The sequence below is a fragment of the Doryrhamphus excisus genome, linkage group LG13 (assembly GCF_037039965.1).
Source record: "Doryrhamphus excisus strain RoL-2023G ecotype Guam linkage group LG13, RoL_Dexc_Guam_v1.1, whole genome shotgun sequence".
NCBI classification, from domain to species: Eukaryota; Metazoa; Chordata; class Actinopteri; order Syngnathiformes; family Syngnathidae; genus Doryrhamphus; species Doryrhamphus excisus.
Window position 1 is genome coordinate 12572425 of NC_136369.1, and position 122005 is coordinate 12694429.

The window sequence follows — 122005 nt, forward strand, 5'->3', positions numbered from 1 at the left end:
TCCAAAATAAATTCATTATTGAGGTATAATGATGATAATGTCATGATCTGCACTTGTTTGGTCTGCTGCCCCCTGTTGTCTATTGTCTGTCCTGCAGACTCCTGCCTTGTCCTCCTGGTCTGCACACTTGTTGCCCGTCAGCCATTAGGCCTTCATATACCATTCCACTTCTATTGTTCCCCTGTCAGATCGTTTGCCTTGTCATGCTTATCTGCCTTGTAAATCGTATTTTCGCTGCCTACTGTCTGTAAGTAGTTGAGCCTCTTTGTAATCCTTATTTGCTACTTTGTACTCTTTTGTTTGTACTTTTAGTTCCCAGTGATTTTCTGTCACTGGTGTCTTTTGTTTGAGCGCCCTTTGTTTATTATTAAATACTTTTTCCTACATTTGCCTTAGTCTAGGCTCTGGGGTCCTCAGCACCTGGCACGAGTGCCACCCAGCATAACTGTTAACATAGATCTTGTATTGATTATATTGTATTGATTGACACAAATATAATGGTTTTATTGACTGTAATTACATCCTGATTTTCAGGGGAAGTCATTTGGTAAGTCAATGGAATCATTTGTGTAGTTTAAAATTTATTGAAATTTGAAAATTGCAGTATTTCCTCTCTGGCTGTCTCCTCTCAAGGAATGATGCCATTGTCACTGTTGCAAAGATTGCCATTGCTGGTGCTGATGCTGTTGTTTTATATACCCATCTTTTACTCCCGCCACCATTTTCACCCTACAATAATATTTGAGTCCAAATATTTGAGACTAAAACTATTGTGTTTGAGTCCAGCTGACGTTAACTTGAAACAGTAATTTAAATGTATTGTAATATCTAATACTGACTGGAAATCCTGCAAAGATTCATGGCTAAACTTGTATTCCATCTATTGCTCATATAATGACACTAATAAGAAATTCTATTTAAAATTATAGCATATATGTTTATACTCTGCAAGTTTTGTCCATGTTAGGTCAGGCTTGTGAAGGCAGATGTTTAATTTTAATTTCTTCCATGTAAGTAGGACACAGTGTCTATATAAACGTGAAGGCCAAGACGCCCAGCTGTGTGTTTGGCTTAAATGTCACATTAACATTGATGCTGCCTTTGCCATAAGTGCTTTGACATTTTAAACTGACTTCCGTGCAACAGACTCCAAATGTTCATCCTACTGTGAAGGCTCTCACCGGGACGCCCCAAAGGTACACTTGGTCATGTGTGCACATGGAACTAATGCTGTTATTCCTGTGGTCAATGGTTCAAGTGTCTGATGTGTTCCACTTGTTTATTACAGTGACTATTTTGTTACGGGCTTTTGGAGAAGAGCTTCAACCTTTTCCAAGCTTTCCACTTGCTGCTGACCTTTAAGCAAGGGAACTGCATGTGTTAGCTCAGGATGCTTTCATAAGTTTTTTTTTTTTACTTTAATGTCTGGGAGCACTGGAGTTCATGCATGGTGCATTTAATTGCACAAAATAGTTGCTCCAAATAGTGTCACCATAACTCATTCCAAAGCCACACAAAAAACAGCCAATTAGAATGACTCTCTCAATACAGCATTTAATGCACAGTGAAGTTCTCTCCAAATATATAGCGATCAAAAACAAGAGCTGGAAGTGCACCAATTGAAGTGCTAAACTCAGTACAAGGCTGAGAGTAACATTTGTACTAATTAGTTTCCAGGTTATCCTGTAACTCTACAAAGGTTTTATGTTGTAGAGCCACCACTATGAACCTTACCTCACGATGCAATTCCTTCTTTGTAATGGGATTTGATTGTAAAGAGGTGTTAATTCACAGTAATTATGCTTATTATTGCTATTATGGTGGGTTGTCGTAGTGTAGTGTCCGATGGCCGAATAATCAAAGAGGCAGACTTAGTTTCCCCAGGCTTAGCCTGTTTATTGACATAATTTAGGTTTATATTGGAGATGTATTATTATTATAGCTGTCGTTGTAACATCTAATATGTACTATTCTTTCATCTAAACAGCACTTTTTAGCTACATGTAAAAAATATTTCATGGACTACAATCAAATTCTGATCCATGTGATGATAAACATAAATCTGGCACACATGCACACGATTACAACCTTCAGGCATGATATGTATCACTCTCTGATATGCATTCTATGACATATCTGTAGGGGGTTACTGTTACAAATCGTCACAACGTTAAAACCATTTTTCTTCCCTTTCCTTCTTGTTCAACTCTTTGCTTGGGGCATTGTGTGTGTGCATGTGTGGCACATCAGGATACATCTCACAGTGGTTTGTTGAATACCTATAGTTTAATTCATTTAAAATAGCTGATGATTGTGACAACTCCCATATAAATTAGACTCCAAAGAAATGTGATGTTTTTGAGGGGTTATATAAGTATATGCAAGTTGTCCGTGCAGCAATGACCATGAATGTCCTACAAAATACAAGTTGTGTTTTCAACTTTTTGCACAAATTATAGGTGTGACTAACTGAGCCAGAACACGGAAAGGCAGACAAACTTGACCGTAAACTTGGTGTATGATTAGTTTGAAACAACTATTCTGGCTACTGAGGTGGCTCCTTTGCGGAGTCAGGACACTATGTGGGATGTAGGCCAAAACAGACAAAAAAAAAAAGATGTGAAATGGTAACAGTGCAGATTTTTGTGTTGCTGTCTTTCTCTCTCTGCTGCCATAAACAGATTTAATGAATACGCTTATCTCGATAGGGAAACAGGCCAAAAACACAGCTTTATCTGTGGGCTGCAATGGTTTTGATAGCTTTTTAATTTTATTTTGACTAAAGTGATCAACCATTGTGTTGGCATCAGTGGGCACTCGAGTGGGCACTTGAGTTGAGTTGAGTTGGTCCACATAGACGCGTTGTAGACATAAGCAAGACGAACCAACTTCAGCAGGTTTCACTGTAATAAGATTACCTGCATTTAAAGATAGTCTGTAGCGTTTCTATTTCCAGTGTTAAAAGTGGACAAGAAGAGAGTTTAGAAAATACCAGATGCTTAAAAAAAAAGTGTGTGGGGTTGACTACGCCCCCCTGAGACTGGAGGCATAAAGCTCCATGGGGAGCGTAGAGCTGGTTTGTAGCTGGAAAACACAAAAGCTATGGCAGATCAGAAGAGGCTGAGGTACATTACGTGATATCCAAAACCTTGGGATTTGTGTGTATTTGAGCATTTGTGTGTTGCTTAGAAACATACCAGCATCTCTTTTAGCCCAGGCTCGTTTGATATGGTTTTCGATTGCCGACTCCCACTGGTGCCCGCTCGCTGCACTTGAGAGCATCGAACACGATTGAGCTGATCAAACTTTGATGGCCGTAAGGATTTATGCTGGTACATCCACTTCTGAATCAAAGTAAAAATATCAGTCAATGTCCTTTTGCTACCATAACACAAACATGTTGCTCTCATTAAGCACAAAACTCTGCAAATTCATTTCAGAAATTTAATTAAATGGTCCCCAAATTAATTATTTTCCTGTTACTTTTTCCTTATGAACTCAAGCTCCACCAAACATCAACCACAGAGTTTGTGTTTAATGTTGCCAACAGTAAACTAAGCCATTTGCTGAGGTACTAAAGCGTTTTAATTGTGGCTCAGTGTTTGCTAATGTGGATGAATGTCCAGTGGAGCTGCAAAGAGCTTCATTAATGCAACGCGGCCACCCCGTGAAGAGACCCCAAGTTTACAGATTAAGAGTAGATATAAAAGCCATCCCATCAGCTTCCTCCCACAAACCTCCAAAAGAATTCACGACTTCAATCAGCTCAGAGCACAACTTGCTAACCATGAATACTCTTCTTATTCTTGTTTCAGAAATATTCCCAATGTTAGTCAAGAAGTCTCCAAAAGATCCAAGACAGAGACATGGCAGACGTTTCCATGTTATCGTGTGATTGCCAATGCCACCAGAGCAGCCCTTTCGGGCTCTTTTGTGATTAAAGGCTGTATAATTAAACTTGATTTGACTCGACATGACTTGGCGGCAGACGTGCTCGCCGGAGCTGGCTTTTATTGCAGGTTTGAAGGATCTCACAACAGGCAGAATAATAAAAGCAATAAACATCATAATAATACAGGCTACTGTTGGGGCCGTAACCCCTGCCAAGATGAACTCCTGAAATCATTTCCTGTCCAACACCGCTCTCCTAGGGAACATGTTTAAAGTAGCACACACAAGAACAAGTCTCATTTGGTCTTAAATGGCTTGTTTACTCTTGTCTACTTCAGGGTCAGGCAAAATGATCTGACACATTTGTAGGTTAAATAAAAGGCAAATAAAGTAAAGAAACTAAACATTCATTCATTCATTCATTTTCTACCACTTTTCCTCACGAGGGTCGCGGGGGGTGCTGGAGCCTATCCCAGCTGTCTTCGGGCGAGAGGTGGGGTACACCCTGGACTGGTGGCCAGCCAATCACAGGGCACATACAGACAAACAACCATTCACACTCACATTCATACCTATGGACAATTTGGAGTGGCCAATTAACCTAGCATGTTTTTGGAATGTGGGAGGAAACCGGAGTACCCGGAGAAAACCCACGCATGCACGGGGAGAACATGCAAACTCCACACAGAGATGCCCGAGGGTAGAATTGAACCCTGGTCTCCTAGCTGTGAGGTCTGCGTGCTAACCACTCGACCGCCGTGCCGCCCCAGAAACTAAACAGTGTTTTTATTTTCAAAAAGTACATATAATGCCATTTTTTTCATTGTTTTCCATTTATCATCACGCTTTCATTGTGGAAACTTTTATCAAAACAAACAAATCTGTAACTGCAACGCAACGAGGTTCCGTTGGTAGACATGATCTTGTTATGGATTACCAACTTCAGAGCTACTGGATCTGCATTGAAACGAAAATCAACCGGCCGACCTTGCACCACCAGAACTGATTTAATTTTAAAAACATAATAAAACAGAATGATATGTTTTTTTAATATGTACTTTTCTTTACTTAATTTGCTTTTTATTTAACCTACAAATGTGCCAGATCATTTTTCCTGACCCTGTATATCGGGTAATACAAGTGTAAAGGTGACTTGTGCAGGTTTTCGATGCTTTATGAAAATATTCTATTTCTAAATGAGGAATTCTACTTTGTGGTTCATGGTTGTGTCTGCAACCAATTAACCACGATAAAGGAAAGATTACTACAGTAGTGCTGGTCCAAGAAAGTATTTAGGCCTCTATCAATGAACTAATGTGACTTCATGTGTTACAAGTGAAAAATTACATAAAAAATCACAACATTCACAAACCTACATTGAACTTTTCAAATGTGTGAATGGAAAAGGCTTGATAAATCCCAAGGAAAGCCTTTATTAATTACAGCAATTTTCCGCGTCACTCTCTCACTCATTGTCCTTCCAGTAATATAACTCATCACATCAGCACTGACAAAATCGCTCCCCATCAAGCAGGAGGTGAGGCCGGCTGTCCTTTGATAACACTGATGTGATTTTCTGTCATAATGAAGTAGAGTTATCTCAGAGTCTCAGCGATGTACAATCATGTTAGACAAGGTGACACAATGTCACACAAAGTTATCAAAAAGGGCCATATGGCAGAAGATCAAGTGTATCTGGAAAAGTGTGCAATACTTTATTCTTGATCTCAACTGGAGACACACGAACCTCACACTGACACTTGTGCTTAATTATATTGAGCATTCTGATCCGTCAATTTAGTACATTTGAGGATTAAAACACAACTTAAGTCTCACAATAGGAAAAATGTACCACGTTCACCCAGTTGGATGACCCTTCAAAAACAGAAAATCATAATTTGATGGGTTACATAATTAGGGACACTACAATCATGGTGTGCCGCCCATTATTAAAACACTTCATTTTTATAGCCATGTCATTCTAATCAGGGCAGTTGTGTCCCACAGAGCACCTTGGAGTTTCTAAAAAAAAATTCTTTGTCAAAGTTAGACAGCAATAGCTTCATTGACAAGACCTTTTTTCCCTCTCTTTTTGCAATCTAGCATACGGAAGCGACCGTGACGCCACGGAACAATCAATAGCCTCTTTGTCGGGGACGTGAAGCCATTAATGAGATGCATGGGAATGCGTGGTTTTCAGACAGTGACTTTTTTAGTGCAGAGCCACGTTTTCTAATGAACCCAGGAGGGTTGCTGGTATTCGGCAAACACGGTGGAGGTGCTTTTTGGTGTGCATCAAATAGGTTACTAAAAACATTTGAAGCCGAATGCCCTTAAGGTTGTAAGATTTGCAATGCAACCACATTTTTGGGAAAACTATGCCCTAACGTCACACAAAGTACTGTAAGAAAGTCTGGGTAGGCCTCATTAAAGTTCGAGATGAAAGGATCAACTTGGTCTTGTGATTTCTTTCAGACCAGCCTCAACAAGGGTAGTTGAGAGAGGAAGTTTCTTTTTTTTCTTTTAAAAACAGATGGTTTAACATGCACATGTTCCCCATTTTGTTAAATTATGTGTTTTCCAGTCTTCACATGACAATGATAATGCAATCTTTTTTTTTTAACTCCAACTTGATAAATCCCAAGGAAAGCCTTTATTATGGAAAGCAGGAGGTGAACAAATGTAACAGTTACTGATTGTAGTAACTTGATGGAGGGGTAGGATTTAATAAGCTTTGCTTCTTCCTACTCCTTTTGGACATGTGGAACTGTGAACTGATTATGTGATGCACTCAATTGTAATCTGATGCATGTTCAAATGAAATAAAACCATTAGCATTACCATTACCAACTTTGGAACAGGCCGAGTGATTAGCACGCAGGCCACACAGCTAGGAGACCGGAGTTCAATTCCACCCTCGGCCATCTCTGTGTGGAGTTTGCATGTTCTCCCACCCTGTGATTGGCGGGCGACCAGTCCAAAGTTCTACCCCGCCTCTCGCCCAAAGACAGCTGGGATCGGCTCCAGCATGAGGATAAGTGGTAGAAAATGAATGAATGAATATAAACAAATTTTTACAGTTGATTGACTTGGATAGAGCCCACGGGATGACAACAACAGTGTGTGTCAACGTGTTAACAATACCGAGGAGTAGGAACATTGTCAGCCTTGTGGCAGTATTTTTCCCGGTAACATCAGACAAAAAAATTGTAGCTGAGTTCAAATCTTGTCATGCACTAGTTTCCCGTGGTCACACAGAACCGCGTCAGTTTGATACAATCAACGGCATCATGGATTTGAGTAGCATCACAAAATTGTCTAAAATATTTGCAAAGCATTCGAAACAGAAAAGAGGAGGCAAGTAATGTCAGGTGCAAGAACTTCATTGAGCACCTCAAACCTTGCTATATTGTGCATGGCCACCACTGCATTGTTGATAAAACTACCGATTGTCGCCGACTGTCGTTCAGTTTGAGTAACCTCACTTGATAGAGCCGTTAACATTCCACAAAATAATTCTGTACAATTTGTGCTGATATCGGCTTTAGTGAAATTTGAATATAAACCCTTAGCTATACAATAACAAAATTCCTAGTGTTCCTTCATATCTGAGTAATAATGAAAAATACAAATGATCAAGCGAGGTGATCACCCATGGAGAAGACATCAATGTGAACTAAACTGAAATAACTTGAAACGTTTAAAATCGCCTTTTGCTTTTGGCGCCTGCAATAGTGGCATTGAAATGTGTTTGGAGTGCTAAGTGGTCATTATATAGCCTTTTTGGAGCCAAGTTGTGGTGGTCCTGCTGGGTTTGTTGTGGGCAATGCTCCTTCAAACAACAGGGGGGTGCTGAGAGACTTTATACCACTGTATGCATCACTTTAAAATAGAACCTTGACAGGAAGGAAGTTTCTTCGGGTCATTCCTATTTTTAAATGTCCCTAATGGTTAGCATGTTCACCTCACCGTGTTCGTCTAATTTGCATATTATTTGCATATGATGTAACAGATGGTGTAGGAAATTTGCATAACCTAATTGAAGAGACATAGAGATGATTAAAAATGATAAAAAACTGACAGGTAAGTCAGAATGGGGTCTGAGTGTAATAAGTAGTAATTTAATGAAGATTAAAATTCATGTTTTAAATCCACTCTCCATGATTCAAGAATGAGCAGAGCTCCGCTATGCTCTCAGTGTGCAGCGGGACCTGACAGTGCACTGACAGTTTATGAATTTTTTGGAGCGGGGCGGACCTCTCAGTACCCCCCCGCTGCTACTTTTAAATCCCCAAATACCAGAAAACACTAATGACGCCAGAAAAAGTCACTATGTTCTCAATCCGCAATTGTTTTGTTAAACATGTCCATTTAGTAACCCAATCAGATACAAACTCAACTCCTAGAAGGAAAAATAGCGGGAAAGAGGAAAAGGAGGTAGACCGAGATGCAAATGGATTGTTAAAATCACTACATGGAACAACAAATGCTATCAGAACTGCAAATTAGCAGCTAAAAACCAGAGCTACTAGCAAACCATGACCGCCAACCTTCAACAAGATGATGGAACTAAATGATGATGAGTGAGGACAAGTGGTACAGAAAATGGATGGATGTTCCCTCCATGTACTGTCTTGGGTAACATCAACAACATTCACCAACATAAATACTGACGGTAGAATATCTCTGGATGTTCTGAACTTCTGTTTCCATACCCGTGTGTTATTAAAGGTAACAATTCTGCCAGGAGTGCTACTATAGCAAAAGTCTTCCTGAATGTAGCCTAACTTCATGCCGGTCCTTAAGTCATAATGTGATATTTATTTTCGTTTGATCACCATTACATTAAAATTGGCATCATAAATCCTCCTCTGCTGTCTCCTAACTTTTACAACCTTTGTGGCACTTTTTACTTTCTACTTTTCCCAGCAGCTCCGTGTTGCAGCTGCATCTCTTCGGGTTATTGGTGTATGTGGGTGGATGAAAACAAAAAAATGTCTAGGGAGAAGTCATTTGCTGCCACCTGTTGATTTGCATGTATACGCCTGACCAAAATTTTAAAACCGTGAAAAAATAATTTATATTTTTGCACTGTTGGATCTTAAGGAGGTAATCAGGAAAGCTTGAAAAATGCAAAAAGAAACAAACAAAACGAAAATTTGAGTATGTAATTCTTTGCAAACAGACATTTTAAGCTGATGAAAAGTTCAACATTTTTTTGGTAAAAATGTGGATTTTCTGTCAAGTACTCATACTGTCACTGTTGTTGAGCTGCATAAACAACGCTAGGGGGCGGCGTCATGATCCATGGTGCTTTTTCCTCTAATGGAACTTCACGTTGTGCATGGGCGTCAAACAAAAGATGGCTGTTCAAAGATGGGGACATCCCACAGGACTGTCTTCTGGCTTCTTCTGGACTTGTCTTCAGAAGACCATGCCTCATACCAAAGTTACTGCAACATAAGGTAAATGCTCTCTCATTTGTCATCTTCTAACAAAGACAGCAAATGGGCAATAACTAAACCATCTTCTACAGTCTTTATCCTTACTTCTTCACCTCTAAGATCCTAAATTAGATTCAAGAGAAAATGAGCAGAGAAGTAATCAACATTTCCAGCTGTTCCGTACTAACTGTGAGAGGCGATGTCTGCCTCAGGTTAAATTGTGGCGTATCATAGGAAGACTGCCAATCATGATCATCACTGTGACCTTGACTACTGACAGAATAGACTCCTAGGTTAATTAGAATTGAGTCCCAATGTTCGGCTTCCAAATCTCTGCACTGTCGGCCGATGAGTGATAGGACAATTTGGGGAATAGTTAAGTATTAAATTACAATTCAAACAATGCAAAAATTGTACTTTTGAGTGTTGAAATGACAATTGCATAAATGGTTGAAACTGGTTCTTGTTCTTTCATGTATGAGATCCAATGACTGACCATTGATAAAACCTTTGGAAAAGGTAAGATCACTTATGGAAGAATGAAAACAATGCTATATTTCCTGACATAGAAGCCATTAGACGTCTAATCAGTGCTTTAGGTACATCCAGGCAGATGACTATCCACAGAATCACATCGTCACTGGATGATGGAGGTAAAGCACATGAAAAACAAGCACCCACAGCTTTGCAAGGACATGACAGCATCCTCCATTCCTTTGATAAAAGTGTGTACCGCACAATCTCTCATAGCTGTATCTCCGCTTTCGCTTTCTCGCTCTAGTCTGCACTATTCAGCAGAGTTAGTTTGTTTGAGTGTTAGATATGGGCTTGTCAGCATGCACCAGTGAGATTGGTGGTGTGATACTGCTGCAATTTCCAGGCTGTGGACTCTCTGGAAATTAGAAAACACCCCTCTCACCAATGGCAGGCGACCTATTGTAAGAATCATGGCTCCCTCCTGTGAATGAGGGGCTAGCTGAGAGGGAATGAATATATTCAGATACGGAATAAAACACCTGCTGAAGAGATTGTTTTTTTCCAAAGTCAAAAGAAATGGAAATGGATGAATTTGTGCGAGATTAAAATGATGGGCTCTTAAGATCCTATTAAGATAAAAGCAATATATGAAATAAAGAAGAACAAGCAGCCGTGCGTAGAAGCGTAACTTTGAGAGTGTAGAATATCTTGCATTACACAATGGTGAGTGATTTACATGGGAAATAACTCTTAAAGGGATAGTTCGTATTTTTGACACAAAGTTGTATGACACCCCGTAAGGAGTGGGTAATAACAATCAATTAACTGATTGTGTGGATGTATTGGTTGATTAATGGCGCCTTGAGGCAATTGAAGCTTAATGGTGTGCACTACTTAATTGCAACCACCATTGCAACTGTTACTGGTTTCAAGGTATGTAATGGTATGAAAAGTCATGGTTTCCACTAAAATTTTTATCATATCATAGTTTTATCATAGAGTGGATGAAAGTGGAGGTCCAGTCTGGCCACTATGTGGAAAAAATTCTTTGTCATGTCCTTTTATTCCTCACAGTAGGAACTAGGTTTTGATGTGTTGAAACTTTGAGCATTGAGCGACGCCAGTATGGTTACGCTTTTGTCGATCAACATATTATGTCGAGGGTCACCAAATGTGCAGATATGATTCAGAATGAGACAGGATTCATGAATAAGTGCTATAAACCGTTTACTATCCACTGTTTACTATCAATCACATGACCCAGAAATAGAAGTTTGTGTAAAAAGTGTGACACATTAAAAATAATAACATTAATTCATAATACATAATTTTCTAAATTAATGTTTATGTTACGACGTACTTTGCTTTGAAAATATTTGTGTTCTGATTTTAGTTGTATGATTATTCACAGAATAGGTGCACTGGAACACTGTCTGTGCTGGTTATCATGTGTAGCTGCTCTATAGGAGTCCACAACACAATACAAATGGCCGAAAAATGATCATAATAAGTCCCCTTAAATTACTTCTCGTAAAAAACCCTCTCCTATTGTTGCCGTCATCCATACATTAAAGAAGCCAGACAAAGTGATAGCCAAAAGGTGAAGGTCATCCAGTAGTTGCTAACTAACGAGAATTTGGAGTAAAGGCAATGTCAGATGCGGTCATGGGGTCAAAGTTCATTAAATATCCTGTTTCTGTTCTAATGAAGCTTTTTTCCAGCTGAGGGATTTAATCAATTGCTGCAGTAAGGCTACTGAAGCGTGAGGAGTCGGGGGACCAAAGTCACCCATCACAGAATACAGACAGATTGAGTCAGTATCAACGTCAAATTTCAGAAAAAATAGAAAAAGAAGAAGAATGAGTGATATCATGCAGGAAATAAGCCAGTGTGACTGAATCGGACTCATTATATCAGCATCCTGAGTGCATTGGTAGAAGGAAACTGGATAATTGGACTCGGAATACAAAAAGGATCAAAATTGCATCAAAAAATCTTTACTAAAACCAGCCGAGGTCTGCATTCAGAACGATGAAATAGTTGCAGTTTAACAATTTTGCCATGTACAGAGGAATAACTTAAATACTATTAATAGTACATCATACTATTTACAGTGGCAGCTTGGTTAACATCCGCCCCAGTTAGGACGTTTTTTAGTTAACATCTCACATGTTTGCCAGGTTGCAATGGCCAAGCCAGAGAAATTATAGGGTTATCATAATTTATAGGCTAAATTAATTGAGTTGTAGTTCCTACGGTGAAATAGTCTGAATTGACAAGAAAATACCACAAAATATTCATTCATTCATTCATTTTTTACCGCTTTTTCCTCACGAGGGTTGCAGGGGGTGCTGGAGCCTATCCCAGCTGTCTTCGGGCGAGAGGCGGGGTACACCTTGGACTCGTCGCCAGCCAATCACAGGGCACATATAGACAAACAACCATTCACACTCACATTCATACCTATGGACAATTTGGAGTCGCCAATTAACCTAGCATGTTTTTGGAATGTGGGAGGAAACCGGAGTACCCGGAGAAAACCCACGCATGCACGGGGAGAACATGCAAACTCCACAAAGAGATGGCCGAGGGTGGAATTGAACCCTGGTCTCCTAGATGTGAGGTCTGCGCGCTAACCACTCCTCCACCGTGCAGCCCACCACAAAATATGTTCCAGAAAATCAGTTTTTCAGGGAGTATAAAATTGTATCACTTTTGGCTCTGGGAAATATGCAGATGTAGGTCGCTTACGTTCGATCCTGGTATCATTCTCCCCACAGTGGGCTTGTCACCTGTTTTGAAATAGTAGCATTTGAAATGTGTGTGTTATATGTTGCATCACATTAGCGGTTGAATCGTTCCTTATTCTAAAGAAATATAAATGTGAACGATTGACTGAGGTGAATGTCCATTCACTATATAAAACATTGATACATTAGCACATAAAAGACCCACCTCTCTCCAAACCTTTTGGATTATGGACTTGTTGACAAAAAACAACAACATGCATTTAGATTAGATTTTCCTGTGTCAACAGAGAAACCATGGTCGGACACATGAAACTGCATGGTCAGGTATGAACTTTTGGTGACTTTGCTGAGACAAGACATGCACTTAAACAAACATTTCTTGTTTTGCAATTCTCTTTGAACCCTAAGTCCTCACTAGCGAGAAAATGGAAAACAGCAAATAATATCCTCTATCTTTGCTTCCATACGGCTCCCCACTCAGTGAAGTATGCGTGTGTATGTGTACTGTGATTTACGCAGCCGTGGCGGAGACCCATTAGCAATGACATAGCATACCCTCCATCCGGGAAGTGATTTACGTGTTCAATAAGCCTTGCTGGCTTTCATTTGCGTCTTCCTCTCATTTCACTCCCTTATTCTTGACAGCGACAGTAGGAAAAGCCATACCATGAAGAGTGGAATCTGTGCGTATTATTGGATGCAATCAATGCCTTCCATGGTACAACACCTCAATGTAAATAAGTAACAAGAAGTATCTGTCATCTTTACACACTTCACTGCATTTTTAACACTGGAGTACTCCAAAGATCTGTCCTCGGGCCCATACATTACATTACATTGCAACCACATAGTTGCACAGCTGCTTTGCATTTCACATTTTACAGCAGTAAACGTCAAAGTTGAAAGTATTCAATGTTTTATTAGTGATGAAACGTGATGAATGTCTCCTTTCATTTGTATGGCGGTTAAATCATACATTGATGATAGCTAATGTTAATAGCAGGGATGTTCCGATCAGGATTTTATGCTGCTAATACCAATCCCGATAATCCATGAGTGAAACCCGTTAATACCGATACCAATACCGATCACATACATGCAGTGTAAATGTTTAAATGTTCTACTGGCTATATTAGGGGTTGCCAAGATTTGAATAAAATAAATAAATATTATGAAATAGGGTTGGGTGTTACGGACCCTAGCATATATCACAATATTTTTAGGATGTAACACAATATGACATATAAAATCAAAATTCAGCAGAGTCTTGTATAAAAATACAATAAAATACACTGATGTCGGATGTCTCGGTTGTGAGTAAACACAGACTGCTGATTTCTTCAATTCCGCCAACAGTTCCGCCAACATTCACCTTCTCTCGTTTCTTCTGTCAATGAAATTTGTCATATTTGTCGGCATGAAGACTCACATAGGTTATATTCTTTCAGCACTGCAATGTGCTGTGAACACACCAAACATACAGCTTTTCCATTCACTTCTGTGAATAAATAGATTAAATAGAGTCATGTGCTTGTTTGTTTTATTTTAAATTATTGATTTTATTTTAATCAGTGTTGTAGGAAAAACTCCTGAATCCTTGAAATTGTTATTAAATAGTTTTTTTTGTGATTTATTTTGTATGATGTTTTATTAAGGATTATTTATACTTATTTTTTTGATATATGTTTTATTTATGCCTATCTATAAATATTGTATTGTATTTTGTTGCTATCATTGTGCACTGCAGAGAAATAACTTTCCATTCTATTTGTATTGTAGTTTTGATGGTTATTATTCTGTTATACATTTTGTGGTATTGTTATATAGATCATTGATCAAGGGTCGTGGGGGTGCTGGAGCCTAATCCTAGCTGTCTTTGGGCGAGAGACAGGGTACACCCTGGACTGGTCGCCAGCCTATATAGACAAACAACCATTCACACTCACATTCATACCTATGGACAATTTGGAGTCGCCAATTAACCTAGCATGTTTTGGGAATGTGGGAGGAAACCGAAGTACCCGCAGAAAACCCACGCATGCAAACTCCACACAGAGATGGTGGGATTAAACCCTGGTCTCCTATCTGTGAGGTCTGCGCACTAACCACTCGATCGCAGTGCATCCCATTTGAATTGTCTTTGTAAAGAAAAACTAAGTATGTGAATTAGGGATAGGGCCGATCCATTCCAGTTTCAGTATCGGGTTCATTTATCCATCCATTTTGGATGCCGCTTGTCCTCACTAGGGTTGCGGGCATATATTGGAGCTTATTTAAATCTGAACTAACTCTGAAAAAGTTTCCACATTCCCAAGTAATGATTGATTTCAACATCTGCAGCAGAGGCATGACAGCTGATCATACGTATGTTCTGTGTAGATAAGGTGCTACTGACGTTGTAATCCAACACTTTCTTTCACATATGCGTCTTGGACACATTGCTCTTACACCTACAGGATGTGATAATAGCAGACTACTGTATATAGAGGCTGCAGCACCTTTATTGCAGATGTAACAGCTTCCTCGCTTCGGTAAGACTTTCCAGGTGTTGGTGTGTGTGTGGGTATTCTTATCTATATGTGAAGTTAGAGGTCAGTAAAGTTCTAGTTTGGGTTGTCCCAATGATTAAATAATAATAAATTCCTAAATTTAGTCTTTTTTCACCCAAAGGCAAATGACAACATAAGAAGAAATAGGAGCTCACTTGAGTGTAAAGTTTTTAGCAAGCCCTTTGGTATGTTCTGGCTAAGTGTCAATACGCCAGTAATGTAGTCTGATAGGCGTAACAATGTTAATAATAATAACAATATCGCTGTAGCTTGGTTATATGCATGTCACATTAATATTTCTTCATCCTTTGATTGGACAGTCAGAGCAAAGCACAGCCAGGTTGGACAAGCTGAAGAGTCAAGTCTGAATACCCAGGCATCAAATGCAGCGCCCACCAGGAAGTGTATAATTTTTATTAATAGTACATCATACTATTTACAGTGGCAGCTTGGTTAGCATCCGCACCAGTTAGGACGTTTTTTGGTTAACATCTCACATGTTTGACACAGCCAAGTCGCAATGGCCAAGCCAGAGAAATTATAGGGTTATCATAAATTATAGGCTAAATTAATTGAGTTGTAGTTCCTACGGTGAAATAGTCTGAATTGACAAGAAAATACCACAAAATATGTTCCAGAAAATCAGTTTTTCAGGTATAAAATTGTATCACTTTTGGCTCTGGGAAATATGCAGATGTAGGCACCTACGTTCGATCCTGGTATCATTCTCCCCACAGTGGGCTTGTCACCATATTTTTTAGCTTCCTGACAGTTTTTGATGACTCTGCTTCATTCATCACCATTATCATTTGCTTACTAAGTTGCCCAAAACTGGTCTCCTTGTCGCTCTCTGGAGTGTGTTAGTGACAGGAAGAAAAGCTCTGACTGTCTTACTTAAGCACATCCACTATTTCAATGGCGCTTTCTCTCAGCAACATTATCGAATATCTACTCTATAAACACAATGACGCAACGCATGCAGGTATCTATTATGTGGTGTAAGGCTGAGCCCTGGTGGGGAGATGTGGTACTACACATTCGCTGTGACCAATAGGCATGAATGAAGAACAAATTAATCCAATGTAGAAAATGTTGGTCCCTGTGTGGAAATCACCGATCTGGTGCAACTACGATTTGTCAGAGCAGTGCAAAAAAAGTGACTCTGACTCTTGTCTTACCTTCGCTGTTTCTGTTCATCGCATCGTATCATTTGATGACATGTTTTTATGTTGACATAAAAACCGACATACCGGTTCTTATGTTGAAATAAAATACGGCATGTCAAGTTCACCTCCATTTCGATTTCTGCATGATAGACCCATAGAGCGGAAATAGTTCATATGTTTCTTCCAATTTTCTTTTCTATTTTCTTCTTCCAATTTTAAATTTGGATTCGTAGTCTCAATTCTATTGGCATCACATGATCACATGATCGCATGTTGCACACAGCCAACCATTCACTCGACTATGAGAGGCAACGCCACAACAAATATCACTGGAACACAATTATTTAGTTACCAAATATGTTATTTAATGTTTGCATGTATTCAAATATTATTTGTATATTGTATATCAAATAATGTTATTTAAAAAAACTTTTCCACGTGATAGGTTGGAATTGGCCACTCGTCTTCCTTGCCTTGATCCGCTATGATTTCCTGTTTGTCTCTTATTTTGTAGTGTCGTTTCCTGTTTTTCTCAATCTATCGGCGTCACCTTTGTTCAGACCTCAGAGCGCTTACAGCATACCTGTGTTTGTTGCAAATGCAAAACATGTTATTTAGTTTAGGTGTAGACTTCTGCTAATTTTGGAATCAACGGCTTTTCATAATTTCACACTTGCTGGACGTTTGTAGCCACGGATATCACTAGCTACCGGTCTGTATTTTGCTTTGCATCTGTATTCAAGACAAATCAGATGTTGTTATACTTCCACGTTGTTGTGGGAATGGGGGGTGGGAATCAAAAACCACCAACTCTGGTATTCTAATAAAAAATCTTTTATTTCAGTTTAATCATGTAGGCTATTAGTTCTTTCACTCTCCAATTGTCTCACCACTGTCTCGACCTAATGAGCAGATTAATTGGAAATTGGGAAATCAGTCATGGAAGACAAAAAGACATTGGTTTTACAGTGTTTAGCTCATGTTCATTTACTTCCTTGTGTCTCAACCAGTTACCATCATGTAAAAAAAAAAAAACATTGAGTCATTGCTGATGACCATCAAGTGCCCTGGCTATGCGTAGAGGAGATTTTGGGGGGATACAAGCATTTGTTCTTGTGAGAATATGACCTGAACTGGTAATTGTCTTTTTGTAATCCTGGATTTCATTACAGAGTCACTCTAAAGCATGTGGATGTTTATGCATCATCCCTGCTATAAAACTCCATGCACTTATATGCAGTCAAACCCGCTTTGCAATCCCCAGACAGCAATTCTGCATTAACAATTTAGTCTATCGCAGTCTGAGAAGGCTTTTATCCCAAAGTAAAGAATGAGTCTCTCTTCCACCAAGATGAATCGCCAAATGTGCGTATTGATTTAACGTCTTTTATTCTACACCGAGGGTTTTTATGGCGGCCCAAGCCTGATAATAAAAGACACAATTAAAAATATTGGAATTGTTGAGTTTGATGAGGAGGTTGGCTTTGGCATGTTGAGACCTCCATAAAATGAGATTAAAATATCATGCTTGTTAGGAAGTGTTTGGTCCTTTTGGTAAAAATGGTTGAACTTTTCATCTCATGTTCAGGTTCCTTACCATATGCCCATCCTATTGACATATCTACAATTACAAGTGTGCAGTCATTAAGGGACGGCAATTGCATCAGTCTCCCAAAAAGCAATTGTTGTTTTATGTCAGCAGTTGACAGGTGTAGGAAAATAAATCAACCAGTCAATGAGTAAATAAGATCTGGTAACATTACAGTAAAAACATCAAAAATCAGTTTGTTGTGAGCTCCTGCACACAAGGCGGCAGGATAATGGATCCGTACTAGAAATCAAACATGTCGCTTTGCTTCTTGGCCAGCTTGGCCACCTCTTGCCTTATCGCGTGCACAAGGGCGGAGGTGGAGAGGTTGCTCAAGGGAATGCTATCCATGTCCTTCCCCGCCTGCGGCAGGCTTTTCTGGGACGCTGTGCTCTGGATGGCAGGTTGTTGGTCCAGAGTCTGAGTGTACTGTAAGGGTAGTAACGAGGGGCTCCCCTGTGGGTAGCGAGGATGAGGAAAAGCCTCAACATATCCTGGCAAGGACAGCTGGAAAACAGGATAGAGGACTGGTAAAAACAGAAGAACGTTGTTTGTTGCTAATGCAACTAAAGGCGACACGGGTTGAAAGGAGGAGTCACACATGAGAGCACCTGCAGATCACACATTAGCCAAGTTCTTTGAAACTTAGTCAGGGAAATCTGTTCACTTTTGTCTCAGATCTGAATAAAGGTGCAAATTGACAACTTCATATGTGTTTGTTTGTAAGGCACATTACCCACACTACTCTACTGCCATCTTGTGGAGTCAAAAAACTACATCAGTAGGTTGCCTACAGCCACAGATTGCGATGCTAATCTCTTCTGATCCTGTGCTCATGATAGCCTGCGAACAGTTAATTGAATAGAGATACTAACTGTGGTATTTGCAATGATAGTTGCCTGATAAAATGTGATTTAGAAGCAAAAGCGCAATTACTTTCACATATTATAGATAATATTTGAAGCTCTGAAGAAATCAATTCAACATGTTTGCATAACTCTGCCTGTAAATCTAAACTAGGACCTTTGTAATTGCCACAAAATTAAAATAAAATATGAGTAAAACAATAGTGTTCTTTCTCTGATAGACACTAGATATATCTTGAGGTTTCCAGTCAGTTTTAGTGCACATATTAATGTTAGCCAGTATTGGTCTATTATTGGTATTATTTCCTCCAAGTTTAATGTGATGTTATCTGCAAGCATCCCTTACTGAGTCTGCCCACTGAGGCGGCACATCTTCAGGTTCAGGAGGATAGGACATCCAGGAAGGACTGTGGTAGGAAGTGGGCGAGGCGGAGACGTAATAGTCCGAGTAGCCGGTCCTGCTGGCTGGGATGGAATAGACGGCTGTTATTGGGTTTCCTGCAGAAGTAGAGCAAGGAAAGTGCATTTTGGCACAAGGGGGATGGCGAAAACATTATGTCTTTACTTTTAAAATGTCACCTTGGTTCACTGTCCACTCACCTGAGTAGTTGGACACAGGCTGCTCTATAGTGATAGATGGGAGTGCTGCCCTGGAGCTTGGCCCATATGGGTTGTTGTCATGTGGACTCTGCATTTCAGTGACTGATGTCTGAGAGCTCCTTCCCTTGGGGCCCAGGTCAGAGATGGACCTGAGCAGGAACGTAGAGGCATAAATGCTATGTTATACTAAGTAGTCACCACTAGAGGGCAGGAACACTCTGTGAGGATGAGCTATTAGCTCATTAACATTCTTGCCATACCCCAATGCACTAGTTCACTATTAAAATTTATAAAGGGCCTGAGCACATTATCTAGTGAATATCAAGTTTCTGAAAATGGATGTGAATAGTAATAAATATATGCAACAGACAGCATAAGTGAAGCCTCGTGAGCATTACCGTCTTAAGGAGGTGCCAGGAGGGGGTCCAGTGCGGGGCGGCAAAGGGGGAGGAGAGTTAATTGCCATATCAGGCAGCTGGGTGAAGTGAAAGGCCTACAAGAGAGGACGCATTTCAAATAACATACATTTGATTATTAAATGAGAAGATTGCGCTTACTGGTTTAGGCAGACTGCACTGGTACACGTCCGCTCCATAAGATGGACTCCACTGCAGTCCTCCACGACCACAGCTCATAGTGCCCGGAGCGCTGGTCACCACATCTGCATAAGGAAGTGGTGCGACACTGTATTGTTCAGAAGGAGGGCGAGGATGGGAGTGGGAATGCCTCCCGGATGTGGACTGTCCCCCCGACGCCAGGCTGAATGCCTCCTCCAGGAGCAGGTGCATCTGCTGCCGCACTTCATCAATGGACGGCTGTGAGCTCAGAGTGGACGTCTGTGACTGGCCTTTCAGACCACGGCCATACACGAAGCCTCTCTGGTCCATTAAATGGTCCACATTTGTCTCTTTGATCAACTCGGGCTCAGTCTGAAAGAAACACAAAAGGCTTCTTAAACCATTGTAATGTGTGGTTCTTCAAAAACATGCACCGTAACACCAAAAGATTCATGGATGACTTGTGGTTGGCATGTCACCTTTACAGTCAAGAGAGCTAGGATATGAATTTCCATTGTAGCATCTCTGTATGGAGTATACATTTTTTTTCCTGGGTAGTCCAGCTTCATCCCACATTCCAAAAACACTCACTGTCAGCACAATGTGATGTCACAAAGAGCCAGTGTTGGAAAAAAATCTCCGCAACAAGCTTTCAGGGGCTCAAGGGCTCAATTCAAAATGTGCAAACCTCATGATCTGAAAGTCTGGTATCATTTAACACGAGAATACAACATTCTAACTACATTTATTTGTCAGAAAAGTAGAATAAGCATAATAGGTCCCATAGGTATAACATTACTCTTGTGAGGTACGACGACAAATATTAAAGTTCTGCTCAATCTGTTTGAATATGTGTGTTGCCAAAAAAGACAAAGACAAAGCAAACATGAAATCAGAATGGATTGTTTGATGCTTTCTGACATTTAGACACATCTTTTCCAAGTATTTACTGCACAATCATTGCATTGTGTGCAATTTGCAAACGTGACTGGGATAGGCTCCAGCTTTCCTATGAACCTACACAGGATGAATGGTAGAACATGAATGGATGAAATCTGTAAATAAGTGTATGGACAGCTAAATGTTTCGCCTCACCATTGCACATCGTAACCACTCCATGTCCTTTCAGTCCCTTCCCAAATCTTTCACCTAGCCTGTATATTTGCAGACAAATGAAAATGAGTTGAAGGCTGTCCTACTTCCTGTGCAAATAGAAGGTTGCTAAGGGAGACTTGTCGTAGTGCACCTCATAAATCAGTCCCCCTGCAACATTGAAAGGGAGAAATATCTGCAGTGATGGGGCCGGCAGCTACACTGGTCCCCTTGTAATCAACAAAACCAAGAAGTTGGGAAAAAAAGGGCTGTGTTGGTTATAAAAAAAAAAGAAAAAAAAAAAAAGCCTTGACATTGACACACAGCACACAGAAACACCAGTTAGAAGTCAGCCTCTTTAAATGGTTTGTCACGCTTTTCTTCTCTAATAAAAGTCTTTTAGTTTTTGGTGACATTTTGTACTGTGAAGACTAAACAATCCCATTCAACAATGCAATCCCAATTCCCATCTGTGCTTATTATATCAAATTCACAAAGTCAGTCTGGATGGCAGACATTCAAATTGGCCATATAAGGAAAATGATAATTATTAATAGTTGCTCCACTCTGCTGTGTCATGCAGACCGCTGAGTAAGGTTACATAATATGTCTTTCTTTCATTAAATGGACTAAATATAAAAGGGGACAAGGTCAATAGCATTTGAGTCACGATCACTGCTTATATGACTTAAAAAAGAAGTCTTCTACTGTACTTTACACCTAGGAACCAGGCACTATAATGGAACAAAGAAAAAATGTCAGCATGAAAGTCAGATGGATATATGCATTATGTATCAAGACCATATAAATGTTAATTTGGATTATGAATAAAGCAACTGTTTTCCCTCAGATTGCTCGTGTTCCACACTGTATCCACAACTATATGTCTGATTTCTATCTTAATGTTTTAAAATTGGCCAAGATGGCACAGAACACTCCATAGTACATTGGTGCATTTCTTCATAGCATGACATGTTATGGATTGTACCAAGTATTCCATGGTATGACATCTTATGATATAGTATGGCATTATTGTATGGAATGGCATTGCCATTTGCTATAGTACAGTATGTTACGTTGTGGCATATTGGTTTCAAAGTTTTGACTCACATCATAGCCACTGTTTCGAATGCCTTTCCTGGGTCTCTCCCTCATCACAAGGAGGTCCATCTCGGTTCCTCCAGGACTTGGAGTGTTCAGGCTCTGTCTACTGCGATAGGCTGTCTGCCCTACCTGGGAGCGCCTGCAGACCACATAAAAAAAGAAAGACATTTAACAGTTAATAGCAACCACAAAATGTGGGAAGCCATCTAATCGGATTCATAGTTTCCTTGGATATCTATATCTAGTCTTGGATTTTTCCATCTTTCTGTTCCAAATGTGGGCGGCACAGCAGTTAAATGGTACTTCAGTCAAGAGAATGCATTCAGAGCAAATCAATTAAAACTCATTCATTTGTTTTAGTGTCCCGAGAGTGTGACAGGGGGTTTTATGATGCCAGAAAACATGAACACGTGTGACTTAATTGCAGTTATGCACAAAAAGTGACGATAAAACAGACGTCAATATCCATCATTCCATTTTTATGCCGCTTATCCTCACGGCGGTCAGGGGGTATGCTGGAGCCTATCCCAGCTGTCTTCGGGCGAGAGGCGGGATACACCCTAGACTAGTCGCCAGCCAATCACAGGGCACATATAGACAAACAACCATTCACACTCACATTCATACCTATGGACAATTTGCAATTATCGGAATGTGGTAGGAAACTGGAGTACCTGGAGCAAACCCACACACGCATGGTGAGAACCTAGGTCTTTCCCATCTCATGACTGTGTGGCCACCATGCGGCCAATTGAATTGAATATTCTATTTAAATTGTTTTCTTTTTGCGGGCCCAACTAGTCTGACCGCTGACATTTCCACTTGTCCTCACCTTACATGAGACTTGACATAAGTGGAATTTCGCTCCTCATCTGGCTCCGCCCTCCCATGATCCTGCCGCTGAGTTTGCAAGAGGCCCTGTCCTCCGTAACTGCTGCCATCTATGGAAGGAAAGTCGTAATAGTCCTTCTTCTTCGTCTTGAGTCGCAGCTTATTCCGATAGTTTTCGATGTCCGACCTCTGCTTGTGAGCCAGGTTCACCTACAAGGATGGAGGCGAGGAGGGAATAGAAGAGAAGCATTGGGATGTTGGTTCAAAGCCAACATAACACTACAGTATACAGTACAACTCAGCCAATAGGACTCGAATAATGCACATAAATTACCTCTCCATTGACCATGGCAGCATTTTGTTTGCGATCAGAAGACGCATGCTGCGAGTACTTGGGATGAGCTGTTATTGGCTTTATAGAAATGAGCTGCAGGGAGCCCGAAGAGGAATCATATGGATCTGGAGAACAATGACGAACATTACTCATAAAGTCACTACAAATAGCTCTGACAACTCAGTTAGGCTGTCACTTTTAATGGACACACCTTTTGTGGACTTTTCAATTTAGATTGCCTTTAAACATAAGTGAAGTTAGCTTAGCAGATTTGAAAAGTGTTTTTCTTTATTTTTCTCAAGTTGTTGCATCTCCAAAGCCTCACGCTTTGCTTAATTTTGTGGAATTAATCCAGCCTTGAAGCAAATGAGGCAAAATGGAGTGCACAACTTGGCGACAACCGGCAGAGGTGCTGTGCAAGAATCACTATGTGCAAGAAGTGCAAGAATCACTATGGGAAGTTGATCCACATCTTTGCTCAGAAATCTCAAGGTATATTCTCAACACTCAATACAACATTGGCATGGAAACAGAATTTCATCCAACAGCCAGAGAATGATTGATGACAATTCATGATGAGAATTAATTGATCTTTAATTTTCCCTGAGTCAAATCCCTAGTTGATATATGACTTTCGTTAATATCAGCAATCTATGTTGAATTCCTGGCAGCAGCTTTTCTGACTCCCAATTAGTGATCTAGTGAGTGTAATTATCAAACACCAACATCCATAGTGTGATATGCTGTATTATGCGTCATGTCCATCTCTGCATACTGCTGACTGGTAACATTTTGGTTCATGTAATGCATCATAATGCAGAAAAGAAAGAGAGTATTTTTGAGTGTGGCCCTTGTATGTATATGAATAATCAACCAGGAAACATTAATGCTGGTCGTGACACACATGACCTTGTCTTATAGGAAGAATTAATTATTTTGTATTAGCACCTGCATGCGACTCTCACCATCTCTCTTGCGGGCCTCCTCCTTTGTCAGTTTTTGCTGCGCTGTGATTTTCGGCGCCATCAACCCTCTGACGGAATTCCGCCTCTCTGATTCGCTGCTGATGACGGAACCGTCCTCACTCAACAACTTGCTGCAAGTAACCATAGCAACAGGAGAGGCAGTGAGCTCTCAGCAAGCTGGGCTCGCCGCCAGGTTATGTCATCCCCTCCCCTTAACAGCCTCACCTTCCTGCATCACCGCCAAACATATTGAACTATTATGCCAATTGTAAAACATAAATGTTTACAGTGGAAGGATACAGATCCCTCGCATGTATTGGTGCATGGTGTGTCTGTTATTTTATCCATGATGCACTGATAGGACATCTGTCTGCTGTGAATGAGACTAATGCGTGCCTCCATCAACCTCATGTCAAAGTAGCTTTAAACGCCACACTGTTGATGGAATTAGTGCTGATCATAGTTTGTCTCGGAGGACGCCACGCCAACAGTGACATCAAAGCGCCGCAGTCCATCCCCTATTTGTCTGCTCAGAACGATAACAGCAAAGAGAGCGCGAGAGACAGAGGCTGCCCTCCCTGCTCCGGTTGAAGCAGCACTGCACGGCCTCAACAAAGACGTGTGCTGTGTGATAACTAATAGAGACGTAGAGAACACATTTACATAGCCTGCATGGGGGGGGGGGGGGGGGGAGGTTAATAGATGTGGAATCATGACAAAAGAGTAGGGAAAAGGGAGCATGATGAATCTTTAGGGAAAAAGAACCATACTACAGATAACAGTGACTACATTTTGGCATGGGGGAAGACTACATTGTACATTTGGAATAGCTTAAATGCACCATTTCATTGTATTAATAAGGTATCTACAGTATACACTATATATCTACTGTATCTGCTGTACGCCGTGGTTCTCCAGCTGCACTCTGGAGGACAAGAAGGATCTGCAACGGGTGGTGAACACTGGCTACTCTCACAGCTTTACACATCTACCTTGGTTGACCCCAAAACCAAAAGAAGGCCAGATATATCAGTGAGAACCACATTCACCCTGGACATTATTTTTTTACTCCCTCAGCTCTGGAAAAAGCTAAGACACTAAAAACTAAATAAATTCAATCACAGCATCTTCCCTCCATCGTCTCCCCTTTAAAAGACAGATAACCGCAAAGGGTAGTTTACCGGTATACTTTACTTGGCCTGCACTGCTGACTTTAATGTTTAGAACTACTGACTTTATTTGAATTTATATTGTTTCTGACTTGCATCGCTCTATTTTTTATCACGTGTACGTAATTTATCTGTCCATTTACACTGCAATGTTCATAAGTCATTGTGCAGTATATATATATATATACGTATATATATATATAGTCTCTTTTTTTCCGTGATTAAAGTTTACGACAATCTCGTTGATTTTATTGTGTGCTTTTAAACTGCCAAAAAATCTGCTAAACTGCCATTCATCTAGATCAGTGGTTCCCAAACTTTTTACAGTCATGTACCCCTTCAGACATTTGACCCGAAGTCATGTACCCCCTACTTCTGCCCATATAAATGAAATCTTCAGGATGAAACACTCTTAATGGACAAAGTAATCTGTCAAACTTACTTATTTGTTGATATGATGCACACAGAGCAAGCAACAACCTGCCACTGTCTCCTTTCTGCTGCAGTGTTCTTGCACTGTGAGGCGTTCAGGCGTACCAGTAATTCCGAGTGTTAGGTGCAAATGGTTTTTCATGTTTATTCACATATCCCCCATGGCAAACCCCACTTTGGGAACCACTGATCTACTATAAAGACACCTCTCAGGTCAGGGGTCAATGTTAGCCAACTCATTCACCAGATTGTAGCATAACCACATATCCATTCACATAATTTGTCATTGTGCTTGGTGACACCATTTCATGGTTAACAGCTATGGTTTTATAATAATTAATTAGGGTGGGTATTTAGTCGTAGTCATGGGCTTAGGGGTTAGAATAGTCATGGTTAAAGTAACATTAAAGTTTTCCCATATGACATTGCGTCTGAGCAACATACTCATTGGGGCACTGCAATGACATCAGCTTCCCTCTGGACTTTGGGATCAGGATCATTTGGCTCCCTCTGATGGCAGCACTGCAGCACTATTTTCTATGCTTTCTATGCTGCTCCAATGAAATGGTTTTCTCAAAAATAACTGCATTATGGGAAAACTGTAAAAAAAAAAATCCTACTAAACTGTTTCTATATTTATGCATGTAGGTCACCCAGTCAGGAGATCAGGAAGACCTGGGTTCAAATCTTCGCTTGGGAATCACTGAGTGGAGTTTGCATGTTCTCACATGCAAATTAGGTTAATTTGTGACTCCAAATTGTCCATAGGTATGAATGTGAGTATGAATGGTTGTTTGTCTATATGTGCCCTGTGATTGGCTGGCGACCAGTCCAGGGTGTACCCTGCCTCTCGTCCAAAGACAGCTGGAATAGGCTCCAGCACCCCCTGCAACCCTCGTGAGGAAAAGCGGTAGAAAATGAATGAATGAATGAATGGCGACTCCAAATTGTCCATAGGTATGAATGTGAGTGTGAATGGTTGTTTGTCTATATATGCCCTGTGATTGGCTGGCAACCAGTCCAGGGTGTACCCTGCCTCTCGTCCAAAGAAAGCTGGAATAGACTCCAGCACCCCCCAGCGACCCTGATGAGGAAGCGGTATAGAAAATTTGTTTTTTCTTTAAAATTTAGTGGTGCTTATTGTGTATATTAGGTTAAGTAAGAACTCTAAATTTCCCCTTAAGTGTGAATGGTTGTTGCTTTTATGTGATGAATATGGTTCCCGCCTCTCTTGCTGTCAGCTGATGTCCAGTATGCCCCTGCTTCTCTGTGGCCCTACACAGAATAAAATGAATGCATGGATGCTTCCATTTGGTGTGGAGTAGTAAAGGTAAAGTTGAAGTGTCTCTGCATTGTGATTGATGACAGTGAGTCAATGTAAAGAGTGATGGTTTGACATGAAACCCACAACAAGCTTTCATCGAGGATTGCTTATTCTGTCACAAAGATTTCCTTTTAATCTCATTATGCTGCACTGAAATTGAATCCGGCCTATGACAGATTTTGCCCTTTTTGGTGCGTGAGCATTAAACAATCTGTCATGATTTAACATGACAATTCATTTCCAGAACAGTACTTCTTACTGTCAAATAAAGGAAATAATACATTCGACCTGGTCAAACACAGATCTCTGCTCAAGCCTGCACATCAATCAGCATTAAGACATTAGGGTGGTACACGTGAGGCTTTTTTGTGCACTAATCTGAGAGCTCACTGAATAGGCTGGTGATTGTGCTGCATGGTTTCTGTTCTGATACTGGACATTTGTAATGCGATGACAATACCTTTTGTGTTTGTCACCCGTAAGGTTCGCCTTGGTGACTGTGCCTTCGTGTTTCAAGGTCTTCTCCAGGGAAAGCGGTGCATCCCGAATTTGTAGGGACATCACTAAAGTATCCTGACCGCCTGGTAGGGTCTCCTCATCTCCTCCCTGTTGGCCCAAATGTTGCTTGGCATAGTCAAAACCTTGGACCGGCTGAAAAAAAAAAAAAATTTAAAAACATGATGCCAAAAAGCCATATCAAACGGTGTCAAAAATATCTAGTGAACAGCATGTGTTTTATAGAAACATATTGAATGACTTCGGAAGGTCAGAAGAAATTGACCCACTATGTGCCAGAAGAACCAATTTCTAAAAGCATATTGAAAATACATATTAGATCAAATGAAATAAAGTTATACTGTAATAATAATGATCACTTTAAATGAAATATATATCGTTTTTATCTCAATTTTTTTGCTAATGTAAAAAGTATGAATTATTGATTTTATATATACATATTCTAAAATTCAAAGCATCAAGAAGACTTTCCCGAAGACAGTAATCTAAAAATATCTGAAAGTGATTATTTTTTCAGACATGTCCAGAGACTATACAGGAAGAAATAAACGAGTTGCCGCTGTGCCTTCAACTGGAGAAGATAAATTGATTTAACTGAAGCCCCTTTTCATCTTCGTCCAAATTCTTGTTGAATAAACACTCACAGTGGGTGGTGATAAAATGAGATTGGCACGTTTTCATAAAAATATAGCTATGCATTTAAACATTAAAATACAGTAGGGGATGCAGGGGGGTTGGGGGGGTGATTTAATGTGTGTAGAGAACGGGGGCCACTGAAGGAAAACAGAGTGAAATAGTGTGTGTGCACTCCTACCATGTGTCATAAATTGCTTTAGCTTCAATGCATCTGGTCAATGTTGCAAAATCAATGTGACACTCCACTGAGCAATACAGTCCAACTCACTATGTTTGATCATTTTTTATTTTGACATTAAATGACTTGCACTGACTGCAATATGAAGAATATTTGCTAAATGAACCAATCACCATTTTTATTCCCGATGTAATCACTGTGTGGGTGTTTTTACATGCTAAAGGTCACCGAGGGATCGATTTTGTGCTGTATAAACTGTGGATTACAGTGTAGTGTGGCACTTTTATTGGTATCAGTAAAGCAGCGAAATGTGCTGAGGGCGTCACTTTTTGTTTTCATTCATGTGCGCTGATCCAGTCGGGTGAAGAGAGCCCAGACTCAGCAATAATAACCCAAGACACAGGAGGTGTGAGATGAGTTTGATCTGGATATACAGACACACAGCCACAAGTTCACACACTTGTGCTTCATCAACACTGTCTGGAAAAGATGGCTGGATGTGTCAAGTAACATCTGGAGGATGCTTGAAGCCAATTGCTTTTCATCCGAGGGATTCTCATTGTAAAAAGCTTCATGACTCCAGAGGGCTGCTGTATCGTTAGCTTCCATCAGCATGCATGAATTTACTGAAGTGTAGTCGTCGCTATCTAGTCCCCTGACTTGGCACTGTGTAACCAAAGAAAATGATTTACCTGATGATAGTAGTTCACATCTCGCCGATATGCCATCTGAAATTGAAATAAAATGTTTTAACAGACCTATTGAAATGTTTACTTATGTCACAACATTGCAGAGTGATAAGTAGTAGTGAAATAGACAGCATTGACTGATTTTTCAAAGGAAACAGAATAATGTGTTCTATGGCTATGTAAACATGGAACCTCCCCTCCACTTTCATCAGAAAAAAAAAGTTGTTTCTACTTTTCTATTCTGTAGAAATCAGCAGTAGACCATCGGGCAAGAATATATCAGTTCCCGAATAAATAAAAAAACAGCCTTTTCTAAAAATATACATTTCCAGCATTACTTGCATTTCAACACAATTGTTTTGCTTTTGTGACAGCTCAAATATCACAAACACATAAACAACACAGAAAGGGTTATTTTGCATCAAAAATATAGCACCATGAACTATTTAGAATTTTTCTATCTGGAACTGAACTGTGTGTGCATGTATGTGTGTGTGCAATGGCCGTATTTAAAATTTACGTACAATGAGTAACCTTCACGTTCTTCTTCTTCCTCCTTGCTGTCCTGTATGCTTTTTCCATTCAAATCGACAAGCTCTTATCAAATGTACTCCTGCCACCTTGTGGCCATTATTATAGCTTAAAACTGCTGGAAAACTGACATCAAGTGTGTCTATAAATACCCTTCTCTGGTGCTATCACAAAAAAATACACTAAGGCTGAAGGTAAAACATGGTTTGAGACGTTCCAAAATAGAGGTTTTGATTTTTTGAACTTTACTTAACAATGCAGCCTCCCACATACAAATGAATACAAGTATGTATCCCCCCCAATGTGCAATGGCTAAAAGTGAATGTATGTAGCGTAATTAGGCTCTACAGAATGGTTGAGGTGGCATGGATAGAATGTCCAAGAAGGGTTGATATGCAGTTTATGGATACCTTAGCTCGTGGATTAAGGTTGCCGATGGCATCTGCTTTAAAGTCCTTCTTGTTCTTTCTGCACAGCACGGCTGTGATGATGAGTATAATGAGTGTCACCACGGCGATGGGCGCCAACACTGCGGCGATGATCCAAAGGTTATTGGGAGGGTTCTTGACCACGGCTGAGGAATAAAAAACATGATCATCACTTCATTACATTTCATTGCACCTGTCGTGTTTTTAATTAAAAATCCCTTTAGTGACGAAGTGAGCCAAATTCCAGGTTATGCAATATTTTCATCAACCTTGTCATTGGTCATATCTGTATGGCTTGATTTACTTGTTTTATTATTATTATCAATCCATTCATTTTCTATATTGCTTATCCTCACGAGAGGGCGAGAGGCGGGGTACACCCTGGACTGGTGGCCAGCCAATCACAGGGCACATATAGACAAACAACCATTCACACTCACATTCATACCTATGGACAATTTGGAGTCGCCAATTAGCCTAGCATGTTTTTGGAATGTGCACCGGAGTACCCGGAGAAAAGCCTTGATCTCCTAGCTAAGTGGCCTGTGCACTAACCACTCGTCCACCGTGCAGCCCCTTATTATTATGTTTATTTTATTAAATAAAATACATCAATAGGCTATTTTTTAGTAAATTAGTATGGGCCTGTGAGTCAGTAATGATTGAGCCCTCTCTGAATTCTACCTAGCAACAAGTGGCTGTGCAAATGTGACATGACCAACTTAAGCAATTACACTCATGACCAAAATTTTAAGACCTGTTGAAAAATGACCAGAAACAACAGATCTTAAGGATCTTAAGATCTTAAGGTGCCAAGCCAAAAACTGGCAAAAATGTGAATTTAGTGTCATTTTGTGTCTGGTATCCAAACTGTCATGATCTCTTTATGGCAAGGTTGGCAAGGTTTTCAGTCTTTGAACGCGGCCCAATTGTTGAGCTGCACAAGCAAAATTAATGTTGAGTTTTTTGCGGCAACAATCTAACGTATGAGTGAGAGGATGCTGCAAGCTCTTAACTCCCTCGACTCTCTCGCTCTTGCACTCTTCACGAAACAGCAAGCGGCTCTGCAGCCTGAGCAAACTCAAGTCCTGCCGGGAGCATTTGAGTGAGAGATTAGAGAGCACAAAGCTTCTAGCAAGCTCTTCTTTCTAAACCCGCCATGTTTACAGGGTTTGTCACTCTTTCAACGTCTACTTGTCAAACATAAAAGCATGCAGGTGCTTACGTTCTGCTTGCAGCTGAACAAAGTAGCCCAAGGTGAGTGCCATCGTCTGAGAATCCACCGTGTTGAGGACCTTGGCAGCTGACGTGCCCGCTAAAGGAATGCCATTGTGCTGCACATAGTACGTCATCTCTGCTGGGTTCTTCAATCCTGACACCCTTTTCATACTCACCATCTGACCAGAAAAACAGACATAGTAGTATTGGTGGTAGTGGTTAGGTTTAGGGTTAAGTAGGTTTGTCAATAATTGATGAGATTATCTTCTCTCAATGTCTGCAATTATCACAGATTCTTGTCCTGCTGGACGACTCTGCCTCCTTCATACCTGCACAGTGTAGCTGCCGACAGCAGTCGCACGTCTGAATCGAGTACCTTGCTGGCCTGCCAAAACAAACAACTCTGCAAGTCGCTGCTCCATCAGACTGGCAAAGCTTTGGTACAGTCCCTCCAGGCTGTCGTTATCCACATCCTGGATTACTGTGAAGGGGGGGGGGACGCAGCAGAGAGCCCCAGAGGGTTGTTAGAAGGTATGACAAGATACATGTGTGTTTATATGCAAATGATGTGCATTTGAATGGGTTTCATTTCAACATCCACCGAGGCTGAAGACTATAAAAGTCATACTGACTACACTCCCTTCTTGATCAATAATAACCCCATGGAGCTTAACGTTGTTTCAATTTATTCAGGGTCAAAAGGTCATATTTCTGACTGTACGTCTTGTTAAGTGTCACTATATGTTTTTATCATGGAAAAGACCTTGAACAGAATTGGTCTCACAAGCCAAGCAGTCTCGTTAGCAATGTAAGATACTGTAGCTTTTTAGTCTTTTTAGATTATCTTATACAGCATTCTTACCACTTTTCAATTGATCTTAAATTCAGGACAGTTATTAGTATCAACATTTCAAATTTGTGTCTTCATATTTTTTTTCCGTTATGCAGGTCAATAAAACGAAGCCCCTGCCCCAAATGTCCACCGGATACATAAAATACAAGGTAAAATAAAGAATAATATAATGTCTCCTGAATATTTTTACCTGTGATAACCCAAAAGTCTCTGGTGGCAATAGAGGTGTTCAGGTTGTGATATTCCAAAGCTGAAAAGAGAACAAAATTATGATCTAACTTCTTCCACTTAAACCAAAGTATCAAGTTCAGTTTCATCATCATTAAATACACAAACTTTAAATACACAACTGAACATAAAATGAAGTTTTTAAATGAAACTTTTTATTATTAAGGGAGAAAAAAATCCAAACCTACATGTTCCTGCGTGAAAAATTGATTGCCCCCCCTCCCATTAAAAATAACTTAACTGACATTAGTTGAGATCTATCACACTGGAAAAGGTTACAAAGTCATTTCTTAAGCTTTGGGACTCCAGCAAACCACGGTGAGAGCCATTATCCACAAATGGTGAAAACATGGAACAGTGGTGAACCTTCCCAGGACCAAAATTACCTCAAGAGCACAACAACGACTCATCCGAGAAGTCACAAACGATCCCACAACAACATTCAAAGAACTGCAGGCCTCACTTGCCTTGCCTCAAGGTTAGTGTTCATGTCTCCACCATAAGAAAGACACTGGGCAAAAAACTGTCTGCATGGCAGGGTTCCAAGATGAAAACCACCACTGAATAAAAAGAGCTTTAAGGCTCGTCTCAATTTTGCTAGAAAACATCTTCATGATCCCCAAGACCTTTGGGAAAATACTCTGTGGTCTGGCGAGGCAAAATATGAACTTTTTCACACCATATCTGGTGTAAAAAGTAAAGCTGTTTTTGTTTTTTGCTGCATGTCAGACAAACACAGCCGCATGGAAACCTCTGGTCCACGTTGCTGTGTTCCTTTCTACATCTATTTCCTGCCTGATTAAGCTGCTGCGCTGGAGGCTGCTGCAGTGTTTGTGGGACTGCTGCATCACTGGTCTATGAAAGCAGACTCATATGTACACTCAGGCATGACGGCAGGTACGCCACAGGAATGGTGGCTGGGGAAAAGGGATTCAGCAATGTAAACATGACTGTAGAGCTCTAGGAAATCATTTTGATATCAAACATTTTGAACCAAAAATGGCACTGAAGGAAGACCGTATCTTAAATGACACAAGTTACCACATAAAGGACAAGAATAATAGAAAATGGATGGATAGTGAACAAATCTATGCCCCCCATAGTTTTGAGCTTGAACAACATTAGCAGACATCTTATCATGACCCACACCTAACCAATCGAGAGGCCAAACTTAATTTAACGTAAATGATTCCAGACTGTCCACCCTCGGCCATCTCTGTGTGGAGTTTGCATGTTCTCCCTGTGCATGCGTGGGTTTTCTCCGGGAACTCCGGCTTCCTCCCACTTTATTCACAGTGTCTTTAAATGCATCTTTTGAATACCTTATGTGTGTATTTTAGTTCAGTTAACTTAATTAATTTTAACTTTAATTAATTGAACTTAATTAATTGCCCAAGTTAATTTAGGCAAAAATCCTTACAATTTGCTTCATTATACATCGTTTTCACTAATAATAGTCTGTATTCAACCTCGAAACAGCATGATTTATTAATTTATATATTTTCGATGAACCATGATTGAGTGAAGCCACAAAATTCGACACCCCGAAGAGGCGAGGGACAACTGGATCAGAGGACTGTGATACTCATCTCCATCCATTGGATCTGCTAGATCGCTGCATCATTTTGCCCAAATGCAATTATACTTTAAAAAAAATGAAAATTATTGCCTACATTTACAGCTTTAGCTGAATTTGCAACAAAATCTAATGGGGACTTACTGTGTATTGATTTTTGTTTTGCATAATCCTTCCAAATACCTACATACCTGACAGCAGAAATGGTGTTCAGCAAAGGTAACAGTATCATTGCTGCTCGTAAAGCTGCAAATGTGCTTGCATACACATCAGAGAAAGGTTATCTGTAGATCACAGCAACGTCAGCGAATGTTTAATGATTTTTTAATCCGATTTGGTGATGCAACGTATGCAGTTTTTATTACTAATTGCTTTTGTGTCCATCTATTTCAATGGAAGGCTACAAACAAGAGCTTGGAGGTCTCACTTTCAGCCAGCAACATTTCTCTCCATAACTCCCAAATGTAACAAGCAAGTTACAAAAGGCTCTCGTAAATGCTGGGGTGGAAGATTGATTATTTGGACTCAAAATAGGTAACAACCCCTCTTGTGTTCTACTTGAGAGAAAGTGAGGAGCAGAGTGGGAGCCGTCCAACCCACATAACACATTGGAAAGTCAGCGGCGTTACGAACAGGCACTGCAGGGCAGTGGTGTTTCCATGCTGTCTGAGCCATGCGCAACTGTGGTGGGAGAATCCCCCCGCTGTTAATTATTTTCCAGCACAAATTGACTTGGAGGTGAGGAGGGAGTCACACCTACACACCTACAAACACCAGTGACGTCGCTGGAGGACAGAGTGAAAACAAACATTCCTCATTTTCAAGTCTGATTTCATCGTGTTTGATTTTTACTCTCTGTTCTTAAACTTTTCAGCCTTCTAGTTTTCTTTACTGAGAGACGACTTTAGTCCCTAATGTAATTTTAATGAGTGCTTAATTTAATGCTCATTATCATCTTTATGCTTGATGTAAATAAACTGGCTATATGTCAATAGCTGTGTCTCAGTGATGCTAGGAGCATCTGCCAAAGTGATTATGACATCCCAGAATGCAATGAATACAACATGTCCCATTCAAAAGCCTCTTGTAAACCGACTTAAATTAATGCTGCATTTAATACTACTGGAAAATCAACAAACCACATTTTTGGCACAAATACTGTACCTTCATGCATAGTTGATACTATTTCTATTCAGAGAATTTTGTGTTTAATTGCTATAGTTTGTACAGTCATCCCTTGCCACTTTGCAGGTCAAATTTTGTATCTTCATGTTTTTTTCAAAAATATATAAATACATACATGTATATAATACATTTTGTTTCATGTTTGAATATGACCTATAATCACTGAAAACATATTCATATTTAAGAAAATTCAATTTATTTTTTGCCTAAATTAAGCATTTTCAAGCATTCGAAGACATTGATATGTAGTATTCTGCACTGGTCACTAGGTGTCAGTAATGTTACTGTAATATTCAGTGAGACACACAAGAACCAGACTTGATCATCAGAACAACAGCTTTTCAATGAAAACAGGGTGTATTGCCCCAACTTCACAAGCAGGGCCTACCCCCCCCTACACGCGGAACACACGCGATGCGTAGGATCCCACGAGGCAAAGGCACAAAGGATGTGCACTGCGGACGTGAGGAATAGCGAATCAGCCTCAGGCAGGAGAGAAACACAATAGACAAGTCATCTGACACTGCACTCTAGGCCATAATGATTGACAGCACATGGTTGAAATCGAGAATAAAACGTCAGAAATCACCTATGCAGCTGTAAGTCCCGTAATGCAGTTTTGATTTTTTTTCTTTTAATTTGGTAATTTTGCACTATAAATAATTTATTGAATGTTTTGTTTTCCGTGTATTGATGTATAACATCAACAACATCTAATTAAATACACCCCAAACTAAACCTCCTTATAATTATCTGATTTCCTTTTTTTTTTTTTAAGGAATGCAGCACAAGTTCCCCATAATAATCCATTACAAGCACCATCACACTGAAGTAAAGCTAACTGACTGGTGCAAAGCCAACCATCTGTCTGAATGTCGACTAAAGGAATGAGATGGTTGTGGACTGCACATACGTAGATGCCTTTCTATCATGAAACTAACTGCATCTTCCTTCTGGGTACATAAATTTAAAGTAACGTGGCTTTTAATTAAGCCTGTGAATCTCGTAGTTGGCTCAAAGCAGACATGCATTCTGGATGAGAACAGACTGCACACCAGGTCTCTGCGGGAATGCTGTTTAGGCTCCTGCTGATTGTTTGTCATCCTTACTTTTTTTCTTTTTTTAAGTATGAACTAAGGCATAGAATATGCCCTTGGCTTGCAGATGAAAAACTGTACAGTTGTTAATTTGTGTTTTAATAACCATAACACAGCAAGGTCGCAAAAAGGTTGTGTAGGATGTGCACTAATGTGATTAGTCAGTGTATCTACAACAACAACAAAAATAGCCAGCATGCTTGGAATGAAATGTTGTAGCTCGAAGTCTGTTGAATTACATCTGACAAACGGATGTATTTCAGGGGCCAAATTGTGACTTACGCTCAGCGACGATAAGCGGCGGGTAGAAGAGAAAGTAGCCCACCAGCTCAGCGGACAGCTGACCAAGGAGGTTTGACGCAGTGGTGCCATTAAGAAAGACAGTCCCATTCTTCACACTGTAAACCAATGACACAGCAGGAGAGCTTGCAGCTTGGGAAACACTCAGCATCTGGACTCGGGATGAAGAAGAAGAAGAATAAAATACACTGGAGGTCAACAGAAAAAGCACTGAAAATAGGGATGCTCCGATCAGGGTTTTATGCTGCTGATCCCGATACCGATCATGGACTGAAAGATCAGGACTTGTATGATCAGGACTGAAATTGGACAATACCAATCACATTAATTAATTATACATTTTTCAATTCATTTATATATATTATATTTCGATATATTTATGAGTGCTATTGGGGTGCTGAATAAAGGGGAAAAGTCAGGACAAGTTGCCTTGAATACTAAAGATTCCAAAAAATAGGTAATTACTAATAAAATGTATAATTAATTAGTGGGGGACGTGGGAACATGATTTTCATGGGACACAGAATTCCTGGCTGCACCCCTCCTGCTAGCTATATGTCATGAAAAAATTAACCATAAAATCACTTTAATTTAGACAAAAACATATTTCGATCGGAGCACCCCTAAAAACTATTTGAATGGAATAAATATGAAATCCCTGCTTGGTTGAATTTAATGAAAGTTAGTTTCCTCACTTGTACAGACAGTTTGCTGTTGTCACTGAGCACTTTGGCCTGTGCTTCTGAAAAAACCTTCTCCAGCCTTTGTTCCATCATTTGGGAAAACTGACAGGATCGCGGATCATCGGCTACACCCACAAACTGCAGAACTAGAACAAGAAACCCAAAAAAGGCTCAAGTATAAGTTCGATTTTTTAAGTCTGTGATTAATACTTATATTCTGACTTTCTGTGCAGTATAGTTTCTGCCTTTGTCATATAAAAATAATTATTGGTTTGGATGGCAAAAAAAGAAGCAAGGATTCAAGGAAACACAATATTTTTCTCTCCACATCAGCCAAAGAAGCATGGTGAAAATAGTCTTAGGCAAATCTGAAGATTTATTTTTCTTCTTATTTCCTTCCTGACCTGTTTTCAGCTGGAATCCAAGAGCTGGGTTTGATCTCCACACTCCGACGGGAATGGGCAGCGCTGTCACCATGGGAAGGTACTGTCGCAAGTCTGCAATCAGCTTATCTCGACCGTAAGCATCCAAGCCCGAAAGCACAACGGAGGGGATGTAAACCATTTCTCTCCCAGTCACGTGATAAGCCACCGTCATGTTGGGGGACCCAAATACGGTCTCTACCTAAAAAAAAAAACAGACAAATGACAACTGAAAATACAACAAAAACGTGAAAAATATCCACACTGTAATACTGCCAAGTAGTCCAAGATATTCAATATTAGGTCTTTACACGCTAACTGCTCTGAAACTTGGCAATATATTGAGCTTTCATGACAAAATATAATGTTTTCAGCACAACATCTTTGTGGAATTAGTTTTGTGTAGTTTTGATCCCCTTCCTCATGCAACAACATTTAGACATGTCTGGGTCCAGCACTGGACAGCTCCAGTCACTGGGTGTCATGGTGGCCAGGAGTTGAAACTATGCTAACTGCACTGAAAACATTTCTTTCCCTTGGGGGGTCATGGATCAGAAAATCCACTGACATGTAAACACATTTGTTAGACCGCAGGATTACTGTACAGGTGTGTCTTGGGTTGTGGATGAATGGTACAACAATGACAATCATGATATCATTACTGTATCTCTGTGCATTTGGCCTATAGCGGTCGTGGGGTTATGCTATGGGCAGACATAGTGATGGACTGCGAACACAGGGTTGATGTATACAGTATTTGAGGCAAATGATGGTCACACCAGGCACTGACTGGTTTTCGGATCCCAAGGACACTCCACTTTTGAGTGGCCTTTTATTGTAGCCAACCAGTCATGGTCATTAGCATCTTGATATACCTCATGTATTAGGTGGATGAATTATAATTGCTTACTTACACAAATGTTGACAAATTTGTGACCAATATTTGACAGAGCTCTGGCTTTTGCGTACATACAACAAGCTCTTTGAGGTTAGCAAACACAAAAGTGTTTATATTTTTGTTGAGTGTATTAACCATGGTTACAGAAAAAATAAAATGTCTCTTTCGCCCAAAGGTTTGTACACCTCTGCATCCGAGATTCCCCAGGACTCACTTTGGAAACATTTCCAGTTTCTAAAAATAATGTCAATATATACAATATCTACACATCTGCTTGAAACTCCTTTAATAGTTTGAAACCGTCATCATCATCATCACATCTGCATTCACTCTCTTTGCACCTATAATGTTTAATTAAACACACAGGCAATTGCCCTTGCCGAGCAGTTCTCTTCCCATTGGATGAGAGAGCAGTGCTTCTAAAAGGAGCCCAAGGAGCCCCATGCTGAAATGGGTGACAGTGGTGCAATGAAGCAAGAAGACGTTCCGCGAGACAAGACACTGGAGAGCTCTGACCTTCACATATTGGCAGGACTAATATACTGGATACATATATCTACACATTATGAGGAATCACATTGAGAAATTACAGGCTTTAAAGAGGACCTTGTGCTTTTTCCACTTTTCTGACCTATAAATGTAGTTAGAATGTTGTATTATCCTGTTGAACCATGCCAAAGTTTCAGATAATGAGGTTTGCACAGTTGGAAGTGAGTTTGGGATGGGTCAAAATGCCTGGTTTCACCCCTCTGTGAGGTGGGCCATGGGTGGAATACATTAAAACAGAACCAGAACCACAAAATCCAAAGAAATACAACTGAATGCAAATTCTAGAAGAACCAGAAAACTTTGTGAGTTGGTTATCATGTGTAGCTGCTCTACAGGAGTCCACAACGCAATACATAGGGCCAAAAAATGAGCATGATAGTTCCCTTTAAGTATTAGTTTAACAATATGCTTATTATTCTAGTTGTTGTTCGTAGAGGTAACACATGACTGTAAGTATGATGCATTGCTGCCAACAACCACAACGATAAACATCATTTGTGCGCTGCCAATGAGAAAACATGAGATCTGATGGATCTGGAGTCCTCATTTTCAACTGCACCTCGTTTATATGACATCACCCCGCACTGCCTTCTGGGACACAATCACTCAACCTCATTTCTATATTAGTCTTCAGCTCTTGTCACGTAGCCTACATGAGGGTCCTTCATGCTGACTTCAAGTTAAGGCATCTCCAAATGTGTGTCAAGGGAAACATTGAAAACTGTTGACAACTCCATATAAAAGTATAAGGGTGAAAAGCTCACAAGCAGTTCATTGCAAGAAGGTGGATGCTCGGCATGGCATGCTAGCAGACAGTGGTGAGAAAAAGTGTTTGCCCCTATCCTGTTTTCTTATTTTTTTGCATTATTTGTCACACCTAAAATGGCTTTTCCACCTCCAAGGCACCAAAAGCAATTTGACACTGTGAGGACATTTACCTCCTGATGCAACTGGGGGTTCAGTATCTTGCATCTTGCCCAAGGATACTTCGACGTGATCGAACCCACAACCACTCTCCCAACTGAGTCATGCCAACCCCACTTAAATGTTTCAGGTCATCAAATAAATGTAAATATTAGTCACTGACAACACAACTGAACATTTTAAATTTAAATGTTAATTTTTTTATTATTTTTAACTTTTTATTATGAAGGGAGGGAAAAAAATCAGCATGGCCCTGTGTGAAAAAGTGACATTTTTGGTAGGTGTGTGTCTCATTACATCTGGTGTAAAAACAATGCTGCATTGCAGAAAAACACACTATAATAAAAGTAAAATATGGTGGTGGTCTGGGGCTGTTTTTCTGCTTCAGGACCTGAAAGACTTGCTGTGATAAATGAAAGCATGAATTCTGCTGTCTACCAAAACAATCCTGAAGATTTGTGAAACCAACTTGGGTTCTGCAGCAGGACAATGATCCAAAACACGCCAACAAGTCCACCTCTGAATGGCTGAAGAAAAATAAAATAAAGCCTAGTCGAAGTCCTAAAGTGAATCACGTGCTTCATGCTGGAAAACCCTTCAATGTGGCTGAATGACAACAATTCTCCAAGGATAAATGGGACAGAATTCCTCCACTGTACCTTTGGAGACTTAAGTTATCACAATGCTTGATTGCAGTTGTTTCTGCTAAGGGTGGCCCAACCAGTTATTAAGTCAATCCGACTTACTGTCTGTGGCCAAACTTTGGGGTATATCAACAGCACAACCATTTTAGAGCATTTATCAAAAAAAAATTAGCGCAGGTAACACAGTAGGCGTGCATGTTTTGAGACGTTTTCACCCTTTTGTGTGCAGCAGTTCACCTTATAATAATTGATTGGATTTGTAGACACCCAAAGCGCTTTACACTGCAGTCCAATTCACCCCACAGTCAATGGTTAAATAAAGCAGAATAATAATCATTTCACCTGTGCTTGGGCTGAACTATCATTCAAAGCTTTCCTCAGGCCTTGACTGAGTCCTCTGCGTAGATTCTGCCTCTGGATGCTGTCCAGCCTGTTCCTTCTCACGTAGATGGACACAACTATAAGACACAGTGCAAAAAAATGGCAGGGTTCAACATAGGACACAAAGCATAGCATTAAAGCATTCCCATGGCTCCTATTTACCTGTTCTCACCCACATTCTCTCAGTGATGTTGCATTGCTGAGGTGGAGCTTCAGTGGTGGTGGTAAAAGGGGAGACAAAGACAGTTGTGGTCCCTCTCGGAGGGCTTGTCCTAAGAACGGGTGGTGGGAATAGGCGCCTAGTAATTGGAGTCCTGATGGTCGTGGTGGTGGATGTTTTCCTGGTGGTCACAGTGGGTAACTGCGAAGGCGCTGAACTATTGGGTTTTCTTGTTGTGGTGCTTGAAGTCGCGATGGTGGTGGTTGTGAGCGTCAGGGAGGCTGTTGTGGTGTCCTGTTGAGCAGTCAGCGGTGATACCTGAGATGTGCTCTCAGTGGGACCAGGAGGAGGAATCATTGCGGTGGATTGAGAAGGGGTGAGTTTGGCCTCTTTGGGGACAGCGGGCCCAGACACTCTGGATGTCACGGGTGTTAACTTATTTGTTCCGGCTGCTGTAAGAAGACAAACATTACTGTCACTTCCTGTGAGGGATCAGGCATGTTTTGATATGTCCTCAATTTAGATTCTCCTCTTTCCTCAATCAAATTGAACCGTTCACAATGGATGAAAGGAATCACAAGCGGTTCAGCTAAACTTCAACATGTGCACGTGCACAGTTGTCCATTCTCTAAATTTGGGTGTTCCATCTGCTTCTGTGTATTTGGATTACCGCTTGGCCAATAAAAGCCAGAACCTGTCTCTTGTGACTCAGAGGCATTAAAAAAAAAGGCTCAGGTTGGATAGTGCTCTACTTTATGTGTGGTGCCATTACTTTTTGTGCCAAAGCTGAAAATAGGTCCTAATATCTCACTGCACGCAGTATGCTGCCCATCAGCGACTGGAGTTGCCACTGCTAGTGCAAGTGCTGCTTTTTTGAGATTGGCTCATAAACCACCACTCACCATAAGTCTTGTTTCCACCAAGCATTATGATTAAATTCAGTTTGGGTCTGTTGTAAAAGGTGCAAAAGTATGCAAACTAAACTGTTACACTATGATCTGCTATCATGGCACTAAATTGTCAACACTTGAATGGAATCGATGTTAATTTGATTCATTGTGATGGAGGTCAGATAGAGATAACATACATTTAGGCAGCGACCCTATCGTCTCTCCTAGTCTGTCATTTAAAATAATGGCAAGGTCAGCCGTGACCCCCTGCCACCAGTAAATCCCCGGGTTAGATGTCCTTTAAGGACACCAGAGGCAGCAGCGGTTTGCTGCACACAGTGACGTTGGTCAAGGAAACATACGATACTTATTTTGGTTAGCAGCCAATTCCTTGTGTCCTCTTGATGTTAAAAATAAATACTACTTTATATAGCTGTTTCCCACAATTTAACACATGGGTATTAATTTCAAGATTACTGCTGCATCATAGCTTGTTGCAAAATGGCCATACTTGGACATTGTCCAATGATGAATCAATTAGGCGTGCTTTGGGTTTATTGCTCTTTTTACTGCTTGTGATGATGATGGCAGGGAGACAGTTGTGATTTGTGTTGTCTAAATGACATCTGGTGCTTGGACATCCACTGCACTGCTGTTTTCTTTCTGAGGAACTCAGAGACCTTTAGAGTGAAAGTTTGATAGCCAACAAAAAGGGTGATAGAGACAACAAAAAGTAGATTGAGACGATGATGAAAAAACTTACACGAATTCCCCAGTTGGGTCCTGTTGCCCCAGATGGAGAACGATGAAGATGCTGTCTCCGAGCCTCGGCTGGAACTGTGTGAAGGCCATTGTGTGGTGTTTTCACTGGAGAGAGGTGTGGAGGTGTGACTGTGATCAAGGCTCTCTGGGTGTTTGACAGTCCCCGCCATGACAGTTAAGACAGACGAAAAGGCAGCCTGGCCCGATAGACCTTCCCCTTCTGATACTGTGCTGCCTTCTGAACGGAAGACCCGCTGTTCCAGTGACTGGTCAACCGGTGGATGAGCAGGAGCAGCCGGGACCGCTAGGTCGCTTAAGGAGGAGCCGGAGGCATCGTAGGTGTTCTTTTCTATCAGTGGAACAAAGAGAAGACACAGGGTTAACATTACCTTTACATACAAAAATAGTTGGTGGAAATACAACCACATGATATTTTATCTTTGATCAAATACAGCAATGGACTCATCTTTAATCGGACCTGCTTGTGTTTGGTTGAATACTGAAGTTGTGATTCACATTAGAGTAATCATCATGAAGCCGCAGGAGACTGGCCGGTGTGGAGTCGTGTCTTTATTCTATTCCTGGTCCCATTCCCTGCTTTTATGCCCAGCCAACTCCGTCAACGGGTTTCATCCATTTCCTCCTTATGTTGAAGTACATCCAGACAACACTTACATGTAACTCCTCCTTCACGGCACTCGATGGGAGCTGAAGGAGAACTTGAAATGTTTAGAGTTGTATCTGGCCTGTTGTCAAGCACAGTCATTTTGGTTCATGCATATCCAATGCCTTCGATTGTTACATTACAACTATAATAGGAGAACATCACTAAAAGCTACAGCTCACCAGCTCTCAATGTACCTTTAAATGTCACCATTATCCCAGAGAAGTGCTCTAATGCCTTTGCTCGTTTGGGAACATCCACAGCCCCTTCATGCCGGATGATCCCACTTATTTCCCGTCCTTTATGAACTGACTAACGCGGTCAAATGTGATTATTACTATTATACAGTCTTAATCTATTATTCAAAGCTGATTATGTAAAGAATACGTTAACACAAATGGATTAGATAGAACCCAGCAGGTAGCAAAGCATGTGTGACCTGTTTCAATGCCAACATAAGGTCAAAAAAATGATCTAGTTGGAAGAAAAACTAAAGGGACATTCAACATTTCCGCCTCCTACTTAGTCAATACAAATCGGGATGCCAACCCTCGCTGAGGTGTTGGCTTCCTCTGGTTAGCCACCTGCTCAGACAGGGGAGCATATGGGAGAATTTTTTAAACAATGGACTAGAGAAGGTGATTTCATAAATGAAGTTTTGGCCAGCAACAGAAGAAAGACAACATGGGCCTGACAAGAAAGGATAGTGGAGTCAGAAAAAGTCAAAAGAAACAAGGATTGGAGGACTTGACTATAAGATGACCCTCAATATAAGACAATATCAAAAAAAGAAAAAAGAAATATGTTTTCAATAGCCGTGAAATAACAACATATTTCTTAGCTGTTTAATGTTTGTTCATTAATTGTACGTCATAACCTCCAGTAGTGCTTGCTAACTTGCTGATAACCTTTTTTTAAGATAATAACGCCTTTTTTAAATGAGATAAGATAAGATAAGCCTTTATTAGTCCCACAAGGGGAAATTTTACAGAGGGTCTCTGTGCCATCTCTCCAGATCACTGGTACATGTGAGTGACAAGAAGAAAAGCTCTGATGCGTTTAGGGAATATATCTCTACTTTTCAGAGTTGTGTGTTATATTCAGGTTAATACTGCAGTCTGAAGAATAAGACATATACTGTATTAATAATAGGTATCACACTCAAATAATTTGATTTACAGGCCAAATTTAGTATTGCACAATTTGGAATTTTAACATTTCTTGACAAAAGTTGTACACAAACTCATCTGGGACATCATGAAAGACCTCAGTGTGTCATCAGAAATTGCCACGAAACTGTATGAGCGCTCAATTCAACAAACATCAATGCAAACTAACAGTCTGACCTGGAAGAGAAAAATTCAATGTTTATAATTTCCAATGGGATTTTTTTTTTCATCCAAAGAACTGTGACTCTTGATCAAGTCAAATATTGCATTAAGCAAGGTTATGCAGTCCTAAACCACACCCGTAACAACACTGACCCCAACAGTAGATATTAGGGATACTCCACCAATCAGTAGCGGAGGATTTCCGTAAAAAAAAAACATGTGATCGGCATATCCCTGTAAACATCTTTCAAAACCGTACATGTCTGCTGTGTCATGTGGGGTTGCCGACAAGCCCACAAGGGATGTACTTTATTCCGTATTGCCAAAAGAATCAAAACTACTCTGTAAAACAACAAGCAATGCAGTTAGTTTGGAGCCAAGGGGAAGGGGAAATGAATATCATGTTCATGGGGTACACTGTACTAATGTTTATTAATTTAAATATTATTTATTTATATTTATTTATTAGTTACATTTATTTATTAGTGTATTTATTAATATCTACTTCACTTGGAATTTTTTGTTATATGTAACTTTTGAATTCAGACTTTATGCCTTTTATATAATGACAAACGAGCACAAAATATGTATAATACTGTTGTTGCAGTTTGCAATGATGTTCATATATAATGCTTTGTCTAATAATGTGGTTTGTTTATTTACAGCACTGTCAACTACGGCCCCAACCATAAACATCCCAACAATATGTTTGAACACATTAGATTTTCTACTTCCCAGGTTGATATATTTAAAAAAATGGATCCAGCCATGAAGTTTCTCTCAGAAGCTTACACAAATGCTCTGTATTTATTCCCTGGGGATGCAGTACTATGTTTGAGTTAGCAGCATTCCAACATGACACTGCTTGCTCCATTATACACTACCTCTCCTTTTGCTCTCAGCTGTTTTTGTGCTCTTGAGTGCATAAAATGGTAAACAAGAAGAAAGTATATTTCCAAAGTGAGGAGAATACAACCCTGGGAGCGGAGAAACACATTTAAGAAGCAGGATCGCTTGCTTCTTCTGATGAGGTGCCAAGGGCCTCCCTCTGCTTTGGACACACATGCTGGATACGAATGCTCTCAGCTCGTCTTGTCCAACTCAAAGTGTGGATACAAGGTAGAGAGACATTTGGAAGGTTGATTGTGTACAGAATGATGCCCACTGCTGAGGTGACACACACACACACACATTACAGTGCTTTCTATTTTCTTCAGAGGTTGCATAGATGGGACATGCATCAACAGTCTAGAGAACACCAGCAACATGTAACTTCTGCTGTCAGGTAGAGATGTGGACTACAGAGATGGTTAGCTTCCTACTTTTTCATCTAAAGTACACTAATGGAATCCATCAAGATTCTAGTGAACATCCAAAAGAAACAAAGATAAAAAAAAAAAGGGCTCTGTCACATGGTGATCATGCTGGCTTGATAATCTGACATTAGAGGAAATAAGAGGTTGAGGTTGAGTCCAGAAAAAACTCATCCAAGCATGCCTTCATGGACCTTGCTTTGAGTACTGGATACAGAAAAGGACCTTCCCACAAAGTTAGAAGCATATAACTGTCCAAAAGATCTTGGTCAGATACATCAATCCAGATTGATGGAGATATCGTGTGTGTGTGTGTTCCATGACTGTAATCCATATTGTGTATATTCCCCTGCAGGCAAGAGAAGGTCATTATTCAGGCATGTTATCACTTTAAAAGGTAACAGGGGACACATTCTCACTCAATCCTCACATGAAAGATCATATATCTGCTGGCTCAAACGCTTTGAGAGGAAAAAAGAGAAACAGATGCCACCAGCTATTGATTTTTTGGGCTCGATGTGCGAATTTAGATAGATGCAATTTCTCTAAATGGAGCACAATCTGTACAAAGCAAACTCTGCTGGGAAAAGTTTGTTTAGCATTACTTTATAGGTCAAGGAACCATGTTAGGTAACATAAACTTTAGCGGAACAAAACACCAATCAGCAAATAGAGGTAATGATAATCAATATGGATAATCAAATAATAATCAATAATAATCTAATAACCAAATTAATTGGAATATATATTTATAAAAATAATCAAATTAAATTTTTATTTAATTAAATCACTTAATATCCTGGCCGTGGTCTAGAAAATATAATAACTGCCGGGGTCTCTAAATAGCACCAGTTCAGTAAGCATTGGCATCAACAGCTGTGGCTGTAGGTAACATCCTGTTAAGTTCCTGCGCTATAAAATAAATTGGCAAGAAATAACATTTTAATAGAGTGTTTGTTGCTGAACATATACAGTATATATTAACTGTACATTCGTCCCTCGTTTTGAATCGTGTTGAATTGATTCCTAAAGCAACCCCGATAAGCAAATTTCAATATTCAATAATAACCAAGCATCAAAACCTGTCTAAATATGTTATCTAACATTATTAGAGCCCTGTAGACATGAAATAACAGCCTTATAGTCACCTTTACATACCACATTACACAGGCTACAGGATCACTACTAAGAGACGGTCGTCGCTAGCATAGCAAGATGCTCAGCTAACTAGTTAGCCACTTCAAAATACTTATTCTAAACTTTAGACAGGATTGGAGAAAGTAAGAAGCCAAAAACTTACCACTTCCACACAGAATGAGATATTTATATATATTTCACTTTGTCATGTTGGACATGCAGTGTGAAGTTAATGTAATATAATGTCATGTCTCATCAATGTAACATTATTGAAGCCTAGTGACTATAATACTACATCCTGTATAACTTGTCGCATCTCCGCTTGGGCATATCTATGTTCTCCCACATTCTAAAAACATTCATGTTATGATAATTTTTGACTCTATATTGTCCATAGGTATGGGAATGATTGTTTGTCTATATGTGCCCTGTTATTAGTGGTGACCAGTCCAGGGTGTACCCCGCCTCTTACTCGGAGTGAGCTGGGATAGACTCCAGCATACCCCCCCAACCCTAGTGAGTGTCAGTGAACATTGAGTGTGAGGAAATTATCGAACTGAGATGTTGTGAGCGACACGACTGTCATGCTTCTTTCTGCCAACATGCAGTACACTTTATTGTAGTGTGTGTGTCTGTGTGTGTCTGTGTGTGTGTGCATGCACAATATAACCAAATTCACTTTGCATAAAAAAATAACACTGCATCAAATAGTTTTGCATTGTTTTGTTACTTTCATGGTCATGGAGCATATTAATTCACATTGTTAAATGAAGGTCTTTTAAAAGAAGGACGGTGTAATGAGCCAAAAGCAGCAAAAAAAAGTTGTTCATCTGCATTCTGCTTGTGTAACATTAAAAAAGGTCCAAAAAGTCCTTGGAGTTAAACTTGACTAGTGCAGTTCAAAAGAATTGGGTGAATGTTACTTGGGATCCACTCATCATTAGAAATTAATATGGTGGGAAAAAAGGAAGAGCCATTAAAAGCAGCAGAAAGATGGGATGTCCTAAGCCCTGAGACATCAGTGGCAATACTTCATATATTCTGTAACAGCTGACATGGGGGGGGGGGTGAAGGTAATGACCAGTTGGTTCCAACAGCCTTCCGTTGCACTTATGTGTATTGTAAAAATGGAAATCTAATGTCTCTTTTGTTTTATCTGACAGTGGACAATTATTAGAAATTTGAAGAAAATCTAGTAGCGGTATTTCATTGTGACTCTTCTTGTCCCGGTGCAGTGTGCTTAATGTGCGTGCAGAGAGGAGGGAGTGACTGTATTAAAACTCATGGCCGTCTGCTGCGTGCATGATGTGAGAGCAGATAACTGCATGCTGCGACTTTGATGGATCCGTCAGTTGACATGCTGGATGTGAAATGGGTCAAGGGAGGGCACCAGCTCATGAGATTACGTACAAGGTGAGCATGAATATTTTCTTATGAGTTATGCATTTGCGCGACATAGCTAATACCCTCAGGGGTACGTTAACATTAATGGGATTTTTTAAAAATAGAGTATATTTACATTACAACTATTATTAAACCGATCCCCAATCACAAGGCCCTGAAAAAGCTGCAGGTCAGTAGATGGCGATGTCATTTGCAAGCAGAGTTTGGGGGAAGGCTGAGAGTGTATTATTGCCCATAAGGAAGCCCGCTCCTCTGTGACATCACAAAGGAACACTTTTGTAACGCCCTCTGAAACAGAGTTTTGAGCCATCCCTAACTTTTTCAGGGATCACTTCCAAATGTCCAAACCTCATTATCTGAAACTTTGGCATCATTTAACACGGGAATACAACATTCTAACTACATTCTCACATTCAAAGTCAGTCGTTATTTGAAAAGGAGATGTATTTTCTTTAGTAAGGATCATAGCTATTTGTTTCTCAGCCAAAGCTATCCCAACAGTTTCCTGGTTTGAAGCTGTGGTGTATTCTCTCTCCACAAACACACACTGGAAGCACATGAATGGACATTTGCATTGACCACAATGTCACATGTGCTATTTTTATTTGAGGACAAGGCTACAAGTCTCTTCATGGGGTGACACAAGCAGGTGATATCAAAGTGTGGTCATCTGCCGCGACAGAATGAGCTCAAAGGCAAGCGGACGAATTGAGAATGTTCTGCTATGACTGTGTGAGAGAGCAATTACATGTCCCTTACTCTCTGACTCTCTAATTAGGCCCTTAGAGACATTTCAGAGGAAGTCAGAGCTTCTCCCATCAACTGACACTTTTTATTAGTATGTATAGGCAGTATGTCCGCATATACTACACTGTGGTACTGTATATACTTTTGTCCCGAGGTGAGTTAGGTGAATCCCTTCTAAAAGGGAGCATCAGACTGGTAAGTCAAGGCCAAGGAGGTTTAAGAGAAGCGGACAATGAGGGATAAGAAGGTGAGAAAAGCCTGTTAAGATTCCTGTGAAAGCTTACTGAAGTCTACCCTTCGCTTGAGCACAGGAATACTGACGACGATGTCAATGCTCTTTAATCTGAGCTCTGGGCAAAGCTGAAAGCCATAAACAAATCAAAACATGATTGACTAGTAATGTTAAGAAAGTTAATTGATAAAATAACAGAGGTTTGTGCAATATCCAAGTAGTATCAGGTCAAGAGGTGTTTATTTAGTAACTTCTTTTCAAAGTTGCACTGGGGCCAAGTGGGACAGGGACTTAAATGTGACACATACTGACTCTGTATCTTTGTTAAATTGTTTTGCAGATAAAACGCGAATTATGTTGCTGCCGTTTAAATTATTTGTGTCAACACTTGAAATAGGGGCGGCACGGAGGTCTAGTGGTTAGCGCGCAGACCTCACAGCCAGGAGACCAGGGTTCAATTCCACCCTCGGCTATCTCTGTGTGGAGTTTGCATGTTCTCCCCGTGCATGCGTGGGTTTCCTCCCACATTCCAAAAACATGCTAGGTTAATTGGCGACTCCAAATTGTCCATAGGTATGAATGTGAGTGTGAATGGTTGTTTGTCTATATGTGCCCTGTGATTGGCTGGCGACCAGTCCAGAGTGTACCCCGCCTCTCGCCCAAAGACAGCTGGGATAGGCTCCAGCAGCACCCCCCCGCGACCCTCGTGAGAAAAGCGGTAGAAAATGAATGAATGAATGAATGAATGAACACTTGAAATAGCTGAAAACAAACAAACAGCAATGAAAGCGTATGTGGAAAATAATGCTTCTTACATCAAATCAATCTGTAATACATTCTTTATCTGCCCTTTATTCGGCAAAGGCGCTCCATAGCCAAGCTATGATGGTGTCTGCTCGCTGTTTTTTTTCTAGATTTCACACACTATTTCTGGGCTGCTAGAAGCCCCAGACCTCGCCATACTTCCCCGCCCTCCACGGAGCATCGCTGGGCATGCTTCCAGGTAGAACAATTTTTTTCTGGCCATTTTTTGCCAGGGTGCTGCTCTGTACTGTAGGTCAAATCTCTGTCTGGGCATCTCTGTGTGGAATTTGCATGTTCTGCATGGGTTTACCTTAGGTACTCTGGTTTCCTCCCACATTCCAAACACATGTTAGGTTAATTGGTGAATCCAATGAATGTGAGTGTGAATGGTTGCTTGTCTATATGTGCCCTATGATTGGTTGGCGACCAGTCCAGGGTTTACCCAAAATCAGCTGGGATAGGCTCCAGCATCCGTAGTGAGGACAAGTGGCATATAATAATCCACATTTGAACAATTTCCACATGTGAGAGCAGCACATGTATGCAACATTTCCCTCTGGTGTCACATGACTACGCTTACCCCCGTCTGAGCCCATGATGAAGAAAAACCGGATGTGACGCCAAGTGAAACCCAGCAATCCAGTGGTAGATGATGATGATAATTAATAATTCTATTAATTCTATTAATTCTGCATTGATAGAATGAATCATAATACTGTATACGGCGAGACAACGTATGATATTTGGGTCAATACTATCGATAATGAATTCGGTCAAACCCTTGGCACCATGAAGTCAAATGTCCAAATATAACTAATTTAAATCCCTAGCTGATGATACACATGATAAAATAGAGTATCACATCAAACTGCACTTCCTGGCCCTGCTTGTGCGCCTCACCACAGAGATCACATGTTCAGTCTTGATGTTCTGCAGCTGGAGCAAAACGAGATCTCCACAGGTTCTACAGAATGACAGAATGATGGATGAGCTCTTCCGAGGAAAGCCTCGTCAACATGGAGGCAGCACACTGCACACCCGAGCACCACTGCAGGTTGTGGTGTGACGCTCGTGGACAACCCGCTATTATGGCTTCCAATGAGATCAAAAATAGGAAGGAAAATGTCTTTATGTGTAAAGTATTTAGCACTCTCCATATTATTCTTCAATGATTATTATGACTATTAGGATATACTATATGATATGTTGAAAGTTGTGAAAAATATATAGTGCAATACCTACGGACAGTATCACTTTTCAATTGTGTGTCCATCAGTTGTTTTCAATAGATGACGAATTTTACTTAACAGTGGGACTTTGGTTAGCGTCATTAATCCTATGCCTGTAGACTCTAACCAAATCATTTTTTTTCCTATAAAAAACATGAACACATTTTAATAGTTTTGTTTATAGTTGTTATTGTTTTGCAATTATAGTTTTACATGCGGAAAACAATTCAAAATCCATATAAATGACAAATGAAACTTTTACCTTCACTGAAAAGAAAAAAAGCCCTGACTCCATTCATTCATCCATATTCTATGCGGCTCATCCTCATTAGGGTTGCAAGGGGGTATGCTGGAGCCTATCCCATCTGACTTCAAGTAAGGGAAAGGGTACTGTTCGAAGTCACGACTCAAGTGGTAGAAGCAATCTAATAGGCTGCTAACTCTTGTGTGCTACTGTACCTTTTCTGCTCTAAACCTGAAATTTCCCTTGGTGTGACTAACTAAGGCGATTTAAGTTACCATCCATTCATTTTCTGAACACGTTTTATGATGGCAACACTTAGAGTGTGGAACAAATGAAAGCACTTTACAACAGGGATGTCAAACTCATACCATGGAGGGCCGAGACACTACGGGTTATCTTTCCAGCTGGTCACTAAAGCAGGTGATGTTAATGATTAAACCTCCTTTGGTTTGAAGGAAGGAGCTTGTCAATTCAATCACCTGCTGGAGAACCTGGTTGGAAAGAAAACCTGCAGTACTCCTCGACCCAGGTGCTTTACATTATTTCCTATAGGAACAAAAACAAAAGTCAACCGACTTCACAGAATGGATTATGTTCATCTTTACAGTTTTGATACTAAAATTACTTTTTCTTCATTTGCATGCATCGTAACTCCGCTCTGAATTCTCACGCAGTGGGCATTAAAAAAAGATTGTGATGAAGTGTTTCTTTCATCATGCATTTACTGTGTAATCAACAAGCAAAAACGCCACGCTTGCTGCCAGAGCACAACTCCTTTCCGGACAATCGAATGGCACGTTGTAGAAACAAATATAAAATTGGAAAAGCAAAGCAGAGGGCCTAAAGCAACTAAGAAAAACTGAAAGAATTGATAGTAAAAACTCTTACACACATACAGTACATACTATATAGCTGAATAGCAAACCATGAATCTATGAAACTGATTGTACAAATTTAAGCCCCACACATTTCAGGTCCACTCTCTCCACAGAGAGATGCACAAACAGAGAATTGAACCCAGGTCTTCCAGATCGCCTGAGTGTGTGGCCTACATGCTAACCACTCCTCCACCATGCGGCCTAGCATTTAGTGTCATCCTTTACTTATATAGTGTAACACAAGCCTCAATATTTGATGCAGCTTCTCAAAGACAATTAATGAAGAACAAATGAGATCCTTCATTAATTAAAGAAGAAATTAGATTATTTAAGTGTTTTGAAAGGGGATAACTTGTTGTGCAAGTGTTTGGGTGAAAGCACCTACTATGTCCTAAGGTTAAATTTAATTAAAAAACCTATCGGTGCTCAATGTCATAAATCTTTTATTTCACCCACAGTAGCAACCGTGGTGCTGCAGGTGTATTTCACAGCCTAGCTGGCTTAACAATGTTAAACAGAAAGGCATCCCTTCAGGATGTTCTTTTCTGAAAGTCAGGCAAACATGGCCTCCATATTGCAGAACGTGGCAAGTCAAAATGGAGCACTGGTGGAGGGATCACTCTCAGATGGGCAAAACCATTCATTCATGCAAAAAGATCCATTCATTTCGGTCATTTCGTTAGTCTGTGATCTCCCCCTGTGCATAGACCCGGTCAGACGTGTCGAGTCAGTCCATTCACTCATGTTCAGGTTCGTTCCGACTCAACAGTGCAACAACACATGATGAGTAGTGGTGTGTCGGTCATGAACAAACGGGTCAAAAGAACTAGTTCTTTTTTGTGAACGGACTGAAGAAGGGCATCGACAGTTTGGTCAATCTCTCGGTTTCTGTCTTTCAGTCAGCTAACCCCAACCACTCACAGAGCGAGGCGTAATGATAGGATAAGACAGGCAAGCACGCAGATAGTCCCGCCCTGCATAAGGAATGGTGAACTGACTCTCCAGCCAATCAAAAAAAAGCATTTGAAACTGAACAGACTGAAAGGGTATTTTAGGGGCGATGACCTTGTTCATTCGGTTCACAAAAAAGAACTATTTCTTTTGATCCGTTCGTTCATGACCGACACACCACTATCTCAGGTGTTATATGATCAAGAAAGAAGTCTCTCTTACTTAAAAATGACAAAGTAACTGATTGTGTCATACATACACAAAAAGGACAGCTGCCAAATCAATTTAGAGCCAATCAGATCAACAAGTACAACACTAAACTACAGTGGAACGTGTAAGAATGAGCACAACGCATTTTTAGAACACTGTTCCCATTTATAGAGCATTACAAACAATTTGTTCAGATAGAAAATAATAGAAAAAGAAATCAGTTGCAGTGTCAAGCTGTCCCCATCATAAAAGCCAAGTAGTGCACTCCATTTTAACCTAATTGCTTTAAGAACTTATAAGTTCTCACAGAATAGAAACTGCATGTCCTTGCAGTGGCGGGTGCTGCAAATGAGTAATTATAAATCCAACGCATGTAGTCAGGGTACAGCATTTATTCCCTCTCGTCACAAAGTAATGGGGAGTGGCGATCTGAGACAAACATCACACCCACACATTGAAATCATGTAAAACAGTCTAATACATCCTGAGTCTGCTATGGACATCCTAACAACACACTACTGATAGATGACAGGAATCAAACCCTTGCCTCTTGCTCTATACTGTCGCATGCAAAAACAATTTGTTTGTGAGCGTACAACACAGCATCTCCCCAGGGAGCGGTGGAGAAACACATTCGCCTGGGATGAACCGGTCCTCTGGGAGAGAGCAGGCTCATTTGAACAGAGACGAGGTAATGACAGAATACTAAAGCAAAGGCATGAATCAAACAAATGCTACACGCTAGGAGAGTGATGCAAAAGAGGACACCTGAGGGTAATTTAGGGTAACTTATTTTACATGCGAGTGCACCTCGGGGGAAAGCTCAGTCGATACTGTCTGTGTGATGGCCTCCACCAAGGAGGAGAGCTTTTCAGGATAATGTGAACAAAATCAATTTTTACCACTTCAAGCCAGAAATGTTTAATTATTCCTTTTTTATTACTTTTTGTATTTTCCCCTTATTCTCTCAGTGAATAATACGGTCATTCCTGGCATGTTCTTAGACCCCTACTCAATATGTATAGTACGTCCAAAAGTCTCAATTTTGACTATGTCAAGGTAGAGATGTTTAAATTATGATATACTTTATACATCTGTTCAATACAACATTGTTTTTTTCTTTATTTTCCCAGTGTCTTGTGCATCTGTTCGCAATTTTTCCTTGCCCCCAGCATCCCCAGAGAACTTTTATCTCAATTGTTTCCTACATTAACTAACATCAAACATTGGGAAATCACTGTCTCAACCTCACGCACAAGTTTGGCCTGCATCCCCACTGGAGAAGTGACATTCCACGTCAGAAAACCACGTCACTGAGGCGTCTGCCCTCAACCGCCACCCAAAACACAATACACCGGACGCTTATGCTCAATATTTCCAAAAATGCATGATCAATATTTCCAAAAATTCCATCATGTACCATAATTTCACCACATCAATACCTAGCTATTAGCAAACACAGAAGATAAACCTTGCACTGCGCCTGATGTTGTGCTACTGGCAGATTTTCCAAAAACTGCTTTTAGTTTATTTAAAGGTCAAATCTCTTGCTACATTGTGGTTTGGACGTCACTCCCTCACTCTGTTGCGGTTAGATGTTATATTCAGGGCACAAGGCATCAGTAACGTTACATTGATGAAACATTACATATAATACATTACCACAAATGTACAAGAAAGCCAGACAGTTGCTAAGTCTGATGCAATTGAGAGGGTGGTGTTGTCGGCACAAAATAAGAACATTTGATCTAAAAAATTCTGCTGTTCAATTGAAAGTATTTTTAAGTTGCTGCTGACATTTAAAATCTTCCTCTTGAACCAGGTACTCCCTTATATTTGTTACAGGTATTTGAACAGATTTATATTTGACTTATATGACTTACATTTATAGTACTTGTGAAAGTGGCTCCATATGGCTCTCCATATTATCCAATATAGTCAGAGAAAGTTGTGAAATTAGTGAAAAGTACAAAAAAAAGTGTTTAAATATTCAAGCTGAAGTACTTTGTGGGAAATCCTGAGAAAGCCTAATAAGTCATTAATAACAAGTGATGAACTCTCCTTTTAATGCTCCCTGACTTTGTGACGCTTCACTGACACTGATGCAGCAAATGGGCTCCTCCACTTTCGACGTCTGCACACGATTCCTACAAGCCAGAAAATTCCCAAATACTGCAACTGACAGTGGGTCAAAATACTCCTCAGTCAAACATTAGGGACTAAAAACGTTAATGCTGAAGGTATTTGCTTATAATAAAGTAAATATTTCCACTGGATCGCTTACTTTGGCCTGGAATTGTGGTGGACCACCAGGACTCTTCTCATCCTGTATTGTATTGGTTACTAGCATTATAATATCTTTACCACATCATCCTCATTACTTGTACACAAATATAGTGGGAAATTGGTTTCCTCTACATCAACTTTAAATGAAATAGATATTATGGTATTTCCCCATCCTGCTAAACACATTACATTATCTTATCCAAGCAAACAATCCAATTAAGTAACACAAAAAGAATTCAGTACTAGTTTTTACATAACAATGCAAGAATTCTTTGTTAGTTGTGGTCGTGACAATACCAAAAACAGGTCAGGTCACATACCAAACAAAGTCCCATTCATTGTAATCTCTAATTAAAACTGCCAAAGCTACATTTATTGTAAAATAGGTTACACAGTGAGGAAACAACAAACAGCAATCATTTCAGAGCCAAAGCTGCGAATCATTTACATAAAAAAGAATTAGGGATTGGGAAAAAATCCAACAAAAATTTAGCAGCGACACTCAGCAGTGACTATTACAGTAATCCTTCAGCAAACACACAAATGGCAGTCGACCCTCACCCAGGCTAAAACTCAACTCTGAACTCCCAATGTCTTCCTGAACTTCCTGTCTCCCGCCACTCTGCTCCACAACACATTTATAACAACACACACGAGCAGTTACCCCGATGGAGTAGAGAAAAGGAGAAGGCAAGAGGAAAACAAACTATTTGAATCAAAACTACCAATGGTGTCATCCTTTTTCACACGACACCAGCACTGCTGTCAGTTACCGCGAAGAATAGTAGTTAGAGAGATGAAGCTGCCACTGCTGTATACCATAATAAAGTAGTATTATTATAATGAAATCTATTAGTTTTTGTGTCTATAGAAATGAGCAAATATACAGGTAATTGCATACATTCAAATTATGCATTAGGCGCCTCTCTGCAGGTAGCCTCTGCAGGTGGGCAATTAAACATCATCCTCCAATGAAATTAGGAAATACAGTAAAAATGATATTTTTCTGAATTGCACTTTAGGTTTCAATCTCGCTCTTTAAAAGATATACGTAACATCATTTGCAGATGGAACACGATTATTGTCATTAAAGATTAATCTGGTGATTACTTCCTCAGTAGACTCAGTTAAAATGTCATGAATAATCCATATTTATTAGAACTATTGAGAAATATTTGTTGATAGTCATTTTCATTAACAGTTAATTACATTCCAAGACTGGCTGCGTGATGGGCGAGTGGTTAGCACGCAGGCCTCACAGCTAGGAGACCTGAGTTCAATTCGACCCTCTATGTGTGGAGTTTGCATGTTCTCCCTGTGTATGCATGGGTTTTCTCCGGGTACTCCGGCTTCCTCCCACATTCCAAAAACATGCTAGGTTAATTGGCGACTCCAAATTGTCCATAGGTATGAATGTGAGTGTGAATGGTTGTTTGTCTATATGTGCTCTGTGATTGGCTGGCCCACCTCTCGCCCAAAGACAGCTGGGATAGGCTCCAGCATACCCTCACGACCCGAGTGAGGATAAGCGGTATAGAAAATGAATGAATGGATGTAATAACCTGGGCTTATTTCCATTTCATTTATTTCCTTCCTGATCGACTGAAAGAAATGCGGTTCTATTGTCTCATATTGAGGGTCCATTGTGAACACCTAAATGATATCTTGCCTTATGAAGCAAAAAAGCTTGCTGCATTATCAATTCATGTAATTGCCTATTTTCTATTCAGTTTCATAAGGTATTGTGGTTGTCCTTTCATAAATCAAACTTGCTGCCCTTTGTGGGAGGCAGCATCACATCTTTGTCAGCCATCATGGATGAATGTATCTCCAAGCACACAAACACATGGCTGGTATACTCCCTGGATTGTACTGAAGTATACGGGGAAATAAGAGCAAACAGATGGTCTGCTGTACTAATTAGAAGCCCTGTTTGCCTTTTTTTATTGCATGTGTGTGTTTAGAAGTGATGCAGGCATTAAAAAGGAGGAGACATAGGACTTGCAGACCTTTTGACTAAATTAGTAGGCGGCAGAAAACACTCGCACTAATAAATATTTAATTACTTGACACCGGCATTTTTCAATTTGGGGGCAAAAATGTGTGAGTGGAATCTCAACGTTGATGTTTTGAACAAGGAGCTGTTTTTTTTGGTTTTGTTTTTGACGTGTTTGCATATTGACTGCAGAGAGATGCATCAATCTGGATGGGGCGCATGCATCCCATTCTTAATTAAGCGCAAATAAGCTCTGTGAGGGGAAACAAGACAAACACGGTTGGCCTGTGAGTTACCCAAGGGCAAGTCGTGGTTGTTGTTTGTGTAACCTGACTTCCAGGAAATTGTTTTGAACAACAGTGGCAGGAGGAAGCAAAAATAAAGAATAGGGAGGAGTGTAATGTGCAGTTCCTCTCTCAACTTGTGAATATAAACCGCCATTGTAAGAAGAACAGGATTCCATGAAGAAAAAGCTCATGCAGTGCGACTGCCAAAGAGTTACACCAACCACACATTAAAACCAATACCTAGAATGGAATTGGGGGCTAAGGAAACACACACACCAACCATAAACTCCAAAACAGCATTTGATACCCCTGCACAATTGAATGCAATCCAATACAAGAGCTGAACAAAAAGATGACAACAAATGACTCCAGGAGAAGATGAATGCATCCGTTATATCCGTCAATCAACTGACTTGTTGCTATTTTTAAAAATACAATACTATATAGGACTACCCCTCTGTTTTAAGACATTATGTATTAGTGAAATAACCACTGGTAGATTGCAATGAAAAATGATATCATATATAATGATATTATTAGCTGCTGGGTATTTGTTTGATGAATCCGCTTCATTTACCACCATTATCCAAAAATTGGCAATGGGTGATGATTACTGAGTGGGTCTATGTGTCTCCCCATGCTAGTGTATGTGTGTGTGTGTGTGTGTGTGTGTGTGTGTAAGTGACAGGGAAAAAAAGTCTGTGATGCTCCCCTTTATGCTTCAAATTTTGCATCTTCACTCTTCCATGTGTTTTCAAAAATATTTAACAAATCATGTTGTTTCGTGGTTGAGAAACAGCCTATTATTATTCCAGAAATATGCATATTTCATACCTAAATTAAGGATTCACAAGCATAGAAATGGCTAAATTAACTAATATACAAATATAAGCATTTAAAAGACGTAAATATGTTGCTGTAATGTTCGGTGAGACACATCAGGCACAATAATCCCTAATAAAAACATGGGCTACAGCCGTAAACCACGCCAAGCTACTAAACTCTGATCCCCCGACATCACTTCCTGTCCACCCTCCCACCAGAACACATTTACAGCAGCATACACTAGCATGAATCTTATATATGTCTTAAATTGCTTTTTTTTGTTATTTTATCTACTGTATACACTATAGGGGTGTTTGTCATGTCTAGAGGGCTCTAATAATGTAATTTTTAAAATTTGTAATGTTCCTACTTTGTGGAAATTCACTTATTACAGTTGGGTCTGCAACCGATTAACAACAATAAATGAGGGATTACTGTCCATATTACATTTCTTAATAGGAAAGGCGAATATTTTTCCTATCTCTATGCATACTATTCATCCATATATATTAACATGAGCTCATGACTGACCCCGTGTTTTTGGGGTTGATACGGACACATTAAACCAAATTAGCTGCACAATGTACAGAAATTAGTGTTATAGTACATAAGCAACAACACCCATGTGTTTTGTTTTTTTGTGGATTAAAAGAGGGTGCGTTTGTCCTTGGCATAAACAAGGAGCCGATAACAACAACAAAACAGCACCAGTAATTGGTACTTGTTGTTTTTGCTGTACTGCCTTAAATGTCCCAGTTGCTTGCAGCTCTCACAAACAATGCTGCTGACGATGAGATTCTTTTCTTTTTTTTTTCTTAAATGACAATACCATTCACAGAATCACCACAAGCATACTCACACGATGTATTAATAATGCAGATTCACTGGAAAATGTATGTAGTAAGCAAGCACACAGACTAATATATAAACACCGATAAAACACCACTAGGTGACTGTATCACTCTGCCGACACCTTCCTGTTTGCGCTCCATCATGTGTCTGCAACCATGAATGCTCCAATTAATGCCTTGAATTAACTGCTTAATTTCTGGGTATGTGATATTCACAAGCAAATAACCACTGGGGTCTCTAATTAAACACAAAGCAAACAGTTTTGTCTGAGAAACTTGCTTTGCATCCACACACTGATCTGTTTAATGGAGTAACTAAGTAAATCTGCCGGACCATGTTCACCTGCCGTCAGTAACACGTAGATCTTAGTGTTGTCTGCATAGTTGTGCTGGGATACGCTGCAGCTGCGTATTAACTGGCCTAAAGGAAGCATGTATAGATTGAAAAATGGTGGTCCCAGGGTTGATCCCTGGAGAACCCCATAGCCAGTTGGTCTGAGACACAGTTACCAATTCCAACAAAGTACCAGTACCAATTGATAGTAATAACAGATATTCCCTCCCATTTTTCTAACCTCTGTAATAAGATCACATGGTCAACTGTGTCTAATGCAGCACTCAGATCTGTACTTTGCTTTATTTTACTTTTATTATGTAAATTAAGTGTTTAGCTTGTATATGATGGTTTTGTGCTGGCAATAGTTGAACATCTGCGCAGTCAAATGTCCCTAATAGTGCCTGACAGTGTTTGCAGCGAGTAGCTGTGATGATGTGCTGATGTTCACCTTTGCTGATGCATTACTTCTTTAGTCTCCGCCCCCTTCTCACAGTCAGCATATCCATTCTTAAACACCCCAGCAGCAGCAATCACTTGTTTGCACTTGATTTGTTGCATTAGGTCAAACATTATGCACTGTGCCAAAGTCGTATTAGAACACCATGTTTGCCAACCTTCACCCCATCTACCTCTAAAAAAACACACACACACACACATAAACCTACTCTTGGCAACATTATGTGTGTCATTAGTGCTGACCCAGATGCTCTAAAACGCATGTGACTGCACTGCATTGCTTTCCCAGAATAACTTCCCTTCACCTTATTACACAATGATAATATTTAATGACCTCAGGCAGGAAAATGCAGGGGAAAAAGTGTGTCTGTGTGTGTGTGGGGGGGGGGGGGGGGCGGGGTTAAAGCAATTTAAGGCAAGTGATAGTAGGGATAAGTGAGACCAATGCAAAAACACACTCAATTAGGCAAGGCCATGTCAGAAATTCTGCCCAGAGAGATATTCATTTATCCATATGTTTATTATTATGGTTGCAGTGGTATACAAACTACATGACATCATCCATAGTTTGCACAACAATAATGAACACAATGTTCACTATAATGGCAAATAACTGCTGCTGCACCAGCTTAGCATTAGGAGACATTTTTAAGACACCACCATTTTTTACACCACTGCAAACTACAATAACAAACCTGTGCATTTGTGTCATGCAGGTGTGCCTAATGAATTGACCCCCATTGTGTGTTCCATTCAGGTGAGCATCATCCAGTGAGTCGTGCAGCCTGCAGCAAATAGTGTGCACATTACACAACAATGCAATGTGTAATGCACACATAGTGGAGGAAGATAAAGCTGAGACGCATGGTGATGATGATGCATCCATCGGGATGTATTCATTTTCTGTCTGACTTACCCTCTGCGGCCAAAGAGCACCGGAGCAGGAGTAAAAAGATCCCCGCAGACAGCACACACTTTGCAGGCATGCCCAACGCTCTGCTCCGCCACCTGCTCCTTCTTCTTGCACGCTTCCCCTCTCCTCCTCCTCCTCCTCCTGCATCCCTGCCCGGGTGCAACGAGCACCAAGTGGCCGCATTCGGGTCCGCTGTCCCGGCTTGCCCTGTCTCACACCTCCTCTTCCACCTCCTCAGACCGGCAGCCATATCCGGTGGATGAGTTGCTGAAGTTTGGTGCGTAAATAATGCATTGGGATCAGGCTACCGTGGGCTTGTGATCCGGTCGTGCGTCCAGGGCTGCAGGCGGGGAGAGAGGGAGGAAGGGTGGGGGGGTGCAGGGTGCAAGGGGCTTTGTTGATGCTGCGTTGAAGCCAGCGGAGGAAACGAGCTCTATGGATCTGCTCTGCTTGGTCCACCCATCCTCACCATCATCATCATCATCATCATTTGCGCAGGGCTGCAAAGGTTTGGATTGTGGTTGCAACTTCCGGTGTCCTACAGATGCATGAACACCTTCATATGTGTAAGGAAGACGAAGAAAAGTTAAAAATCTGCTGGGCGAACTGCACGCAGCTTCATTTGTCAATAACATATCTACCATTAACAGCATTTGAATGCGCATCAATACCTTACATGCAACTACAGCAGTGGACGATAATGCCATACCTGTCGTCACCACAAGGTGGCAGCACAGACCGACAAGAGAAACAGTATGGTTCATGTGCCTGTGACTTACAGTATTAGATTGTATTCAATAAGATATTATGTAGCACAGCAATTAGCAATTATATTTTAATTATCATTATTACCACAAAAGTAGTTATAGAATTATACTAAAAATTAGGGCTGACAATCGATTAAAATATTTAATCGTGATTAATCACATTTTGTCCATAGTAATCGCAGATAGAATTGAGTGTTTATCTATCATAAGCAGGGATGTAAATCTCTATGCAACTGTATATATCTGTTTATTTGTAAATAAATGATTGACATGTCTGCGTGTTATGTTTTTCCAATCTGTAACAGCAAATCAAAGGGAAAAGGCCAACATCAGCTTTGACATGTGCTACTATAAACACATTTTTTCCATAGAAAAAAAATAGCAAATTAATCTGTTCCAACTGCCAACATCATACAAGCTTTGGGAGAAGTTAAAGGAGACCAATTTCTGGACTATGAAAGCAGTCAAATGACTGCTATGGGCAATACTTGTATACAACGTGAATTATCATTAAAAAGATCTAAGAATAAATTGTTGGGCTCTTGCACCATCATTCGTCTGGCTTTTGCTGTCATGTGTCTAGAGCAAAGTTCATTTTTGAGTGGCATTACGACGTTTCTCCATGACATCATCCCATTGGAGCATTTCTTGAACAGCACATCTACTGTGGGTCCTGCAGTTTCTGTAAAGGCATTGTAACAGACGCCTGACTGTCCACACTGGGCCATCTTTTGCTGTTTCATGCCGCTGTGCTGAAGGTTGTGGGACAGCCTCTTCATCCAATGGCAGGCCGAGTGCTCTTGTGATTTGGATAAGGGTTGGCCATCGAGGATCATGCAGCGATGATTCCACGTCAAAGCCATCGAAAGTGTATACAAGGTGGTGTCTACAACAAGGTGCAGCAAGTGTGGAACTCGATGTTTCCAGTTGCTATTTTTTTTTTGGCAGGGGGGGGGTCTCTGAACTTATTTCTGAATCACTCTCAGAGCTACAAGAAGCTTCTTCCAAACACATTACTCACTGAACCTTCTTCCTCCTCATAACATTTTCTTGCTATTCATCATTTTTGTCTCTCCGGTTTAGAGTGAAGCTATAACTTGGCTCAGAAGGTTGGCAGTTTGATCTTCGCTCCTTCGTCGTTGTGTCCCTCGGCAAGACACTTCACCCATCTTGCCTCCTGTGCTGCCCACACTGGTGTATGAATGTGAATGAAAGTTTTGGTGGTGGTCGGAGAGATGGTGGGCACAAATTGGCAACCACTTTTCCGTCAGACTACCCCAGGGCACCTGTGCCTACAGATGTACATTACCACTCACTGCCAGTGTGTGACTGAGGAATGAATGAATAATGGCTTCACTTCATTGCGAAGTGCTATAAAACCTAATCTGTTATTATTATAACAAGGGGGGAGTTTGACAGAGCATAAAAAACAGCAGTGCAGGGAAAATGTAGCAAAACATAGTGACACCGTACAACAGCTGTAAATAGTTTGATTTGTATTAATTACCTTTTATATCACTTTGTAATACATTGATTTGTATTACCTTGATTTTGCAGTTTCTCTTGAGTGCTTTTAAACCTGGAATTTCCCCTGGTGGGACTAATAAAGGCAACTGTAAAAATCTGGAACAAGCTGTAAAAAGCTTGCGGTCAATTCGACTGCTATGGTAATTCTAGGTAGTATCTGCTCATATCTCATTGTGTTTTGAAACACTGATCAATATCAGTATCGGCCGATATTCAAGGTTGCAATGTCGTATTGTATCGGAAGTGAAAAAGGAGACCCCTACTATTTTCCAAAAATGCTGTAGATCAAAAGACTTATATATTTTTTAATATAATAATAAAATGTAGTCAAACCAACATAAAAGATGACACCGACAGACATAACGCTTTGCATCAATAGATTTTTTTAATTCAAAGTGAATCTTAACAATAATACACCATAAAGTCTTACTTTGACACTCACCAAAAGAGTCACCTGGAAAACCCGCTTATGTGACAAAGTAGAGAAGGCTTGGTCACACCTAAATCACTGAGAACTAGAGAGGAAACACTATCGCAAACTGTAAATAGACATCACATCCATAGTTAGTTTCCCAGTCCTCATACTGTAAATATTGCACAGTGCAATTGCTACATGGCAAACTAGTGTAGCACAAAAACAAACAAAAAAAGGCTAATTAAAATAAATGGGGGGGGGGGACCCAACAAAGCCACAAAAAAACTACAGGTTTTTAAACAGTAATAGCTCAGATTTCATAATCAAGTGTATTTGATGAGCCATCTAGACAGATCATTCCATAAGTTGCAGCAAGAGATAACACAAGCTAAATGGAAATCAAACGGTAACACAGTAGCACATTGAGACTAATACAGACCCTGAATTAACAGCTCTAAAAGAATAAAACCGCAGCAGAGGATTCTCGTTTCTCCGGATATCAAAATTATTATTATAATGTTTTGTTTACAAACACTTTTTATCTGTTAAATGTTACACAAAACTTCCAAAAGAAAGGTGGTTGTCCATAAAGCAAGGAATTGGTGATGTGCAGAATTAAAACTTGAAGCTTTGATCTCCTCTTGCGTCGCATTGCTGGTGAATACTTTGGGAGGAACTACAACACACATTACATTTTCCCATGCAGATTATTTCAAATCATTTCAAGCACTTATCATCTGCCAAGTTCGTGTTCTTGTTGTCCAAAGCTTTCTTGTCCAAAATGATACTTGATTATAATATATATGTATATTTTTTAAAAAGCATACAACCATATCAGTGTTGAAACGTATCGCGCCCTTGCCTCTTGAGCGAGAAACCACAATAATAATAATCTCCTTAATGTATAAAGAAGACAAACCCAACATGCAGGAGCAGTTGATGAAGCAGAGAAGTTGATGAAGCCAGTGTTATCAAATGTGCTCCAAGCGACGCACATGCAAGCTCATGTAAAGTACACATGATCTAAGAACACTTGTGTGGTGCAATGATGGCAAAAATGTTCAAAAGTATTGCATCTGCTGTTTCAAGCCAGAGTGACGATCCAAACATGTGTGATCATATGAGAATTATTATTAAAGTGTATTATTTGTAAAAACAACACCACTCTGCGTGATCTTCTAATGTTTCTACTGAGCTGATCAGAGGAGAACATGATAAAGACCTATCTTGGATTTCCTAATTTTCTGGTCGGTCGGACGCTTTAAATCATATATATGGACAAAAGTCATGGGATCACTGATCAATTGCAGTTGGACAATTCTATGCTTCCAAGTTCGAGACAAGACCCATAGTTTTTGCTTGGGTGTCCAAGAACCCCCAAAAACAACTTGAATGGTAGCTCTGTTGGTAAGTCCGATTTTAGCCATCTTTTTTTCTTGGATTGCTCTTGAGCTGCCACTTTTATACAGATCCCGCAAGACTAACAGGAGAACACAAAAACACGCTATTCTGCAATAACAACAGGGTGGGTCAAGAGTCACATGTTAAGACTTTGCTTACTGTGCTGGCCCGATTCAGGGAACCGAGCCAAAAGAAAGAGTTCCCATCACTAATACGATCAGCGCCGAAGCAAAAGCAGGAAGATGTTAATGTTTCACTGACAACAAACATTCAATCCTCCCGCATACATCGCATCAGACACCGGCACTGATATCGACATGCACCTAATGATCTGATGTAAAATGCTGTATTGCTGTGTGAAAGCGCACACGATTGTGGGTTCTGTATAAAACGTGAAGCTGCATACATGCCGCCTTCTACGAATGCTGTATATTTCTGTGTAAGAGGTTATTCTCTCAGGGTGAGGTCCAAGATTAGTGACCTCTGAGCTCACAAATGGATTGGTTGAAGGTCTCACCAGATGAGTGGAAGCTGTTAAAAGCTGAAATGTGAAATTAACACCACAGTTTGATCCATTTTAACAACGCAGTGTGTCCCAATACTTATGTCCATATCGTGTACATACAAACTATAATTGTCAAGCGTTCTTCCTCCTTAAAGCATTGAGCAATGACCATCTGGACTGTTCTGAATCTCAAGGCACATACACAGTGCTGCTCACACTGCTTCAGTTTCAGTAAGGACCACGCGACATCAGCCGCTTTGCAATGAAAACATCATCAAAGAAAAGCGGGGGGAGGGGGGCAAACGGTCAGAACGCAAGGCAAAATTCCTCTTACCGCTTATAACATTGAACAGATAAAAACATTCCAATAATAATAATAATAAATAGTAGTTCAAATTAGTTGTTTTTAGGGAGTGTAATCATTCCTTTCGGCCACATATTTTCCTATCAGCCTTCCTTTGTGGTGAGTGATCATTTTAACATGCACTTTTTTCCCATCTCCTGCACTGGTTAAATTGATCCTGCAAGCTACAGTTTTTTCTATATGTGTACAAAAACGTCAATATGAAAACATACAAAAATTAAGTTATACATCAATAAATCATGTATGCAGTGATGAGCCCGAAAAGGATAAAATACTGATGCAAAACATACACACACGCACACGCACACCCCGAGAAACAACAATTGCAACTAGTGTTCATTATCAGCAATACAGTAGTTACAATGACACTCCAAATAGGAACACACAAATAAAATCAAAACCACTTCTATTTTAGATAATTAGGGACCTACACAAAAAAAGGTTCAAACTCAAAAGAAACCACCTAATTTCACAGCTATTGAAGTGGCAATCATCGTTTAGCAGCTTATCTATGATACATTCAAGAAAGAAATGATACGACTTATTAATTGCCCAATAAGCTAGACAAAACCTCTGCCGCTTTTTTTCTTTTTTTTTTTTGTTTAAATACATTTGTTTGTTTTGATCCAACCCCATTCTACGACAATGGTATTAAGTGAGGTTTACGCAAACAAGAGTAGCTACCTTGCTCAGGAAAATGAATTACAGTCTTTGGTGCTGCCAAGCAACTTCATATGAAATTAAAGACAAAAATATTCACGCAAATAACAAAGAAATGAAACAGATAAACACACAGGTAACAGATCTACATACATACATATATATATATATATATGTGTGTGTGTATCTATATATGTATATTGTATATCGCCATCTGCTCCCTCCCACTGCATGTATATATACATATACAATAGATATACATATATAATATACATATGCATACACACACAAAGACTACCGTATATGTGTGTATGTATATATATATATATATATATATATATATATATATATATATATAGCCTCCCTGACGGAATGTTTAAAATAAGCAGTTGACATAGAAAAGCCTTTAGCCGTTAACAAATGTAAAGGGAAAAAGTTAGCTTTGTCACACATGCATAAATGAGAGCATTGCACACAATTGACTCATACCTTATCAAGCATTGGTACTAGATACTCTAGCTCTACAATATACGTCCATATATGTGTGTATATCGAATACTGCATGGTTTGCTCAGGTTTAGAAAACACGCCATACCGTGAATGAATTTGGATTTTTATCTTTACCTAGCCAAAGCCATGCCCACACACGTCTAAAACATCGAATCAACAAAGTGAGAAATGAGTATATGAAGACGGGTGGGGAGGAAAAGGCGACTATTTAGATTGTATTGCAGTTTCGTCATACAGTACAAATACTGTGAGTAATAATAAGTGTTTCACTAAACAGAAAGTGATTATCAAAGTTGAAGCAATACTTGCACATTATACACAGGTTCATTCAGAAAAGGGGGAAGAACAAAAGCTCTCCTTAATGAAAACAGCAACCATTCGCAACAGCAAAACATGCTGTTTTTCTTGCATGAAAAGGAATAGTAACTCACTACACAAGTAAATATACACCGACTCCAAATCATAAGCACGGCTATCTGCGATACATCACATCCATGCAGGCTATGCATGGACATATACACATGTGCATATATATATATAATCATATATATACACACACACACGTGAGTGTGTATATATATATATATAACTATTTACTCACACACATATGCACACACACTCACACATAGGATGCATTGAGCGATTGGAATTTCAAGTGCTGCAGTCCGGTACATTAATAGTCATGTATATAGTCATATATAAGTAGTAACATGAACAATATGTAAGGCACTATGGCTGGGGACAGTTATACAATGCAGCGAGTCTTGTGACACAAACAAAAAGAGCAACGTCTACGCATCGTTCAGTTTACACTTTTGCTCATGCAAGACTACATGCAGCGTGAGGAACGACCCTATTTAAAATCGCATAATTGACTTTTGACATTGCGGACACCGAAAGACACTGAAAAAGTACAAATACGCCAAACGCGATACAACATACACCGTAGACAACATGTGCATCTGGCAATCTAGAGTTAGAGACTGGGATGGCTTTACAAATGTGGATGTGTCTTGCACATGTAAGAAGGCAATATAGAAAAATAGCTGGGATCAGGGGTGCAACGTCAAACTATTCAACACCGCCCCAATTATTTACCTGTTTTGAGGAGTATTCGTAGAAGATCCAATGCAAAGGTATATCAAATGTGCAAAACACATTAAGTGTGAGTTTAACTACTCATTCATTCAATCATTCATACATTATTTCCTTCAGATTTTTTGCCCAAATCATCCCCATCTCTGAAACTCTTTCTCTCTTTCTGTTTTTTTTTTTAAAGCTTGAAGTTCAATTACACCCAAGTTGACATGATTCAAAAAATAGCTTGCATTCTCTGTGGTTGTGCCATGGTTTTTCAAAATTAAAAAACCATGTTGTTTGTGATTTAAGACAGAATTCGCCCCACACACTTAGCCCTCGGGTAGTGAGAGGAGTACCTGGGCACCCATGCTCAGATGTAGGGATATTGGTTTATTTTGGTAGGGCTGAGTGGGAAACCGGCGTAGGCAGGCGAGGCAATGTAGGAATGTGGGGGGAAAAGGGGTTTGAATTGGCTTTGTGGATGTAAAGTGGGGGAGGGCAAAAGCCGGGGGTTGATGCCCACTGTGACCTGATGCACGATGCCCGCCGGGTGGGAGATACTGTAGGTGGGCTGAAGGACAGGACGTGAGGCGCCTGGGGAGGCCAAGAGATGGGCCACAGGGGCCGCCGTGACCAGAGGACCAGACGGGGGATAGGACAACAAGGTGGGTTGGGAGTGCGGGTGTCCCCCAAGATGGGGGAGGGGGCCTGCAGAGTGGTTTGGACTGCTGTGGGATAGGGTGAACGCGGGCCCGTGAATGGTAGGGGGGATGAAGGCCTGCGGTCTGCGGTGGGCAAAGTTGCCGTTCCATTCCTGGTGGCAGGAAGTGAAATGTTGGACCTGGAGAAGAGGAGGATACTTTTGTATGAGGTTGTGCCACTAGAGGGTGCTGTTCACGGTAAAACAGAAAGTGAAGCTATAAAAGGGAATGTGCACACCAGGAGACATCAACAAAAAATATATTTCTGTCTGCAACAAATTTGTTTTGCTCAACTTACGCTTATCCTGGGAAATCTCCAAAGGAGCCAACATTATGTTTTCTGGCATGTGTGGTTGTGTAAAGCATGTGGCTGCAAGTTCTCACCTGCCCAAAGCCTATGGGCTGCTGTTGCTGGGGCTGGAATGAAGGTGTGATCTTCTGCGAACGGTTTAGGAGAGGAGTAGTGTGATGATGATGACGCCCAGAAGCACCTCGCCCTTTGGACTGGAATGAAGACTCCAAGACTGTTGAAACAAAGACAGAAGATGAGGAGCACATTCATTTCTCAGTCTAATTTCGACCAAGGGCTCAAATGCAAGAGCACCTCAATGCTAAATGTAGATGACATGAAACAACAATTGTGGCAGGAGGCTTTATCAGTTGTTGTCTATTTTAGAAGTTTGCTCAGTTCCAAATCTTTAAAACGCGGCAGCATCTGTCCTCTGAATATGATCTAGAATGATTATAAATAGACATGTTTGGGGGATCAGAGAAGAGCTGGTAACTAAGCTCTCATCGAGCTTATAGTGAGGCCAGATCATCAGCTATAAATATAGCTGGTAGCCCTGAAATAGCAAGCTGTGCCCTTTTCTGTGGGGCTGCAGTTGCTGGTTTGAGGTGATGCCTTTGACATGAAAGGTGATAGGACGGTATGATATTCTGTGAAAGAATTAAAGAGCAACCTCTCCTAACCCCAACTTTGGAATATAAAATGAGGTGGTCTTAAGGAACATTCAGCAAAGAGACATTGATGTCCGACTGGCCACAGCTGTTACAAGACCTACTCATGGCATGTGCAACCCCTGAATTGAATATTCAGACATTTATGTGTTGATGACAGCCAGAACATGTTTTCTGATCATCCATGTATTGAATATTTCATTCAAGGCAAATCTCACATGCCATATGTAGCTTTATGAAGCTCACACCCACACAGATAGAAAGTCTATCAGAGTATGGTTGAAATCAGAGTAGTAACTTTTGTCAGAAAATAAAGTATCCATTCCAGAGATGAGAATAGATAAATCAGTCAGGTCACCCATAATCACCTGGGAGAACCTCTGCGGCCGACTAAGACGGCGTAATCCCAGGCCATGTGACCTGTGGAGTAGACAGCAGCAGTGGTGACTAGACTTTTGAGCTCACATGACCTAGCGATTGCTGGTCTTCTGTGTGGGCATCACCACCAACATATGCGCAAAGTCGTCATATAATTGATGAAAAACAATAATTTCATCACAATCTGGAATGTTAAAGCATGACCGATTAACACACTACATGTGATCGGCATTACCTGTGTTGCCAGGTGTTTCACTGATGCCAGTGCTGTTCTGCAGCCTCATTGGCGGTACGGCAGCTGTACGCACGATCGGCTTGCTGGGCTCGGTTTCCAGGGCAACACATGCAACATGAGGCTTGCAGTTCTGATTGCTGTTTGCGATGTAACGACGCTCTGGGAAGGGACTGTTGTTATTGCCATTGGAGGCGGGCGAGATATCCACTGTGTCGCTCTCCTGTTCGTCGTCAGACATACTGTGCAGGAGAAGCGAATGAGTGGGTGAAAAACCTCACTGACAAGAAAGACAAAATAGGTCGGTTGTGATTGTGTTCCTCATACCTGTTTGGATGTTTGCATGGTGACGTGCTGGACTGCACTGAGGCTGAAGAGCTGGTGCTCAGCGTGCTGTCAGGGCTGCTGAGAGAACAGACTCTCTCCATACTAACTGTGCTCTGACAGGCCTCACAATCTGCGCTTCCTTTACATCTGCGGGTATACAAAGAAAAAATTTAAAATGAGCTGCAGCCCTTTGTTGAGGGAACCTTGTGGTTTGTACTCACTCTCCCATCGAATGCCTTTGTGCACCCTCTTCTTCATCACTACTGATGCTGATGACGCTGACAGACGGGCTTGTTAGCTCTGAGATCACCATGGCGTGCCGCTGCTCTTGCGAAACTGAATGCTCCTCGCAGTCTGCCTCTACTTTGCAGCAGTTGTCATCATCATCCTCCTCTGCCTGCTCCGTTTCTTGCTCCTGTACAACAGCATGCTCCTCTTCTGGGCATCTAGCTTCCTCCTCCTCTGCTTCTTCCACATTCTTTGCTGTATCAGCCATCTTTGGGGACTGGCATGGTAGATTTTGGATGTTTGTGTTTTGGGAAAAGTTGCTGCCCCTATGAAACATCAAACATGTCACATCATGCCATGAAATAATAGTGCACAGTAACGCAATTCTTGTTTGGGCACATCTAATGAGGGCTAATGCAATAGCTTACCTCAAAAATGTATTTACGGTGATCCTTGTTCAGCACAGTTAATTGGTGAATATGTATTTAAGTTAATATGCATTGTATGCATAAATATGAATTGTGTTATTTGATATGCTCACTGTGATTGTGTGCATGTTCAACATTAATTAAACCATTATCATATTGTAAGCTTTTCCAGAGAGCATAATGCGGAAACAGATTTTGTACAGTATGTTTTGTGACTTTTACTCTCTCACCATAGGAACTACAAATTAAATAATTTTGCATTTGATGTAACTGAAGTTACCTTAACAGGTTTAAATATTTTTTTCTTTATATTTTCTCAAGCTGCTGCGCCGCAGGTAATCACGCACCACCCACAGGAGACCAACATTACACTTTCATAAGGCACACTGGACTAAACCATACGTACCTGTTTGTAGAAGGCTTTGCTCTTTTGTTGGCAGCTGGTTGTGGCCACACCACATGTGCAATGCCGATGTTTATAGGCTGGTGGGCGGGCATAGTAATTTGGTTGGTTAAGAATGGTTGAGGGTGGGCAATCATGGAGCTGTAATGGTTACCATGGGGACGCACTTTCCTGCATCAAGAAACAGAACATTAGAGGCAAAAGCCTTTAGCACCGTTACTGACAAAATGGTCTCAGTCCCAAAGGACAAACGTATGACTCACCAATCATTAATATTCAAGGGAGACAGCTTTGTGTGTGTTGTGTGTGTGTGCCTGTGTGTGTTGCATCACGAGTAATCCCACACAAGGGCGACTCACGGTAATTATATACTTTGAAATAACCTAACTTAAACTGATGCAAAAAGTGGGCTATCATTTGCATGTATAGCTAGCATATCTCAAGATTTTGCTTACCCCCAGTCTCCCACTCTTGGCGGCCCCACCACTGCATCAGATGCCAAAGTAGTTGCGGGTGGGGGCACTGATGTCACCTGCTGCCATGTGGGCACCAAAATCTGCTGTGCTCGGTTCGACCAGGCCTGTTTAAGTACAGGGAAGGTGAAAAAATAATTTCTACCTCATTAGAGACTAAGTTCCCAGCCTTTTGGTGGCGCTCGTCATAGCTGCTAGACATGCAACTGTGGTACCTGTGTGATAACTCCTGGTCTGATTTGGATGGGCTGGATTGGGGGCGCTTGAGTGACCAGAGGCACAGATGCCTCCATTCGAACAGAGTAGCCAGCCGGTTTCACAGTGTTTGTGGGTATCCCTGCAAAGATAAAGTAAAGACTACTTAAACTAATGACATTTACTGACCCATTTCATGTTTCCTCAATAAACCGCAATTCCCCTCCAGCAGCCCCCATGCAGTCCCAGGCCCTGTCCCTAACACCACCATGCTTGACTATCACCTCAACACAATTGTCTTGTTACTCACTTGTGTAACCAGCTATTTAGACAATAACGGCTGTGTGTTGTCATTTTCAGTGGATGATAACTGCTATGCAAGCTGTGCACTGACTACTCTAAAGCATATCCAAGTTTCATTTTTATAACAGTGTACCTTGAGAAGATAAACTGAAAAACTGAAATGTGAGAGCTGTATTATCAGTGTATGACCAGTAAAGCACAAATTGGTGTAAATAAGTGTAAAATGTACGCATCCTACCTTGAATGGTTGGGGGACATAAGATGAGTGCCTGCTGAAATGAATCATTGCCGCCGAACTGTCCACTTCCTGCTTGCAATGGTATCCCAGGGTGCATCACAGAGGGTGCAGATGGTGCTAATGCCTGAAGAACAAAACAACAACAACAGAACATTCAAAAACAGCACCTACTGCAAAATCTTGCTTGTGTAATAAGTAGTACATACAAGATTAAAAGTGTTACTTGTTAAATGCAAAACAATACAAAGACTAAACATTGCAGAGGCGCGTGCATGTCAAGCATGTGCCTCTGCTTCTGCTTTGCTACTCACGCTGTCTATAATGACATTTATTGAATATTGAGAACTGGGCCTACATTGTTCTGCAACAACTTCTGCCTGTGTTCCAGGCTTCATGCACATGATTTTAACCACAATGTCAGAAGGTTAAAATGGTTTTCCTGACAAATTCTAAATATACAGTTTAAACACAACTACCCAATAGCACAGGACATGTGACACAATATGCTTTTATTAGGTTTAATATAGAGGCTAAACAACTGTAGTATTTAAAATGCAAATGTCAGCCTTGCATTGTGTTAACATTTCATGACCCCTATTTTCATGTTTAATGATATTGATTTGGAGGCTGGCAACACTATTTAGAGGCGTTTTGCATCATAAAGCTACACTGACAGCAAAACGGTCAGCTCTTGATTTCTCCTCGGCAACAACGCAGATTTGCACTGTTGCCATGACCTCAGCAACATGACGTGATTATGTTGCCATGACAGCAGAGCGACAACACAGATAGGCAAGTCTACATTTATGAAGGCAATAAGGCCACGTTTTTTTAAAAAAAAAGTTTACCCAGAACGTTTAATATAACATTCACTACCGCACTTTGAATAGGTCTCTTACTTTACACCAGTGGTTTGCAATTATTTTCTGCTGATTTGAAATGCTATTCAGGAACTGATAATATCTATATTTATCTGGACTGTACACACTGAACTCGAAACTGAAACCAGCAAAATGCAACAAATTAGAGAGCAGTGAAGTATACAAGCCTATTCAGGAGTAAGAATTGCATGCTGAGTATGATGATTCCATACACGTGGGCCAGTCTGCATTAACAATGAGTCTTGAGTACATTTACATACATACAAAATGTGACTAAAATTGTGACGTGTGTTTACTGTATCCCTACAGTTTCATCTATGGAGTACAATAAAAGGAAATGAGTAAACACTTTCTGGATGGCTTACTTGAGGGTGGACAACAGTCATTTTGCTGAAGGGATGGTTGACTGTGGCTGCAGTACTTGCAGCCCCAGGTCTGACAAAGGGCCCCTTGCCTCGATTGGCTATCTCATACGTGTTGGGACGGGTGGAGCAAATGTCCATGATGTGGAAACATGACTTGACACTACAGGCGAAGAGGTGAAGAAGGTCAAAATTACGCCATAAGTGTAAAATGACGCCATCTCTGCTAAAGTGTGGTTGGACTCACTGGTTGCTGTGAGGGAAGTCAAGCAGGTGCTGCATTGTCACAAATGGGTGACTGAGAGCTTCAGCGGGGGCAATCCTCTCATCTGCATCGATCAGCAACATTTTCTTTAGCAGGCCTACAAACTCCCGGCGGTCTGCCTTCTCTACGAGCAAATCGCTACCTTCCAGATTCATCACCAAGTTCACCTGGAACACAAATATTTAAAATCAACCACCTTTTTTTTCTTTTAAACACAACTTTGCTATGTTATTCAATGTTAATATTATTGTAATGCCATACTGTACATATTTCCAGCGAATAAACAACTGGTCAAGGAAAGAACAGACCTGGCCTAACATCAGTGGTTGTGTGGGAGTTTCCTGTCTTCTCAGTAAAGGATGACTGAAATCTAATGTTTCTTTTTCATTTCATATTCAACTGAGGGGACTTTCACATTACAGTATTCAGTTATTCTCTCCACTTCCACATATTCTAAACATCTGCTGATGAATTTCCTTGAAATTCAGATTAGAAGTGAGAAGAGTGGTATATACATGCACTATGTCATCCAAACAGCTGAAGATGTACTTCCTCGCTTCCTTTGATTTCATCCCCGTCTCGGCCTCATGCTCATCTGTAGACTGTGAAGACATCAGAGCTTAGGTTTAGTAAGAACTTCCATACATTTGGTGGCTTTGTTTAAGAGTCGAGTCGTTCTATTGTATGACTAAAAACATGTATAAGGCGTGTTGAAGTGCCTCACCTTTAGTCTCCAAGATGCATGGTGAGGTGAGTCAGACTCTCTGCAAAAGAAACGTGTTGTCTTGGTCCCTGCATTCAATAATTGCTCTCCGGGCAAACCTTGTGTCTGAGAAATGTAGCGGATCTAGATGGAGCGAGACCAAAATCAGAAAGATAATATAGTTAGATATTATAACCAAACATAGACAATGTGCTTGTAATCATTGTAAAAGGTCAATAGCAGTGATATCATTGCGTAAAGTCCCAGACAGTCATAAACAGTGTGTGGAATGTCCACATAGCAGCCACAATGCCACAGACCTTGAAAACTGTACTTGGAGAGAAAACTGTTAAACCCAAATATCCCCGCGTTGATGCCTGACAGGTGTCAGGGTCTTTGCATGTTAACTGTGATAACAAGGTCCCGCTGCGCCCAATGCCAGATGCCTTGCTCTGTAATGATGGCTCTTCAGAGGAGTCACACACAGGTTTAAGAGAGGAGGCCAGTGAGGAGCCCAGCTGACGTCAATCACACCCAAGTGTTAAGGACAACAGGCATTAGAGATTCAGCACAAAGCCACATAAGATGTGCCACACGTCAAGTCAATGCAACACCAGTATAACCCTTCGTATGACAAAATCCTGTTATGTCACTCTGCTTGTGTACGCCAGTATGCCTGAAATTAAATGTAACATTGCAACAAGCTCAGCTCTGGGGGATTATGCCTCAAAAATTGAAAAACAGCAGCAGAGTGGAAGTGGTTTCTCAAAATGACAACAGCATAAGAGGGAAAAGTCTTGTTACAATTTTCCATGGCAGAACAACAAGGCAATGAGATGAACTTTTGAGAAAGTGGAACAAGGACACAATGTCAATGTTGAATAGCATCCAATACCAGCATGCCAATATCTTAATGTATTAAGACATTGCCAAGTGCAGTTCTGAGCCAGCAGTATCAGCCCCCTCCCCACGTGTTGCCTATAGGCACATATAGAAAACAGCTCCACATTAAATCGGCCTTACTTGCAAAGGTGGCAATGAGCTATATATATTTTTTTACTCTGTATTACAGCTGGGAGATACAGCAAAAAACGATCACAATGTATTTGTATTTTTCCCAAATCCTCCCATCTCGATTATCATCAAGATTTTGTATATCGTTTTTAACCTGTGAGCTTAATCATCAAGATCAGTACTAAAAACTAAATAAACTAAAGATTAGTTTGATTATGGATCGCTTCTTTGATCCAGTGGCCGCGCCGCTACTAGTGGCTGAACTGCTGCTACGTGTGCTGGCAGCAGCAGCAGGCAGTGCAGACCTGGTTGGCATTTTCAGACTGTTGTATAATCACTTCGGTGGTACTTAGAATGATTACAGATTGCTGTGTTGCCCGTTTTTGTTACCCGTTTTTGAGGGCACAGAATGCCGTCATACCTTGCACATCGGCTTGAGTTGCTCCACATCGCTTTGGAGATACCCAAACCACCGCCACACAATCAACAATAGGAAAACTTTTTCTCAGCAATAGCCTCATCTTCAAGGATAACTCCATGTCACAACTGACATATATTTTGCTCCCCTCAGTTCTGCATTTAGTTTTTCGGTCTGTGTCCTTCTCCGGCAAAAAAAAGTGCAGGAAAAGGTTGACTACATTTCCTGTTGTCACAGATATTTCCACCATGTCTGATGAATGTAAAATACAATGTAATATAAATATGCTCACAGGCAATATAGACCTGAAATATATAGCAATCACTAACCACGACCATATAATCATAATAAAATAACACTGGCTGCAATTGGCTGGCGACCAGTCCAGGGTGTACCCTGCTTCTCACTTCAAGTCAGCTGGGCTACGCTCCAGCATACCTCTGCGACCCTAGTGAGGATAAGCGGCATAGAATATGGCTGGATGGAAAATAACTCTGGACTGTGTGAAAAATAAACACTTCTAGTGTGCTTGCAATATGACCTGTTTAAATGCATTTATTATAGGCCATGAGAATGTTTATGTTGGAAGCATTGAATGTGTTGTTGGGTCTCTGGTCAGAGTTTATCCTTAGTCATAGCTTGAAATTCTGGTGAGTGTAAACAGGCAATGCGTTTCTGTGTGGCTGTAACTTATGTCCATGTTATCTATGCAAAGTAAAGCCTTGACTGGATTTTTTCATGTTATTACATGGTAAAATGTAATGCCATCTGTTTTCTTGGTTGACAGGAATTCTTAAAGAATTTGCAAGTCATCAATGTACAATAAAGTACACGTAAAACAATGTATACTCCCCTGCCTCTCATGCTATGGTGACACTCATAATGCACCCATACAATGCTGACTCTCTTCAGCAGAAAGACCAAGCCTTGGAGTGGACGAAGACATGCTCTATTTTTGCCTTCATTCGGCGTCTCGTCTGGGCTTCAAAGTGAGGGGGAGGATGGAGACAGTGACTGCCCCCTACACCTAACAACTGGTTGAGCCACCCTTAGCAGCAACAACTGCAATCAAGAGTTCGTGATAACTTTCAGTGAGTCTCTTAGAGAACTGTGGAGGAATTTTGACCCACTCATGTTTGCAGAATTGTTGTCATTTAGCTACATTGGAAGGTTTTCCACCATGAAGCCACCCAGACCATCACACTACCACCACCATATTTTACTGATGATTTTCTTGAATGCGCCGTTATTTTTACTCCAGATGTAAAGGGACACTTATTCCAAAACGTTCAGTTTTGCCTTGTCAGGCCAGTATTTTCCCAAAGATCTTGGGGATCATCAAGATGTTTTCCGGCAAAAAAATGAGACAAGCTATAATGTTCTTTTTGTTCAGGGGTGGTTTTGGTCTTGAGCAGCTCTGCGTTTTGTCCAGTGTCATTAACTGAGGCAAGTGGGGCCTGCAGTTGTCTCTAATGTTGTGCTGTCCTTTGTGACCTCTTAGATGAGTCGTCACTGCACTTTTGAGGTCATTTTGGCAAACCACTCTTGGGAAGGTTCACCACTGTTCCATGTTTTCGCCATTTGTGAATAATGGCTCTCACTGTGGTTTGCTGGCGTGACACAAAGCTTTAGAAATGGCTTTACAACCTTTTCCAGACTGATAGATCTCTACTACTTTCTTTCAATCGCCTTTTCATACAGAGCCATGCAGGTTTGGATTTTTTTTCCTCTATAAATAATAAAATGATTAATTACAAAACTGCATTTTGTGTTCATGTTGTGTTGTCATTGACCACTATTTCAATTTCTTTAATGATGTGAAAGATTTAATTGTGACACATGCAACAACAACAACAACAAAATCACACTGCTGTATGTCCTTTGTATGTAATTGATTGTGGATTCTACTATTTAGCAGATGTGCTGCTAATACAGTCTCAACTAGTTTGTAGTCTCAAGAAGAACAACAATTACTGGTCCTTCAAGTGAACTGACTGAAATTAAAAGTGAACCAGAAGTCGGTGAAACACAGGATGAAAGAAGGTAAGAGAAAAAAGAGGAGTAGGAGGAGTCTGAGTTATAAATACAATATGCTGTGTAGGATGGAACCAGACCTTGTGCAGAAAGATAAGTAGAAAAGGGAGCTCGGCTCCAGCCAGATCCCTCCTGTGGCAAGTGGCAAGGGGATGTTGACACCTCACACCAGCAGGCAGCTGCCTGGCTGTGGCTTTCTATATTTTAGTCAGTTCAGTTCTGTTTCTACATGGTCGTGCATGTACAATTCTCCCCTGCTATCTGTATCACACATGTATGAATGCATTATATGACACATCGCTGTGCCATGTGCAAGCGTGCCATGACTTTTCATTTCAATTATTTGTTATGTATATAAAACGTGACTCAGAATTGTAAAAGGAGGTAGCTAAGGCATATCCACACGTGAGCGGTATCCCGAGCTGCTCATAAGGACTTGTGTGCACGTGCTTTTATTTGTGCTCAGTCTTATTGTATAAACCACTCCAGCTTTTATAAATTAACTGCATGAGACCTGGGTTGCATATAATATGCATCCCCTTCTTTCACACCTAACTTTCCGTGGCTCATTTAACCCTGGTTTCCAATTACATCTGATAAACTCACTTTTCTATTTTTCACAGGTTGTCTCTCACCTATCATCTTACTTCATTTTTCAGTCAATCGCACACCTCCTATTTTTGGCAACTTTATTCTATTCAAGCCCATGTGCCCATCTGAGACTTCAGACTCCAAGGTGTCTCTTACTGAAGCAAGAATGCTCTGCCCAAATATCCCTAAAGCAGCTGTATTACATGCTGCCTGGCTGCTGCCACATTACATTTAAATTTTGACATAGCTGTGTGGTACTTGGGACTGAGGTCAAATCTGTTTTAGAGGTGTTGAGTGAGCTCACCTTACCCTGACCTGAGAAGGGTGAAAAATTAAGCATGGTCATATAAGACTTTAAGTGTTAGTGCAGTGTGCACTATGGGGGTCTTGAGTTGTCAGGTAGGGTGCAGCATGGCACACAGAAGCTTTGCTGGCAAGCTTTGAGCAGATAGGAGAAAGCCGCTCAGCATAAGCCCTGATCAGTCTGGTCCTAGGAAGACACTGTCAGGGGTCCACTGTGAGGAGAAAATCCATTTTCTGCTTAGACTTGCTGATGGTACTAGCCAAGTATGTTTGGCAAAATCTAAAAAATGTTCCCCCGCATGGAGCGTACTTGAAGATATTGACATAATAGTTTTTGCAGTGAACATCTTTTTACATCTCCAAAGATTAACATTCCAGTCAGCCTTTTTAACATTTGTTAGGTTGTCTTCCTGCTTCTTTACAGTTGCCCTTTGGCAAGATTTAGACAACAACTGTACGCTTATGCTACTTTTCACTTATGCTTAGGCACTAATCTGTGAAATTGTTGACATATACTGCAGCCATCAACAGTAACCATCAAACAATTTAAACAATACAAAAAAACTACATTAGATGGAAACTCAGAATCATTGTACACTGACACATTGGGAAAATTGCATCGACAGTGGAAAAGCCAAAACCTCAAGACAGAGAAAAAGAAGTGGAAAATAAAACTGGCAAATGAAATGGAGGATCTGATGCTTCACAGGCCGACACATGGACAGTGTAACATTGGGTTGAGGGAAAGATGGGAGGGCTCAACTATTTTTAGTTGTACTTTCTCAAGTTTAAATTGAGGTCATGGCCACCTAACATTTAAAGGGGACCTATTGTGCTTTTTCAACTTTTCTGACCAATAAATGTAGTTATAATGTAGTATTAACCTAAGTTTTAGATAATGAGGTTTGCGTATTTGGAAGTGAGCCCTGACAGAAGTTTGGGATGGTTAAAAACACTCGGTTTTGAAAAGGTGTGGTAAAACTGCCCCTTTGTGACATCACAGAGGCATTTCAATGGCATTTCACACTGGACTGTTTTGTGAATATGGACCAATATGCAGCTGGACTAGCTGACAAACTTGCTAAGGTCCGACGCTTTTCCAACATTACTTGGTTGTGTGGAAAAGTACGTAACGGTTCATCAGCGTCCTAACTGTATTTATTTTGTTTAAGTTATGGAGCAAAAGTGCTTGTCCGTGCAGATTCCGAAAAAAACCATAAAGCTTTGTGTGCTGGTTATCAATACAAAGGGCCAAAAAATGTGTACAATATGTCCCATTTAAAATTATGGACTGAAATGGGACATCATTTTTACAAATTCCAAAACCCAAAATTGAGATGTTCGCTTACCTGATCATATTCCAAGGCCCCGGGGTAAAGAGGCCAGCCCAGAAAAAGCTCAGCTATCACACAGCCCAGGGACCACATGTCTATGGCTTCACAAAATGGCAAACCCAAAATAATCTCTGGAGCCCTGTATAATAAACACAATAACACAAAAAATATTGATTATTCAAATCATAGAAAGATATGTAAAATAAACATTCACAGTGAGGAATATCATGAAATTGTACGTGCTGGCTGTCAGAATGGTTTGGATGAGTGGGAAATGGCATGGATCATGATGTGTGCCACAGTAGTCACTCATGAGCAGGCCGAGCCAGTGGGTTAAGAGGTCAGCCAGGTAAGGGATGAGGGCTTTTGACAGGCTTTTATATCTCCCCATCTCTGACAGAAAATCTCTATTAGTAGTTTTGTTCTTTTATTAAATGCAATGCAGACTTCCTCACTGCATGTCCTCTGCATGATCTTAATGTTTTAGATGTTAAAAACACAGGCCTCGAAGTAGATGTTTTTGAAAACACAGTTGTGGTTTTTATGTAAACAATGAAAACTGTTATACCACAGGGCTGTTGTTGTTTGTGCTTACAATACACAAACTTCTCTAATTAATTACATAGGTCAACCCATACATATGCCAACATGGGACAATCCAATCCAGTGGTTATAGATTTCAGACTGGCATGCTTATGTTATGTATGTTTGGTCATTTGTGAAAGATTTCTTTGACATTTTTAATTTGTCAAGTTAGTGGTGTAAATCTAAATACCAAATAATACATATTCACATTACAGGATTTTTTAAAGTAACAGGCAACTATCCTAAACCCGTTTTCTCTTTGGACAGCTTTGATAACATGGTCAAAACAAATGCATACCAAAGCTAGGCCAGTACACAACATGGCAGTAAAAATTAAACCAGTAGACATGCCAACAATTTAAATCTTGCCGGCCTGAGGGGAGGATTTAGCTGTGGTTGCGATTGCACTGGGTGGGTTATGTGGTCCCCCTGATGGTATACATCCAGTCAGAAATACTTGGCAGGGAAAGGGGGTTGTTGCAACCCAAGCCTCATTAGCTTCCTGTGAAACCGGATCCATTTTCCATCCTGAACATGTGACGTACGAACTGTGGGACTGCAGAATGCTGGGAAGCATAAAGCTCACGACTTCCACGCCACGTGCAAAAGTCACTCATGTAATGCGCTACATAAATATGATGGAATCTATTTAACACATAAAGGTGGCATGATCTATAGCTTGAGGTTATGAGAACTAAAAAATTAGATTGTGTCTCCATTGCACGCATCTGATCCTGTTTTATATAATGTACGCTTTAAGATATAAAAGAATGGATGTGCGGTTAACTATAGAATATTGTACAAATTGTATGACCTTGATTTGAACCATAATCATATAATAGATGAATTGCTTTAAAATGATAGAAACTGATTTACACACATCTTAAATACATTCAATGAAGACTCAGCAGTTATTGAAAATAATCTTTCATGATTACCTCATAACTCCTTTAGTATCTTGTGATATCTAATGATTCAAATTGGGAAAAGACACCAAAGTAGGTTCATGGATAAAGTACTAAGAACTAATTCATATTGATGGATTTTGTCTGACAGCTGGTTCATGTTACTCCCTAACAAGTGAAGATGCCCTATACAAAACAATCTTCACAATGCTCAGGAAAAACCCAGGTGGTTTCAGCTTTCATAACCAGTTAAGTACCTGTGTAAGCACTATGAAATAAATGAAAACAAGCTCTGTCCGTGTGTAATATCATATGATGTACAACACGTGTACCGTAGATGCAGTTTTGCTGTGATGCACTACAGCTAACAAGCCAACTGGCAGGCTGAAGTCTTGACAGCCCCATAAACTGCGTCAGTCATGAATGTCGCACAACTATTCTTGTTTCCATTTACAGAACTTTAAGTTAGGCCGTTATCTCACACCCCATAAATAGTGTCTTCATCCTCCCTACTCTGTCCTATCAGGGAGGACCAACATGTAAGGTTGTATAATGGCAGCAAATAAGGGTGGCAACACATGTGGGAGAGCCTATTGTTGTTTTGTTTTTCTTTCATGGGGCCTTCACACAGCCTTTTCTTATCAAACTATTTTGGGATACACATAGGTCAACATAGGCTCCCACCAAGAGAGTGTGGCAACATGGTGATCCCACGACAGATGAAAGAACTTACTGCACGGCTCTTCCATGAAGTGTAATTCCACACATACACAAGTCATTCTGCATTATTAAGTGGAACACAGGCAGCATTTGCACTCTGATCTGCCTAGGCCTTGGATTAAGGATACAGAGCTTTGGGAGTGTGTGCCCAATGTAAACCTCTTAATGTGCTGACATGGAGCCAAAGTTAAAGAAAGGTTTTTGTCCTAGTTCAGATGTGTTTTTTTCCTCTCTAGAGTCCTTGGCTTTTGAATGTAAAGATAATGGGCCGATTGACCTGAAATGAACCGGGTCTTGTATACCATATGCTATGTGCAACGTCATGTCCCACCAGTACCAGATTCGCCAGGTTACCAGGATACATTATCATATTTTTGACAGTTGCTCCAGTAATCTTTGGGATATAAAGATATTTTAGCACAAATGTGACCATTTTGATGACACATATGTCACTACGTAAGCATATTGTAAAATACGTTAAAAGGGTTGTTATAATAAACAAATGTAATTAATGGCGATATGTGCCAAAACACGTGATTAATCACAAGGAAATTAAATTACCTGGAAATGTGAAATTATAAGTAATTGAGAATGGGAATGCTAATAACTGGAGTGATTTGAAGATGTGTATTTTGTATCCGAGTTTGTGTGTGTGTGTTAAATAAAGAGACACAATTTGTAAGAGAATGCCACGCATGATTTTACGCAGGTAAATCATCTGCCTTACGGTGCCCACGCTTGGGACCCGTAACAGATCTTGGGCGAATTCCAGCTCTAACCAAATAAAAATATAATGCAAGCATGTTAAACAGTGGAAACAGTGTCAAATATTTTCTTCGAACTGTGAAAATCATGTTTCAGATGCTTTGATTTCCAAAGTACGTATGACACGTCATTGTGCATCATGAAGTGCAACAAACCCCTTTTGCTGCATCCAAATCATGTATTTGACCAAACTCCGAAACTCATATTAAATCATGAAAGACTATCTACAAATTAGCTGACCTCTGCACTGAAACACAATGTGAACATTGGAGTGCGTTAGTACTCATTTTTTTCCTCAAATTGTGACAATAACAAAAGTGACACCAATTCTAAATCAGAAATAGGGCAAAGTATCTGTAAGACGTGTTGCAGTCAATATTTCACTATTTTTTCCTATCGATGCACTTTGGTGAATTTTTTTTTACATCATGCTTAAGTGGAAGGTGAAGTAGGTTACTCTTGTGCTAACTAACGATGTTTCAAAGAATAGTGCTGAGTCTCGCACAGAGTCAGTCCACTGGCTCTGGGTGACATTAATATTTAAAAATATTTAACATTGTATATTGAAATTACAAACAGGTGAGCAAAGGGAAAACGTATTAGCATGTCAAGAGGTTCTTTCATTTCCTTCCGGCTCTTCATCATCTATAGAAGGACATTGGCCAGCATCCCATAAGCTATTTTAAGTAATCCTTTATGCTCATGCTTAAACTTGCTGCTCCCTCAAAGTATACTCTGCTCGAGGCTTCTACAAAAGAGGCACTTTGTGTTTCGATTCCAACACCAATTTACATAGTATGCACGAACATTCTACCTCATTTCTAATTGATGATTTTTTTTTTTTTACATTTTGCTTCAAAACCTGCATAACAAATGAATGTTGCCATTTCACACAAGGACCCACTTTGCACTGTCATTGGCATGGCAGCTGGCACGTCCTTGTTCTCCCTGTCCCTCAGCAAGCCTCGCAAGCCAGGGTGAGTTTTCGCCACCGCCCTGGTTCCATCTCGCTGATGGCCGACTATTATTTTAGTTTTTTTTCTTGACATGTTTTTATTACGTACATAAATGTACTGTTAAGTGAGCGAGCATGACATGGTCCATTACCAGTCTTTCTACTCATTTCTATCAAAACGTCCGGTCAACTGTCCACTGGGACCTCACATGAAGAACATCACAAATATCACTGGAGGAGCTCTGCTTCCTCTGCCCTACCCAAAGCTCTGCTGCTCTTTTAACTTGCTAGAAAAGCCACATTTGTTTACAATTCCTAAAAACGCCACCATCAGGCCCAATGGTTGGAGTTCCTTGGTTACTTGGTCGTGTGAACTGAACAAGCAGTAAGTAACAATATATCAGTGTCCTAATTGTCTTTATTTTGTGTAAGTCATGGAGCAAAAGCGCTTGCATACAGGCAGCGGGGTTGCTAATAGCGCTTTCCCACCATTAGTGGCCACATTCGGTTACCGATGCTGTAAAAAACCCAACGCTAAAATGACAAAGCTACTTACCATTGAGAGACATCTTGAAGTAACCTCTTTAGTTAAACTTTCAGTCTCTACTTCCGGATCGGATTTGGGATCCAACACATATGGCTATATGTTTAAAGCCGACATTTTAAAAACATAAATTGGCAGTTATTATCAACTCCTATGCCGTTCGCAGCTAGCTGCCCATAACGCAACTTCTTTTAAGTACTTGCTAGTGTGGCCGTGCCTGGAGGGGGGCCACGGGTGAAATACATTAAAACAAACCATTTTCGCGGGAACCACCAAATCCAAATAAATACAACTGAGTAGGTGCCGATTCTGGAAGAACTAGAAAGCTTTGTGTGTAGCTGCTCTATTGAAAGGGACGAAAAATATGCATAATGGGTCCCCTTTAACACCATTTTTTTTCAGTAGGTATTTTTGGGATGGGGTGGGGGTTGTCATGTTTTTGTTTTTTTTACAAAGTTTGGTAAAGGTTTAACATTGTGTCTCAAAATATTCTCTCTTAATTGTAGCCAACTTTATACTGATGCAGAAGCATACAAAAATAAGAGCAGCAGATTGACGAGTGGTGGTCACCAAAGCTCTAGGATGACAGATGACATGCAGCTGCTCTATTCACTTCCTGCCCTTGCAGTGTACAATCTATTCTAGTTTCACCAACTTCCTGAAACCTCATATACACACATAAAGGCTTGATACGTGTGAGAAATGAACAGACAGTAAAAAACTGTTGTTGACAAGCACTTTTCAAACAGGGTTTTACAAAGAGTGGTTGAGTGGTAAGTCAATTCTTACTTTATGGACACCACCAATGGACGTTGGACTACAGGAAGTTGGTCAGTTTCCTATCTTCTGGGAAGATGTTCTCCCAACTGTTAGTGTGTCTGTGAGAATTTTCACTGGCCTTCAGAAAGGGTGGGGGTTGTAACATTTTTTGTCCTAAGGGTCCAACTACTGTTCTTTATGGGCCACTGAAACCAGTTTTCAAAATTTGGGTTTTCTGGCTATACAACAAATATGCAAAACATAGAACCAATCTGTGTTTGTAGGATCTATTTTCTTATCTGGTGTATCAGCAACATTTTCCATATCTTAATTTCCTTTTCTTCCTCATGAATAAAATTTCAGTTGATCACTATGAATTTCACACAAAAAAGACACAAGCCCCTGCATAATGGCAATCACACTACAATATGATATTATAAAGGCAGAATTATTGTTATATGTGGTCTTCCAGTGTAGATTAATGACTGATTAATTACAGCAAACAGTGTTGTGGTTTGTAGCCCTGTAATCTTGAAAACATAATGCACATAATGCACTACCTCATGAAATAAACATGCTTTACTTGTCAGTAATCTTTCAGTTTTAACTGACATTCTACTGCATATGCTTATGTATTATTTATGTGCTGCATCTGTTTAGGGAGGAATATTTGGGCAACACTAATTTCCTCTGGTGTTTTTCTAATTCCCGAGAAGTAACCTTAACAAGGTTCAGCGGTAATGTGTACTCTGCTATTAATTCATATAATTATTCTGTTTTTGGTACTCCCTGTACCCATTCATGTTGTGCCAACTGTGTCAAACACAAACAAACACACCAAAAGCAAATCAAACATATGAGCAAGTAGGACTTTGCACGTTTCGTTGCTATTTCAGGTTCCTGCAAGGCCTTGGGAGAACAAACATTTCCCAATTCATTTCACCTGTAGCTGTTGGGGGTCAGGTGACAGTTCACTGACAAGAAAGAAGAAAACATCTGGCTTCCCAAATTAAATATATAATTACAGCAGACTATTTTTTATACAACAACCTAGAAGGAATATAATTTACAAATTTCCTGAATCAGACTTTCTTGATGAAATTCAAGTACCCAAACAATGCTAACTCACTACCATAAATTAACATCAGTAAATCCCTTTGGTAATTAAAGCACAGGCAAAAAAATGCAATGATTAAATCCATTCATTTCCATGACAAAATTTCTTTCCCAGGCTGTGGGGCCCGACAAATCTGCTACAATAAACACTGTGGAGTCACTTTTTTTAGATTCCAGTGGTATGCGGCTCCTTCGCTGGCAGGATGTTGTGCAGCATGGGAGACATTTCCTTGTTTTGCTTGAGGAAGGACATTTTTAACCCAACAGTTTTAGCACCATACAATATTGAAATTGACTGTAGCTGCACTAAAATGAATTGTAAAAACAACTAACAATGTCAGAACAAAAATGAATGATAACTGTTTTGTACTCACCTATAGTACCGAGACTGGAGGTACGTGGAGCAGACTGCTTTGGACACATGGCTGGCTGAGCCAAAGTCTATCACCTTCACCCTGTAGGGTTGCCTCACTGGATCCACCAGCATAATGTTCTCAGGTTTGAGGTCTGCATGAATGAGACTCATGCTCTTCAGCTTTTTCAGAGCAGTGGCCACCTGCTGTAGCACAGGTCTGATCACTTTCAATGGCAACGGGCTGAACTTGTTCTGCTTCAGAAAATCATAGAGGTTCTGCTCAAGCATCTCAAACACCAGGCAGGTGTGGCTGCGGTGTTGGAAGCATTCGAAGGCTCGCACCAGGTTGTGCTCATCTGCGTTCTCCCCACTCAGACGTGCGAGGATGCCTACTTCTATCTGACCCTGTCGAGCGTATGAAGGATGGTTCTTCAGGATCTTAATGGCCACTACCTCACCTGTGCCTCTTTTCCAGCACTTTACAACCTGGCCAAACGTGCCACGTCCCAAGAAATCCAGCACTTCGTAAGTATTCTTCAGCGAGCAAAGAACCTCATGCTGCACGACCTGATAGTCCCCATCGCATCCTCCCACTCCCCCAGCTGCAACCTGTTTGGAAGGCCCTCCTCCAGCACCCACGGCCGCAGGTGCAGTCGCTGCTGCATTTCCTACATTTGCTGTTTGCAACATGGCGGGCAACATTGACAGTTCCTCCACAATCTGCATGGTGCTCCCACGATTATCCAGCTCCTCACTTTTACGTTTCTGTCCACATCGCTGAGAGCTGTCAGCCGAGTTCAAACCTCCACAGTCTGCCTCTGTGTCACCCTCCTCCTTCTCTCCACCTCCCTCACCTCCTCCACTGCAGCCCTCTCCCCTTCCCCCTCCTCCTGCTCCTGTTGCTCCACTGCTGCCCCCACTTGCTGAGTCTGTCTGCTGTTGCTGCTCCTTGTCCTGCTTGTGGAGAACCCCTGTGGCCTGCCGCTGCTGGACAGCAGCTGGACCTGACCCTCCACCTCTTTTCCCGGGCTGTTGTCTTTGGACACCACGCACCACCACGGTCTTCACTGGGTACTCTGGTCCTCCAAACACTTTCGCCGTCAGGTCTTGGCACAAGAACGAGCGAGCTTTTGTCGGGTGCACAATGCCAAGGTTTCGCCTGTTCAGATAAGTCCGCGGATGTGCCCTCTCATGGTACACACAGCTGCTGGGCTCAACTTTGAGTTTCTTCACACTGCTAAAGGCACTTGTCTGGGTTTGATAAATGTGTGGTGGGTAAACCAAGACTTGTGAGGCCATACCTGCAAAAAAGAAGCAAACACTGGGTCTAAAAAAGTGCATTCTTGGAATATAGTTCATTCATTTATAATTTCTTCAATGATCTGTATTTAGGTTAGAATGGATAACTAGAAAATTCCTGTGGAAATTTTGATGGGCATGCCACCTGTGTCTTCTAAAAGTGTTTTCCTAAAAACACTACTGTTTAGTTTAAAGTATTTTTGAGTTGTTGACATTTTAAAATGTCTTCTTAAACCAGGCACGCCTTCATATTTTGTTGTTGGCTGAGAATTTGAGTATAGCTAAAGGTTTGTTATAAAAAAGATTAGATTTGACTTTTTCTATATTTATTTTTTCTTTATTTATTAAGAATGGCCCATTTTAATGTAGCAGCTATTTTTAGGTAAGATTTATGTGTGCATCTTGCATGAAGAAAAAAAAAACATGAAAACATTAAAAACAGTATTTTAATAACACTACTTCAAACACACATTTGGCTTTGTCTCACTTTGAGAAAAACTATCAGGATATATATCGTATATCCATATTCAACCTAAATATATCGGGATATGAGTTTTTGGTCCATATCGCCCAGCCTTACAAAAACCTCAACAGTCCTCATGAATATTACATGTTCATTCAGCTTATCGTAACAGAATGGAAAAAACATTAAAGGCCATCTGTATGTGCCATAAGCAGACGAGGCTAGCTACAATTGTCAGCATGCCTTACAATGTTGTCTCATACTGCTAAACCATTATCTTCTTTAAATTCCTCCTACTCCGTCAGAACAGCATTAACCAGTTCATATAAAACATGCATTTAAATATTGCTAAGAGAAGAGTTTGCCGTGGAGTACATGAGAGCACCTTTGCCACTAAAATCAATCCACTCTAATCCCACCACCCCCACCTCCACCCTCCAAGCAGATGACTAACTTTGCAAAGGTTTGCCTGACCTTTCTCTGTGGTTGCAATGCATCCTACTGCACACGTCTCCAGGGCAACCAATAGGGCGGGAAAGCATCATACAAAAAGCCAACCAGACAAAAATACAGTCATAAAGCATCAAGGCTTTACACGTGCACACAACCCCCATGTGCATTTGTGCAATTCAATGAGATCTATTAAGATATCTATTTAAATAAGCAAAGAAGTACCATAGAGTTTCTAATAGCCCTCCCTGTCAAAGTGGCCAGTGACTGGAGACACTGTGTGCCATTCTTGGAACCATGACCTACTTTCATTCTGAGACAGTTTATTCCCAACAAATACACGTGGTGAAATTAGTTTACTTGATAACTAGTACTCGTCTTGTGTCAATAACACAAAGATCGACTAGGAGAATAAAGTTCAAGTAAACTCACTGTTTTGTTTCCGTTGCCTTTTTTTGTAGACCGTATGTTTTAGCATGCGCCTTATAATACACACTAACGCCTTATGTATGGGTTAAGTACAGAAATAGACCCCGTAATTGAGACTGGTGTGCCTTATAGTGCGGACAATACGATGACTTAACCACGATACACCGGACATGTCTGCATGGTGGTATTGCGACATCAGATGTGATGGGACATTTAATACAAAATGTACATGCTGGTTCAGACGGTTATATTAAATAGTGGTTGCTGGTTGCATTGAAATGTGCCCGACAGTGTGAAAAATCTGCCTGTGAGGTTTTGGTGACGTGTCTGTACTCTGCAACTGTCAGTAAATTGTCACTGGCCAAGCTGAAAATGTGCGCCGCCACGCCCATCTCGATGCAGTCCAGCCTATTAAATTGGCTGCGCACAGTGGTGCGCTGGACCAAATTACCACTGCATGGGCTGCGCCACCCTGCGCTGTGCCACAAAATTAGAGCCCTACGTATGTAAATTATCAGAAGTTAGACAAAAAATGTGAAGCTATGAGGTGCAATTGGTGGTATGGGAAAAGAATGGCAGCTGCTGCTATTATTATGACCAGGAGCTAGATACTCCCTGGGTCAGCCATGAGGCTCCAACTGTGGCATTGCATTACATCCTTCAAAGCTGCAGAAGCTTTCCTACAACCTTGAGCTGCTTGGTAATTACTCACTGGTGACCTTTTGACTGGAGTCCACTCAAAATTTAAACGCCAAGAAAACAAACACTACACACCTGTCCACAACGAGCAAATGGTGCCAAGTGAGGGAGCACTCACACTGGGACATTTGATTCCCCCTCCCGTTGCTGGTCCGCACTCACACTTATCTGCAGATGTCACGTGAAGCAAATGCACAATGAAATGGCACATCACTGATTTAAATGCCGACCAGTCCAGGGTGTACCCCACCTCTCGCCTGAAGACAGCTGGGATAGGCTCTATTATGCCCGCGACCCAAGTGAGGATGTGTCGTACAGAAAATGGATGGATGGATGATTTACATGCACTAGGTTTGCGGATTAATGTGTTACTGCCAACATGCTTCACCGTAAAATTCTTTTTGCTATGAGGACACTCAGCAATCGCAAACTACACACATTTAGCCACACAGAGGCCCAAACTGATGATGGCTATGTGGTTTGACTTTACAATTTAAGCAGAAACACTCTAAATGAAAACAGAGATGTGTCATTTAATTAATGTGATTGCTCCTCCACACATTGGTGAGAAATTGCAAATGCAGTCATGTCGAAACAAGGAGTCGCGTTGATAAGATAAAAATAGGGTTAGTTTGTTTTGTAAAAGAACAAGGTATACAGTCGTCTCTTCCTCCCCTATAAATTCAGTTTTTTCATTTTTAATTGTTTAGACAGATGGCAGATGTGCATTTGATAAGAGCTCTGCACGCATTGTTTGCATGTAAAAACACACAACAAGGAGGAACTGAGAAGGCATATGCACTGTAAGGAAATTTTAACGCATGCAAACACACACCATTTAGGTCCAAATGTGAAAACTGTAAATATTTCACAGTGTTATTGTGATCTAAAAGAACATTTTTGTATTTGAGGCCAGAAGTGTGTTGTGTGTTAAGACTGTCTGTTGATGGTTAAGACGAGCTGGGTGCAAGACATTGCTTACATTAAAGTAGTAGAAGGGAGCTAACCCCACAAGCGAACTTTTAGTAGTGTTTTAGGGCGCCATTTCAACATATTTAGTTCGGATGGAGCGGGTTAGTGTTTGTGATGAGATTCCACCAGGATTGACCATTCCATCAAGGAAACACTTCCCTCTAACTATGAAAATATGACATTCATAATTCAGGAATACTACCATAATAAATGTGAATCTTGCTCACCTGCTTTAGTGTGACCTGAAATTAAATCACCCAAACCCACAGACTGCCTGTTTATTAAATAAAGCTATGATTCCGGCATGACCGCCCCTAAGTCTAAAGTGCCAAATCCAAAACTGTAGTTGTGGACATGGAAAATCCTCAATTTTCTACTTGGTTTCCTCCTGCCTTTCAACAGGAGTCGCCGTGAAATAGCTATGCAGCTCTCAAACACTCCTAGGTCTCGTGAAAATGATGATCTTTGCTCAAAAGCCTCTCTATTTTCCAAGGAATGTGACCACATGGCATTTCAATTGTGAACTTATGACTAACATTTAGAAGTCCTCGTCTTGTTGGATTAGTTCTCGCACACAGTCGATACAGAGGCGAAGGACAGAATGTTCTGCTATGGGGCCCAGACTATGGAGAGACACAGCAGAAAATTGACATGTGTGTGAAAGGGGCAGCTGAAAGCGAGAGCGGCAGTGTCACACTTCAAACCAACACTGGTGTGTGTGACACGTCATACCTCTAATTATGAAACACTTAAAGGCCATGGTAAAATCCCACACTGAGGTGGCTTTGAGTGTTTGGTTTGATAATAAACACACCACTCATATTGTGGGGGATTTTTTAAGGCAGCGTTATGACTATCATAAAAACATTGTATATCACAGTAAACATAATTATAGCAAATAACGATGAGCGGAATAACATTTAATGGACTGAATTTTCATTAATTCATTAATCATCTTCAAGCAAGTGAGGTCAAATGAAGTTCAACTGCCTCAGCTACTTTGTAATAAATATATTTTTTAATTGCATATCGTTTAAAAGTTATATAATTATATTTTTTGTCACTCATATCAGAATGTGAAACCCATATATTATACAGATTCATTACACAGAGTGAAACATTTTTTTTTTTTGATGATTGGCTGAAAGATAATGAAAACCCAAAATGCAGTGTCTCAGAAAATTACAATATTACATAAGATCAATGAAAAAAAATGATATTTTAAACACAAGAAGAGTATGTTCATTTCCATGAACTCGATACTTGGTTGGGTCTCCTTTTGCATAAATGACTGCATCAACGCGGCGTGGCATGGAAGCGATCAACGTGTGGCACTGCTCAGGTGTAATTGAACCCCAGGTTGCTTTGATAGCAGCCTTTAGGTCATCTCCATTGTTGGGTCTGGTGTCTCTCATCTTCCTCTTGACAATAACCCACATATCTCTCTATGGGGTTCAGATCAGGTGAGTTTGTTGCACTCACCCGATCATGCACAGGAACATCATGGTCATTGAACCAGTTTTTGGTACCTTTGGCAGTGTGGGCAGGTGCCAAGTTCTGCTGGAAAATGAAATTGGAAAATGAATCGGCATCTACATAAAGCTTGTCAGCAGAAGGAAGCATGAAGTGCTCTAAAATGTCCTCGTCGATGGCTGTGTTGACTGTGCATATCAGAAAACATAGTGGACCAACACCAGTAGATGACATGGCTCCCCAATTCATCACTGACTGTGGAAACTTCACACAGGACTTCAAGCAACATGGATTATGTGAGTCTCCACGCTTCCTCCAAACTCTGGGACCTTGATTTCCAAATGAAAGGCAAAAGTTGCTTTCATCTGAAAACAGGATTTTGGACCACTGAGCAACAGTCCAGTCCTTTTTCTCCTTAGCCCAGGTAAGACGCTTCTGACTTTGTCTCTAGTTCAGGAGTGGCTTGACACAAGGAACGCGACGTTTGTAGCCCATGTCTCTGATTCTGTGCGTAGTGGCTCTTGAGAGTTCAGCTTCAGTCCACTCCTTCTGAACCTCCCCCAAATTCTTGAATTGATGTTGCTTGACAAATCTATCAGGCTGCGGTCATCCCTTTTGTTAGTGCACCTTGTCTTACCACACTTTTCCCTTCCACTCAACTTTCCATTAATATGCTTGACTACAGCACTTTCTGAACAACCAGCTTCTTTGGCAAATGACCATTTGCGGTCGTTGCCATTTGAAGTTGAGGTTGTCAATGATTGTCTTCTGCACATCTGTCAAGTCAGCTTATTCTTCAGCGTCATGATTGCGTAGCCATCTGACCCAGACTGAGAGTCCACTTTAAAAAATCAGGATACAGGTGTTTTGAGTCAAGTGGTTGATTAGGGTATGACACAATTTCAACAAATACATGTTTGGAATGTTTCACTCAATGTGTAACAAATCTGTATAATATATGGCTTTCACATTCACTAAATCCTTCACACAAACACATTTATATAGTGCATTGTTAAACTATCATAGGGGGTCATATTTGAGCCAATAATGGATATGACAGACTGCACAAATTTTTAGTTTAGATGGTAGCCCTCACCCCTGTTCTTCAATACAACCCTGTGCATCACTGCTACTTGTATATCACAAGCTGGACCACAGCGTGCAACATTATAAAAGCGCACCATTTTGTGCTGTTTTGTTTGATATTTACTCAGTTGATCAAAAGCCTCAGTAAGTGTTGACTATCTGGAGGAAGGCTACACTGGAACTGCGGCATTCGGCTTAGAAACTATCACCTTTGTGCCTTCATTCATATTCACGACTGCTAACTGCTCGCACTCGTGTAGCCCGGCTACTGGCACAAAGAGGCTTAATAGCAGAGAAGATGTCGACTCTTTCATATCCAGCCAATGCACAAACAAACAGAACCCTGTCATCAGATAGCGCAGACACACATAGACTTATATGTCTATTTATTGAGGGCTAATAATTACTAATGTGGTTATTTTTTATAATTCGATAAATCCATATATCCATTAATGTGACAGGTCTACCCGGGTTTGTCGAAGATTTCACCGTGCTAGCACAAAGCTAATGCTAGTGGAGTCCAGGAAATATTTAGGTTTGAAAAATGAGCATAATAGGCCCTCTATAACTTTGCCCGCATGGGGAAGCACATTCATTCCACTTTGCGCCGGTTTATGCATGCTTCCAAGGTTCTGCATTGATGGCTATGCCTAATAAGTTTATCAGCATGTGGAAAACCACTCAGATTAGACCACTGTGTTCCCTATGTAGCTTCCTCCCTCATTAACTCTAAACAATTTGTGATTACCTTGCTTTTCTTGATATTCTCAGCCTCATTGCCACTCCTTTGGTTTTGTTGAAAATCCAATTGTGTGAATTATCTGGTGATGTCAACATTCAAATAATCATGCTGAAACTCTGTCCTCTGCTGCTAAAAAACAATGTTTACTTCTGGTGGAAATGTTCCTCTCATAAACGTACGCTTCCAGAGAAAGTCCAAGCTTGTTTTTAGTGCTTGCTGCGATATGGTCTGCCTCAAATCATGACCCTTTAAGCACCAAAGTCCCAAAATTGCCACATGACATGCTCCTCTTGGTTGAAACCAGCAGAGGCGCTCTTGAGTCACTCAATTAGTTCACAATATACTGTACAATGTGTTGGCTATGGCCACACAGACCTACACAATAACATATCATAATATCTAATATGCTGTCCTGTTCACATTATCCAAATAAGATCATAACTGTGTCATATATATAGTTTGAATCAACACAATCGGGAATTGTTGCACTGGTGTAGCCTGTTTATATGCTGAGGCAAAAACAACGGGTCCCTGTGAGATTATGAGCGGTCAGAACACCTTAAAAGCAACATAACATAATAAGACTAGTGTCTATAAGTAATGTTTTTACACATCATAGAATGACTAAAGCACGGTCGAAGAATTTTTGCTATCTTCGTCGAGTTCAAAGGTCCTCCGTATTTGTACCAACTTTTTAGACGATTAGATTAGACGTCTTAGAATTTAAACTCCATTACTCAAGCTATCCGAGGAAGTGACATAACTAATAAAACAAGACTCACGATTAGCAAGTAACTGGGTCCATTTCCTTCACAGAGTAGAATGTGCTATAGTAATGTTTACATGTACGTTAAGGTTCCCCGTGACAACGTAGAAATAAAACAGTAGAGGTCCAAGGCACTCGCGTTAATCATTACTACCAACGTCACTGTCGCGTAAGCGTAGAAGGGATTTTCCTACAAGTAAACAATTCAATTTAGCTACCAACAACGATGATTTAGTAACCAAAACGCGTCAATATATTGTTAAAACCAACGCTAGCTAAGTTTGTTGGTAAGTTATGACAGTGTTACGTCACGGCTAAACTGTAAAGGTGAATCAACACTAATATAATCGTTGATTATGGTCTCCCTTTCTACTTACCTTCACATAGAGTCTCTATAAATATAATCCAGGGCTTCTCTGAACATGTTATGGACTTATAAATCCATTGCATGCACAGTTCGCCTGCACTGCTGCCATCTTGTCCTAGACGACAGGAAGGGAGAGCTCCCCCTCGGTAACGCCACCATCTCCCACATTTTTAAACGTCAACTGACTCCCGCAAATGAACATCCACGAATATCAAGTCGTGTCCAGGTGAGAGCTACGCTGTTCTAATGTTTCTCCCTCCAATTTCGGGAGAGGTAGCCCATCTAGGAAAGGGTGGCCGTCCCCCGTCTAGATGTGCGGGTCGGCAGCCCTGCTAGCCTCCAACATGTCTCTTTTTTCCTGTCCGACTGCTGGAGAATGTTTGTGAGCTGACGGCATTAGGTAGACCAGAGCAATCGATCACACCGAACTCGATTAAAAAACATAAATTCAGCGCAGTAAAATAAAACGCGGGATCAATTTCACGGTATAGCTACATATAAAATTGTAATTTACTTAAAAAATGTATGGTCAGCCTATATGGTGGTACTTTCAGACCACAGAACTGAATGGGTGGTGACTCAGCAATCTCCTTTTTTGGTCTAGTTTAGGTTGTTGCACGGGCTCTTGGTAGTTGTTCTATGTCTCATCCTACTGGTCAGAGAGGGAACAGCACGTCAACAAGCGTGGTACTGTCGTCTTAAAATTTCAGCTTCTGCTGGGGAAAAACATCATGAAATAATACAAATTCAGAAGTACTTTTAATTTACTTAATATAGAGACACGTTTTTTGGCATTGTCGATTCAATTGTTTTGTACGCCAACTGCATGGCTCTGTTTTAACTGTCACCATACATCACTTTGACCAAATACATTATACAAACAAAAATAATTGTTTACATTAAGTAGAATTAAAATGAAATAAGCATTGTTGTGTGCTTGCTTGCATTGTAGTGTGATTCGTTTTTGCCTTGAGAAGTGTCTCGTTTTATTTTGAAAGATTTAAACCGGACGTTTCATAGGTTTTGCCAACAGCGAAGCCATTTTGAAAAGTCTGCTAGTCACCGAGCAGGCAGCCCTTTGAGGGAAACGTGATAGCTCGGTTTGAAGATAATGCTTGTTACATAGCTTACTTTAAAGTTGACCTCTACGTTGTCATTTCGGTGTTAAACATACTGAAAGTACTTCTCTAACCTCATATTACTCTTCCAGCCATGTCTACCGATGCAGCAGCCGACCAGGTAAAGTTAGCCAACATCGCCAGGCCCAAATCCCTCCTTTAGCTTGTGTTCGTTGTTATTAATATGGATTGTGTAGTTATATATACTGTCAATTTTGTCGTTATTATATGACTATTTACTGCTGGCCATCACCATTGTGTTGCTAGTTTCTGGTATTTGTTAGTGGAAAAACCCTCCTCACATCGTGTTGGCTATCGAGTTGCTGCGGTGTCGCTCTTGAGTGTCGTTGGACTGATTTGGTTCCTCCGTTTTTACCGATATATTGCAAAAACAAAACCTTTGTTTTTAAGTTGTAAATATGCAGAGACACGATTAACAATGCGCGTAAAAATGCAAAAGCCTGTTGCGGACCACGAGTGGGAGGTGTTTGAGCCCCATTCATAACAAAGGTGTCAGCGATTAACTGCAGTGAAGCATAAATTTGGTGCAACCTAAACACCCACTTTTACTGTCTCTGTATACTGATATCATTCCCCCACAATAGTATGATTAGTTGCACGCTCATACTCCATTCTACAACATAATTGTTTATCATCATGCATTTTGTCTTCCCCCATGCAGGCAGCAGAATATGTCCCGGAGAAAGTGAAGAAGGCAGAGAAGAAGTTGGAAGAAAACCCATATGACCTTGACGCATGGAGCATTCTGATTCGAGAAGCACAGGTTTAGTCATTCAAGAGTTGCATTATAGGGGTAAACATAATGATAAGGGGATAAGGGGAGGAGGGGTTGTTGGTTTGTTTAAATCCCAAAAGCCTAATGTATACACTGCTCACAAAAATTAAAGGAACACTTTTATTGGGCCTGGCATGAATTGAATTAAACCTGTCTGATAATTTTCTGGTTGGTTAAGCAGCTGAGGGCCTTGTTAATCAATTTCAGCTGTATTGGTGTTCATGGAATTAACAAAAGGTGCACTTCAGTGGCAACAATTAGAAAACCCTCAAAACAGGACTGGTTTTAGATGTGGAGGTCATTTCAAGTTTCTCCCTCTTGATCTTTTTTGGCTGGTTTTCCACTCGTGCTGATTTTGGCTTGCATAATCATCTCTACTGGCAGTATGAGGCGATTCCTTAACCCTCCAGAAGTTGCACAGGTTGTCCAACTTCTCCAAGATGGCACATCCACACGTGCTGCAGCACGAAGGTTTAACGTGTCGCCCAGCGCAATCTCCAGAACATGGAGATTTCAGGAGACTGGTGGTTATTCTCGGAGAGCTGGACAGGGCCGTAGAAGGTCCTCAACCCCACAGCAGGACCGATACCTGCTCCTTTGTGCAAGGCGGAACAGGCTGAGCACTGCTCGTGCCCTACAGAATGACCTCCAGAGGACCACTGGTGTGAATGTGTCTACCCAAACAATCAGGAACAGACTTCATGAAGGTGGCCTGAGGGCCCGATGTCCTGTAGTGGGCCCTGTGCTCACTGCCCAGCACCGTGGAGCTCGACTGGCATTTGCTCAAGAACACCAGAATTGGCAAGTCCGCCACTGGCGCCCTGTACTATTCACAAACGAGAGTAGGTTCACCCTGAGCACCTGTGATAGACGTGAAAGAGTCTGGAGAAGACAAGGAGATGCTGCCTGCAACGTCGTTCAACATGACAGGCTTGGTGGTGGGTCAGTGATGGTCTGGGGAGGCATATCCATGGAGGGACGCACAGACCTCTACTGCCTAGGAAATGGTGCTCTGACTGCCATAAGGTATCGCGATGAAATCCTTGAACCCATTGTCAGACCCTATGCTGGTGCAGTAGGTCCTGGTTTCCTCCTAATGCACGACAATGCCCGGCCTCACGTGGCAAGAGTATGCAGGCAGTACCTGGAGGATGAAGGAATTGAAACAATTGAATGGCCTTCACGATCCTCTGACTTAAACCCAATAGAACATCTCTGGGACATTATGTTTCGGTCCATTAGGCGCCGCCAGGTTGCTCCTCAGACTGTACAAGAGCTCAAGGATACCCTCACACAGATCTGGGAGGAAATGCCACAAGACGGCATCCGTTGTCTCATTAGGAGCATGCTGCGACGTTGTCAAGCATGCATACAAGCTCGTGGGGGCCACACAAGATACTGAAAAGCATTTTGAGTTGCAGAAATTAAGTTTTGGAACAAATGGACTGGCCTGCCACATCTTTGTTTCACTCTGATTTTATGGTGTCTGCACAATTGAGCCCTCTGTAGGCTGAAAACTTTTATTTCCATTAAAAGACGTGGCATCCTTTTGTTCCTAAGACACTGCCCTGTCATTATTTTTATAGATATCCAACTTCATATTGAGATCTGATGCATCTAATGTTTCTTTAAAGTGTTCCTTTAATTTTTGTGAGCAGTGTATTTTCAATTCCTCGTTTTGTGCGGATGTAAATGCATTCTCCCTCTTTAGAACCAACCTATTGATAAAGCAAGGAAGACATATGAACGACTTGTCTCACAGTTTCCAAGTTCCGGCAGATTCTGGAAACTATTCATTGAAGCTGAGGTTAATACTTTTTTTCCTACCCTCATTCTACGTATGCATGACTGAGATTATTATTGCCTTACATGATCAACAATGTGATTTCCACACTGTCTTCTGTATATAAGGTTTAAAGTCATAATTCCTAACGTTGAGGGTTTTACGTCATCTACTACCAAAGCATTTATTAAATAGATCCTGTCAACATTTAAAAATATTTTTGGAGGATTGTGCCTTTAAACGTTACAAGGGAAAAGTTTATATTTGTGTTCCTAGGATTTTTAACATATTTTCGCCATACGTTTTCAAATGGGGTAAAATGCATTTGTTGCATGTTTGGTTTGCAACAGTAATTAAACATTTTTAATGGTATTTGGAGTGCATTAGCCTTTTATTCACTTGTCGTGTCAATTTATTGCCTCCTGTGTCCTTTCTTTTGGAATATTATGAAGAAATCCTTTCGTGCATCACTCTATACCAGTGACATAAAATCCCCCTTTGAAGGGAGGGGAAATGATCCAGCCTGCTTTTTTTGTTTTTTTGCCCCCATTTGTTGTTATGCTGTCAGAACTAATCAACCCTTCCTAACTTATCCATATGAGATGGAAGAAACCCGATTTTTTTACATCACAGCCATTTCAGCGTTCTTATACTGTGGATAATGAATCAAAACAAAGTTGAACGCTCAGAATTTACCACCATTCCAGGAACATCCACTGGACCTTGGGAAGCAAGTAGCAAAAAGAACGGGAGATATGATTGGTTATGTGCAACAAAAAAAAAGAGGTTTTGGGAGCAAGGATAAGGTTTTGCAATTACTTGGTCCAAATCATGTTGTTTTACTGCTGCTGTTATCAGGAATTCTGAAGCACATTCATACCTTCCTAGCTTTCCTCCTGCAGGCTTGTTTTAGCTCACATATTGGATGACATTTGTCAGGATTTGTGTTTTGATTGGTGGTTGAGTGATAGGTTGTAGCGCCAACAGTCTTACATTTTTTTTAAACATCTTGCTCAAGTTGCAGTGAGCATGTGTCAGAGCTATTTTTGGATATGTTGGTGCAGTGCTGTCTCCTTCAGGAGGACTGGCAGTCAGATTTCAACTTTTGATTCATAGTGCAAACAGCCTTTACATAGCACAATGTTGTAATTTGCTGACCTGTGGTGTGCATTAGACTTGGATGTTAGGGTACGGAATGCCCCAGTCAATAAAACTGGCCCTCCTTCCCGTTTTCATGGTCGTGAAAGTCAGCACTTGTGCTGCACCTTGCCCAGCACTCTTTGTGCATGCCTATGCCCTCCAAAGCCCCACAACCCAATTTTAAGCTGTCGGTCTGCTAGAACTTTTTAATTTTTTTTTCCAATCTGTTCACACACACAAACTAGCTTTGAACACAACAGCAAGGAACGTGACTTGCTGAAAATGAATCATGTACAGGAAGCATGATCTTTGAGAATTGTCAATCCCTACCCAGAAATGTCACATTTTGACCACATAATGACTGCTTCCAACAGGGTTGTACAAACTTCCCACCGAGGCCGCATACTGAAAAATGAAAGGATGCATGCTCCGTGTGTAATCGTATGTTGCGCTTATTTCCGTCCAAAACCTAATTTAGCAAAAATTCCAACTTTATTCTGTGTTTGTCATACGACTTAAAAATGTTTTTGTTTTCTGCAATTAAATTCTGCTATGACAAATTACATATTTCAACATACTAGTTTATTCTAGCATTTTTCTTTTTCCTCTTAATATTTTCACTTTATTCTCAGACAATGACAGCTGTGTTTTCATTTCTGCTGTTCATTATGTGAAACTATTTACACCAGACACCAGTCAACGGTGTTGACTTCATGGACGAGTTAAGTTATCGTTACAAGCTTTAAGTATAACAACTCACTATTGCCCCTTGTGATATACAGTGGTACTGCATCACCTTTTTTTCATCAGTTGTGCTGTTTTTAAAATATACATTTGATCACTTAAACCCTTATACCGAAAGTAATTGTTTCTCTCATAAAATAAACTTTTTACTCAATTGTGCGTCATGGTTTTTTCCATCCAATCTGCACTCGCTGATTGAGGCGGAGGCGATTTACGACAATTCCAAGGTGCAGGCCCAATGTGATTATTTTTTTTTTTTTGATGGTGCCCAAAATACCTGGCAGCAGCCCTGGGGCCACTTACACAGTTTTGCTTCTCCACCTTGTTAGTATTGCAGTGTAGTGTTGATTGAAGCTTAATGGGTAGAGTAAACGGAGTAAAAGCGCTTTGTTTGTATGCTTTATGTCGCTGTCCTGTAACCTAAGTTCAACAAAGTATTTCTGACACAATAGCCAGGAAATGCAGTCACCTCCTATTGTGAACTACGCCAACAATACCCTCAGAATGTGTTTGTTTTTATCCATCAGTTGCTTTACACTTTTGTAGGGTTTGTTATTTGAAACACTGCACTCAAATGTTGGCGTCTTACCAACCTGGAGTAATATTGCCACATGAACAACAGTTTGTCTTGATGGATGCTTCCACAACTCATACAGGAAGTGAAAGAGTGTTTTTGCAATGACTCTTCATTGTAATTAGCCATCCAGTATGGTATTTATAGTCACAGGGATTTAAGTTCTGAGGCCTAATCTACGCCACGTAATAATAAACCCCTTTTTACAAGTGGTTTGTCATTCTTGTGTGAATTTCACTTTGTTGATCTGAAGGCGTGTGGTGTGTGTGCATGAATGCATGTTTATTGGAAGCCCTACATGGGTGAAAATAACTCTTGGAATAACATTGCATTTACACTCTATTTGCAGATAAAGGCTAAAAACTATGACAAGGTAGAAAAGGTGAGTAATGCCCCCTGATCTATTTAACAGACTCCGCTGATTAGGGTTATTGAGTTCAAAGGAGGGTGGGGGTGTCATGTTCTGGTCCTTTGTGACTGGCAACATGAAATAAATATTTTGTTCCAGGCAGTTCATGCAGTACAACCAAAAGAAACACTGGGCACTAGTCTTTATTTTTTTATTGAATCTTCCTCAACATTTTCCCCAAAAGATTGCTATTAGGTATAAATTCGCCAAATGACAGAATTGGGAGTAGACCCCCCCCCACACACACACATTTCAGCAAGCATTTTATTGCAGTATATCTTCTCATTGGACAACGCCGGATATCCTTTTAGAGTAGTCAGTGCACATCTTGTATAGCAGTCTAAAATCCCCTCAATACACATCAAACTGCTCTCTACCCCACAGTTGTTCCAGAGGTGCCTCATGAAAGTGTTGCACATCGACCTATGGAAGTGTTACCTCTCATACGTGCGGGAGACCAAAGGAAAGCTGCCCAGCTACAAGTAAGATGGCGTGACTCTTGCAAATCTTACTGATTGATATTCAATGAATTTTTAAAACCGTTTTCTTTCCCCAGAGAGAAGATGGCTCAGGCATACGACTTTGCCCTCGATAAAATCGGCATGGAAATTATGTCATATCAGGTAATTTGGGTGCTGTGTTATAATGTGCATTTCTCTTTTGTTTCCTATTGACTTTTTGCTCTTTGTCACAGATTTGGGTGGATTACATCAACTTTCTCAAGGGAGTGTGAGTTATTTCCCCACCATTTATAACTGTATTTACCATGTGATGCAAATGTAATGCTGTTCTATGTGCCACCAGTGAAGCTGTGGGCTCATACGCAGAGAACCAGCGCATCACAGCAGTGAGGAGGGTGTACCAGAGGGGTTGTGTGAATCCTATGATTAACATAGAGCAGCTGTGGAGAGATTATAGCAAATATGAGGAGGTGAGATCTTTTTCTTCAAGTTCTATAAGTTCCAGCGGCCCCATATTAGTATATATTGGAAGTGTGTTGTGCAAATCTATCCTTGACGCTGGAATTTAGACAGTTCAAATTTGGCTTTTAGAAAACCCAACAGTGAACAGCATTTTGCGTGTATGTCACTTTAATGCTAATGAGCTGTGTTTTTCCAAGCTGTATATTCACTTTTTATATACAGTACACACACTGCACTTATCCAACCGAATAGATGCCATATACTGTATCACATAGAACAACAACACATTAAGAGGTGGGACGAGAGGACACACACATTAGCAACACTAGCATAGTTTTGTGAGTTGCAGTGCTGTCATTACAGGCACATTTTTAAAAATGATGAAACCTAGCCTGTAGCTGACTAACAAATAGTTGGTAGAAGTCCTGACTTTGTTTTATGATGTGTAGGGAAGCCTGTTTGTGTTTGTTTTTTTGCACTTTTAATGCTGACAGTTTGTTGTTCAACACATCAGGGTATCAATATACACTTGGCTAAAAAGATGATTGAGGATCGAAGCAGAGACTACATGAACGCAAGGAGAGTAGCCAAGGTAAGAACCTTTTAAAACACCTCAGAAATAAAATGTGATGATTTTGCTGAACCTTCTGACGTCTCGCAGGAGTACGAGACCGTGATGAAGGGGCTAGACAGGAACGCGCCGTCTGTGCCGCCCCAGAACTCTCCCCAGGAGGCCCTGCAAGTTGAAATGTGGAAGAAATATATTCAGTGGGAGAAGAGCAATCCACTACGCACAGAGGACCAGACGCTCATTACAAAGAGAGGTATTGTTGTCTAAAATGTCTGACTCAATTCATCTTGTAGCTATGTTTTACTGCTTTGCTGTGAAAATATTGACATGTGACCTTCATCACAGTGATGTTTGCCTATGAGCAATGTCTGCTGGTGCTGGGCCACCATCCTGATGTGTGGTACGAGGCAGCTCAGTACTTGGAGCAGTCCAGCAAGTTGTTGGCAGAGAAAGGGGTATGGCACAAAATCTTTTATTGTTATGCACACAGGGTGAGGTACACCTGCACATTCTAATGAGATTAAAGGTAAAATGCAATGAAAAGTCTGTTTGCAAAGATAAACTGTAATGTATTTGCTTTCTTATTGAGTGAAAATATGTATTGACTAAAATGAGTAAATGCAGAATATGTCTAGTGGGATTCTTAGTAGTGGACATCTAACTAGTTCAACTCAATTGTGCTAGGTGTACCTACTGAAGGTCTGGTGAGTGTATACAAAATTGACACTACAAAATCATCTGATCATTTATTATTCCGGCTTTTTTTTCCCCCTCACAGGACTTGAATAACTCTAAGCTGTTCAGTGATGAGGCTGCTAACATCTACGAACGTGCTATCGGGACACTACTGAAGAAGAACATGCTTCTTTACTTCTCATTTGCAGACTATGAAGAGGTTGGTCACCTTATGAAAATAATGAAGTGTAATTAGTAAGACTGTCAACATATGTAAGAACATGCCACTTTTAGGTGTTGCCACAAATTTGCTTTGCTGGTGCTGGAGCCCTGGCTAACTTGCACACTGCACAGCATTCAAACTCTGTAATATGCTCTCTAAACTTACCAAAACCAGAATGTTCTCCTTGACGGGCCCTGATAACACGGCACTAAAGCGTTACATTGTTTTACAATGTCACAGGTTACCATGGTGAAAAAAAATCACAGTTTCTCTTGTCCTGTTCTCTGCTGCAGCCAAGTGAGTGATAGGTAGAGCTACTTGTGTGTGAGGGGGAGGGACCAGGGGTAGGGAGCACCACAGAGAGAGAGACACAGCAATAGAGTGACAAGTCTATTGCCCCCCATGTGGAAACATGAGCTGGTCAGGTCTAAAAAGACCGGAATGGTTAGTGTGTCGAATGACAATTGTTGGGATACAATAGAGTGGGTGCTCTGTCGTTTTCCTCCTAAAATAATGAGTCATTTAGAATAGAAAAGTTCTGCTTCATTGCCACTTTGCTTCACAGAGTCGTATGAAGCACGAGAAGGTTCACAGCATCTACAATAAGCTGCTGGCGGTAGAGGACATCGACCCCACGCTGGTGTACATCCAGTACATGAAGTTCGCCAGGAGGGCGGAGGGCATTAAATCGGGCCGCACTATCTTCAAAAAGGCCAGAGAGGATCCACGCACTCGCCACCACGTGTACGTTACTGCAGCTCTGATGGAGTACTACTGCAGCAAGGTGAGGCGCTTCTCATGTGACCTGCAAGGTGACACCATCACTCAAGGGACTCACACTCATGTTGTTGTCGTTTTTTTTTCCACTCCAACAGGACAAATCTGTGGCCTTTAAGATTTTTGAGCTTGGCTTAAAGAAATATGGTGACATTCCAGAGTACATACTTGCGTACATTGATTACCTCTCACATCTCAATGGTAGGTTCTGTCATCATGAAATGTTAGCAGTGTGAGGTGCGAAGAAACTTAAAAAAGGAAATGAATGTATCAAATTGGATGTAATAATAAATAATACATTTTATTTGTATAGCGCTTTTCAAAATACTCAAAGACACTTTACAGAAGAATGGAGTTGAATAAAAGCAAGTAAACAGAGTAGAAGACACACCAAAATACAACATTCATTGGTTAATACACAGTTAAAACATGAGTAAAAGCGGGGCGGGGCACAGCAGTCCGATATATAAAGTTAGACATTAAAAACAGATTTAGAGAGGTGTACTAAGATGTACTGCAAATGCATATCGATTATGGAAATATGGACCATTTTTTAAATAATGTACAGTTTACAGGATGTGTATGTTGTTTGTTCATTGTGTTTCGGCAGCTAGACTACAATAATTTATTTTTCCTATTTTTCTTTCACCTCAATTTGGTCCCAAATGCTAATACTTGCAGTAGAGTAATACAATAGATAGTAGTAATACAGTAGAGAGCTGGTTTTCAGACATATTGTCAAAAGGGTCATTTGCTACACGACAGAAGACATCACTCCCTGTGACAACCTTCTTACCCTCCCTTCTCACATCTCTACAGAGGATAACAACACCAGGGTTCTGTTTGAACGTGTGCTCACCTCAGGAAACCTCTCGCCAGAGAAGTCGGGGTACAGTATCCCATATATCACATGACTAATCAATTAGCCTCAGCTGACTTTTTTGTTGGTTTGCTCCATTCACAGTGAGGTTTGGTCTCGTTTTCTGGCCTTCGAGAGCAACATAGGAGACCTGGCCAGTATTCTGAAGGTGGAACGACGGCGGTTCTCTGCCTTCAAGGACGAGTATGAAGGCAAAGAGACAGCCTTGCTAGTTGATCGATACAAGTTCATGGACTTGTATCCTTGCTCTACCAGTGAACTCAAGGCTCTGGGTTACAAGGTGTGTACTTTGACAGCCTCAACCTCACATTCACCCCATGTGGCGTATGACTAAGTGACAGTTGTGGTGCTTTGGAGGACATGGCAGTATACATCTAGTATAGATATTAAAGTTTTATAATCATTAGGTGAATGCTTGATGACCTCTGGGCAATCAGTTGCCGACTCGTACCTGTGACGTTTTGTTTGATGGTGGCTTTTCTCAACCAATCTTGCTAAAATTTTACAAATATGTTCCTGTCAGTCCCCTTCAGGTGTGTTGCAGGAGTAGGAGAGTTAGATAACACAAATATATTAATGAATGTGTCCACACCGTGTATGTTCTTGTGTTTGAAGGATGTGTCCCGTGCCAAACTGGCTTCTCTGCTTCCTGAGACTGTGGTGGTGCCCTCCGTGCCCACGCTGAAGGACGAACTAGACCGAAAACCAGAGTACCCCAAACCAGACACCAATCAGATGATTCCCTTCCAGCCACGCCACTTGGCCCGTGTGTACTCTTCATCTTGTTTTGAGCCACGACTGCCGTGATGTCTCTTATTCACCAACACCACCTCCTCTTTGGTGCGTCCACAGCTCCAGGCCTGCACCCTGTCCCTGGCGGAGTGTTCCCTGTCCCCCCTGTGGCCGTCATTCTAATGAAGCTGCTTCCCCCGCCTGCGTGTTTCACCGTCAGTACAGTGGCCTGTGTAATGGTCAACAGGTTGGTTTGTGTGTATTTTAAAGATGTCCTGTCATTATCTCTGCAGGGTCCGTTTGTTCAAGTGGATGAGCTCATAGAGACTTTCAGGAGATGCACACTTCCTGAAAGTAAGTCACTTGACACCGAGTTGTTACTAGGTGATATCTAGAATGTAATAACAACAATCAACATGTGACAAATTACCTCCTCCAAGCTGTCGAAGCTGCTGTAGAGCTCATCACAGGCAGACTCCCCGACGGCAGTGGCGAAGGCAACGGCGCCATGGAGAACCACGCCATAGCCAAATCTCTCAAGAGACCCAACGCAGACTCGGATGAGGAAGACGACAAAGGAGCGGTGGCGCCGCCCGTCCACGACATCTACCGCGCTCGCCAACAGAAGAGGATTCGATAAGGAAAGAGCCTTACAAGAATGTACCAAGTGGCCAAAGGAGGTAAATAAGTTTGTTTCTGGAGAGCGTACAGCTGCCGTACATACACTATACCCGAGTGTCCTTGTGTTTTTATGTTGAAAGACTGATGAAGATACTGTACAAAGTTTTTAAGTCATCTGTTGTGGCACACAGCTCAGTCTTGGCCTTGTGATGTTCCAGTGACGGCAATTATTTTTAGATAACTGGATCCATCCACTGATTCCTTTCAATAAAAGTGTACAAAACATCCGTCGTGTATTTTCAGTCATCACATTGTGGTTGGATAATACAAACAGACGGTTGATGCTGAAAGTGAAAGACATTTTGTGATGAATTTCCGTTTTTGAGCGACTGTGTGGAGTTCTGGCTTCCTCTCACAAGGTAAGTTAATTGGCCACTCTAAATCGTCCATAGGTATGAATGTGAGTGTGGATGGTTATCTATATGTGCCCTGCGCTCCAGCCAATCACCTCTCACCCAAAGTCAGCTGGGATAGTGAGGATGGACACAATTCTAGACGGTTCATGCACAATATGTCCACTAGGGGGTCGTAGTTGACAGCCTGGGAATGCAAGTATAAAAACAGAAAAACAAATGATATTAAAGCATTTTCCCCCAAAATGTAACCTATAAGATGCACAATTCCATTAAAAAAAAAGAACAGAAACATATATACTGTACAAACATACTTAGTAGTCTAGGGTAGGCTTTATAGTTATAGAAACTATGCTTTTTAGGCTTAGATGCCCACATGGAGAGAATTCTTATGAATCATGCAGTCTTTTTACAAGACTGCAACATCGGACTTTCAAATTACCTTCAGAAGGCAGACACAGCTGGTCTGCATCGCTTTATTGTTTATTTGGAACATTGTTATTCTTTTTCCAATAAGCACAAATAATACAGTTATTGAGTACTGACATTCCTACTGAGCTTACTTATGAGAGAACACCAGTTATTATTAAAAAAAATATATTTTTCCAAGACATCTAGTACAATATGACACTTCCAATTTTCTTTGTTTGGGGAAGGCCTCGGTTTGGTGTGGAAGACTGAGAAAAATTCGTAGACACGCTCCCAACATCCTGTCTTCTCCGTAGAGTGGAAGTGTTCTAGCTCCAAAATAGAGAACAACTTCTTCCTTATCTTCAAATTCCTGTGGTGGTTAGAGTACAATTATTTTTTTTTGTCCATACAATATATATATTTAATAAACTTATCCCAAAAAATCACAGCTTAATTCACATTCTTAGTCAACAGACTATTTACAAAAAGGCATCCATATCTTCAAATGTACATATTATATTACACCAATATAAAATTTACTGTAGCACCACGTTCATGCTGGACATCTTATTGCCAAAATACTGCACAAAAATTTCCGGGTGTCCTTTGTAAAACTGTCCCAAGAGACGTCGCTTTTCTTTGGGAGGTACATTGGGGTTTTCGTGGATGGTCCGCAGTAACGACCGCAGTTCCTCTTTGGTGTGTTTTTCCGTATTTTCCGAGTAAGCCTTCACGGTCTGTCTTGTGCAATATGTCGATCCTAAATATAAAGAGGGGAGAACATAGCGTATAAGACATGTTGTGAGAAGAAGAGAAAATGATGACGGTGTAAAGCATGAATGTGCATACCTGTTATAACATCGGCATCCTTGCCTTTGACGATGTTTTTTAATCTGTCGCTCACCATCGTGTGTAATGAAACAGGAACCTGATGGCAGAAAAAAATGGCCTATTTAACATTTTGAGTCATGTAAGACAAAGTGGTAGCATGTTTTGTAGGCAATAATTACAGAGACTTGACTATTAGACTTGAGTCAAAAACATGCTAGGTTAATTGGCGACTCCAAATTGTCCATAGGTATGAATGTGAGTGTGAATGGTTGTTTGTCTATATGTGCCCAGTGATTGGCTGGCGACCAGTGCAGGGTGTACCCCGCCTCTCACCCAAAGACAGCTGGGATAGACTCCAGCATACCTTTGACCCTAGTGAGGATAAGCAGCATAGAACAAATAACAAAATATCCTTGATCCTCCATGATCTGAAACATTTAAGTGTGACAAACATGCAGGACTAGAGTGTGCGGGTGTACCTAATGCTGTTAGTGTGTGTGTGTGTGTGTGTGGTCGGTGAAGACAGGATGGAAGTATTAAAGAGGAGAGCACAAACAAAAGCGCAATTATTGTCTTTGCTCCCAGTGCAGCTCCCTTATATAACAATCAGGTTTATCGCCTCCTTCCTGTTGGGAAGCTCTTCATTTTGGTTTGTTTTTTTTTTTGACAGGAGACAGATGCATTTAATTTTATGGAATCTCTTCTAAGCAGTTCCTGATGTGTTCCGGAGTTGAAACTCACGTAAACAACTTGTTATCGTGGTCTAAAAACCTCTTGCTGAGAGCATGATTGTTATCATGCTAACACTCACTTTGAACAGATCACAGTGGTTGTCCATCATAAACAGAACCATCAGGTCCACTTTGCCCTTGGAGAGTCTTCTGCTGTAGATGATGGCGCTGGAGAACGACCTCTTTACTGCCATGCGGTTCTCGATCTGAGGAGAGCATGTGTGGTTAGTAAACATGGAGGAACCACTTTACTACAACACACACACACACACACACAAACCTCTTTGTGAAGTTTGATGTCCTGCGTTCTGGCGGCAATAGCCATGAACCTCAGCAGCCTTCGCAGCTCCTCCCTGCAGCGGGAGTCCTGCAGCTTCAGGCTGAGCTGCAGAGCCTCCAGAGCTTGTTCCAGCTTACCGTTCACTGATAACAATGAAATTATCCGTATGAGGTAAAAGGGCAAGCGACATCTTGAAGCAAAAGAGGAGAGCATCTTCTCACCTAGAAGCTCGGAGATGCCCGAGTGGATGTCGAATACATGGTTGCTCAGCAAAGGTGGCTGGTCCGCTTGAGCGTAATGCTGAGCCAGGACGTCGTAGAGCAGCCTCTTACACTGGACAAGGTCACTGGCACGGCCTGCCAAACCTCGACTAACCTCCACCACTTGCTCATCAGGGAGAAACTCCAGACAGTCCACAGCGCCTGACATCCACTCATCTTCACTAAAGGGGCAGAGAAGAAGAAAAGTAGAATTTAAGTCAAACTAGAGAGGGAATACTGTCACCTAATGTCATTATATAGGAATATTCATTGTATTTGTATGGCTAAATGAACCAAACCACAAATACAAGGCATTCAGAAGATGCATTCAAGGCATTGATGAAATCAGTCACTCGGACATACTGACTTGATCGCTTGAAAAACAGGCTTTTGTTGCTGGTTTGAATGATCTCAAAATAATAACACAAATAAAAACATGGCCATAACCCACGGCTGGATGAAACTCTACTGTGGATCCTTGATGTCACTTCCTGTTCACCACTCACTCTGCTCTCCTCGAAAACATATTTATAGCAACACGCTCTCGCATGAATCATATTTATGTCTTAAAGGGGAACTGCACTTTTTGGGGAGAATTTTGCCCATCATTCACAATCCTAATGTGAAACATGAACACATTTTTCTTTCCCTTTTCTGTACATTGGTAGCGCAAGAAAAACAAGTTAATAGGAGTAAGCTAGCAATGGACATCAATATATCTATTTTGACACAAAAAAAACTTCAAAAAACAGTGTTCCATTTCCATAATTGACTTGTTTTATTAACCAAGCTACAGACATATTATTATTGTAGCAGCATTTTTTACCTGAGGACTGGAGCCCACGTCTTGTGCTGGAAGACACAGCCATGCCAAAAGTCAAAATACAAGTACGTGTATCCAAACGCCAGCATTGTAAGCTAGCTCTTATTAACTCCTATCATGTTATAATGTTATAATATAGTGGATTGTGAATGACATTCCCCAAAAAGCACAGTTCCCCTTTAAATTCACTCATCACGGCCAGGTCCAGAACCAATTGACTGTGATAAATGAAGGATTACTGCATATCACTTTTATAGGTGACAAAGTAAAAAGTATTAGTGTGATATAGTTTCACATTCAACATTCCTGTTCTTGTTTTTTCTTTAATTTGATGTTAGAATTGAACATATTTATGTAGAAAATTCTTGTCGAGTTACAAATTGTACCACTTTTGTAGCAGTTCACTGAAGTTCCACTGTCGGCCACCATTTTTATTTTGGTTGTGATTTACTGTACTTTCATGTGCTCTGTTGCATTCCAAAAAGCTTTTCATCCACTTTGGCCACTGTTGTTTAGACACCCACTTACTGCGCCTCACTGAAGGCCTTCAGAACTTCTCTGTCCAAGTAGCTCGACGTCAACATGAGGTCCGAGTTGCTGTCCACGGCATACAAGGAAGACCGCGACGCATCCTTTCCCTCCAGCAAGTCCTCCAACAGCGGCAGCTCAATAAGCTGCAGAAGCCTGTACACAGCCTGCTGGTGCCACACCTCATCCACCACTGTGGAGGACACCCGCCGTAACATCACAAAAGGTCAGTGGAACACACAACACGTCGTACGTGTGACCTTTTGCACCATTTGGTTTTTCTTGCTGTTTTGTCTGACTTCTACTTACGCTCCCGTGAGAGGCCCAAGTTGATCATCTGAGGGGTGACCGTGGAGCTCAGGTTGAGATTTCTCAGCACGTCCTCCACTGCTTTCCCTTTTCTAACCGGCGAGTGGGTAGAGTAGCTGGGTACCTCTTGTCTGCACAGAGAGCGGACAAATTGGTGGACTTTGATTGGGTTTATCACACAAAATACAGATTTTTAAATTGTTTTTCATGAATGTTTGTTTACAATATTCCACCCCATGTAGACCCTCCTTCTTCTATTGTCTATTTTCTGGCGCAGACTGGACATACAGTACACGCTGTTCCATGTTTTCACCATTTGTGGATAATGGCTGTGTCTGTGGTTTTGCTGGAGTTCCAGAGCTTTAGAAATGGCTATCATAGATCTTAATTAATCCCAGTTATGTTTTTACAGGGGGAGCAATCCCTTTTTTCCACACAGGGTCATGCGAGTTTGGATTTTTTTTCTCACTTTCATTTAAAAACTGCATTTTGTGTTCAGTTATGTTGCTGTCTATTTTTGACAGCCTTAGTAATAACCTTTATCACATACTACAGTATTAATTGGCCCTGTACCCTAGAAACCGCCCATGAATGATACGGGAAAAGGGCGAAATTATACTGTGTCAAAGCCCAGGGCAGTGATACTGATAAAATATAGAGTTTAGCCATGTCCAGTATCAGCCCCCGTAGCTGTCCTGGTATCGTGACTGTGAAACAACCAATCAGAGAACAGTGCACGAGCATGAACACACAGTTTACACTGTTTAGATATAATACATGTAATAAACTGAAAAATTTCTGTAAACAAAATGGTCTTTTGATTAAATAGTACGTGATAATAAGCTCATGATTAAATAGTATGTGATAATAAGATCAACACATGGTTTGTCTGGTATCAGGCCCAGTATCATGCCCCCAAGTGTCAGTATCAGCCCGAGACCTATAAGTACAATATTAGCGTATCGCTGTAATATGCTGGAGGACAAAGTCAGTCCTAAATGAGATCTGTAATATAAGTAATGCATCCATACCTTTCACATGAAGGACTGTAGTTTTTGTTTCTGTTCATGCTTGGAGAGTCATAGCCGCTCTCTATGGTCCCAGTGGAGGTGGACTTGGTGTTGTTCAGCGGCGACGTGCCGCTTGGCAGGTTCAAGAACCTGTACAAACTACAGCTGCTGTCCTCAAACGTGGCGCGCTTCTTTTCCTTCCCGAATACTTTGACTCCCACTGGCTCAAAGACCCTTGAGTCCATCAGAGCTTGACACAGACGGACGGCTTTGTGGCGAGGGACAGCCACGTCGCCGAAGAAGCGATTCAAGGTGATGTGAGCCAATACGGTGTCCACGGCCTCCGAGCCCAGGAAACAGTCCTGATAGGACTTAAGGTTATGGCGCCGCCTCTTGACCTCCACATGAGTGTGAAGATAGGAGATGATGCTGCTCCAGATTTGGGTGGCCCGAAATGGGTTCCCAGCCATGCCTCGTTCTGATGGATGCAAGAGAACAAAAAACAATTAACTTAGAACAATTAATTCATCACTTGTTACTATATTGGTGCCCTTCCCCAATTCTGATGCTGGAAAAACAAAGTGAACCAAACTGTAGCGGTCATTTGTCATATGGTTGAACCAGCTGTGGGGTTCATCACGCAACACACGGAGACCTCCCTACAGGTGAGATGTTAGCGTTGTGTTCATTTCACCACAGGAAACTGTTTAGCAAATGTTAGGGCAGGGGAGGGGGTGGTCAGTCGTGTCATCAGCAGCAGCAGCAGCAGCAGCAGCCAGGAGCCATAAGTCAGCCTGTGACAGTAGCAACTACACTCAATGTTATGATAACACAACATGACAAATGCTATTATAGAGCCATCTGTGACCAGATGAACAAAGCAGACTTTGAGTTAAAAGCGAAGAGGGAGGGTGGGCTGACTTTCTGCCCTGACCATATTCCAGTTTATGTGAGGAATAGTAAGTGACATAACAATTATTGTTCATGTTTATCATGGTGATTGTAAGAGACTTTTCTCTTACTTCAACTTTTACCAGATTTTTTTTATTGATAGGTGGCCATATTACTTCCCGACTAGAAAAGGGAAAAAAACCTTCATAGCGGACCTATTATGTGGACCATTTTTTGTCCCTTTGTATTGAGTTGGGGACTCCTATAGAGCGGCTACACACAATAACCAGCACGCAAAGCTTTATAGTTCTTCCAGAATCTGCACCTATTCAGCTGTATTTTTTTGGATTTCGTGGTTCCCGTGAAAACGGTCTGTTTTAATGTATTCCACCCACGGCCCACCTCCGGGCATGCTCACTCTGCTTGCGTGATATTTTTTTTAATGTCCGCTTTTAACATACAGCCATATGTGTTGGATCCTGACTGGACAGTCCAAAGTTTCTCAAGAAAAGAGGTTACTTCAAAACGTCTGTCAATGGTATGTAGCTTTAGCATTTTAGGTAGGGCAGAGCGCTTATTTGGCTTACATATAAGGACGTCCGCCGCATTGTGACATCACAAAGGGACAGTTTTACGACGTATTTTGAAACTGAGCGTTTTGAGCCATCCCAAACGTATTTCAGGACTGACTTCCAAATGCGCAAAGCTCCTTATCTGAAACTTTGACGTTGTTTAAGACCTTCTGCACGCTACACTCACATTTTTCCATCCCTACATGATCTCTACCGAGCTATTATCGAATGCATTTCTGCAACCTAGAGGTTGCTTTTATGGCCTAAAATTGCTCTGACGTTAAATCGCACAATCGTTAAGCGTACAGGCCACACAGCTAGGAGACCTAAGTTCGATTCCACCTTTGGCCATCGCTGTGTGGAGTTAGCATGAAATTCTGGAAACATTACCATTGTGAATTCTCTTTGTGAATGGTTGTTATATATGTATTTTTGTGCAAAAAAACGTCTAAAAAGCATATAAAAACATTGATGGGAATGAATTACTGAATGATTTAATAATAATAACAACCAAACTAACACAAGTTGTTTTCTTAGTGCAAACACATGCACTATGCACAATAATATAGATCACAGCATTTTTATATATGCATTTAACTTCGTTTTCTAACTTCATATCGAGAAGAAACAAGGCACCGAAAGACGATTGCCAAGTCAATCACTTTTAAATCATGTTATCAGATTAAAAATCCTTGTTATAGAGGTCAGGGCCATCTGGGTAATCCACACAATTCCCTGGATTACTAATTACTGAATAAATCCGGATCTTATCAATGTCCATTAAACCTTGTTAGAAACAAAAAAAGACAGAAAGGAGGAAAGGGGATCATGAGGGTATGTTGGATCACTATGGCATCACTGAGCACTTTAAATGAAGCTCCATGTACTGTATAAGGAGTGTTTGCACACATCAGCGCAGGTAAATAATTGCAGAGGGAGACACATGCCATCAACACAGGGGGACTTTTTGTCCCCCTGGCAAACACACGGGAGGTCAAATCACAGCAGCAGCCTCATTAACATCAACATCACCATCATCATTATGTTGCAGTAAATAGTCTGCTCGGACCCAAAGGATGCTGTCAGAATACATCACTGATGTTCTAATACACTCTTGCACTGTGTGTGGCATCAGGCCATTAACAGCCGGTGTGCGGATAATCTTCATTCCTTTGGCATGCAAGAACAAGTGAGATTAAGCAGTCAAAGTCAAAACCGCTTCGTTGCCATTGGCCCGTTTATCAGGTGTACAGGCACTTTTACCTTCTTGTGTACACAAACTCTGCAACGCCAAGGTAATATCTGACAACAGCATTTTACGTTGATTTATGGGCTAGAAGGAAGATCTGGTCACTGAATCACAAAAAATAAATGTTTCATAAATAGCCAAACAGTGATGTATTGTGAAGTGTAAGATATAATATTAACTAAATGTGGGATCACTATTTGGCAAGCTCTCGCGTGTCATGGTGATAGAACTTAATTACATTTTGTCAGAATTAATCACCTTAACTCAAATTAACTCAAATTTTGTAAGACGTGCAAAGAAGCTTCAAACAGCAACTTATTGTTATTGTAAAATAAATCACATATTAAGACCTGCAATAAGTTCTACTACTCATCATTAACAAACTATTGATGCCTACCAGCCTCCATGACGGTGGAGAACCAATATATGTGTTTGCAATCAAATATGCTGTCCTAACCACTAGTAATCAGTGTATAAATAACAATAAACAGGATCAGTACTACCTGCTACTCGATGCATGCAGAGTACCTCCAGTGACAGTAAGGACCCATACACTGCCCTGCTCTTCCTCCTCCTTGTCTTCCTCCTCACTGCCATGAAAGTGACGCACACCAACCGCCTCCAAACCGAAACTATCTCCTCCTCCTTGCATTGCTAATGAATTATTCAGTAGCCAATCAGCACCCCGCAAGATACTTTCAAGGGAGAATGAGAAGCTCCTTGCTTCCCTCCTTCCGCCATTTAAACCACGAAACATTTAAGAGAATTCCTTACTAGTGGCGTGCGATACTGCTAGATTTGGTATCGATCAGATACCTAGTAAATACAGGGCCTGTATCAATGATACTTTTTTCTAAATGAAAGTGAATGCATCATCAATCTAAATCTGAATGATTTTTTATTACCTTTCTGCCTTTTAGATTATGAATCAGTTAAATTCAAGAAAGAATTTGGACAGACTGTATAAGTACATGTAAAATACTTTATTTGCACAATAAAAGTTTTTGTCTTACAGCCTTCTTAAAAATGATACAACTTGCCATGGTCTCGTTTTCGGTTGAAAATATAACCAAACAGCGCTGCTCTTTCTTTCTGCCATTCTTCTGCTCTCTCCGTGGTAGGTCTGGGCTTGCCTGCAGCAGGTAGTGGTGGGCGGTGTTTACTTGCCTGTTGAGTCACGTGACGTATATCAAATACAAGAGAGGGGGGGAGAGCAAACGCATCCACGTTGTATCTTAATTGAAACCGCTGAAGCCCAAGTATCGATCTTTTTAGATTGGTATCGATTGATACCAACGTTGGCATCGATATTATCGATATTTGGATCGATCCGCCCACTACTATTACTAACAAAAGTGTATGAAAACAAGGTGGCTGTTTAGCATTATACAGTTAGCTACAGTTAGCTAAGAAGAAAACTGATAAAACCAAGAAAAATAAGAAGACCTGATAAAGACAAGCCGATCATCATGATGAAATAAGCTGATTAATGGCAGACTAAGAAGGTAAATATGCATTTTGTTACACTCACTGGACAACTGTATTACTATTACTACTGTATAGCTATTTTCTGTCAAAGACCACGATACTTTTATAACAAAGAAAAACATGAAGCCTTTTAATCATCGAATAATGCTCACACTCCAGGAAGTTTTGAATATTTTCTTGACGTTAAAGGAAAACTGCATTTCTGTGTGTTCTAGTGAGAGAAAATGAGTTAGCATGAGCTAGCTTACAACTGACATCATGGGAAATACCTATTTTGAGGATAAAGCCCTCACAAAAAGAAATTAAAAACACCAATGGTGTTCAATTTACATTACCGACTTGTTTATGAACCAAGCAACAGCAATATTGTTAATGTAGCAGCTAAAACAAAAAACTATATTTATCTGGCGGGGGAACACAACACCTTGCTAGCCTCTAGTCACTCACAGACGGAAGAGTGGATACTTAGCTCTCAAATTTGCTACGAGGACTCAACAAGATTTTTGTATGCTGTCAGCATTGGAGGACACATCTTGTACTGCAAGGCAAAGCCATCCGAATGAGAGCGGACATTTTAAGTCTCGTCAGTGTTTCTATGCTGCTGTTGTTGATGGATGTAACATAAGCTTCAGGGCCAAATCATTGCGCCCAGGAAAGAAGTTTTGGTAAAGGGTGATATGCAGGGTTTCATTACATTTGATATTCATATGTCTGTTTTATGCTATTTGGTCAAGATTGTAAATATGTAAAAGAACTACTCCAGGTGTTGAATTCATGCACACACGTTATCACACGATATCACATAACCTCAAAGTTCTGACCCCGGTGACTGGCACCGATCTGCCTTGGGGTGTAAATAATACGACAGCGGAAAAAACTAAACAAAAAAAACAAAGTAAGGTGACACTACGAACTCAAGAATGGGAACGTGACTCAAGTACAGCATATAACAGGTAACATTCAAGAGTGCAAGGCCAAACCGGTTTGTTTACATAAAAGAAATGCTGTTTGACATAGTCTAAAAAGGAGAACCATGGGTGATGTACAGTCCAAAATCCAACAAATAAGGCCTTACCCTAACAAGAACCCTAGAACGTAAATAAAATGTGCCTAAAAAGAGAATTTTAAGAAATATTAATAAGAGAATTGCACTCACCTTGTTTCCAGTCAGTGTGGTTGTTGTGCTTTTATCCATCCACATATCACTAACACACCTTAGAGGAAAGGTAACTCAGTCCTTGAAGAGTGGGAAGCCTTGTGGTTTATTGAAAAACTGGTTTCACAACTCTACACAAGAACACGCCTGTGTTTTGTAAACCTGCCACTTTTTCATAAGGAAAATTGTTGAATAAAAACACAATTGGAGAGAGAGAAAGAGTCAGGCTAATATGAATAATATGCCATTATTATTAAACTCTTCCTCTGAAAGAATGAATACGGTAATCACGTATTAAGAGCTCCCTATAATTTATTTTTTCCAAAATCAGATTTTTCCCACACATTTGGCCTTATTGCCCCCCCCCCATTTATTTACGAGGCAGAATGCATAGGACATAGCCAGGATGTTGCAGCGCCACATAATCCATCACTGTAAAGCATTATTTGTGTACATAGTATGTAGTATTAAAGATTTTTTTTTAAGCACATAAGCACAAAGCACATAAACCAGGGATACAGCACAGTACTTATAAAAGCTTTAATGATAAATAAGATATTCATTCATTTTCTACCGCTAAAAATCAATAATCACATACTACACATATGATAGAAAATACCTAAAGCAGGTGGCACAAAGTGAATGCATGACCCATCTGGATGTTGGCTGCTTGAATCCACTGCAGACATGATATAGAGGCTTAAATGGATGTTACAGCAGCTAAAGTGAACTTTAAAGTGTCAATGAATCTATCAACAGGACTTGCCTAAACATTTAGTAGCTACAACAAAAGGCTTGACCATCACTGTCCTACTTACACACGTGGGAGCCCCTCTCTCATCCCTCATTCCCAGGAACAAGGCAGTACATTCATATTCATCTAGAAAGCAGTTCAGCATGCGTCTCAACCAGTTTGACCAGTAGTGGAATGGTGGACTGATCCCCCTCCCTAGAAAGGACAGAGGTTCTTCTCTGCCGTCTGCACAGAGACACATTTGTTTTACAGTCATTTTTCCATTGTGGCAGCAACTATGATGGTTATGTTTTATTCAACAGGCTGGTGGTTCACACTGAATAGTTTGCTCGTGAGAGCACTGAGGGCCAGCATAGAAGATCCACTTATAGATATGCAATGAAAAGCATGTACACCACCTACCTCCAAATGCTGTCATTTTGTTTTATTATCTGAAACTTAAAAAAATCCCCACCCCCCACATGATTGAATTGAAAATTTACATCTAGCATAAAAGTAATACTGCATTTCAGAAAAAGAACATCATACCAACAGTAAAATGTGGTGGTAGTGTGATGGCCTTGGGCCATTTTGCTGCTTGTGATAAATGGAACCATGAATTTTGCTGTCTACTAAGAAATTCTGAAGAAGGATGCCATTTGTTCCTGACCTCAACTTGAAATGAACTTGGGTTCTGCAGCAGGACAATGATCCAAAACACGCCAGTAAATCCACCTCAGAATGGCTGAAGAAAAACAAAATGATGACTTTGCAGTGGCCGAGACCTGAATTTAGATGCTGTGGCATGACGTTGAAAAGGCGGTTCATGCTGGAAAATCCTCCAATGTTCACAATCACTTTTTCACACAGGGCCATGTTAGTTTGGATTTTTTTTAAAGAAAGAAAGAAATTGTGGTTATGC

At 40.7% G+C, this 122005-nt stretch overlaps 4 protein-coding genes across 6 annotated transcripts; 1 reads left to right on the plus strand and 3 right to left on the minus strand.

The window, feature by feature from the left end:
* Window positions 1-16926: 16926 nt before the first annotated feature.
* Window positions 16927-62478, minus strand: kiaa1549lb (KIAA1549-like b). 2 transcript variants are annotated; one of them, XM_058089428.2, is made up of 22 exons: window positions 61986-62478; window positions 42889-43236; window positions 41238-41687; window positions 41037-41152; window positions 37662-37881; window positions 37270-37403; window positions 36557-36725; window positions 32379-32438; window positions 31665-31816; window positions 31343-31514; window positions 30100-30263; window positions 29162-29197; window positions 27600-27745; window positions 24215-24345; window positions 23250-23374; window positions 22917-23125; window positions 22091-22223; window positions 19889-20260; window positions 19730-19824; window positions 19332-19480; window positions 19078-19229; window positions 16927-18372 (listed from the first exon to the last, which is right to left on the minus strand). In XM_058089428.2, exons 1-22 carry the CDS (start codon window positions 62230-62232, stop codon window positions 18109-18111), a joined length of 4044 nt encoding a protein of 1347 aa, XP_057945411.2. In that variant the 5' UTR covers window positions 62233-62478; the 3' UTR covers window positions 16927-18108. The 2 variants fall into 2 exon arrangements, with proteins under 2 accessions (XP_057945411.2, XP_057945410.2); XM_058089427.2 differs by having other exon boundaries at window positions 16928-18372; window positions 27600-27790; window positions 61986-62477.
* A 2164-nt stretch (window positions 62479-64642) lies between these two features.
* hipk3b (homeodomain interacting protein kinase 3b) lies at window positions 64643-97813 on the minus strand. The gene is made up of 16 exons (XM_058088641.2): window positions 97443-97813; window positions 88706-89987; window positions 81998-82121; window positions 76310-76432; window positions 76101-76187; window positions 75568-75752; window positions 75324-75483; window positions 74078-74201; window positions 73557-73678; window positions 73324-73448; window positions 72872-73039; window positions 72031-72363; window positions 71810-71956; window positions 71486-71724; window positions 70297-70436; window positions 64643-70052 (listed from the first exon to the last, which is right to left on the minus strand). Exons 1-16 carry the CDS (start codon window positions 97513-97515, stop codon window positions 69582-69584), a joined length of 3903 nt encoding a protein of 1300 aa, XP_057944624.2. The 5' UTR covers window positions 97516-97813; the 3' UTR covers window positions 64643-69581.
* A 644-nt stretch (window positions 97814-98457) lies between these two features.
* Window positions 98458-109683, plus strand: cstf3 (cleavage stimulation factor, 3' pre-RNA, subunit 3). Its single transcript, XM_058089475.2, has 20 exons — window positions 98458-98671; window positions 99233-99334; window positions 101058-101153; window positions 103937-103969; window positions 104381-104478; window positions 104553-104619; window positions 104691-104725; window positions 104801-104927; window positions 105434-105511; window positions 105581-105743; window positions 105836-105945; window positions 106269-106385; window positions 106954-107172; window positions 107264-107366; window positions 107985-108054; window positions 108130-108325; window positions 108661-108811; window positions 108898-108992; window positions 109071-109131; window positions 109218-109683. The coding sequence occupies exons 1-20, from the start codon at window positions 98645-98647 to the stop codon at window positions 109415-109417; spliced, it is 2148 nt and encodes a 715-aa protein (XP_057945458.2). The 5' UTR covers window positions 98458-98644; the 3' UTR covers window positions 109418-109683.
* A 576-nt stretch (window positions 109684-110259) lies between these two features.
* depdc7a (DEP domain containing 7, paralog a) lies at window positions 110260-120449 on the minus strand. Of its 2 annotated transcripts, none has more exons than XM_058088563.2 (9): window positions 120351-120449; window positions 115016-115472; window positions 113985-114115; window positions 113676-113868; window positions 112286-112506; window positions 112065-112207; window positions 111865-111990; window positions 111072-111150; window positions 110260-110982 (listed from the first exon to the last, which is right to left on the minus strand). In XM_058088563.2, exons 2-9 carry the CDS (start codon window positions 115462-115464, stop codon window positions 110759-110761), a joined length of 1566 nt encoding a protein of 521 aa, XP_057944546.2. In that variant the 5' UTR covers window positions 115465-115472; window positions 120351-120449; the 3' UTR covers window positions 110260-110758. The 2 variants fall into 2 exon arrangements, with proteins under 2 accessions (XP_057944546.2, XP_057944545.2); XM_058088562.2 differs by lacking the exon at window positions 120351-120449 and adding an exon at window positions 118210-118561.
* Window positions 120450-122005: the final 1556 nt, after the last annotated feature.

What these genes read in the sequence shown, in the direction of transcription:
- kiaa1549lb (XM_058089427.2), bottom strand. Translation starts at nt 62,232, where the DNA reads ATGGCTGCCGGTCTGAGGAGGTGGAAGAGGAGGTGTGAGACAGGGCAA. An exon ending in TCGGCAGCTACACTGTGCAG is followed by an intron (nt 31,515 to 31,664) that starts GTATGAAGGAGG and finishes TTTTCTGGTCAG; the next exon opens with ATGGTGAGTATGAAAAGGGT. An exon ending in CTGCCATGGTCAATGGAGAG is followed by an intron (nt 23,126 to 23,249) that starts GTAATTTATGTG and finishes CCATCCTTGTAG; the next exon opens with GTGAACCTGGCTCACAAGCA.
- hipk3b (XM_058088641.2), bottom strand. Translation starts at nt 97,515, where the DNA reads ATGCAATGGATTTATAAGTCCATAACATGTTCAGAGAAGCCCTGGATT. An exon ending in TATAGAGACTCTATGTGAAG is followed by an intron (nt 89,988 to 97,442) that starts GTAAGTAGAAAG and finishes TCTTTTTTGCAG; the next exon opens with GTATGGCCTCACAAGTCTTG. An exon ending in GGGCCTTGGAATATGATCAG is followed by an intron (nt 76,433 to 81,997) that starts GTAAGCGAACAT and finishes CGCTCCATCTAG; the next exon opens with ATCCGCTACATTTCTCAGAC.
- cstf3 (XM_058089475.2), top strand. Translation starts at nt 98,645, where the DNA reads ATGTCTACCGATGCAGCAGCCGACCAG. An exon ending in AGTTGTTGGCAGAGAAAGGG is followed by an intron (nt 105,946 to 106,268) that starts GTATGGCACAAA and finishes TCCCCCTCACAG; the next exon opens with GACTTGAATAACTCTAAGCT. An exon ending in GAGATGCACACTTCCTGAAA is followed by an intron (nt 109,132 to 109,217) that starts GTAAGTCACTTG and finishes ACCTCCTCCAAG; the next exon opens with CTGTCGAAGCTGCTGTAGAG.
- depdc7a (XM_058088562.2), bottom strand. Translation starts at nt 118,303, where the DNA reads ATGGCAGTGAGGAGGAAGACAAGGAGGAGGAAGAGCAGGGCAGTGTAT. An exon ending in CTTGGGCCTCTCACGGGAGC is followed by an intron (nt 113,869 to 113,984) that starts GTAAGTAGAAGT and finishes TGTCCTCCACAG; the next exon opens with TGGTGGATGAGGTGTGGCAC. An exon ending in AAGGCCTTCAGTGAGGCGCA is followed by an intron (nt 112,507 to 113,675) that starts GTAAGTGGGTGT and finishes CTGCCCCTTTAG; the next exon opens with TGAAGATGAGTGGATGTCAG.